The sequence below is a fragment of the Tachyglossus aculeatus genome, chromosome 1 (genome assembly GCF_015852505.1).
Source record: "Tachyglossus aculeatus isolate mTacAcu1 chromosome 1, mTacAcu1.pri, whole genome shotgun sequence".
Lineage (NCBI taxonomy): Eukaryota > Metazoa > Chordata > Mammalia > Monotremata > Tachyglossidae > Tachyglossus > Tachyglossus aculeatus.
In genome coordinates this window covers 144,523,189-144,643,925 of record NC_052066.1, presented here as the reverse complement: position 1 = coordinate 144,643,925, position 120,737 = coordinate 144,523,189, and the positions used below count along the sequence as shown (strand labels likewise).

Genomic DNA, 120,737 nt, shown 5'->3' with positions numbered 1-120,737 from the left:
TATTAGTAGTAGTAGTAATACAGTGCCTTGCATATAGCAAGTGCTTAACAAATACCATCATCATTATTCTTATTAGTACAGTGCCTTGCACCTAGCAAGTGCTTTCCAAATATCATGATTCCTATTACTATTATTGTTATTAGTACAGTGCCTTGCACATAGCAAGGGCTTACCAAATACCATCATCATCATTATTATTAGTACAATGCCTTGCATATAGCAAGCATTTAAAACATCCCATTATTATTATTAGTAGTAGTAATGCAGTGCCTTCTAGAGAAGCAGCGTGGCTCAGTGGAAAGAGCTTGGGCTCTGGAGTCAGAGGTCATGGGTTCGAATCCTGACTCCGCCAAATGTCTGCTGTGTGACCTTGGGCAAGTCACTTAACTTCTCGGAGCCTCAGTTACCTCATCTGTCAAATGGGGATTAAGATTGTGAGCCCCACGTGGGACAACCTGATCACCTTGTATCCCCCCCCCCCAGCGCTTAGAACAGTGCTTTGCACATAGTAAGTGCTTAACAAATGCCATTATTATTATAGCAAGTGCTCACCAAATACCATCATCATTATTATTATTAGTGCAGTGCCTCGCACCTAGCAAGTGCTCACCAAATACCATGATTACTATTACCATTATTGTTATTAGTACAGTGCCTCGCACCTAGCAAGGGCTTACCAAATACCCTCATCATCATTATTGGTAGTACAGTGCCTCGGGCCCTGCAAGCCCTGACCACATCCCGTTATTATTATTATTATTAGTGGTAGTACTACAGTGCCTCGCACGTAGCAGGCGCCTCCCCAAGCCCATGGTGCTGGTGGTGTTGGTGATTGGTCGTGCCCCAGGGGTGGTGAGCGGTCAGTGGGGCGGTGACCATGGAGCAGGCCGGGGATCCGGACCCGGTGGGGCGGCGGGTGCTGGCCATCTACACCGGCGGCACTATCGGCATGCGGAGCTCCGGGGGCGGTGAGCGCTCAGTCCCCTCTCCCCCCTCCCTCCATTCCGTCCTATTTATTGAGCCCTTACTGTGTGCAGAGCGCTGGGCTAAGCGCTCGAGCCCTGTGCTGAGCGTGCAGAGCCCTGGACTGAACGCTTGAAGCGTGCAGAGCACTAGACTGAGCGCTGGAGCTCTGGACTGAGCGCTCCAGCCCTGTGCTAAGCGTGCAGAGCACTGGACTAAACGCTTAAAGTGTGCAGAGCACTAGACTAAGCGCTTGAGCACAGGACTGAGCGCTTGAGCACTGGACTAAACGCTTGCAGTGTGCAGAGCACTGGACTAAGCCATCGAGCACTGTGCTAAGCGCTCGAGCACTGTGCTAAGCGCTTGAGCACTGGACTAAACGCTTGAAGTGTGCAGAGCACTGGACTAAGCCCTCGAGCACTGTGCTAAGCGCGTGGGCATTAGACTAAGCCCTTTAGCACTGGACTAAGCGCTTGAGCACTGGACTAAACGCTAGAAGTGTGCAGAGCACTGGACTAAGCCCTCGAGCACTGTGCTAAGCGCTTGGGCACTGGACTAAACGCTTGCAGTGTGCAGAGCACTGGACTAAGCCCTCGAGCACTGTGCTAAGCGCTTGGGCATTGGACTAAGCCCTTTAACATTGGACTAAGCGCTTGAAGTGTGCAGAACACCGGATTAAGTTCTTGAGCACTGGATTTAGCGCTTTGAACACTGTACTAAGCGCTTGAAGTGTGCAGAGCACTGGACTAAGCGCTCTAGCGCTGTGCTAAGCGCTTGAGCGCTGGACTGAGCGCTCCAGCCCTGTGCTAAGCGCTTGAGCACTGGACTAAACGCTTAAAGTGTGCAGAGCACTAGACTAAGCGCTTGAGCACCGGACTGAGAGATTGAGCACTGGACTAAACGCTTGAAGTATGCGGAGCACTGGACTAAGCCCTCGAGCACTGTGCTAAGCGCTTGGGCATTGGACTAAGCCCTTTAGCATTGGAGTAAGCGCTTGAAGTGTGCAGAACACTGGACTAAGCGCTTGAGCACTGGATTTAGCGCTTGAACACTGCACTAAGCGCTTAAAATGTGCAGAGCATTGGACTTGGTGCTTGAACACTGTACTAAGTGCTTGAAGTGTGCAGAGCACTGGACTAAGCGCTTGAGCACTGTGCTAAGCGCTTGAGCACTGGACTGAGGGCTTGAACACTTAAAGTGCTTGAAGTGTGCAAAGCACTGGACTAAGCGCTTGAGCACTGGATTTAGCGCTTGAACACTTTACTAAGTGCTTGAAGTGTGCAGAGCACTGGACTAAGCACTCGAGCACTGTGCTAAGCACTTGAGCACTGGACTAAGCCCTTGAGCACTGGACTAAACACTTGAAGTGTGCAGAGCACTGGACTAAGCGCTCGAGCACTGTGCTAAGCACTTGAGCACTGGATTAAGCGCTTGAGCACTTTACTACGTGCTTGAAGTAGTAGTCTGGCCTTCCCAGACTGAGCCCCTTCCTTCCTCTCCCCCTCATCCCCCTCTCCATCCCCCCATCTTACCTCCTTCCCTTCCCCACAGCTCCTGTATATATGGATATATGTTTGTACGTATTTATTACTCTATTTATTTATTATTTATTTTACTTGTACATATCTATTCTATTTATTTTATTTTGTTAGTATGTTTGGTTTTGTTCTCTGTCTCCCCCTTTTAGACTGTGAGCCCACTGTTGGGTAGGGACTGTCTCTCTATGTTGCCAACTTGTACTTCCCAAGCGCTTAGTCCAGTGCTCTGCACACAGTAAGCGCTCAATAAATACGATTGATGATTGATTGATTGATTGAAGTGTGCAGAGCACTGGACTAAGCGTTTGAGCACTGTACTAAGCGCTTGAAGTGTGCAGAGCACCGGACTAAGCACTTGAATAATGATAGTATCTGTTAAGCGCTTACTATAATAATAATAATAATAATAATGGTATTTGTTAATCAATCAATCGTATTTATTGAGCGCTTACTGTGTGCAGAGCACTGTACCAAGCTCTTGGGAAGTACAAGTTGGCAACATTTGTTAAGCGCTTACTATGTGCCAAGCACTGTTCTACTATGTGCTAAGCACTGTTCTAAGCGCTGGGTGGGGGATACAAGGTAATCAGGTTGTCCCACGTGGGCCTTCTTCCCCCTTTTCCAGATGAGGGGACTGCGGCCCAGAGAAGTGAAGTGGCTTGCCCAAAGTCACACAGCTGGCAAGGGGAGGAGCTGGATTAGAACTCATGACCTCTGACTCCCAAGCCTGGGCTCTTTCCACTGAGCCACGCAGGCGCCCCCTCCCTACTTCCCAAATTCCCTCTTCCCGGGGACTCAATCAATCAATCGTATTTATTGAGCGCTTACTGTGTGCAGAGCACTGTACTAAGCGCTTGGGAAGTCCAAGTTGGCAACATACAGAGACGGTCCCTACCCAACAGTGGGCTCACAGTCTAGAAGACTAGAAGTCTAGAAGTCCTCCGGCCCGGGGGTCGGGGACCCCTGCCTCCCTTCCTCTCCGCCCCCCAGGGCCCCGTCCCCACCATCCGCGCCCCCCAGAGCACACAGAGACAGAGATGTCCCCATCCCGGGGACAAGAACACCTCCATCCTCAAGTGGGCCTTTAATCAATCAATCAATCAATCAATCAATCAATCGTATTTATTGAGCACTTACTGTGTGCAGAGCACTGGACTAAGCGCTTGGGAAGTACAAGTTGGCAACCTATAGAGCCAACAGTGGGCTCACAGTCTAGAAGGGGGAGACAGAGAACAAAACCAAAGATACTAACAAAATAAAATAAATAGAATAGATATGGACAAGTAAAATAAATAAATAAATAAATAGAGTAATAAATATGTACAAACATATATACATATATACAGGTGCTGTGGGGAAGGGAAGGAGGTAAGACGTGGGGGATGGAGAGGGGGACGAGGGGGAGAGGAAGGAGGGGGCTCAGTCTGGCTCCGTCTTTTATTTTCTTAATATGTTTGGTTTTGTTGTCTGTCTCCCCCTTCTATCATCATCATCAATCGTATTTATTGAGCGCTTACTATGTGCAGAGCACTGTACTAAGCGCTTGGGAAGTACAAATTGGCAACATGTAGAGACAGTCCCTACCCAACAGTGGGCTCACAGTCTAGAAGGGGGAGACAGAGAACAAAACCAAACATATTAACAAAATAAAATAAATAGAATAGCTATGTACAAGTAAAATAAATAAATAGAGTAATAAACATGTACAAACATATATACATATATACAGGTGCTGTGGGGAAGGGAAGGAGGTAAGATGGGGGATGAAGAGGGGGACGAGGGGGAGAGGAAGGAAGGGGCTCAGTCTGGGAAGGCCTCCTGGAGGAGGTGAGCTCTCAGCAGGGCCTTCTAGCCTGTGAGCCCGCTGTTGGGTAGGGACCGTCTCTGTATGTTGCCAACTTTTACTTCCCAAGCGCTTAGTACAGTGCTCTGCATACAGTAAGCGCTCAATAAATACGATTGATTGATTGATTGGGCCTAAGGTCCAGCACCCCTCCGGCCCCAGCCTGGGCCCCCAGCACCCACAGAGACTCCCACCACCCCCTCCTCCTCTGGGGACCCTGACATTTTCATTCATTCATTCATTCGATCGTATTTATTGAGCGCTTACTGTGTGCAGAGCGCTCAGGAAGTCCAAGTCCGCAACATATAGAGGCGGTTCCACCCTAACAACGGGCTCACAGTCTAGAAGGGGGAGACGGGCAACAGAACAAAACAAGTAGACGGGCGTCAGTACCGTCAAAATAGATAAATAGAAAGATAGATCTATACACATCGTAAATGAAATAGAGAAATATGTATAAATATACACAAGGGGAAGGGTGGGGAAAGGGTTAGAGGGAGGGAGTGGGGGCGATGGGGAAGGGAGGAGGAGCAGAGAAATGGTGGGGGGCTCACTTCCAGCCCCCAAGGAGCACAGACTCTACCCTGTGGTGACTGCTTATTCTGAGCAGGGACAGTGTTTAATAATAAAAATAATAATAATAATGGTATTTGTTAAGCGCTTACTATGTGCAAAGCACTGTTCTAAGCATTGGGGGGGATACAAGATGATCAGGTTGTCCCACGTGGGGCTCACAGTCTTAACCCCCCTTTTACAGATGAGGGAACTGAGGCCCAGAAAAGTGAAGGGACTTGCCCAAAGTCACACAGCTGACAGTTGGCAGAGTCGGGATTGGAACCCATGACCTCTGACTCCAAAGCCTGTGCTCTTTCCACTGAGCCTCGCTGTCTTGTTGTTTTCTTCCAAGCACTTAGTACAGGGTTCTGCACACAACAAATGCTCACCGCCCCGCTGGTGGGCTCGGAGGGGTGGAGAAGCCAGGGTCATCCCCCCCCCCCTTCATGTGGAAATGATAGAGGGGCCACCCTCCAGCCTTCCCTGTGGGCTTCACGAGGGGTGATGGGGTGTAGGGGGTCCCCGGGCTGGGGGTTTAATAATAATAATAATAATAATGATAATGATAATAATGATAATAATAACAGTAGTAATAATAATGATGGTATTTGTTAAGTGCTTACTTTGTGCCAGGCACTGTTCTAAGCGCTGGGGTAGGTAGAAGGTGAGCAGGTTGTCCCACGTGGGGCTCAAAGTCTTAATCCCCATTTTACAGATGAGGGAACTGAGGTACAGAGAAGTTAAGTGGCTTGCCCGAGGTCACACAGCCGATAAGTGGTGGCGGCAGGTTTAGAACCCACGTCCTCCGACTCCTAATAATAATGATGGCATTTGTTAAGCGCTTACTATGTGCAAAGCACTGTTCTAAGCGCTGGCTCTGCGCTGGTTCTAAGCCCAGGCTCTTTCCACTAAGCCACACGGCTTCAAGTCTCCAGCCCACTCCCACCCCCTCAGTGGTCTCTGATCCCCCCACCCGAGAATCAGACACCCTGCACCAGTCTTTTCCCCTCCCGCCCACCTCCTTTCCCTCCTACCACTCAGGGGCGGCCGGCTTCTTCCTGAAAAAATACATCCAAGGGAGTGGGTGGAAGTGGGAATCTCAGCCAACTTTCAATGATCGGTGGGGCTGGGAGTCGGGCGTTGTGCAGTTGATTGAAATTCCCAGATCACCCGAGGCATCTCATTTTACCTCATAAATAATGATGGCATTTGTTCAGTGCTTTGCACATAGTAAGCGCTTAACAAATACCATCATTATTATTAAGCGCTTACTATGTGCAAAGCACTGTTCTTAAGCGCTGGGGGGATACGAGGTGATCAGGTTGTCCCACGTGGGGCTCACAGTCTTAATCCCCATTTATACAGATGAGGTAACTGAGGCACAGGGAAGTTAAGTGACTTGCCCAAGGTCACACAGCCGATAAATGTCGGAGCCGGGATTTGAACCCATGACCTCTGACTCCCGAGCCCGTGCTCATCATTTCAGGTTGTCGACCAATCAGTCGACGGTATTTCTTGAACTCTTAACTATGTGCAGAGCACTGGACTAAGTACTTGAGAGAGTAATAATAGTAATAATAATTTCGGTATTTGTTAAGTGCTTACTATGTGCCAAGCACTGTTCTAAGTGCTGGGGGAGATACAAAGTGATCAGGTTGTCCCACATGGGGCTCACAGTCTTAATCCCCATTTTACAGATGAGGTAACTGAGGCCCAGAGAAGTTGTGACTTGCCCAAAGTCACACAGCTGACAAGTGACGGAGCCAGGATTAGAACCCACGACCCCTGACTCCCAAGCCCGGGCTCTTTCCACTGAGCCATGCTGCTTCTCGAGTACAACAGAATTAGCAGAAACGTTTCCTGCAGCATGGCGCAGTGGCAAGAGCTCGGGCTTTGGAGTCAGAGGTCATGGGTTCAAATCCCAGCTCCATCAATTGTCAGCTGTGTGACTTTGGGCAAGTCACTTCACTTCTCTGGGCCTCAGTTACCGCATCTGTAAAATGGGGATTAAGACTGTGAGCCCTCCGTGGGACAACCTGATCACCTTGTAACCTCCCCAGCGCTTAGTACAGTGCTTTGCACATAGTAAGCGCTTAATAAATGCCATCATATAACAAGTTTGTAGTCTAGATCTGCGATGGAGGTTCTGTGACTGCTTCTTATATCTCTGTGCCTGACTTGGAGATTATGTCTCTAAGCTTCTTTCTCTGGATCTCTGATGTCTCCTTTTCTCTAGGGATCAATCCATCTCCGGGTCCAGGACCAACCCTAATAATTGGGGTAGATTGAGGCACCCTAGCAACTTCAGCCTCTTTGAATGACTATATCCATCCTGGGAATCAGTGATGTCAGGGGCTGGTTGTTGGAGAGTAGGGTGGGGATTAATGGGTGGTACAATTCCCGCTGCTGACCCCACCAAATAATAATAATAATAATAATACTAATGGCATTTATTAAGCACTTACTATGTACCAGACACTGTTCTAAGTGCTGGGGAGGTTACAAGGTGATCAGGTTGTCCCATGGGGGGCTCACAGTCTTAATCCCCATTTGACAGATGAGGTAACTGAGGCACAGAGAAGTTGTGACCTGCCCAAAGTCGCACAGCTGACAATTGGCGGAGCTGGGATTTCCTTCATGACCTCTGACCCCAAAGACCAGGCTCTTTCCACTGAGCCACACTACTTCTCTATAATAATGATGGCATTTATTAAGCGCTTACTATATGCAAAGCACTGGGGAGGTTACAGGGTGATCAGGTTGTTCCACGGGGGGCTCACAGCCGTAATCCCCATTTGACAGATGAGGTAACTGAGGCACAGAGAAGTGACTTTCCCGACAATTGGCAGAGCTGGGATTTGAACCCATGACCTCTGACTCCAAAGCCTGTGCTCTTTCCCCTGAGCCATGCTGCCCTGCATTAGGTGTCTTGCTCTAAATCAATCAATCAATCAATCAATCGTATTTATTGAGCGCTTACTGTTTGCAGAGCACTGGACTAAGTGCTTGGGAAGTACAAGTTGGCAACATATAGAGACGGTCCCTACCCAACAGTGGGCTCACAGTCTAAAAGGGGGAGACAGAGAACAAAACCAAACATACTAACAAAATAAAATAAATAGAATAGATATGTACAAGTAAAATAAATAGAGTAATAAATATGTACAAACATATATACTTATATATAGGTGCTGTGGGGAAGGGAAGGAGGTAAGATGGGGGGATGGAGAGGGGGACGAGGGGGAGAGGAAGGAAGGGGCTCAGTGTGGGAAGGCCTCCTGGAGGAGGTGAGCTCTCAGTAGGGCCTTGAAGGGAGGAAGAGAACTCTAAACTGCCTGCCCTGTCACCTGGGAGGGTCCTACCTGGGTCTTTGCCTCCTCCAGGGAAGGAGGCAAGATGGGGGGAATGGAGAGGGGGACGAGGGGGAGAGGAAGGAAGGGGCTCAGTGTGGGAAGGCCTCCTGGAGGAGGTGAGCTCTCAGTAGGGCCTTGAAGGGAGGAAGAGAACTCTAAACTGCCTACCCTGTCACCTGGGAGGGTCCTACCTGGGTCTTTGCCTCCTCATTGCCTGGCTCATTTCTATCATCGCCCATCTCTCTCCTTCTGACTCCTCCTTCAAGTTCAGCCTTCCTCTAAGCTCTCCCCAGCCGGTGGGCTCCGAGGGGGCAGGTGAAGGTGGGCGGGCAGCTTGATGACGGAGATGGCAGCTTGATGATGGCGGAGCGAGTTTCCATAAAGTCCATGATGCCGGGGAACCGGATAGGTTTTCCGGAGGTGAGGCTGTCTTTCCAGGGTGGGGGCCTCGGGGACTGATTATGTCTTTAGAGTTGTCCCGGGGCTCCTCCTCTCCCTCTTTCTCCTCACCCATTACTTTGGGGAGATGAGCTGAATGGGGAACAGTATAGAGCGGATCGATCAATCGTATTGATTGAGCGCTTACTGTGTGCAGAGCACTGTACTAAGCGCTTGGGAAGTACAAGTTGGCAACATATAGAAACGGTCCCTACCCAACAGCGGGCTCACAGTCTAGAAGGGGGAGAGAATCCAGAAGATGCCACTGCCCTTAACTGTCCTTAATTGTTGCTAGATACAAATGTCTCTGGCCCCAAGATAGTCAGGACACCGATTTGGACAACAGACATTCATTATGTGCTCTGATCCATGCCTCATACAACCAGTTCTTCCATGGATTACCCACTGAATCAATCCCTGATCAATCAGGCTCTTTCTTCCTCTCCTGTTGCCCCCTACCCCCACCTTCCATTTTCTTTTTCATTAGCTTCTCCCCCAGAGGGAGAGAAGGAGTGGAATGGAGGGGAAACACAAAATGAGTTTTCTATCATAGTATACTGTCCCGAGCACTTAGTACAGTGCTCTGCACACAGTAAGTACTCAGTGATTACCACTGATCGATAGATAGGTCATTCCATTTTTCATTCATTTATTCATTCAATCGTATTTATTGAGTGCTTACTGTGTGCAGAGCACTGTACTAAGCGCTTGGGAAGTACAAGTTGGCAACATATAGAGACGGTCCCTACCCAACAGCGGGCTCACAGTCTAGAACAAAACAAAACATATTAACAAAATCAAATAAATAGAATAAATACGTACAAATAAAATAAATAAATAGAGTAATAAATACAAACATATATACATGTATACAGGTGATATACATATATACAGGTAATATATATATATTCAGTGACATTTATTGAGCACCTTCTGTGGGCATAGCACTGCACAAAGCTGTGGGAAAGAATACACTGAAGGATGAATAAGACTCACTCCCTGGCCTTCAGGGTTCCCACAGTCTAGAAGTGGAGGTAGGCGGTTGGTGATAGACCCGCAAGAAAGATTGACAACATAAAGAAACAATAGAAACAAACAACAAACAATAAGAACACAAGAATAGCAATAAATACAACAAGAGCACTAGATTATTGTCATTGAAGGAGTCTTTTTCAAGCACCTTACCATCCTGGCAGGGCTGACACAGAGTCACCAATTGACCGATGGTATTTACTGAGTGTTTACTGTGTGCAGAACACTGTACTAAGCGCTTGGGAGAAAACTACACAACAGAGTTGGTAAACACCGTCCCTGCTCATAATGAGCAGACAGTCACCACAGTCACAGGGCCTTCCAGTGCTTTGCACATAGTAAGCGCTTAATAAATGCCATTATTATTATTATTATTATTATTATTTTGAACTTGGTGGAGGCCTCAGCTCCCTCTCCCTTCCGTGTCACCTCAACTCACACCATTTGCTCTAGTCCCCCCACCCCGGCCCCACAACATTTGTGTATATATGTACATATCTACAATTCTATTTATTTATATTAATGCCCGTTTACTTGTTTTGATTAATTCATTGTCAGTCATATTTTTTGAGCTCTTACTGTGTGCAGAGCACTGTATGTATAGATCTATAATTCTATTTATTTATATTGAGAGATTGTCCCTATTTCTGAATTGTACTTTCCAAGCACATAGTGCAGTGTTCCGCACACAGTAAGCGCTCAATAAATATGATTGAATGAATGAATGGAAGGACTCAAGAAGCAGCATGGCCTACTGGCTATAACCCAGGCCTAGGAGTCAGAAGGACCTGGGTTCTAATCCCAATCTCATTGCATGACTACTGTGTGACCTTGGGCAAGTCACTTCACTTCTCTGTGCCTCAGTTCCCTCATCTGTAAAATGGGGATTAAGACCGTGAGCTCTATGTGGGACAGGGACTGTGCCCAACCTGATTAATTTGTATCTATCCCAATGCTTAGTACAGTGCCTGGCACCCAGTAAGCGATTAACAAGTCTTAGAACAGTGCTTTGCACATAATAAGCGCTTAACAAATGCCATCATCATACAAAAAATAAAATTTGGGGGCTGAGCCCTAGGATGATGCAGGGGGAAGACGGCATGTTTTACTTTGTTGTCTGTCTCCCCATTTTAGACTGTGAGCCCACTGTTGGGTAGGGACTGTCTCTATATGTTGCCAATTTGTACTTCCCAAGCGCTTAATACAGTGCTCTGCACATAGTAAGCGCTCAATAAATGCGATTGATGATGATGATGATGATGTGTTGCCAATTTGTACTTCCCAAGCACTTACTACAGTGCTGTGCACACTGTAAGTGCTCAATAAATACGATTGAATGAATGAACGAATGCTTCACATGAGCAGCTCTGGTGAAAGGTTGCTTGGAGAAGGCAAGCTAAGCTCTTTTAGCTTAGCTCTTTAGGTTTTAGTGAGTTTTTTGGGTAATCTGTGGATTTTGGTTATCTGCGCTTTTCCCTGTAACTGGGGATGGAGGAATTAGCTCGTCCTCCAGACTGTAAACTCGTTGTGCGCAGGGACTGTGTCTACCAACTCTGTTACATATTAGTGTACTATAGTTCACTGGTTGATTGATCGAGAGGGTGTCATACATATAACGGAGCTGAAAGGAAGCAAATGATCCATTTGATGAGAAATGCCCCCTTATTTCTCCCACAAAGTGAAATGCAACGACTACCCCAGCTCCAGGAAAAAGTGGATCAGTTCCCGGCCCAGGGAGCAGTGCAATCCTGTTTCTCTCAGGTTCAGGGCATCAATCATTAACTTACTGGTTAGTTCCCCCCACCCCATCGGAGGTCTCTGGGAGGCATTGATTTAGAGAACTGCAGCATCCATCGCCAGCAAACTTGTTTTCTATTTCTCTGTCAAAACAGTTTCTGTGTTGACTTGGCAAATATCCCAGGGGTGGGACAGAATAACAAGCCCAGACCCTTCCCAAGTTCAGAGGTTTGGGGGGTCGACCCCGAAAGTGACGTTTGTTCTGTTTAACGAAGAACGTCAGCGTGACTTGTTGGGGAGGAGAGAGGGAGGTGTTTCCCTAGAGATGCCCGGGATCAAATTCCTTGGTTGCTCTTTGTATTGGTTCCCTGGATGTTGTATTGGTATATGAGTTTGGGGGCTTGGATGAGAAGTAGTGGGGCGTAGTGGATAGAACTTGGGCCTGGGAAACAGAATTTGGCTTCTAATCCCAGCTCTGCCACTTTTCTGCTGTGTGGCCTTGGCAAGTCACTTTACTTGGCTGTGCCTCAGTTATCTGATCTAAAATGGGGATTAAGACAGTGAGTTCCCTGCAGGACAAGGACTGCTTCCAATCAATCAATCAATCAATCGTAATTATTGAGCGCTTACTGTGTGCAGAGCACTGTACTAAGCGCTTGGGAAGTACACATTGACAACATATAGAGACAGTCCCTACCCAACAGTGGGCTCAACCTAAGTAGCTTATGTCTTCCCCAGTGCTTAGTACAGTGCCTGGCACAAACTAAACACTTAACAAATGTCTGTTAAAAAAAGTGCCTGCAGAAGCTTTTGCCTTTGACATTGGAATTGCCACAGCAGTGGGGAAAAGACAATGGCTTCAGTTATTTTATAATAATAATAATAATTTTGGTATTTGTTAAATGCTTACTATGTGCCAAGCACTGTTCTAAACGCTGGAGGAGATACAAGGTGATCAGGTTGTCCCACATGGGGCTCACAGTCTTCATCCCCATTTTACAGATGAGGGAACTGAGGCCCAGAGAAGTGAAGTGACTTGCCCGAAGTCACACAGCTGACAAGTGGCAGAGCCGGGATTTGAACCCATGACCTCTGACTCCAAAGCCTGGGCACTTTTCCACTGAGCCACGCTCCTTCTCTTTTACAGATGAGGAAACTGAGGCACAGAGAAGTGAAGAGACTTACCCAAAGTCACATAGCTGATAAGTGGCAGAGCCGGAATTAGCACCCCTGACCTCTGACTCCCAAGCCTGGGCTCTTTCCACCGAGCCACGCTGCTTCTCTAATCGCTGAGGGCTCCTGGAAGAAAGGTAGAATGGTGAATTATCCTTATTTATAAGAGTACTCTATGCGGCCACGGTGAAGGCAAAAAGAAGGAAACATTTTAACCTTTAGTTTCAGACACCTGAGATAACAAAGGGATGGCCTCTCCATTGGGGCTAAAAATTTTTATCCTTCCATCCTCTCCCAGACTGAGCCCCTTCCTTCCTCTCTCCCTCGTCCCTCTCTCCATCCCCCCCATCTTACCTCATTCCCTTCCCCACAGCACCTGTATATATGTATATATGTTTGTACATATTTATTACTCTATTTATTTATTTATTTATTTTATTTGTACATATCTATTCTATTTATTTTATTTTGTTAGTATGCTTGGTTTGTTCTCTGTTTCCCCCTTTAGACTGTGAGCCCACTGTTGGGTAGGGACTGTCTCTATATGTTGCCAATTTGTACTTCCCAAGCGCTTAGTACAGTGCTCTGCACATAGTAAGCGCTCAGTAAATATGATTGATGATGATGATCCTTCCCTAGTGCTGTCTTTCAGCGTAGAGCAGCTTCCCTGTTTGGCATTTCTCCTTCTTCCCTTCTCCACCCACCCTCCCACCTGCCAGCACAGTTCTCTCTTTTGACCCTTCTGTTGTCGGCACTACCTGTTGGTCTATCGTACTCTCCCAAGTACTTAGTACAGTGCTCTGCCCACAGGAAGTGCTCAATAAATAAGGTTGACTGACTGACTAACCTCTGCACCTACAGAGATATCTGCATATTTTTTGCAGATTGGAATGATGTCCTGTGTCCCCAATTTTTTCTGCTTTATTGTCCTCCCCAAAGTGCTTAGTACAGTCCTCTGGACATAGTAAGCACTAGTAAGTACCACCGACTGGTTGAATGGGGCTGGAAGCTCTCTGCAGTAGGGCCTGAAGGAGAAACACCGTTCTTAGTGGAAAGAGCATGGGCTTGGGAGTCAAAGGTCGTGGGTTCTAATCCCGGCTCCGCCACCTGTCTGCTGTGTGACCTCAGGCAAGCCACTTCACTTCTCTGGGCCTCAGTTACCTCATCTGTAAAATGGGGATTAAGGCTGTGAGTCCCACGTGGGACAACCTGCAGACCTTGTATCTACCCTACTGCTTAGAACAGTGCTTAGCACAGAGTAGGCACTTAACAATTATCATAATCATTATTATTATCTAGTCCAGACTTCTGCTCCTAGTGGCCTAGTGGAAAAAGCATAGGCCTGGGAATCAGAGGATTTTTTAATGGGGTTTGTTAAGAACTTACTTTGTGCCAGGCAACGTACTAAGCGCTGGGGTAGATACAAGCTAATCATGTTGGACACAGTCCATGTTCCACATGGGGCTCACAGTCTGAATACTCATTTTACAGAGAAGGTAACTGAGACACTGAGAAGTTAAATGAATTGCCCAAGGTCACACAACAGGCAAGTGATGGAGCCAGGATTAGAACCCAGGTCCTTCTGACCTCCAGGCCCGTACTCTATCTATCCACTAAGCCATGTTGCTTCTCAGGACCGATAAAAGTGAAAAGAGAGGGAGGCACAGGATCTTCTGGAAGGACAGATTGAAGACCATCCCTGGCTAAGCGGGCGACCGATGCTAACCTCCCCTTCCTTTTTCCCTTAAGCCTCCCATCATTCCTGCAGGTAATAAGATCCATAGTATTGCCTGGCAAACTGAGACCTTGCTTAGGTCACAGAATGTGCCCAGGTTAGAGCCAGGACCAGAAGGCAGCTCCCCTGTGTCCCAGCCCCAGTGCACTCCACCAGATTCCACCACCTCCCGAGTGTCCGTTAATAGTTAAATGATGTTTCTTGGATCCCTCTGCCTCTTGGGTCCTGGCCTTCTGAGATTCCTAAACTTTAACCAGAGCTGGCTGCTTCTGCTTCTGTGTCAAAAGGGTCAGTGAGAGAGGGATGCGTTGCTGATTGAAATCGGTGGTATTTATTAAGCACTTTCTGTATGCAGAGCATTGTACTAAGCACTTGGGAGAGTACAACAGAGTTGGTAGATACTTTTTCAGCACACAAAGAGATGCAGTACCTCCTCAGTACCTCACCTCCTCCAGGAGGTCTTCCCAGACTGAGCCCCTTCCTTCCTCTCCCCCTCGTCTCCCTCTCCATCCCCCCCATCTTACCTCCTTCCCTTCCCCAGAGAGCACCTGTATATATGTATACATGTTTGTACAAATTTATTACTCTATTTACCTATTTATTTATTTATTTTACTTGTACATATCTATTCTATTTATTTTATTTTGTTAGTATGTTTGGTTTTGTTCTCTGTCTCCCCCTTTTAGACTGTGAGCCCACTGTTGGGTAGGGACTGTCTCTATATGTTGCCAATTTGTACTTCCCAAGCACTTAGTACAGTGCTCTGCACACAGTAAGCGCTCAATAAATACGATTGATGTTGATGATGATGATGATGCAGTAGGGGCCTGGGAGCCGGAAGGACCTGGGTTCTAATCCCGGCTCCTCCACTCATCTGCTGTGTGACCTTGGGCAAGTCACTTAGCTATTCTGTGCCTCAGTGACCTCATCTGTAAAATGAGGATTGAGACTGGGAACCCTCTCTGGGACAGGGGTTGTATCCAACCCAATTTGCTTGCATCCACCTCAGCACTTAGTACAGTGCCTGGCGCACAGTAAATGCTTCACAGATACCACAATTATCAATATTACTATTACTAAAGAGTTTACAGTCCCCCCCACTTCCTCACCCCCCACTTCCTTGGACTCTCCTAGGGCTCAGCCTAAGGCAGAAAGAACAAATCTTAGCCTCAAAGCTGCAGAGAGCGGCTTTGATGAGTGAGGGAGACTGAGACTCCTGGAAGCTTTGAAGCTTGGCTGACTTTAGGGCAGTTCAAGGGGACAGCTGGAATCAAGGAAACCTTCAGAGTCTCTTGCTCTTGGGTCTTCGGAAATGAAATCACTTATCATTCGTCTGCATTTGAAATCCTTCTTTCTGCTCTCCTGTTTGCAGGGACGGAGGGGTTTGAGGAGGGAGGGTGCTCTCCAGTGAATGACCCCTTCTGTGAACATGGAGTGGAGTGAACATCTCTTAGGCAACATGGAAAGTATCTATTAATCAATCAATCATATTTCTTGAGCACTTACTGCATGCATTTGGGAGAATACAATATAGCAGACTTGGTAGACTCACTCCCTGCCCATAATGAGCTCAGAGTCTACAGGAGGAGGGGAAAATGATGATATTCTCGGAGCTATTATTAACAGCAGTGACTGTCAGAATCATATTTATTGAATGATTACTATGTGGAGATCACTATATTAAACTCTTGGGAGAGTAGAATATAACGATACAAAAGACGCATTCCCTGCTCACAGCGAGCTTACAGTCTAGAGGGGGAGACAGATATTAATACAAATTAATAAATTAAAGATATGTACATAAGTGCTGTTGGGCTAGGAGGGGAGCTGAGTAAAGGGAGCAAGTCGAGGTGATGAAGAAGGGAGAGGGAGCTGAGGAAAAAGACGGCTTAATCAGGAGATCCTAGAAGGAGTTCCTGATTCTAAATACTGCTTTAGTAACCCAAAATACAGGATGGCTAATTCTGGTCCTAATTTGGAGCTATATTGCTAAGCAATCCCGACTTCATTCACCTGAGAGGGGTGGTGGGTGGGTGGGGGGGAAATCAAAGTCTTTCTAAGGTGTTTTCTTCTGCAGACCCTACTTGTTGATGTGATTCTTTTAAATCCTTAAATTTACAATGGCAAATTGTAATGCATGCTGTGATCTTTTCATTGGCTGGCACTGGTAAGACAACACTTCTGGAAGAATAGAATCAAATTAATGAGAAAAGCTGGCATAATGGTGGATCTAATTATTTATGATTTCATACATCCAAAGGATTATAATAACATCTACACAGCCATCAAATAAAAGGTTAGTTTTTATGTGATATAAAAACAGTTGGCAAAAAGATTATTTATATGAATGTATGTAAGGCTCTAAACTTTAAGCTCGCTGTGGGAAGGAAATGTGTCTATCAACTCTGTTGTACTGCAGTCTCCCAGTAGCTTAGTACAATGAGTGCTTTCCATGTGCAGGGTTGCTATACTGGATTCATTCATTCAATCGTATTTATTGAGCGCTTCCTGTGTGCAGAGCACTGTACTAAGCACTAGATGCCTATTATGTACTGGACACCTACCAGGTGTAGTGCTATAATCATTGCCCACCATGTTCAGAGCTGTGTTTTTGATGTCTAATGCGGGCAGAGCCCTAGATGGCAGATAGTTTTTTTTTTTTAATGGGATTTGTTAAAAGCTTACTATGTGTCAAGCACTGTTCTAAGCACTGGGGTAGAAACAAGGTTATCAGGTTGAACACAGTCCCTGTCCCACGTGGGGCTCTTGGTCTAGGTAGGAGGGAGTAGGATTTAATCCCCATTCTGAGCTTGAGGAAACAGGAACAAAGAAGTTAAGTGACCAGTCCTAGGTCACACAGCAGACAAGTGGCATTTAGCACAGTGCTGTGCACACAGTAAGCGCTCAATAAATATGATTGAATGAATGAAAGTGGCTCAGCTGGGATTAGAGCCCAGCTTCTCTGACTCTCAAGCCTGTGTTCTTTTCATTAGGCCATGCTGCTTCTAGAGTGTTAAGTTCAGTACGGGGCACTTTCAGGGAAAGACTAAGTAAAAGAATTGATCTCTTTTTGGCAAGGGGCTAACATTCTAATGGGGAGCGTCCATCCAGTAGGCAGATGGATGCTCTCAACCGTATTATACTTAACCATTCAGTTCTACTATCTTCCCAAAGCACACAGCACTCCCCTTTGGACACACACACAGTTCAATCAGTGCTTGTAATCTTGATATGGACCATGTAATAATTAAAGGAACGTATAAATAGCAGACATATACAGATAACTGAGCCATTAGCAAATTAACAAGGATGGTGAGATGGTTTTTACGTGACTGGGAAGGAGAGGGATTAAATCTGGTAAGACCTCCTGGAGGGAGGTGGCCTTTAGGGGAAGTCTAGCGGTATTTTCGAGTTTTAATAGATAGTGCATCCAAAGGTTTCATCAAATGATTTGCCGTGGGAGTGGGGTGGGGAGGAGCAGGTAGGGACGCAGCTGGCGAGAGCCTGCTTAGGTGAGTTTGGGGAGGGAAAGGCTGGTGGGAGTGTGTGGAGGAGAGATTTTTTTTTAAGTGGTATTTGTTAAGTGCCTATTTTGTGTCAAGCACTGTTCTAAATGCTTGGAGTAAATACAGGTTGATTGGGTTGGACACAATCCCTGTCCCCCATGGGACTCACAGTCTAATCCTGGCTCGGCCACTTGTCAGCTCTGTGACTTTGGGCAAGTCACTTAACTTCTCCGTGCCTCAGTTACCTCATCTGTAAAATGGGGATTAAGACTGTGAGCCCCACGTGGGACAACCTGATCACCTTGTATTCCCTCCAGTGCTAAGAATAGTGCTTTGCACATAGTAAGTGTTTAACAAGTGCCATTATTATTATTAATAATAATGGTATTTGTAAAGTGCTTACGAGTATGATTTAATCCCCTTTTTACAGATGAGGTAACTGAGGCACAGAGAAGTTAATAATAATAATAATAATTACGGTATTTGTTAAGTGCTTACTATGTTCCAAGCACTGTTCTAAGCACTGGGGTAGATACAAGGTAATCAGGTTGTCCCGTGTGAGGCTCACAGTCTTCATCCCCATTTTGCAGATGAGGCACAGAGAAGTTAAGTGGCTTGCCCAAGGTCACAGAGCAGACAAGTGGCGGAGCTGGGATTAGAACCCACTTCCCCTGATTCCCAAGCCCTTACTCTTTCCACTAAGCCACGCTGCTTCTCTAAATTAAGTGACTTGTCCAAGGTCACACAGTAAGCAATTGTCAGTGCCAGAATTAGAACCCAGATCCCCCTTCTATCAGGGCTGTGCTCTTTCTGCTGGGTCAAGTTGCCTCTCACTGTTGAGAATTTGCTGAGACCAGACCATGGGGGAGGGAGCCCTGCCAGACAGGAGCAAACTGTGGCACTCTGTAACTCCTCTCCCTGACTCCTCCTCCTCTTCCTCCTCCATCTTCTTCTCCTCCTCCTCCTCCTCCTCCTCCACAGCACTTATGCACATATCTCTAATTTATTTATTTCTGTTAACATCCACCTCCCCCTCTAGACTGTAAGATCATTGTGGGCAACAACTCTTCTTCCTTCTCCTTCTTGGGCAGGGAGGGTAGAGGCTGGCGGGGGGCTCCAGTATAGGAACAAGATGCCAATGTCCACTGGGCATTTCCCCAGTGGGCCTTGGGTGGATTTTGGGGCTCAGGGACTCACTAGTCAGAGGTGAGGTGGCCCTTTTCTGGAGGAGTGACATCCAGAGAGTCCAAGAAACCATCCTTGGTTAGCCAGGGCTGGGGGAGGAGTGGTGCTGAGCAGGAACGGGATCCACTCTGGCCACCTTGTATCTACCCCAGCGCTTAGAACAGTGCTTGGCACATAGTAAGTGCTAAATAAATACCATCGTTATTATTATTATTATTAATAATAATGGTACTTGTTAAGCATTTACTATGTGCAAAGCACTGTTCTAAGCGCTGGGGGGATACCAGGCGATCAGGTTGTCTCATGTGGGGCTCACAGTCTTAATCCCCATTTTACAGATGAGGTAACTGAGGCTCAGAGAAGTGAAGTGACTTGCCCAAAGTCACACAGCTGACAAGTGGCGGAGCCGGGATTAGAACTCCTGACCTCTGACTCCCAAGCCCGGGCTTTTCCCATGGAGCCAAATGCCCAGTACAAGTCTCTGTTGACAATAAATACTCAGGGCTGGACTCTGCAACCAGTAGGCACCCAGGACAGCACTCTACACACAGCAGGTCATTCAGTCAGTATTGTATTTATCGAGCGCTTACTGTGTGCAGAACACTGAACCAGGCGCTTGGGAGAGTATAACATTGTAACAGACACATTCCCTGCCCACAACGATCTTATCGTCTAGAGTGGGAGATAGATCTTAATAGAAATAAATAGAAATAAATATATAAATAATTAAATAATTAATAATATAATTACAAGAAATAATATTTTATTATAATATACAATAATACATTATTTATTATTATCTATATTATTTTATATTATTTGACAATATTTAATAACTATCAATATTTTGTTAATTATTAATGATTATTTAATAAATAATATATTTATTATTATAATACATATATATCATTTATTTATAATAATAATAATTTATTTATATAGAAATAAATAAATAATAAAAATAATATAAATAAATAGAGCTACATACATAAGTGCTGTGGGGCTTGGAGGGGGGTGAATAAAGGGAGCAAGTCAGGGCGACGCAGAAATGAGTTGAAGAAAAGGAAAAGAGGGCCTAGCGTGGGAAGACCTCTTGGTGGAGATGTGCCTTTAATAAGGCTTTGAAAGGGAGAGAGTAATTAAGTGCATAGTGCAGTGCACTGCACAGAATAGGTGCGCAGTGCAGTGATTTTTGTGCCCAGTGCAGTGGGGCTGTAGTGCAGTGGGTTTGTGCTCAGTCTGTCCTCGCATTTGCTGCCGCGGTGATGAGGACAATGCTTCCCCACAGCACCTGTACATATGTATATATGTTTGTACATATTTATTACTCTATTTATTTATTTATTTATTTTACTTGTACATATCTATTCTATTTATTTCATTTTGTTAGTATGTTTGGTTTTGTTCTCTGTCTCCCCCTTTTAGACTGTGAGCCCACTGTTGGGTAGGGACTGTCTCTATATGTTGCCAACTTGTACTTCCCAAGCACTTAGTACAGTGCTCTGCACACAGTAAGTGCTCAATAAATACAATTGATTGATTGATTGATTGATTGATTCCCTTCTGGCAGTGCTCGTCCCCGGACAGAACTTAGTGGCGGCTCTGAGGAAGCTCCCGATGTTCCACGATGAAGAATTCAGCCGGAGCCACAACCTTCCAGCAGACACGCTGGCTCTGCCGTAAGTACCCGGACACAGTAAGCACTCAAATACGATTAATCAACAGGGTCCCTGTCCCACATAGGGCTTGCAGTCTTGTACCCCGTTTTACAGATGTGATAACGGAGGACCCAGAGAAGTGAAGTGACTTGTCCAAGGTTACACAGCACTCAGGGGGCAGAGCTGGGTTTAGATCCCGGGTCCTCTGATGCCCAGTCCTGTGCTCGATCCACTGGGACATGTCGCTTTCCCATGCACTGGTCAGTTCCACCTCTGACCAAGTGTCACTGGAATCCAGAGAGGAGGGCCGTTGTGAGACGGGAATGTGTCTGTTGTTCTATTGTACTCTCCCAAGCGCTTAGTATAGTGCTTTGCAAACAGTAAGAACTCAATAAATACAATCGGATGAAGTGTGTGTATTATTGAATGGTATGTGTGTGTGTGTGCGTACACTTGTGTGTCTTTGTTGGTGTGTGTGTGAATGTCTGGGTGGCTGTTCCCACCTCCCTAATCCGCTGATTGAGCAATTTTGGCAAGAAACTTTGCCTTGTGACCAGAGGGCAGGTCTGGGAATCTGGAGACCTGGGTCCTAGTCCCACTTCTGCTTCAGTCCCTCCGGCAAGACACAGCTTTTCTGGGCCACAGCTTCTTTATCTTTAAAATGGGCAAAATAACCCCTGCCTCTCCTACCCCACAGGGGGGCTGTAAGGAAGAAGTGGGATTGACAGGTCGGAATTAGTGCGCAACACATTCAAGGAATCAGTAGGGAATGAAATCTGCTCCAGTTCCTCTCAATTGATTGATCAATCGTATTTACTGAGCACTTACTTTGTGTGGAGCACTTTACTAAGTCCTTGGGAGAGTACAGAGAAGCAGCGTGGCTCAGTGGAGAAGAGCACGGGCTTTGGAGTCAGAGGTCATGGGTTCAAACCCTGGCTCTGCCAATTGTCAGTTGTGTGACTTTGGGCATGTCACTTAACTTCTCTGGGCCTCGGTTACCTCATCTGTAAAATGGGGATTGAGACTGTGAGCCCCACGTGGGACAACCTGATCACCTTGTAACCTCCCCAGCTCTAGAACAGTGCTTTGCACATAGTAAGCGCTTAATAAATGCCATCATTATTATTTTTATTACATTACAACAGAGTTGGTAGACCCATTCCCTGCCACAGTGAGCTCACAGTCTCCTCAATCAACGGAATTTATTGAGCACTTATTGAGTGCAGAGCACAGCACTGTGTGTTTAGGAAAGTACAACACAACAGAGTTGGTAGACGTGATCCCTGCCTAATAAAATAATAATTATGATAATTGTGGTATTTATTGTGCCAGGCACTCTACTAAACACTGGGGTGGATAGAGGCAAATTGGGTTGGAAACAGTCCCTGCCCCAAGTAGGGCTCACAGTCTTAATCCCCATTTTACAGGTGAAGGAACTGAGGCCCAGAGAAGTGAAGTGACTTCCCCAAGACCACACAGCAGACAAGTGGAGGAGTCAGGATTAGAACCCATGACCTTCTGACGCCCAGGCTCTATCCACTAGGCCACGCTGCAAGTGTATGTTCTAGAAGCTCACAGGCTCCATCTTTTCCATGTTCCTCTGAACATGGGATTAGATAAGCCCCCAGGCCAGCCTATGCCAAAGAGCCGGAGTTGCTTTGAGTCCCACCTCCTCCCACCGTAGTTTATATTCCCGTTTCCCTTTGCTCCATCACAAGCTGCCAGCCTCCCCAACTTCCCATCTAAATAACGGCTTGCGCGTGCAGGCTGGATGGCAGCGCCCGCAGGTAAACTATTGCATTATGGATGCGGTTCACAGCCCAGCTTTCCACGAATCCTCCATGCCATCTGTTCGCACGAGGCTCCGCAAAGCAGCGGCTCATTAATGCAGCCAGGAATCGCCTTCCCGCTCCAATCCCAGAGCTCTGGCCTCTGGGCGGGAACCCCTAAAAACACAGCGGGTCATTTTCTCCTTCCTCCCCTCTGCCCCACCTCCACAGTTCCCTCCCTCCCCGTGGATGGAAGCTGAGGTTTTGTTAATTAACCTTCGCAGCTTCTTAACTGTTTGGGCCGTGATGGATCAGCTTGGTGGGTTTTACCTAGGGACGAGATGCCAATTCTGTCTTTTCCACTGCTGTGCTCGGTTAGCTGAGTGCCGCCAGGCAGGCCCTGCCCTGGCAGTGGAAGTTTTCTCAGACTCATTCATTCATTCATTCATTCAATCATATTTATTGAGCACTTACTGTGTGCAGAGCACTGTACTAAGCACTTGGGAAGTACAAGTTGGCAACATATAGAGATGGTCCCTACCCAACAGTGGGCTCACAGTCTAGAAGGGGGGAGACAGAGAGCAAAACATATTAACAAAATAAAATAAATAGAATATGTACAAGTGAAATAAATAAATAAATAGAGTAATAAATACATAGAAACATATATACATATATACAGGTGCTGTGGGGAAGGGAAGCAGGTAAGGCGGGGGGAATGGAGAGGAGGAGGAGGGGGAGAGGAAGGATGTGGCTCAGTCTGGGAAGGCCTCCTGGAGGAGGTGAGCTCTCAGTAGGGCCTTGAAGGGAGGAAGAGAGCTAGCTTGGCGGATGTTGGGAGGGAGGGCATTCCAGGCCAGGGGGATGATGTGGGCCAGGGGTCGACGGCGGGACAGGTGAGAACTAGGCACGGTGAGGAGATTAGCGGCAGAGGAGCGGAGGGTGCCGGCTGGGCTGGAGAAGGAGACAAGGGAGGTGAGGTAGGAGGGGATGAGGGGATGGATGGACAGCCTTGAAGCCCAGGGTGAGGAGTTTCTGCCTGATGCGTAGGTTGAATGGTAGCCACTGGAGATTTTTGAGGATGGGAGTAACATGCCCAGAGCGTTTCTGGACAAAGACAATCCAGGCAGCAGAGTGAAGTATGGAGAGATGTGTGTGAAGTGGGGAGAGACGGGAGGATGGGAGATCGGAGAGGAGGCTGATACAGTAGTCCAGACGGGATAGGATGAGAGCTTGAACGAGCAGGGTAGCGGTTTGAATAGAGAGGAAAGGGAGGATCTTGGCAATGTTGCAGAGCTGAGACTGGCAGGTTTTGGCTTGGATGTGAGGGGTGAACGAGAGAGCGGAGTCGAGGATGACACCAAGGTTGCGGGCTTGTGAGACGGGAAGGATGGTAGTGCCATCAACAGTGATGGGAAAGTCAGGGAGAAGGCAGGGTTTGGGAGGGAAGACAAGGAGTTCAGTGGCAGAGGCCTGGAAGAAATTAGGAGGACAGCAGACAACCTGATCACCTTGTAACCGCCCCGGTGCTTAGAACAGTGCTTGCACATAGTAAGCGCTTAATAAATGCCATTAAAAAAAAGTCTAGTTTGGGGAAAATGGTTCTCAGAAATGACTGACTGGATTTTCTTGTATCTTAGTAGAGTGCTTGGCACATAATAGGGGCTTTTTTAAAAAAATGTTATCTAAGTGCTTACTGCATTCCAGGCACTGTTCTAAATGATGAGGTAGAAGCAAGGTATTCGAGTTGGACACAATCGCTGTCCCACATGGGGCTCCCAGTCTTAATCCCCATTTTACAGATGAGGCAATTGAGGCACAGAGAAGTTAAGTGACTGCCCCAAAGTCACACAACAGGCAAGTAACTGAGCTAGAATTAAAACCTAGCCCGTAGCCCTGGAACCTGTTTTCTTGACTTTCCATTTGTGGAAATAAAAGTAAAGTCTCAATGTATAAATTTGCAAACATGTTAGATGTTGTAAACACCAACATTGCTGCAGTAGTAGGCTGCTCTCTCAAATACATTTGTTAAGGAAATGGGCAGTGATGTCATTTTACTGAGGGTAGGAATCATTTCTAGTAGTAGTAATAATATTGATTTAGTGCTTATTGTGTGTAGAGCACTGTACGAAGCATATCTAATGATACTACTGTACTCTCCCAAGTGCTTAAGACAGTTTTCCTTACGCTGTAGGAGCTCAGTAAACACTATGGATTGACAATAATATGATGACATTCAGTCATTATAAATTTTAAATATAAAAATTCATAATTGCTTGAGACCCAGAGCCATATTCATGGCAAATTGAGCCATTCCTGGATGAATTTTCCTTAAATGAACATTTTAGCCTACAGTTCCCATACCCCCAACCCCCTACTCCCTTCCTAGTGGGGAAGAAAAAAGGAAAGAGTTAAGACCATGGAAGGCTGAGGAGAAGGGAAGATTATGAGCCCCGCGTGGGACAGTGACTGTGTCCTTATTGCCTCAGTGCTAAGTACAGCGCCTGGCACATAGTAAACACTTAAATATCATGAAATGATCTCATGTTTTCAAGTCCCTGAAGGGTTATCTCTCTCCTCTTTGTCCACTGTGGACCCTCAGGCTTGAGCCTGCAGTGGGAGGGATTGCAGATAGAAACAGTGGAAGGAAGAATTTCTCAGCAGGGAAGGTGGCCGGACCCCAGGATTGCTGACCGTGGGGAGATGTGGAATCTCCTTTGTCAGTCAATCATATTTATTGAGTGCTTACTGTGTGCAGAACTCTATACTAAGCTCTTGGGAGAGGACAGTATAACAATGAACAGAAACATTCTCTGCCCACCATGAGCTTACAGTTTAGAGGGGGAGACAGGCAATATTATAAGTAAATTCCTGTGCAGGAATCTCCTCGAAGTTGCTGGATGGATTCTCATCTTTCTGGGAGGTTTAGGTCTGTGCGATGGCCGGGAGCTCAATAAGGTGGTCCCCCAACTGCCACAGCTATACCTAAGACCTGGAGTCATGCTGATCTGGGCCGAATCGATAGTTCGCATCTACAGCTCAGCTCCAGGGCTTCCCTGTTCTTTCCCCCACAGCCTCACCAGCCAAAACAAAAGGATCGTATACACCGTCCTGGAGTGCCAGCCTCTCTTTGACTCAAGCGATATGACCATCAAAGAGTGGACGAAGATTGCCAAGGACATCGAGGTAACTCAGCAGCTGGGTTTCACTTGTGCCAATTTGTACTTCCCAAGCGCTCAGTACAGTGCTCTGCACATAGTAAGCGCTCAATAAATACGATTGATGATGATGAAATACCTGGATCCGTGGGCTTGTTGCCATGGAGTTGGGAGTTAGAGAATCTGGGTTTTAAGTTTGTCTCTGCCACCTGCCTGCTCTATGACCTTGAGCAAATCATTTAACTTCTCTTTTACTTCATCTGTAAAATGAGGATAAAATAAAAGTTTCCTCTTCTTTGTGAGCTCATATGGGACAGGGACTGTGTCTGTATCTGTCCCAGCAGTTAGTACAGTACTTGGCATATAGTAAGTGCTTAGCACTGGTAATAGTAATAATAATAATGTTTTCCTGAGAAAGCTGTGTGGTGGGACGCTGAGGGATGGGAGCAGTTTGTGTGGGTTGGGACAAAACCAGGGAAGAGATCGCCAAATCAATCAGTAGTATTGATTGTATCAGTAGTATCAGTAGTATCAATCAGTCTCCCCCTTTTAGACTGTGAGCCCACTGTTGGGTAGGGACTGTCTCTATATGTTGCCAACTTGTACTTCCCAAGCTCTTAGTACAGTGCTCTGCACACAGTAAGCACTCAATAAATATGATTGATTGATTGATTGATTGCCTGCTTACTATGTGTAGAGCACTGTACTAAGCTCTTGGAGGGTACAGTACAACAGAGTTGGCAAACAAGTTCCCTGCCCACAAGGAGCTCAAAGTGTAGAAGGGCTTATCCCATTTCCCCTGCTCCACTTTTTCCTGGGTGTTTTAGAATTTCATAGACAGTCCTGACCCCTCCCTGGAATAAAAGCAGTCGTGCCTTTATGATAAACTTTGGGAAGATATTCAGGAAACTAAATGAAGCAACCCAGCTCTTTGGGGGGAGGAGGGGGAGAGAGAGAGAGAGAGAGAGAGAGAGAGAGAGAGAGTGAGTGTGTTTGTGTGTTCATTGCTGAGCCCTTTTCTCAGGGGTTCAGCTATGTAGGTGAAGCTATTGTTTCTCTCAGTTCCCTGGGCTGGACTCCCAGATTGTCACCCCAGCTCCTGGACCAGCCTCAAGACTTTCCGAGGCTGAAAAAGACACCAGTTCAGTGCTGTCTGATCCATTTTCTACGAGATGCCAGCTTACCTCGCCCCAATCCTGTGCCACGTGGGTCCCTACATCAAATTATCACCTCAATGCTGTTTTCCAGCCTTTAGTACATTGAGCTGCAAGTGGTAGGCATTATTACATAGTGTTACTACCTGCTGCTCCCCTCCTAAAAGCCCCATTCCTTTTCCACCCTGTACCCACAGCAAACAGTTGGGCCCCTTTTGCTGGCTTTATTTCCAGAAAAGCAGCGTGGCTCAGTGGAAAGAGCACGGGCTTGAGAGTCAGAGGTCATGGGTTCTAATCCCGGCTCTGCCACATGTCTGCTGTGTGACTTTGGGCAAGTCACAGCTTCGCTGAGCCTCAATTACCTCATCTGTAAAATGGGGATTAAGACTGTGAGCCCCACGTGGGACAACCTGATCACCTTGTATCCCCCCCAGTGCTTAGAACAGTGCTTTGCACATAGTAAGTGTTTAAAGAATGCTATTATTATTATTATTATTATTATATGGTCATGGGTTCAAATCCAGGCTCCGCCAATTGTCAGCTGTGTGACTTTGGGCAACTCACTTAACTTCTCTGTGCCTCAGTTACCTCATCTGTAAAATGGGGATTGACTGTGAGCCCCCGGTGGGACAACCTGATCACTTTGTAGCCTCCCCAGCGCTTAGAACAGCGCTTTGCACATAGTAAGCGCTTAATAAATGCTATTATTATTATTATTTACTTCCATCTAGACTGTGAGCCCACTGTTGGGTAGGGACTGTCTCTATATGTTGCCAACTTGTACTTCCCAAGCGCTTAGTGCAGTGCTCTGCACACAGTAAGCGCTCAATAAATACGATTGATGATTGATGATGACTGTATATGTTGCCAACTTGTACTTCCCAAGCGCTTAGTGCAGTGCTCTGCACGCAGTAAGCGCTCAATAAATACGATTGATTGATGGATTGATTGATTGACTGATCCCCAAATCTCCCCAAATCCCAAGAGAAGCGTTCTATCCCACCTTTGGCCGGAAGAGGACGTCCTAACCCTGGCAGTTATTGGGTTGTCGGTGTTTGCTGAGCTGCCTTTGAACAGAGCCATCAGCGCAGTAGAGGCAGCAATGAGAAATCAGAACCCTGGGATGATCTGTATTCTTTAACGTACTGCCTTCCCCACTCCCATTTCTCACCCGCTAACCGGTCATGATGATCCGTGTTCTGGTTCCAAATTGCACCCCTGCATGCTTTGCCCGCTGATTAAATTTCTTTCTTCCCCTGCGGAAGGGAGAGGGCAGATTTTACTTGCTAGATGCGTGGACTGCCCGGAAAACCAACCGATGGATTTGGGAGCAAATTAAGCCAAAGCGGTCTTTGGAAGGAAAAATGACTCGACGTAGGCTTAGCACATTTTGGACACACAGTCAGGAGGATTAATTCTCTGGAGAATCAATCAATCAATCAATCAATCAATCGTATTTATTGAGCGCTTACTATGTGCAGAGCACTGTACTAAGCGCTTGGGAAGTACAAATTGGCATCACATAGAGACAGTCCCTACCCAACAGTGGGCTCACAGTCTAAAAGGGGGAGACAGAGAACAGAACCAAACATACCAACAAAATAAAATCAGTAGGATAGAAATGTACAAGTAAAATAAATAAATAGAGTAATAAATATGTACAACCATATATACATATATACAGGTGCTGTGGGGAAGGGAAGGAGGTAAGACGGGGGGATGGAGAGGGGGACGAGGGGGAGAGGAAAGAAGGGGCTCAGTCTGGGAAGGCCTCCTGGAGGAGGTGAGCTCTCAGCAGGGCCTTGAAGGGAGGAAGAGAGCTAGCTTGGCGGATGGGCAGAGGGAGGGCATTCCAGGCCCGGGGGATGACGTGGGCTGGGGGTCGATGGCGGGACAGGCGAGAACGAGGCCTAACGGTGAGGAGATTAGCGGTGGAGGAGCGGAGGGTGCGGGCTGGGCTGGAGAAGGAGAGAAGGGAGGTGAGGTAGGAGGGGGCGAGGTGATGGACAGCCTTGAAGCCCAGGGTGAGGAGTTTCTGCCTGATGCGCAGATTGATCGGTAGCCATTGGAGGTTTTTGAGGAGGGGAGTAATATGTCCAGAGCGTTTCTGGACAAAGATAATCCGGGCAGCAGCATGAAGTATGGATTGAAGTGGAGAGAGACACGAGGATGGGAGATCAGAGAGAAGGCTAGTGCAGTAGTCCAGACGGGATAGGATGAGAGCTTGAATTAGCAGGGTAGCGGTTGGGATGGAGAGGAAAGGGCGGATCTTGGCAATGTTGCGGAGCTGAGACCGGCAGGTTTTGGTGACGGCTTGGATGTGAGGGGTGAATGAGAGAGCGGAGTCGAGGATGACACCAAGGTTGCGGGCTTGTGAGACGGGAAGGATGGTAGTGCCGTCAACAGAGATGGGAAAGTCAGGGAGAGGGCAAGGTTTGGGAGGGAAGACAAGGAGCTCAGTCTTCGACATGTTGAGCTTTAGGTGGCGGGCGGACATCCAGATGGAGATGTCCTGAAGGCAGGAGGAGATGCGAGCCTGGAGGGAGGGGGAGAGAGCAGGGGCAGAGATGTAGATCTGGGTGTCATCAGCGTAGAGATGATAGTTGAAGCCGTGGGAGCGAATGAGGTCACCAAGGGAGTGAGTGTATATTGAGAACAGAAGGGGACCAAGCACTGAACCTTGGGGAACCCCCACAGTAAGAGGATGGGAGGGGGAGGAGGAGCCTGCAAAAGAGACTGAGAAAGAACGACCGGAGAGATAAGAGGAGAACCAGGAGAGGACGGAGTCTGTGAAGCCAAGGTCAGATAACGTGTGGAGGAGAAGGGGGTGGTCCACAGTGTCAAAGGCAGCTGAGAGGTCGAGGAGGATTAGGACAGAGTATGAGCCGTTGGATTTGGCAAGCAGGAGGTCATTGGTGACCTTTGAGAGGGCAGTTTCCGTGGAATGAAGGGGACGGAAGCCAGACTGGAGGGGGTCGAGGAGAGAGTTGTTGTTGAGGAATTCTAGGCAGCGTGTGTAGACAACTCGTTCAAGGAGTTTGGAAAGGAATGGTAGGAGGGATATGGGACGATAACTAGAAGGTGAGGTGGGGTCAAGAGAGGGTTTTTTAAGGATGGGAGAGACATGGGCATGTTTGAAGGCAGAGGGGAAGGAACCAGTCGAGAGTGAACGGTTGAAGATGGAAGTTAAGGAGGGGAGAAGGGATGGAGCGAGAGATTTCATAAGATGAGAGGGAATGGGGTCAGAAGCACAGGTGGCCGGAGTAGCACTTGAGAGGAGGGAGGAGAGTTCCTCTGAGGATACCGCTGGGAAGGAGAAGTCACTAATGCGAGGAAAAGAACGGGAAAACGTGGAAGAGGCGGACCAGCAGCTAGATGGTTAGAAAGGTTACGGCTTATGGCAGAAGACTGGACGTTCTGGATAAAATATATCCATAAAGTCGCTATGAATCGGAAACAACTCGACGGCACTTGATAATAATAAGATACGTGGCCTGGTGTCTCCCATTTAGATTCGCCAGATCCTCAGTCCAGAAGGGACTTTTGGTGGTCAACCGGTGCTTTCCTCTGCCTCCAGAGAGCACCTGTAGTCCTTCAGTCAATTGTATTTATTGAACACTTACTGGGTGCAGAGCGCTGTACTCAGCTCTTGGAAAAGTACAGTATAACAATATTATAGGCACATTCCCTGCCCACAGTGAATTTATAGTCTAGAGGGAGAGACAGATATTATAAATAAATAAAATTACAGATATGCACATAAGTGCTATGGGGCTGGGAGGATGGAAGAATAAAAGGAGCAAGTCAGGGAAACGCAGAAGGTAGTAGGAGGAAAGGAAAGGAGGGCTTAGTCAGGGAAGGCCTCTTGGAAGAGATGTGCTTTCAAGGATTTGAAGGGAGGGAGAGTAATTGTCTGTCGGAGGAGGGAGAGTGTTCCAGGCAGAGGCAGGATGTGGGCCAGAAAAGGCTCCATCATCTCCTTTACTCCCTAGTTCCAGGGCCTAGCACCCCTTCATTGCCTAGAAATCTTAGAAATCCTTCCTCATCGGTCTATCAATCAGTCAGTATTGTTTATTGAGCGTCTGATGTGCGTGCAGATAACTGTACTACATATTTTGACAAGTGTAATATAGTTTTTTTATGGTATATGTTAAGTACTTACTATGTGCAGGCACTGTACTAAACACTAGGGTAGATACAAGATAATTAGGCTGGACACAGTCCATGTCCTACATAATAATAATAATAATGATGGCATTTATTAAGTGCTTACTATGTGCAAAGCACTGTTCTAAGTGTTGGGGAGGTACAAGGTGATGAGGTTGTCCCACAGTGGGCTCACAGTCTTAATCCCCATTTTACAGAGGAGGGAACTGAGGCCCAGAGAAGTTAAGTGACTTGCCCAAAGTCACACAGCTGACAATTGGCAGAGCCGGGATTTGAACCCATGACCGCTGACTCCAAAGCCCGTGCTCTTTCCACTGAGCTGCGCTGCTTCTCTGCTACATGGGGATCACAGTCTTAATCCCCATTTTGCAGATGAGGTCATTGAGGCACAGAGAAGTGAAGTGATTTGCCCAAGTTCACACTGCAGAAAGTGGTGGAGCAGATTAGAACACAGGTCCTTCTGATTCCCAGGCCCATGTTCTCTCCATTAGGCCACGTTGCTTCTTGTTAGAGTTCGTAATTAGATTGTTAGTAGTAGAGTTAGTAGTTATATTGTAAAAATTGCTAGAATTTACAATCTAGGGGGAGGCAGAGGCTAAAACAAATTAGAGATAGTGGGAAAAAAAAATATAAAGTTATGTACATAAGTTGCAAAAGGGGTTATGAGTTAAGAAGGCTTAGATTCATTCATTCATTCAATCGTATTTATTGAGTGCTTACTGTGTGCAGAGCGCTGTACTAAGCACTTGGGTGGCTCAGAAGTGCCAAAGTGGCAGTAATGGGGATGGAAACTGGATATGTGAGCCCGCTGTTGGGTAGGGACCATCTCTATATGTTGCCAACTTGTACTTCCCAAGCGCTTAGTACAGTGCTCTGCACACAGTAAGTGCTCAATAAATACGATTGAATGAATGAATGAATGAATATGAGAGGTTAATCAGGGAAAACGTCTGAGAGGAGATGTAATTTCAGACAGGTCTTGAAGATCGGGAGAGCTGTGGCCTGTCAGATTTGAAAGCAGGGGGAGTTTCAACAGATGTGGAGATGAAAACTTAGAACAGCGCTTTGCACATAGTAAGCACTTAATAAATGCCATTAAAAAAACAACAACAGGTGGTCCAGGGGAGAGAAGAAAATGAGAGCGCAGTGGCTAGGTGAGTTTGAGAGGAACAGAGAAAGCAAGTTGTGATGAAGTGGGAGAAGAGAGTGGGAAAATAGAAGAAGAGGGAGATTGAGTGCCTTAAAACCGAAGGTCAGGAGCTTCTGTTTGATGTGGAGGGGAATGGAAAACAACTAGAGGTTTCTGAGGAGTGGGCAGATGTGTGTAAACCAGTGTTTTAGGAAAATTGTATCAGCACTGGAGTGAAGAAGCTGGAAGCCGTGTGGCCCAGTAGAAAGAGCACGGGCCCAGGAGTCGGAAGGACCTGGATTCTAATTCCACTCCACCACTTGTCTGCAGTGTGACCTTGAACAAGTCACTCAACTTCCTGTGCCTCAGTTGCCTCATCTGTAAAATGAGGATTAAGACTTCCATAGTTTCTGTTCTGGAGGATGAGAGAGGGCTGTGGCTGAAGTGAAAATTTGGAAGGTGGGGAATCACCAACCATTTGGGAAATGATTCCTACTGCCCTGGAAGCTGAATTGGGTGGGGGGCATGTCAGGGGTAGAGGAGGTTGTCTCTCTGCTTAAACATGGAGGTCTTCCTTCTGCAGGCCAACTACGACACCTACCATGGCTTTGTGGTCATTCACGGCACCGACACCATGGCCTTTGCCACGTCCATGCTCTCCTTCATGCTGGGGAATCTCCAGAAAACAGTCATCCTGACCGGAGCCCAGGTAGTCAATCAATCAATCAATCAATCAATCGTATTTATTGAGCGCTTACTGTGTGCAGAGCACCGTACTAAACGCTTGTGAAGTACAAGTTGGCAACATATAGAGACGGTCCCTACCCAACAGTGGGCTCACAGTCCCGTGCTTTCTCTACCTGAATCTGGAAACAACCCACCCAACACAGGATCCTCCCCTCACCCGAAGTCTGGGCTTGGGGGAGCTCAGAGCTGAGGGGAACGAAAAAAATGGCAGCCCCGCGAAATGAGACTGGAAGCTCGTTGTGGGCAGGGAATGTGTCTGTTGTTGTATTGTACTCTCCCGAGCGCTTAGTACAGTGCTTTGCCCACAGTAAGTGCTCAATAAATATGATTGAATGAATGAATGAAAATGAGAAGCAGCATGGCCTAATGGAAAGAGGACAGGCCTGGGAGTCAGAAGGTCCTGGGTTCTAATCCCGGCTCTGCCACTAGTCTGCTGTGTGACCTTGGGCAAGTCACCATTCTTCTCTGTGCCTCAGTTGCCTCATCTGTAAAATGGGGATTAGGACTGTGAGTCCCATGTGGGACACGGACTGTGTCCAACCTGATTAGTTTGTATCTACCCTAATGTTTCGTATAGTGTCTGGAAAATAGTAAGTGCTTAACAAACACCATAAAAAAATAACTCTGCTGCTGCCATGTGGATAGGGGAATCGCTCTCTTGGAAAGAAAGTTCCTCACATTTAATCGCTGTCTTGGAAAGTTGCTCGCATTTAATTTGGAGAGGCTGTTGAGGATACACTTTTAAAAGCCACAAGGCTCTGAAGTGTCCTCTAGCTGCTAAGCTCACTGTGGGTAGGGAATGTTTCTACCAACTCCATCGCATTTTCCTCTCCCAAGTGCTCAATAAATACCATTGATTGATTGTCCATGGGTATGGTGGGAAGGGGGTGGGAGCTTTGGGCCAAAATAAGTCCACTGGATTATCTGTGGATCCTGGTTACTCTCCCTAACGCGTATCTCTTGGAAGCAGGGTTAATGGAGAGTGGATCGCTGGTCAGTCGCTTTGTTTCTTTCTTTTTTATTTTATCTCCCTCCAGCTCCCCTCAGTCATCCATCCTCATTTCCAGGGGTTGGGCCTTTGGCTCTAGTGAACTTGAGTGTTGGGCCAGTGACCCTGGGCCTGACCATCCGGACGTCTGAGACCTGAGACCGAGGCCGACCTGCGCAGTGGGAGAGAAGCAATCTCACAGTGTGTGTGTGTGTGTGTGTGTGTGTGTGTGTGTGTGTGTGCGTGTGCATGTGTGTGTGTGTGTGTGTCTTCCCATGGAACAATGTTGAGGCACACGCTCCATCACATGACCATGGGGCCGGCCGGTCACTCGAGCACAAGGTCTTGGCTCGGTCTGTCTGTCCGTCTGTCTGCCCCTGCAGGTCCCCATCCATGCGCTGTGGAACGACGGGCGGGAAAACCTGCTGGGAAGCCTGCTCATGGCCGGGCAGTTCATCATCCCGGAGGTAGAGACCTTCCCCACAGCCTTATCCGGGGTCTGGGAGTTGGCGGGGGGCGGTGGGAAGGACGGGACCAGGGAAGGGGCCCTGGGGTGAATCATTTCCACAAACCAGACTGGTCCCTGATTAAGACTGCTGCTGCTGGTTGTGGTGGTGGATGGATTCGGGGGGCGAAAGGTGGGGCTGGTGACTGCCTGCTTAGTATTTGAGACACTTTCCATCAACTTCACTCAGATGCATTTCACCCCTCCTTCTAAACCCTCTTAAAAATTCATTCATTCATTCATTCATTCATTCATTCATTCATTCAATCGTATTTATTGAGCTCTTACTATGTGCAGAGCCCTGTACTAAGCGCTTGGAAAGTACAAATTGTCAACGTATAGAGACAGTCCCTACCCAACAGTGGGCTCACAGTCTAAAAATCCACCACCACCAGGAAGCTTTCTCTGATTAATCCCCCCCAGCCATTTCAACATTCTTAAAATAATAATAATAATGGCATTTATTGAGCGCTTACTATGTGCAAAGCACTGTTCTAAGCGCTGGGGAGGTTACAAGGTGATCAGGTTGTCCCACGGGGGGCTCACAGTTAGTTTGATTTTTTTAATGGGTGATCTGTTTGTCTCACAGGGGGCTCACAGTTAGTTTGTTTTTTTTAACTGTATTTGTTAAGTGCTTACTACGTGCCAGGCACTATACTAAGTGCTGGGGTCGATACAAACTAATTAGATTGGACACGGCCCATGTCCCATAAGGGGCTCACAGTCTTTATCCCCATTCTACAGATGAGGTAGCTGAGGCACAGAGAAGTTAAGTCACTGGTCCAAGGCGACAAAGCAGATAAGTGGAGGAACTGGGATTGGAACCCAGGTCCTCTGACTCACAGGACCATGCTCTTTTCACTAGGCCATACTGCTTCCCAACAAATGTTTATTTGTTGATGATTTACTCACCTATTTATGACTATCCTTTTAAATCTATTATCCCTATCTCAATCATCAACTTATGCATACTGTCTTCCCCCATTATTTCAAAGGTCCTCAGGGTCAGAGATTGCAGTCTCCCAAGTGCCTGCACACTGAAGGCATTCAATACATAGCTCTGCACAAAGTAGGTGTCCAAAACTGGGCTTTGCCCACAGTAGGTGTCCAATACAGAGCTCTGAATAATAATAATAATGATGGCATTTATTAAGTGCTTACTATGTGCAAAGCACTGTTCTAAGCACTGAGGAGGTTACAAGGTGATCCTGTTGTCCCCCGGGGGCTCACAGTTTTCATCCCCATTTTACAGATGAGGAAACTGAGGCCCAGAGAAGTTAAGTGACTTGCCCGAAGTCACACAGCTGACAAGTGGCAGAGCCAGGATTTGAACCCACGCCCTCTGACTCCAAAGCCCAGGCTCTTTTCCACTGAGCCACGTTGCTTCTCTGAACAGAGTAGGTGTCCAGTAGGCAACCAGTACAGAGCTCTACACCCAGTAGGTGTCCGATACAGAGCTCTGCATACAGTAATTGTCTAATACAGAGCTCTGCACACAGTAGGTGCCCAACACAGAGCTCTGCACACAGTAATAATGATAATAATTATGGTATTTATAAAGCACTTACTATGTGCCAAGCACCGTTCTAAGTGCTGGGGTAGATGCAAGGCAATCAGGTTGAACATAGTCCCTGTCCCACATGGGGCTCACAGTCTCAATCCCCATTTTACAGATGAGGTAACCGAGGTACAGAGAAGTTAAGTGACTTGTCCAAGGTCACACAGCAGACAAGTGGCAGAGCTGGGACTAGAATCCAGGACCTTCTGGCTCCCAGGCCCATGGTCTTGCCGCCACTAGGCCATGTCACCTAAGTGTCCAATACATTGCTCTGCAAACCGTTGGTGTCCGATACAGAGCTCTGCACACAGTAGGTCCCAGCTCCACCAATTGTCAGCTGTGTGACCTTGGGCAAGTCACTTAACTTCTCTGTGCCTCAGTGACCCCATCTGTAAAATGGGGATGAAGACTGTGAGCCCCCCGTGGGACAACCTGATCACCCTGTATGCCCCCGGCACTTAGAACAGTGCTTTGCATATAGTAAGTGCTTAATAAATGCCATCATCATTATTATTAGTAGTAGTAGGTGGCTAGTACAGAGTTGATTCTGATCAATAGCAGCAGCAAATAGCAGATAACATTCCCCACCCTCCTGTCCCGGGCCGATGCAGGGGGAGCCCATTTCCAGTTAAGGACTTGGTGGCTCTCGTAGGGTCATGGCTTCCCGGGATATTATGGGATTCAGAATCCCACAGGAGGCAGGAAGGAGCAGGTGCTGGGGCTTGTCAGTGGCACCTTCCCTCCTTACACTTTCACTCATTCAATCATTCAATCGTATTTAAGGAGCGCTTACTGTGTGCAGAGCCCTGCACTAAGTGCTACAGTAAGCACTCAGTAAATACGATTAAATGAGTGAATAATAATAATAATCATAATGTTGGCATTTGTTAAGCGCTTACTATGTGCAAAGCACTGTTCTAAGCGCTTGGGGGGATACAAAGTGATCAGGTTGTCCCACTTGGGGCTCACAGTCTTAATCCCCATTTTACAGATGAGGTAACTGAGGCTCAGAGAAGTTAAGTGACTTGCCCAAGGTCACACAGCAGACATGTGGCGGAGCCAGGATTCGAACCCATGACCTCTGACTACAAAGCCTGTGCTCTTTCCACTGAGCCACGCTGCTTCTCTAATGAATGCCTGGGAAAGTACAATACAACAATAAACAGTGACATTCCCTGCCCACAACGAGCTTACAGTCTACAGCGGGGGAGACAGACATCAGTACAAATAAACAAAATTACAGATATGTATGTAAAGTGCTGTGGGGCTTGGAGTGGGGGAGAGCAAAGGGAGCGAGTCAAGGCGACACTGAAGGGAGTGGGAGATGAGGAAAAGTGGGGGTAAGTCAGGGAAGGCCTCTTGGAGGAGATGTGCTTTCCGTAAGGCTTTGAAGAGGGGGGAGAGTTATTGTCCGTCGGATTTGAGGAAGGAGGGCGTTCCAGGACTGAGGCAGGACATGGGCCAGGGGTCGGAGGTGAGACGGGTGAGATGGAGGCTCCGCGAGAAGGTTAGCAACACCAGAGGAGTGAAGTGTGTGGGCTGGGTTGTAGAAGGAGAGAAGCGAGGTGAGGTAGGAGGAGGCAAGGTGATGGAGACCTTTAAAGCTTACATGGCGTTATACCCTGTGTCCTAGGTGTGCCTGTTTTTCCAGAATCAGCTGTTCAGGGGGAACAGGGTGACGAAGGTGGACTCCAGGAAATTTGCAGCTTTTTGCTCCCCGAACCTGCCTCCGCTGGCTCTGATCGGAGCGGATATCACAAGTAAGTGTCTGCTTGGGTGCCTGTTCCCTGACTTTAGGGGGTTGGGGGTCAGTGGGGGCTGGGGGGGCCGTGCCCCTCGCTCTGATCCCCACTGCAGGGTCGAGGTCAGGACCAGACAGCAGAGGACCATGTTGAAGCGCTTCTCCAGGGGGTCGGTGGTGTTTCTCTGCAGAGCTCTCTGGGTCACTCCCCAATCATTCATTCATTCATTCAGTAGCATTTATCGAGAGCTTACTATGTGTACAGCACTGTACTAAGCACTTGGGAAAGTACGATACAGAAATGAAGAGAGATAGTCCCTGCCTACAATGACGTGGGGAGACAGACATCAATAATAATAATAATAATGGCATTTATTAAGTGCTTACTATGTGCAGAGCACTGTTCTAAGTGCTGGGGAGGTTACAAGGTGATCAGGTTGTCCCACAGGGGGCTCACAGTCTTCATCCCCATTTTACAGACGAGATAACTGAGGCCTAGAGAAGTGAAGTGACTTGCCCAAGTTAACACACAAGCAATAAAAAACAAACTAAAATGCATACCAGAGGGAGAAGAAAAGTAAAATTCTGGTCATTCAATTTGCTTTAATTCTGACAACGCAATTCTCCCCACTGCAGCCTTTTTCCCCCCAGGGTGGATGAGACCAATTCTGTCTTTATTAAAAAAGCTTTCAAACTTTTAACTTAAAATCATCCTGGAATGGAGAAAACAGAGTTGGTAGGCATTTTCCCTGCCCACAAGGGGCTTACAGTCTACAGGGGGATACAAACATTAATGTAAATTAATAAATTACGGCTATGTACAGAAGAGCTGTGGGGTTCAGGGAGGGATTAATAAAGGGTGCAAATCCAAGTACAGGGATGATGCAGAAGGGAGTGGGAGAAGAGGAAATGAGGGTTTTAGTTGGGAAAGACCTCTTGGAGGCTATGTGCCTTCAATAAGGCTTTGAAGGTGGGGAGAGTGATCATTTTTCAGATATGAGGAGAGAGGGCTTTCCAGGTCAGATACAGGATATGGGAGAGAGGTTGGTGGCGAGACAGATGTGACTGAGCTACAGTGAATAGGTTGGCATGAGAGGGCAGAAGTGTACGCTTGTAATAGGAAATCGTCATCATCATCATCATCAATCGTATTTATTGAGCGCTTACTGTGTGCAGAGCACTGTACTAAGCACTTGGGAAGTACAAGTTGGCAACATAAAGAGACAGTCCCTACCCAACAGTGGGCTCACAGTCTATCAGGGAGGTAAGGTAGGAGGGGGCAAGGTGATTGAGCGCTTTAAAGCTGATGCTAAGGAGTTTGATGCGGAGGTGGATGGGCAACCACTGGGGGTTCTCGAGGAGTGGGAAAAGATGGCCTGAACATTTTTGTAGAAAAATGATCCAGGCAACAGAGTGTGGACTGTATGACCTGGAGTGGGGAGAGACAGGGGGCAGGAAGGTTAGCAAGGAGGCTGATGCAGTAGTCAAGGCGGGATAGGAAAGCGCTTGGATCAACATAGAAACAGTTTGGAGGGAGAGGAAAGGGCAGATTTTAGCAGCGTTTTGACAGTGGATTCAACAGGATTTGGTGACATTAAATATGTGGGTTCATTCCTTCATTCATTCATTTCAATTTTATTTATTGAGCGCTTACTGTGTGTACAGTACTGTACTAAGTGCTTGGGAAGTACAAGTTGACAACATATAGAGACGGTCCCTACCCAACAACGGGTTGAATGAGAGAGCCGAGTCGAGGATATGGGCTTGTGATACAAGGAGGATGGCGGTGCTGTCTATAGTGATGAGAAAGTCATGGGTGGGAAGATGAGGAGTCCTGTTTTGGACATGCAAAGTTTGAGTCACTGGCTTCTGAATGTGTATCCACCTTGGAGAGGCCGAAGCTGTGGACTTCACCTGCCCTTCCTTGCCTTCCCGCTGAGAAGCCTGTCCCCAGATGGAGCACAAGATGGTGGGATGACAGAAACCAGGAGCACTGGGGGAAGGAGGGAGAATCACACCTTCCAGGGAGCTGAGGAGAGACCCCTAAGGTGGATCCTTGCCCTCCCCTTCCCTCCCATCACTCATCTGCTATAAGCTCTTACAGTCCTATTAGACTGGAAGCTTGTTGTAGGAAGGGAACGTGTCTACCAACTCTTTTCTATAGTTATGTTCATTCATTCAATCATATTTGTTGAGTGCCTCCTGTGTGTAAAGTACCATACTAAGAGCTTGTATATTATCCACTTCACTTCTCTGGGCTTCAGTTACTTCATCTGTAAAATCGGGGACTAAGACTGTGAGCCCTAGCTGGGCCAGTTACATTGTACTCTCCCAAGGAATTATTACAGTGCTTAATAAATACCACTGACTGATGGATTGATGTGCTCAAAAGGGCTATGCCAACTTCATGTTTCTACAGAGCGAAACCCGTCCCGGGGGTCCAAGGCAAGCTAGGAACCCTGACCAATTCCTGACATTTATTTCATTGCCGGTGCAGGGACAGTTCTGCCTTGGGTGCAGGGTTTGACATTTAAATAGTGCCACCTCCGCCTTTAAAGCATTTCCATTTCAACTTCTAAATTCTTCCGGCCCAAGAAGCCAAATTCCTCTCCCCTTGCTGAGAGAGCCCAAGCTACTAGGAAAGTGCTTAGGGAACGCGTCTGTTTATTGTTCCATAAACTCTCCCAAGCGTTTAGTACAGTACTTTGCACATAGTAAGTGCTCAATAAATGTAAATGAATGAATGAACAATTATTATTATTCTTATTTATGGTATTTGTTAAATGCTTACAGTATGCTAGGCACTATACTCAGCACTGGGGTAGATACAAAATCATCAGGGTGGACACAATCCCTGCCCTGCATGGGGCTCACAGTCTTAATCCCCATTTTATAGATGAGGTAATGGAGTCACAGAGAATTTAAGTGACTTGCTCAAGGCCACACAGCAGAGAAGTGGTGGGATTAGAAATGGGATTACTAGTTGGTACAAGAAAGAAAAGAAGGAAAGACCCTTCTTGCTCTGCATCACTATTGGAGCTGGATCTCAACGGGCTCAAAGTGGCAAGGCGAAAGGGAGCAGAATGTGTAACGAGATGCGGAAGCCAGACTCCAGTGGGGATATCAAAAATTAGCTTACATTAATTATAATAATTGGGGCATTTGTTCAGTGCTTACAATATACGATATAGAGAAGCAGCATGGTATAATAAGTGGGTGGAGCACAGGCTTGGGAGTCAGAAGGATCTGGGTTCTAATCCCGGCTCTGCCACTACTCTGCTACGTGATCCTGGGCAAGTCACTTCACTTCTCTGTGCCTCTGTTTTCTCATCTGTAAAATGGGGATTAAGACTGTGAGCCCCACGTGGGGCAGCCTGATTGCCTTGGGTTCTAATCCTGGCTCCGCCTTTTATCTGCTGGGTGACTTTAGGCAAGTCACTTCAATTCTCTGGGCCTCAGTTACCTCATCTGTAAAGTGGGGAATAAGACTGTGAGCCCTCTGCGGGACAGGGACTGTGGCCAACCTTATTTTCTTGCAACCACCCCAGCGCGTAGAACAGTGCCTGGCACAATCATTATTATTACCACACATTATTATTATTATCACACATTATTATTATTATGAAGGCAGGATGGAATGGCGGCCACGGGATGACATGGGGAGGGATTACCACGGGGCAGCAGGTCCGGTGTGGAGGGGACACGGAGGGCGCACTGACCTCCTGGTGAGCCCTGTCTGTCTGTCTATCTCCCAGTTAACTGTGAGCTGATGATGCGACCAAACCCGAAGAAGCGGCTCCTGGTCCACACCAACATGGAGAGGAATGTCGGGGTGCTGCGGCTGTACCCCGGAATCACGGCCGCCATGGTGAGGAGCCACCTCCTCCACGCACTCGCACGCACACACAAACACACACACAAACACACGTACCCCACCTTCCCTTGGGTCCAATTCGTTATGACAAAAGAACAGAAGGTCCCATTGTCCTATTGGTGGGCGGAAAACTAGCCTGTTGAGAAACCCGCAGGCTCAGGATTTTCTTTTAGCCCAGCTCCGTTTGACCCTACAGCTACTGCCTTCCCTATGGCAGAGTTGCTCTACCCAGAAGCCTCCTGCTACAAAGTATCCATCCCTTAGATTAGCATCCTCTCTGGGGGAGTCGGAACAGATGGCCAGGGGGTGGGAGGGGTGGATTGGTCATAAAAGTCAGAGTGTGTGGAGGTGGACTGTACCCGCGGCATGCTACAAACATTCAGACAGCCGGGCCGGAAACCCATCGGGGCTTCAAACGGCCTTTCAACGAGAGGAGGGCCGGGGCCAGCTTTGCACCATGGCTACCCTGTCTCCATCTGGGGAACGGAAATCCCCTCCTTGTGCCCGTTAGTGACGGGAATTTGGTTTTGAATGTAAATGACCGGCTGCAGGCTTCATTAGGGTCAGGGCAGCAGTTGATTAAAGAAAGGTCTGATTTATGGTGGGGGGCTTCTCCCAGCAACACACGCTTCTGGAGAAGGAGCCAGTGTGGGGCTGGGGCTTCCCTGGGGAATATCTCTGGGTCAGAAACGAAAATTAATTTTGTGGAGAAGGACTGGGGCGGCAGGGAGGGTACGATGGAAATGGGGTCATGGCTATCTCCGTATTTGCCGGGGGATCGTTCCTCCTTTTGTGGGAAGGAGGATGCGGGTCCTAAAAGAGATTGTATTGTACAGCGGTTGTATTGTGAACCAGGCCTACTCACCGGGAAAATTGTCATTAATAATCCCGTTGCTTTCTGGCTCAGATAAACTGTGGAATCTTAACTAAGGGAATCTAGTAAGTGCATTACGTGTTCTTGGACTCTGAGTCCCAGGGTCAGGGTTTGATCTGATTGAATTGTATCTACCCCAGCACTTAGCACAATACTTGGCCCGTGGAAAGTGCATAGGGAACGCATCTGTTTATTGTTCCATAAACTCTCCCAAGCATTTAGTACAGTACTTTGCACATAGTAAGTGCTCAATAAATGTAAATGAATGAATGAACAATTATTATTTTTATTTATGGTATTTGTTAAATGCTTACAATATGCTAGTCACTATACTCAGCACTGGGGTAGATACAAGATCATCAGGTTGGACACAATCCCTGTCCTGCATGGGGCTCACAGTCTTAATCCCCATTTTATAGATGAGGTAATGGAGTCACAGAGAATTTAAGTGACTTGCTCAAAGCCACACAGCAGAGAAGTGGTGGGATTAGAAATGAGATTATTAGTTGATACAATCCTCAGTACTCATAAAGAGTCCAGTATAGTGCGCGGCACATGGTGTGCTATTCTGCACACAGTAGGCATCCAGCACAATGTTCTATATCCAGTAGTGTTCTATGTGCAGTAGGTACTCAGTACATTCTAGGCACCCAGTACAGGGATCTGTACACAATAAGTGCTCAGGACAGTCCTCCACCCACAGTAATAATAATAATAATTGTGGCATTTGTTGTGCTTATTATGTGCCAAGCACTGTATTAAGCAGTGGCGTACTTATATGATAATCAAGTCCCACCCGAGGTTCATAATCTAAGTAGGAGGGAGGACAGGTCGAAGAAGCAACATCCATTCATTCATTTGTATTTATTGAGCGCTTACTGTATGGATGGTGCACAGGTTTGGGAGTCAAAAGGATTTGGGTTCTAATCCCGGTTCTGCCACTTGCCTGCTGTGTGACCTTGGGCAAGTCACTTAACTTCTCTGTGTCTCAGGTACCTCATCTGTAAAATGGGGATTAAGACTGTGAGCCCTATGCAGAACAGGGACTGTGTCCAACCTGATTATCTTGCACCTACCCAGGTGCTTAGTATACTGTCTGGCACATAGTGAGTGCTTAACAAATACCGTTTATTTATTTATGGAAATACTCTACTACTTCCCTTATTCCCAGTGAGGAAACTAAAGCTCAGAGAAATTAAGTGACTTGCCCAAGTTCACCCAACAGGCAAGAGGCAGAGCTGGGAATAGAATCCGGGTCTCCTGACTCCCAGTCTCTTGCTCTTTCCACTAGGCCACGCTGCTACTTGCTCTTTCTAGATTGCCATACTTTGGGAGGGTTTATAGTGGATTTTTCCATTATGATCTCATTTCTTGTCATAACATTTGTGGAGTAGGTAGAGATTCTGATCCCCATGGATAAATTGAGGTATTGAGGCCCAGAGAGATGAAGTCACTGACCCGAGGCCACACAGCCCACCAAAGGGTAAACAGAGAGCGAGGGAGAGAGAGAGGGAGAGAGAGAGAGAGAGAGAGAGAGAGAGAGAGAGAGAGAGAGAGAGAGAGAGAAAGAGTGACGGTTTAGCAATCTGGGAAGCCAACTACTCTCCCCTCTTCAAAGCCTTATTGAAGGCACATCTCCTCCATGAGGCCTTCCCAGACTAAGCCCTCCTTTCCACTTCTCCCACTCGCTTCTGCATCGCCCTGACTTGCTCCCTTGTTTCCTCCCCCGTCCCAGCCCCACAGCACTTATATGTACGTTCTGTAACATTAATTTGTATTGACATCCATCTCCCCCCAAGACTATAAGCTCAGTTGGACAGGGAATGTGTCTGTTTATCATTTTCCTGTACTCTCCCGAGCACTTAGTCCAGTGCTCTGTGCACAGTAAGCACTAAATAAATACGATTGAATGAGGTCAAGTCTTAAGTGTCGCTGCTGTCCCCCTCTGGCCCAGGTGAAAGGCTTCCTTCAGCCCCCAATGCGGGGCATGGTGATGGAGACGTTCGGCACGGGGAACGGGCCGACTGCCAGGGACCTGCTGCAGGAGCTGAAGGATGCCACGGAGCGCGGCATGATCATCATCAACTGTACTCACTGCCTCCAGGGACACGTCACCTCGGACTACGCTGCCGGCCTGGTGAGGGGTTAGGAAGCACGGGCACTGCTGCCGGTGGGGGACCAGGAGGCCCTGCTGTGGGGGTCTTATTGCCTTCAAGGCCCTACTGAGAGTTCACCTCCTCCAGTATACCTTCCCAGACTGAGCCCCCTCCTTCCTCTCCCCCCTCCACCCCCTCTGCCTTACCTCCTTCCCTTCCCCACAGCACCTGTATATATGTATATATGTTTGTACGTATTTATTACTCTATTTATTTATTTATTTTACTTGTACATATCTATTCTATTTATTTCATTTTGTTAATATGTTTGGTTTTGTTCTCTGTCTCCCCCTTTTAGACTGTGAGCCCGCTGTTGGGTAGGGACCGACTCTAGATGTTGCCAACTTGTACTTCCCAAGCGCTTAGTACAGTGCTCTGCACACAGTAAGTGCTCAATAAATATGATTGAATGAATTGCCTGGGGGGTGAGTGTGTGTGAGTGTGAGAGAGAGAGAGAGAAAGAGAGAGGGAGAGAGAGAGAGAGAGACCCAGAGACAGAGAGAAGCAGCATGGTTAGTGGATTGAGCACGGGCTTGGGAGTCAAAAGTTCCAGGGTTCTAATCCCAGCTCTACCATATGTCTGCCGTGTGACCTTGGGCAAGTCACTTAACTTCTCTGGGCCTCAGTTACCTCATCTGTAAAATGGGGGTTAAGAGTGTGAGCCCCACATGGGTCAAAGACCGTGTCCAAATTGACTAACTTGTATCCATCCAAGTGCTTTGAATGGTGGCTGACACATAGTAAGTGCTTAACATGTACTATTATTATTATTATTATTATTATTATTATTATTATTATTATTATTATCTGTATTTGGAGTCTCCAGTCCCCAGGGACCCTTGGCTCTCCTTGGCCAGGGGAAATTCTGGGCAGGGGAACAGGAGGTCTTTGAAGACCAGTATGGACTAAGAGTCTGCTGTGTTGTCAAGCACCAGCCTGTACAGTCTTCAAAGTTTGGGTCTTGGCATCAGCTATAGGCAAAATACGGCGCCGGGCACCCACAGGGTGCAGACCATAGTCCTGCATGCAAAGAGTACTACTGAGCACTTGCTGTGTGCAGAACGCGGGACCTCTAGGCTAGGGAAACACCACAGAAATTAAAGACTCAATCCTTACCCCCGGGGAGTCTAACAGGGATGACAAGCGGTTAGAAATTCCAAATATACACTAGGCAATTGAGTGAGAGTATAGATCGTATTGTAATCTCGTTGAGGGCAGGGAATGTGTCTGTTTATTACTCTATTGTACTCTCCCAGGAGTTTAGTACAGTGTTTTGGAAACAGTAAGTGCTCAGTAAATACTATGGAATGAAAGAATGAAGGAATGAATCAGACGTGAAATGCAAAAGTGAGGGAATGAATAAGCATATATCCTCAGAGATATGTCTGATTTATCAGGGGCCTGTTGGGGTGTCTGATGATGTGGGGGTTGATCAGTGAAGCCCCCCTGGAGGAGGTGGGTTTTTTTAGAGGACTTTGGAGGTGTGGAGGTGCACATTTTGGGGGATTTGACAGGCAGAGAGTTCCGCGAAGGGGAGAAGCCTGTAAGCAGTCAATCGATCAGCCAGTTGTACTAATTGAGCGCTTACTGTGTGCAGGCACTAAGTGCTTGGGAGAGGACAATACAACAGAGTTGATACACACGTTTCTTGCCCACAACAAGCTGTCTAGAGAGGGAGACAGGCCTTGATATACATAAATAAATTACAGCCATGTGCGTAAGTGCTGTGAGGCTGAGGGGTGAATAAAGAGAAGCAGCGTGGCTCAGTGGAAAGAACACGGGCTTGGGAGTCAGAGGTCATGGGTTCAAATCCTGACTCCACCAATCGTCAGCTGTGTGACCTTGGGCAAGCCACTTAACTTTTCTGTGCCTCAGTTGCCTCATCTGCAAAATGGGGATTAAGATTGTGAGCCCCACGTGGGACAACCTGATCACCTTGTATCCTCCCCAGTGCTTAGAACAGTGCTTTGCACATAGTAAGCACTTAACAAATGCTATTATTATTATTATTATTATTAAAGGCAGCAGATCCATGTGCAATGGGTCCGAAGCTTGAGACTCCAGAACATGAGGTCGGTGTGAACAGGAGAAGACAGCGGATAGGTCGAGGGGCCAGATAGCTGAGAGACCGGACACTGCTGGACGACGCAGGGGAAGCGGGTTCTGGGTACGAGCCCTCTCTGGGCACCCAGTGCTCTCTCTCCCAAGTCAGTTCCAGGCTTCCTTTGCCAGGTTGGGTCCTTAACGAAGCCAGCAGGCAGCTTGTCTCCCCGGTTGGAACCAGGGAGAACTTCCCAAGTGCTTAGTACAGTGCTCTGCACACAGTAAACGCTCAATAAATACAATTGATTGATTGATTGATTGATTGGCTGCCCAGGGCCCAGTGTTTAGACTAAACCCCCCATGGCCAACACTGCTCGGATGGGCACAGAGATGGTACCGTGTGGGCACTAGGAAATGCCTGGAGGGAAATGGGCTTCCCTTCAAAGCCCTACTGAGAGCTCACCTCCTCCAGGAGGCCTTCCCAGACTGAGCCTCCTCCTTCCTCTCCCCCTCCTCCCCACCCCATGTCCCCCCTCACCTTCTTCCCCTCCCCAAAGCACTTGTATATATGTTTGTACGTATTTATTACTCATTTATTTATTTTATTTGTACATATTTATTCTATTTATTTTATTCTGTTAATATGTTTGGTTTTGTTCTCTGTCTCCCCCTTTTAGACTGTGAGCCCACTGTTGGGTAGGGACCGTCTCTATATGTTGCCAACTTGTCCTTCCCAAGCTCTTAGTACAGTGCTCTGCACACAGTAAGTGCTCAATAAATATGATTGAATGAATGAATGAATGAATGAAATGGCTGGTGTGTTTTTTGCCAAGAACAGCAGGGTTGGCTCCTGGGCAAACACCATATGAACCGAGCCTGAGGGGCAGAAATAATAATAATAATAATGATGGTATTTGTTAAGCACTTACTATGTGCAAAGCACTGTTCTAAGCACTGGGGGGATACAAGGTGATCAGGTTGTCCTATGTGGGGCTCACAGTCTTAATCCCATTTTACAGATGAGGGAACTGAGGCACAGAGAAGTTAAGTAATTTGCCCAAAGTCACACAGCTGAGAATTGGCAGAGCTGGGATTTGAACCCAAGAGATGTGCCAAGGATGGCACCCACCCATGCCACCCCTGGAAAGCAGTATGGTGTAGTGGATAGAGCACAGGCCTGGGAATCAGAAGGTCATGGGTTCTAATCCCAGCCCCTCCACTTGTCTCTTTTGTGACGGGCAAGTCATTTTACTTCTCTGTGCCTCAGTTCCCTCATCTGTAAAATGGGGATTGAGACTGTGAGTCCCACGTGGGACAGGGACTGTGTCCAACCCAATTTGCTTGTATCTACCCCAGCGTTCAGTATGGTGCCTGACACATAGTAAGGGCTTAACAAATACCATGATTATTATCATTATTATTATGCCATCTCTCGCCCTGCAAAGAGCGGGCAGCTGGGCTGGGCCGGGCAGGGTGTAGAGGGACAAATGGGCTGCTGGGGTCATTTTGCCAGCATGAAGTCACCCCGGGGGCAGGAGCAGGGTTCAGGCTTGTCGGGGAAGGGTGCCTGGGTGCCCTGTCTAGGTAAAATCCTCTGTCTCCGTCCAATTCAGGCGATTGCTGGCACTGGCATCATCTCTGGGTCAGACATGACCTCCGAGGCTGCCCTGGCGAAGCTCTCCTACGTCCTGGGCCACACTGACCTCAGCTTGGAGGGCAAGAAGAAGGTAAGAGCCCAGCGGGGCAGCAGAAGTGTGGCGGAGCAGGCCAGTCAGTCAGTCGGTTGGATCTGTTGGGCGCTTACTGCATGCGGAGCACTGTCCTTGGACACGGTCTCTGTTCCGCTCTTAATCCCCATTTCACAGGTGAGGAAACGGGCCCAGAGAAGTGAAACCGCTTGCCCGAGTGGCAAGTCCGCCGCAGACGAGTGGCGGAGGCTGGATTAGAACCCAGGTCCTTCTGGCTCCCGGACTATGCTCTGTCCACTAGGCCATGCTGCTTCTCTAACAGCTTGTAGTCTTCTAGGCTGTGAGCCCGTTGTTGGGTAGGGACCGTCCCTATATATTGCCGATTTGTACTTCCCAAGTGCTTAGTACAGTCCTCTGCACACAGTAAGTGCTTAATAAATGCCATTATTATTATTATTATTATTATTATTATTATTATTATTACTAAGTGCTTGGGAGAGTACGAGAGTAGAGAGTAGAGAAGCAGCGTGGCTAATCAATCAATCAATCAATCAATCGTATTTATTGAGCGCTTACTATGTGCAGAGCACTGTACTAAGCGCTTGGGAAGTACAAATTGGCATCACATAGAGACAGTCCCTACCCGATAGTGGGCTCACAGTCTAAAAGGGGGAGACAGAGAACAGAACCAAACATACCAACAAAATAAAATAAGTAGGATAGAAATGTACAAGTAAAATAAATAAATAAATAAATAGAGTAATAAATATGTACAACCATATATACATATATACAGGTGCTGTGGGGAAGGGAAGGAGGTAAGACGGGGATGGAGAGGGGGACAAGGGGGAGAGGAAAGAAGGGGCTCAGTCTGGGAAGGCCTCCTGGAGGAGGTGAGCTCTCAGCAGGGCCTTGAAGGGAGGAAGAGAGCTAGCTTGGCGGATGGGCAGAGGGAGGCCATTCCAGGCCCGGGGGAGGACGTGGGCCGGGGGTCGATGGCGGGACAGGCGAGAGCGAGGCCCGGTGAGGAGATTAGTGGTGGAGGAGCGGAGGGTGCGGGCTGGGCAGTAGAAGGAGAGAAGGGAGGTGAGGTAGGAGGGGGCGAGGTGATGGACAGCCTTGAAGCCCAGGGTGAGGAGTTTTTGCCTGATGCGCAGATTGATCGGTAGCCATTGGAGGTTTTTGAGGAGGGGAGTGATATGTCCAGAGCGTTTCTGGACAAAGATAATCCGGGCAGCAGCATGAAGTATGGATTGAAGTGGAGAGAGACACGAGGATGGGAGATCAGAGAGAAGGCTAGTGCAGTAGTCCAGACGGGATAGGATGAGAGCTTGAATTAGCAGGGTAGCGGTTTGGATGGAGAGGAAAGGGCGGATCTTGGCAATGTTGCGGAGCTGAGACCGGCAGGTTTTGGTGACGGCTTGGATGTGAGGGGTGAATGAGAGAGCGGAGTCGAGGATGACACCAAGGTTGCGGGCTTGTGAGACGGGAAGGATGGTAGTGCCGTCAACAGAGATGGGAAAGTCAGGGAGAGGACAAGGTTTGGGAGGGAAGACAAGGAGCTCAGTCTTCGACATGTTGAGCTTTAGGTGGCGGGCGGACATCCAGATGGAGATGTCCTGAAGGCAGGAGGAGATGCGAGCCTGGAGGGAGGGAGAGAGAGCAGGGGCAGAGATGTAGATCTGGGTGTCATCAGCTTAGATATGATAGTTGAAGCCGTGGGAGCGAATGAGGTCACCAAGGGAGTGAGTGTAGATTGAGAACAGAAGGGGACCAAGCACTGAACCTTGGGGAACTCCCACAGTAAGAGGATGGGAGGGGGAGGAGGAGCCTGCAAAAGAGACTGAGAAAGAACGGCTAAGGGGAAAGAGCCTGGGCTTGGGAGTTGGAGGTAATGGGTTCTAATCCAGGCTCCACCACTTGTCTGCTGTGTGACCTTGGGCAAGCCACTTCACTTCTCTGGGCCTCAGTTACCTCATCTGCAAAATGGGAATTAAGACCATGAGCCCCACATGGGGCAACCTGCTTACCTTGTATCTACCCCACTGCTTAGAACAGTGCTTGACACATAGTAAGCACTTAACAAGTACCGTAATTATTATTATTATAATATAATAAAATAACAGATACGTTCCCTGCCCTAAATGAGCTTACAGTCTAGAGGGTAATGCTGTGTGTGTGTGTGTGTGTGTGTGTGTGTGAATGTCTGTGTGTGTGAATGCCTGTCTGTGTGTGTCCTGAAGAATGTAGATTTGCTTGTACGTGTATAGGTTTAGTATAAGAGTGGGTGAATGTGTACTTGTGACTGTAAGTGCATACGAGCATTTTTTACATATTTGGGTTTGTATGAGTAGGTAAAATGTGTGTGTTTAAAGGGGTACGTTAAAATCTGTGGGTCCGTAAGAGTGTGGTTGTGTGATGCAAATGCTTGTGTGAGAAAGTGTTTAGATGTGTGTACGTTTGTGTATATGTGGGATCTTATTTAGAGAAGCAGTATGGCCTAGGAGAAAGAATGCAGGCCTGGGAACAAGGAGACCTGGCTCTTAACCTTGACTCGGCCACTTGCTGGCTGTGCCTGTGGGTATATCACATGACCTCTCTGCACCTTAGTTTCCTCATCTGTAAAATGGGGATTAAATACCCTTCCTCCCTTCCCTTTAGACTGTGAACCCTGGGTGGGACAGAGACTGTCAAGTTTGATTGGATTGTACCTATTCCAGTGCTTGGCACACAATGAGAGCTTAACAAATTTCACAATTATTATTACTGTGGTTGGGTGAGAGCGTCTAAAGGTGAATATGTGTTTGCATATGAGTGTGTGCTTATGGGTGGATCTGTGGGCATGAGTGTGTGGGTGTATGTGTACGTGTGCGGGAGCACGTGTGTGTATCTCGGTATTTGAGCTGTGTGTACGCGTGTGTCAGGGGGTGGCGTGAGGGTGTTTGAGTGATCAGGTGGGTTTGGGAAACCGAAGCCCCCCAAGTCCTCTACAAACACCCTTGAGTGGCAGCTCTGTCCCCCACCCTCGGGTTTGACTCGGGAGAATCACCCCTCAACCCTGCTTACCTTGTATCACCCCTCAACCCTGCTGCCACTGGGACCTGATGGGGCAGGCTAGTACGAGGGTGGGCAGGGGTGGGTGAAGGATGGGCAGGGTCGGAAGAGGGCTGGATAGGGAGAGGGGAACTGGTGTCTCCATGTGCCTCGTGGCTAGAGAGAGGCTTGGCCGGTGAGGCTGAGGGTGGGTTTAGTCTCTCTCTCTCTCTCACTCTGGGAAGGCGAGATCCCAGGCTGGAGAACAGGGCCAAGCTTTGGGGCGATCAAGTCCCCAGCCTCCCGCTGTCCCATCCATCATGTGGCTTTGCCGGTGTCCAGCCGCACCACACCCTGCCCTCCATCGGTTGCCGGTCCGAGCCAGACCCTGGCCCCACCCCTGTTCGGCTGCTGGTGGGAGCCAGTTTCAGGCCCTGTCCCCACTTGGCCAGGGGTCTGAGCTGGGACCAGGCCCCTTATAATAATAATAATAATAATGATGATGGCATTTATTAAATGCTTACTATGTGCAAAGCACTGTTCTAAGCGCTGGGGAGGTTACAAAGTGATCAGGTTGTCCCACAGGGGGCTCACAGTCTTAATCCCCGTTTTACAGATGAGGTAACTGAGGTTCAGAGAAGTGACTTGCCCAAAGTCACACAGCTGACAATTGGCAGAGCCGGGACTTGAACCCCTGACCTCTGACTCCAAAGACCGTGTTCTTTCCCTGCTTAACCCCCTTGGCCACTGGTCTGACCCGGGCCCACAGGTCTGGCCACTGGTCCGAGCTGGCCCAGGCCGAGCCCAGTCACCCCTCAGTCACCGGTCTGAGCCAGATCCAGGCCAGGCCCAGTCCCCCTTGGCTGCCGATCCGAGCCAGACACAGTTCCCTTCTTCCATCAGCCACTGGTCTGAGCCGGGCCCAGGCCCGGCACCCAGTTGGCCACCAGTCTGGGGGGGCTTCACACAAGAGCCTGGTTTCTTCCCCACTCCAGCTGCTGAGGAAGAACCTGAGGGGGGAGATGACGCCGCTGCCCGAGGACTACAGGGTCTCCCTGCGGGACAGCAAGTTCGTGCAGGTGGTGGCCAAGTATCTTGGCCTCAGCAGCAGCCGGGTAAGCGGCGCTGGCATGGGTGGCTGGTCCCTTCCCGGTCATGGGCTGGAATGACGGGAAGGGCCCCTCCGCCCTCGCCATCACCCCCAGCCCCCTGCCTTGGGCCCCCTACCTCACCCTTCCCTTCTGGGTTTCCCTCCTCCTGTCCCGCGCTGAGATTAAGAGTGGGACAGCCTCGGGGGTGGGGGCGGCTGGGAGAGGAGCGGGAGAATACCTGGCCTCGACTGTCGTTCTGGATGGTTGACAGCTCACGCAATGGGTGGGATTGAATCCCTGATAGAAATCAACAGCGGCGAAGTTAGGTAGAACCCTACCCAGTGAGGTCAAGCGCAATATGGCCTAATGGAGAGAGCACGAGTCTCAGAGTCAGAAGTTTGTGGGTTCTAGTACAGGCTCTGCCACTTGTCTGCTGTGTGACCTTGGGCTAGTCACTACAGTTCTCTGGGACTCAGTTACCTCGTCTGTCAAATGGGGATTGAGACTGTGAGCCCCATATGGGTCAGGGACTGTGTCCAACCCATTTGCTTGTATCTACCTCAGAGCTTAGTACAGTGCCTGGCACACAGTAAGTGCTTTAACCAATACTATAATTATTCTTATTCTTATTATCTGGTCTAGTCTCCTGTCTCTAGCCTTTGCATAATGGCTGGGCATTTATTCTTTCCTGACAGATCCCTAGGGACTCAGCCCCCTCCCACCCTCTCCCTCTCTCTCCTCCTCCTGTGGAAGTCTGTTCCCGCATTTTGTCTTTCAGACCAATCAAAGAGTGGTATTTATTGACTGCTTACTATGTGCAGAGCACTGTACTAAAGGCTCGGGAGAGTACGGCACAATACATCCAGAAGTCCTTCCTTTTGTCTGACCACAATCTCTCCTGCTTCAGTTAGGACCACCTCTTCCTTTTTGAACTTTGGGCGATATGTAATTGTAATGTCACTGTGTTATTTGTTAAGCACTTGCTCTGTGCCACGCACCGTACTAAGCGCTGGGGTAAATACGAGATAATCAGGTCCCACGTGGGGCTCACAAAGTAGCAGGGATAACACGTATCAAATCCACATTTCGCAGATGAAGGAACTGAGGCATAGAGAAGTTAAGGGATTTGCCCAAGGTCACACAGCATGTAAATGGTGGAGCCATGAGGAACAGCTGGGCAAAGGCTGCCTCAGAAATCCCTTAAAAACCCAGGAACCAATTCCTCCCACAGACATCTCTCCTTAGGGCTTGCTAACCCCAATTCCTGGACCCTTCTTCCCTGGATTTATTGTCCATTCCGTTTCATTGTTTTTCACATTCCCATTTATCCATTCTAGCTCCGGTTGGCTTTGTAAAATTCTGGCACTGCACTGTTGAGGCATATTCAGCTCGTGGTCCACTCTGACCTCATGGGTCTTTTTCTGCCCACCTTTCCCTAGACTGGGCCTATGTCGCCTGTTTTCACTGCCCTGCAGTGGTCCTTTTTAGAGTCCATCCTGGTTGTTTTGAGCCATTTCTCCAATTTATTAGTCACTGGGAATTTTATCCCCGTTCATGGGGTATCAGCTGCCTATTTGGATGGTCCTCCCAGAGTCCACTACTGACCCCTCCAACCAGGACACCAATGAAGGATTTGAATTAGAATCAGTCTGGGGCTGATCCTGAGCCACCCGAGGTTCCACATCAATCAATCAATCGTATTTATTGAGCACTTACTGTGTGCAGAGCACTGTACTAAGCGCTTGGGAAGTACAAGTTGGCAGCATATAGAGACAGTCCCTACCCAACAGTGGGCTCACAGTCTATAAGAACTTTATAGACTGACTTTATAGATGAGTCCCTGTTCTACATCCCTCCCAAAGTTGACCCTGAGCCAACTGCCCCCGGCCTTGACCAACAGAGTAGAAAAATGGTGCTATAGTTATGGAAGACTGGTGGTCGGCTGAGAGGACCTGAGTTCAAGGATCTGTCTCTGCTCCTGCTGGGCTGTGTTACTCTGGGCAAGTCAGGTGACCTCTCTGTGCCTCAGATTACCTCTCTGTAAAACGGGGTCATTGGTTGGCCCGTCTCCCAGGGCTCCTGAGCGGAATTAATTGATGCTTGTCAGGGGCAGGAGATCCTTAGATGAAAGGTGCTATTGATGTGTACAGTGTTATTAAAGGGATAGTTATTACCCACCCTTTAATAGAGTTTGGGACTCATAATGCATTCATTAGCTTTATAATCAAGTCTGGGTTATGGGAGCCTCTGGAGGGCGGAGGGGAGGAAGTGACTATGAAAGCCATGGGAGTGAGTGGAGCTGGGGCCACCTGATTTCATTTCCTCTCCTATGTTAGGCCTTAATTGTGGTATTTGTTAAGCGCTTACTATATTCCAAACACTGTACTAAGCGCTGGGGTGGACACAAGCAAATCAGGTTGGACCCAGTCCCTGTTCCACGTGGGGCTCACAATCTTCATCCCCATTTTACAGATGAGGTAACTGGGGCACAGAGAAGTGAAGTGACTTGCCCAAGGTCATACAGCCGACATGAGGCAGAGCCAGGATTGGAACCCCTGACTTAATGATGGGTCTTCTCCATTCTTGCAAATCCTCCCCTGACTTTGCCAGCAGTTGGTGAAGTTTCTGATAAGATTGGGACTAAATTGTAGACTGGGGAGTCGAGGGCTCTTCCCCATGGGCAGCAAATGCTGATTGGAGATGAGATTGATGTTTTCAGGAAGGGTGCAGGCAGGAAAACACGAAATGCTTGCTTCCCCAATCCCATCCGACCTGGGAGAGGTGTACCCGTTGCAGCTGGAGGGGCGTGGATTCAGAACCTACAGGGATGGGAAGGGAAGCACATGGAATCCATCTCCATAGGAAGCTGTGCAGCTGTGGTGACTGGGGAGTTAAGGGTGTCCGATGGTCCACGCTGGGTCACTGGAGGGAGAGACAGGGATGGAAGACAGGGATGGAGAGGGGAGAGTTAGGGGTGTTGGATGGTTTGTGCTGGGTCACTGGAGGGAGAATCAGGGATGAAGAAGGGAGAGTTTTGTTTTGTTGTCTGTCTCCCCCTTCTAGACTGTGAGCCCGTTGTTGGGTAGGGGCTGTCTCTATATGTTGCTGACTTGTACTTCCCAAGCACTTAGTACAGTGCTCTGCGCACAGTAAGCACTCAATAAATACGATTGAATGAATGAATGAATGAGAGTTAGGGGTGTCAGATGGTCTATGCTGTGTCACTGGAGGGAGAATCAGGGACAGGGAAGGGAGAGTTAGGGATGTTGGATTGTCTGGGCAGTGGAGGGAGAGACAGGGATGGAGAGGGGAGAGTTAGGAGTGTTGGATTGTCCGTTCTGGGTCACTGGAGGGAGAGTCAGGGATGGAGAGGGGAGAGTTAGGGGTGTTGGATGGTCCATCTCTAACCATGAGTGTGGGTGTCCAGGATGACCACCAGCACCCTGGTCATCCAAGTGTCCTAGAGTCTCCGTCAGAGACAGAATCTTGGGCTGGCCAGATGGCTAGATGGCCAGACCCAGGAGGGTCATTGCTTGGGATCTATTTTCTCATGAATGCGTTTGATCTGGAAATCCTCGGGGACTGAGGTCCTGTCTGGGGCAGTTGGTCATGTTGAGGGAGGGACCCTTCACCAGGTCTGCGGGAGCCATCGGCACCTGTAGCTACAGCTGTGGGTTGGGGGGGGATCCTCATTCCAATTTTCCCGCCTCTAGGAACTCGATGCCGTCCGAGATGCCCTCACGCCCTCCCTGGCCTGTGCCGCGGCCAGGACTGGTGACCTCGAGGCTCTGGATGCCATCCTGGACATGGTTAAGTGAATCCCCTCTCCTGAGCTGAATATCTGGTCCTCCTGTTGGACCCTCTGGTGTCCCCTGCGCCCCTCCAATCAACCTGCCTGCCCCTCCATCTCAGAATAATAGGAGAGCCCTCTCGGGAACCAAGGGGCAGCGGGAGGCCCTGGCATGATACCGGGCTGTGTGGAAGTGGCACCGCTGTTGGCCAATGCTGTTCCATCCCTGCCCATTGGGCCAGCTTCTCCCTCAGCGAACCCTGTCCCATTTGAGATCAGAAGGTACTACCTGAAGGCCTTTACCAGAACTCCCAGATTTGCTGTCCTTTCCCCAAAGCCTCCTTGGCTCTTTGGGTCTGAGAACTGGGCAGCCGGGGGCAGAAGCCCGTGGCCACTGCTTCTAGGGCATGAGAAGGGGGAGCGGAAGACTTAGGGGAGCTTGGGACCTCTGATACCCAGAGTTCCCGGAGCAGAATGATATTGGCGTGCCCGGCACACCTGGAGAGTCACTAGACTCTGTGTGACCTTGGGCAAGTCACTTCATTTCTCTGTGCCTCAGTTACCTCATCTGTAAAATGGGGATTTGAAGCTGTGAGCCCCTCGTGGGACAGGGACTGTATCTACCCCAGCGCTTAGTACAGTGTCTGGCACATAGTAAGCACTTAACAAATGCCATCATTATTATTATTATTGTTAGACTTGTTGCTGTCGTCACTTTGCCGCTGTGGACACTCGCAACCCTCCAGAAACATATTCATCCAATAAAACTACCTTGAATCGTGGGACAGGGAGAGGCAGGGATTATTCTCCCCACTTTACAGATGAGGAAACAGAGGCCAGAGAGATTGTCAGTTGCCTGAGATCACCCATCAGGCTAATAGTATGGTTGTACATGTTTATTACTCCATTTATTTATTTATTTATTTTACTTGTACGTTTCTATCCTATTTATTTTATTTTGTTGGTATGCTTGGTTCTGTTCTCTGTCTCCCCCTTTTAGACTGTGAGCCCACTGTTGGGTAGGGACTGTCTCTATGTGTTGCCAATTTGTACTTCCCAAGCGCTTAGTACAGTGCTCTGCACATAGTGAGCGCTCAATAAATACGATTGATTGATTGATTGATAGTAGAGCCCCTGTCTTCGAAAAGCAGGCCTTCCCTCTTTTCACAAGACCAAACTATCACACCGGTTCACATTTCAGTCCTCTGGGTACTGCTAGATCTCTCCAGGGCCACTTGTGCCATTTTCTTTTCTGGGGGGAAGCTTCTGTCTCCCTTAGGGCCTGGGAAGCTCCAAAGGATGGGGGTCTTCCCTCTCCCCCTATGCCACGTCCCCTTAGGGATTGGAGTAGAGAGCCCATTTATGTGACCTGCTCCCCACTGCTCCTTATTCCACCCTGCCCTGTGACTTGGTTTCTTTCACGTGTGCTCATGGAGCACCTGTCTGGCTGCAGGGGACAGACCTGAGCCAGGGGGACTTTGACGGACGCACTCCCCTGCACGTGGCTGCCCGGGAAGGGCACCTGGGAGCCGTACAGAGGCTGCTCTGTCACGGGGCCCGAGTCGGAGCCACGGACCGGGACGGGGCCAGTCCCCTGCTGGCAGCGGTCAAGGGCAGGTACTGAGGGCCAGGTGGGTGGGGGTGGGAAGGAGGAATGCTGGCCGGGGGCGCCCGGGGAGGTGGGAGAGGTTTGGAATGGGGATGTGGTCACTGGGGTGGGGAGGGGGTGGTGGCTGGTTTACACTTTCCCAGGTGGACGTATGGATGGAGGACTGGGGGTTGTCCTGGCTCAACCTGGAACCTGGTTGTCCGGGTGGTCTTGATGTCATCGCTGGGGAACTAGACAGGCCGCCATCCTGGTTCGTGGGCTAGGAACTGGGCTGAGCCTCATGTGGGGTCAGCGGACTCTTCATTGACCCTTGCGGGTTTTGATTAGAAAGGGGGAAGAGAGGCAGGAAAGGAATGGGGAGTAAGGTGAGAGACTATTACTATACTACAGTATAGTATACTATACTATAACTATTTATCCTTCCTGCGACTCTTCTCTTCTGCTGCCTCCTGCTTCTCCTTCTTCCCCATGTTATCCTCTTCCCCCTCCTCTTCCTTCTCTTTCTCTTTTTCCTCCCCTTCTCCCTTTCCCTTCTCATCTTACTTCTCCTCCCCCTCCTCCTCTATCTCCCCTCCTTCCTCTCCTCTCCCTCGTCCTCCTCTTTCCCCTCCTCTTCTTCTTCTTTCTGCTGCACCTCCCCCTTTTCCTATTCTTTTTTATGGTATTTGTTAAGCTCTTACTATCTGCCAGGTGCTGTAATAATAATAATTATAATGATGGCATTTGTTAAGCGCTTACTATGTGCCAAGCCCTGTTTTCAGTGTTGGGGTAGAGATAAGGTAACCAGGTTGTCCCACATGGGGTTCACAGTCTTAATCCCCATTTTACAGATGAGGGAACTGAGACTCAGAGAAGTTAGGTGACTTGCCCAAGGTCACACAGCAGACGTGTGGGGGAGCCGGGATTAGGACCCATGACCTCTGGCTCCCAAGCCTGTGCTCTTTCCACTGAGCCACACTGTACTAAGTGCTGGGGTAGATACAAGCTAATCAGGTTGAATGCAATCCATGTCCCAGAAGGGGATGACAGTATTAATTCCCATTTTACGGATGAAGCCCAGAAAAGGGAGGTGACTTGCCCAAGGTCACACAACAGACAAGTGGCGGAGCCAGGATTAGAACCGAGGTCCTTCTGACATCCAGGCCTGAGCTCTATCTGCTAGGCCCCATTACATCTTCCTCCTCCTCCTCCTTGCTCCTGACAGTGTCAATTAAGTGCTGCTTCATTCCTAGTGCCAGAGAGAACAATTGACTAGACTCAGGCCCTGATCTCAAGGGGCTTACTGGTCTGCAGGTCAATCAATCAATCAATCAATCAATCGTATTTAGCACTTACTATGTGCAGAGCACTGTACTAAGCGCTTGGGAAGTACAAATTGGCATCACATAGAGACAGTCCCTACCCAACAGTGGGCTCACAGTCTAAAAAGTGGGCTCACAGGTCAACAAAGTAATCAATTCATTCATTCAATTGTATTTATTGAGCGCTTACTGTGTGCAGAGCACTATACTAAGCACTTGGAAAGTACAATTCGGCAACAGAGACAATCCCTGCCCATAACAGGCTCACAGTCTAGAAGACCAAGGAGCACAAGAAAGCCATGGTGGATGCCAGGCCAGGAGAGGTCAAGGGAATCAGTTAATCGGTGGTATTTATTGAGCGGTTACTGTGGCAGAGCAACATACTAAGCACTTGAGAGAGAACAATACAATAGATTTGGTAGACACGCCCTGCCCTCAATAATAATAATAATAATAATAATAATGCTGGCATTTATTAAGCGCTTACTATGTGCAAAGCACTGTTCTAAGTGCTGGGGAGGTTGCAAGGTGATCAGGTTGTCCCACGGGGGGCTCACAGTCTTTACAGTCAATGATCTTCCAGTCTAGCAGACAAGATAAAGCAGAGGCCAAGCCCCTTGGGAGCATCTCCCCTCACTGAATGGTGCAGACAAGAGTCAGAGGTCATGCGTTCAAATTCTGGCTCCACCACTTGTCAGCTGTGTGACTTTGGGCAAGTCACTTCACTTCTCTGAGCCTCACTTACCTCATCTGTAAAATGGGGATGATGACTGTGAGCCCCCCTTGGGACAACCTGATCACCTTGTAACCTCCCTAGCACTTAGAACAGTGCTTTGCATATAGTAAGCACTTAATAAATGCTGTCATTATTATTATTATCCAGTCAGAACACGAGAAACATTTTGATTGGTCAGGCACCAGTCTGTGGGTTCCTCAGGATGAATGGTGGAGACCAAGAGGGTGTGATTGGAAATCCAAGCCATTTCCGACCTGAGCTGAGCTGAGCTCATCTCTCTCCTGGACACTGGGGAAAAGCAGGGGAGGGTTTGGGGATGAGAGATCTGGGCATTCATCCAATCATATTTATTGAGTGTTTACTGTATGCAGAGCACTGTACTGATTACTAGGGTGGGTACACTGTAACAATAAACAGATGCATTCTCTGCCCACAACAAGTTTACAGTCCAGAGGAGACAGACATTTGAATAAACAAATAAATAAATGACAGACATGTACATAAGTGCTGTAGGGCTGGGAGGGGAGATGAATAAAGGGGCAGGATGTGCAGCCCTGCCATCTCTTCTGGGAAGCAGCGTGGCTCAGTGGAAAGAGCCCGGGCTTAGGAGTCAGAGGTCATAGGTTCTTATCCCGGCTCTGTCACTTGTCAGCTATGTGTCTTTGGGCAAGTCACTTCACTTCTCTGAGCCTCAGTTCCTTCATCTGCAAAATGGGGATTAAAGACTGTGAGCCCTACGTGGGACAACCTGATTACCTTGTATCCTCCCCAGCGCTTAGAACAGTGCTTTGCACATAGTAAGCACTTAACAAATACCATCATCGTCATCATTCATTCCTTTGATCGTATTTAATGAGCACTTACTGTGTGCAGAGCACTGTACTAAGCACTTGGGAAGTACAAGTTTGCAACATAGAGACAGTCCCTACCCAACAACGGGCTCACAGTCTCATCATCAGCATCATTCTGGGCCTGAGGGAGAGCACAGCCTCCTGGCAGGGATGACGGCTCACCGCCCAGAAGCTTAGAGGGCAGGGAAATCCCCCAGCAGCTTCTCTCATGCCACCGCTTGGCCATGCAGAACCTGGGCATTTCATGTCTCTCTTCATCCCTGGAACGTTTCGCACTCCAGGCCTCGGATCGGGGTCCCACGTTGAATGATGCCATGAGGTGATCTCCCCAAGGAAGGCTGATGGATGCTCCACTCTATTCCCTTATCTCCATCACTCCCACCCGCTAGCTAGGATTGATTGGTTCCCCAAAGTCCCAAGTGTTTTACAGTGTTAATGCGCACATACTCACACACTCCCCTGTTCACGTGCTCCCACGCACTGGCACATTTCTCCCCTCCCCAACACACACGGGCAGCCTCTCTTTCAGCATGGTCGTCAGTCAGGTACCCACACAGTCAGTCACGCCCCTCCACTCCAAATCACACACCTCCCCTCCCCACCCCCAGCCCGAGGCCCGTCACGCTACCCCCTCACCTCAATCTGGGGCCTCTAGCAGCTCGAACCCAGCCCTCACACCACCTATCTGCCCCTGACGATTCCGTCGCGAGGTTGCCTTGGTTCCCTCATCTGCAAAATGGGGATTCAATACCTGTTCTTTCTCCTACTCAGACTGTGAGATCCAGATGGGACCTGATGATGTTGCATCTACCCCAGAGCTTAGTATAGTGCTCGGGATAACAAATACCATGGTTAATCAGGAGTGGTGGGGCTGATGGACTTGAGACTTAGTCGTTTAGGACAATTTGTGGATCAGGTGTTTGCAGGGAAACTACTCTTCAGCCGGTTTGTGCTGGAGAAATTCCCGCCCGAGTGTGTGGCTCAGAGTCCTCTGGGCTGTCCCTTGCCTCTTCCCTCCTCTCCACACCTCAAAAACATTCAAAGCCCTTCTGAAAGCCCACTTCCTTGCTCCTGCCTTTCAATCGATCAGTGTTTATTGAACACTTACTATGTGCTGAACACTGTATTAAGTCTTTGGGAGGGTACGGGACAACAGAATAAGCAGAAACATTCCCTGCCCATAATAAGCTCACAGTCTGGAGATTAATTCTCAGCATCCCACATCATGTAAGCCCATCAGCCATCTCCAACATATAGGTACCTACATGTATTCATCCTCAATACTTATATATATATGTATATTTACTGAATTTACTTTGATTATTCTTATTTATAAATGCTTTAAGTCCTCCCCTCCCCCCACCCCATTAGAGTCTAAGCTACCTGTGGGCAGGGAATATGTCACTTGCTGTTTTTGTCCTTCCCAAATGTTTAGTACAGTGTTTGCATCCAGCAGGTGCTCGATAAATATTACTACTCCTATTACTACTACTACTATACTTACTGTATATTGTACAGCACTGTACATTGTACTGTACTGTAAAATGTACTGTACATTGTAGTACATTGTACTAAGCGTTAGGGGAAGTACAATAGAAGTAGTAAGTGTGATCCCTGCCCTTAGGGATAGCAAGGAAGACAGATGCTAAAGTAAATTAGCGAAGAGGAAGCAGGAAGTTAGGTGGTTAGAGATTCATCTTGGAAGGCTTCTTGGTGATGGTGCCATGTTTTTACTTCAGCAAAAAGAAGAGAAGCAGCATAGCCTAGGGGAAAGAGCACGGGCCTGAGAGTCAGACGACCTCGGTTCTAACCCCGGCCCTGCCAATTGTCTGCTGTGCGACCTTGAGCAAGTCACTTACCTTTTCAGTGTCTCAGTTACTTCATCTGTAAAGTGTGGGATTAATACTGAGAGCCCCATGAGGGACATGGATTGTGTCCAACCTGATTAGCTTGTATCTACCCCAGCTCTTAAAACAGTGCCTGGCACATTCTAAGCACTTAACAAATAACATTAAATAACCTCTTCTGATTGACAGGAGAATTAGTGAGGCGACAACCGTCTGCATTGCAGGTTAGGAGGAGTAGTGGGGGAGGATGAGAAGGAGGAGGGATAGCCTTGTCATACATACCCCCACACCTCGTCTGCATCTTTCTCCCTGAGTTTGCTGAACCAGAAGAGCAGAGTGAAACAATTGGGGAGTTTTGGCAGGCAGGGTGTTGTTGAGAAAAGCAGAGATTAGAGTTAGCTAAATCAACTCCCACACCGGGGCATGTGGCAAACGAACTTCCCCATTGGGAAGCTGAATTTTCATTGTTTCCATCTACTGTGAAGGGGAAGAGTCTGTTGCCCATGCTTACACAAACCGATTGGTTGAAAATGTCATCAGAGTGTCAGTGCCAGCTGTGACGACCCTAGTCTGAGCTGGAGGGAATAAAGAGGTACAGGCATCTGGCTGAGAGGGACCTAGAAAGAATCACTCTTCTGGGTCCTTTGGGTTTGGTTTCCCAAATAATCTGTGTCTGGGGGGAGAGTTGGGGTCGCCGAGGAGACTGACTACAGGCAGGGGTGGTTTCTGGGTCTGTGAAATCGTCAATAGGTCAATCGTATTTATTGAGCACTTCTTGTGTGCAAAGCCCTGTACTAAGCGCCTGGGGAAGAAGAATATAACAGACATATTCCCTGCCCACAATGAGTTTACAGTCTAGAGAGGAGACAGACATTAATATAAATAAATAAATTACACATATGTACATAAGTGCTGTGGGGCTGGGAGGGGTGATGAATAAAGGGAACAAGTCAGGGTGATGCAGAAGGGAGTTAAAGGAAAGGAAAAGAAGGCTTAGTCAGGGAAGGCTTCGTGGAAGAGATGTGCCTTCAATAAGGTTTGGAAGCCGGGGTTTGTCTGTCAGATAGAGTGATAGGGAGCTGGAGAGAGGAGAGGAAGGAGAAGAAAGCGGGTCTGTGGGAACTTGGAGAAACAGCATGGCCTACTGGAAAGAGCACAGGGCTGGGAGTCAGAGGATCTGGATTCTAATCCCGGCTCTGCCACTCTGCTGCGTGACCCAGGGCAAGTCACTCGACTTCTCTGTGCCTCAGTCCCTTCATTGGCAAAATGGGGATTCAATACCTGTTCTTCCTCCTACTCAGACTGGAGCCCCAGGTGGGACCTGATGATCTTGCATCTACCCCAGCGCTTAGCACACTGCTCCAGATAACAAATACCACAGTTAATCAGGAGAGGTGGGGCTGATGGATTTGGGATTTAGACATTTCGGACAATTTGTGAGGCAGGTGTTTACAGGGAAACTACTCTTCGATGATTCTTCCCTTTCCCTCCTAACCACCACATCCAGTCTGTCCCCTGGTTTATTTCCCGGCCAGATGGGCAAGATGGAAGCGGGGAGCCAGTATTGAGGGAAATGGGAGCTGAGACCTGGACTGTTGTTTCCCCTGGCCTCCCTCCCTTTCCTTCAGGTCCTAGAGCAAAATCCTGGAGATTAGGCCTGACCAATGAATAATATTAATAATGATGGTATTCATTAAGCACTTATTATGTGCCTGGCACTGTTCTAAGCTCTGGGATAGAGACAAGATAATTGGGTTGGACACAGTCCCAGTCCCACATGGGCTCACAGTCTTAATCTCCATTTTGCAAATAAAGGAACTGAGGCCCTGAGAAGTGAAGTAACTTTCCTAAGGTCACACAGCAGACAAGTGGTGGAGCCGGCATAGGGGTCCAGATTTCAGCAGTCAGTTCTCAATTTCCTGTGGTAGTGGTGGTGATAGAGGAAGGGAATAATAATAATAGTAATAATAATAATAACTGTGGTATTTGTTAAGCACTTACTCTGTGACTGGCACTATACTAAGCACTGAAGTGGATAACGTGCAAATCAGGTTGGACACAGTCCCTGTGCCACATGAGGCTCTCAGTCTTAATCCCCATTTTAAGATGAGGTAACTGAGGAACAGAGAAGTGAAGTGACTTGCCCAAGATCACACAGCAGGCAGGTAGCAGAGCTGGGTTTAGAACCCAGATCCTTCAGACTCCCAGGAACGTGCTGTATCCACGAGGCACTGCTGCTTCTCTGGAAGGGCATGGATAATTTAAAATTCATGGGTACCTCAGAAATCTTACTTTAAACAGTGGCTTCAACCTCTTTCACCCAGCCCACCTCAGAACTGAGGCGTGTGTCCCTAGTGATTTTTATTAAAGAAAAGAATGACTCTCCACCTCCCCTGGCTGATTCAAGTCAATCAATCAATCAATCAGTCATATTTACTGAGCACTTCCTGGTGTTCAGAGCACTATACTAATTGTGCTCTATATTTTCTATACTGGGAAAATGCAATATAGCAATTTAACAGACACATTCCCTGCCCACAATGAGCTTACAGTCTTGAGGTTGAAACAGATGTTAATATAAATAATAAATAACCAATATGGGCATAGGTGCTGTGGGATTGGAAGGGGATATGAATAAAGAGATCGAGTCAGGGTGACGGAGAAGGGAGTAGGAGAAGCAGAAGGGAGGGCTTCGTCAGGGAAGGCCTCTTGGAGGAGATGGGCCTTCAAAATAAGCTTTTGAACGTGGGGAGAGTAATTGTCTGTCAGATCTGAAGAGGGAAGGCATTACAGGCCAGAAGCAGGATGTGGGCAAGAGGTCGGCGGTGAGATAGATGAGATTGAGGTACAGTGAGTAGGCTGGCACTAGAGGAGCGAAGTGTGCGGGCTGAGTTGTAATAAGAGAGTAGCGAGGTGAGACGAGGTAGGAGGGGGCGAGGTGATTGAGTGCTCTAAAGAAGCTTCCCACCTTCCTGAAGGCAGGGCCCTGGGCAGGGAGGGCTCAGGGACTGGGGCGCTGAAAGACCGAAGTCCAGCTCCCCAGGCATTCTGGGCCGGGAATGGGGAGACGCTTACAACATCCAGCACCCACAAAATGCCAGCTGTCGCCAGCTGTGGGTGGCCGATAACACCAGGCGAGCCCGGGCTTGCAGGAGGTGGCGTGGTTACTCCCACCTCTCCGTGGGCCCTGCTCACCCCCGGGTGATGTACCGCCGCCCCTCCATGATCACACGCAGAGCCTCCTGGACTCCTGGCTGGGCCTGGGAGTCTGCCTGACCTCCAGCTGGCAGGGCCGGAAATGAGGGCACCCAGTAGACTCCCTGTGGACAGAGGTAGTCATAATAACGATAATAATGGTGTTTGTTAAACACCTACTATGTGCCATGCACTGTTCTAAGCGCTTGGGTCCATACAACGTAATCAGATTGGACACAGTCCCTGTCCCACATGGGGCTCGCAGTCTCAATCCCCATTTTATAGATGAAGTAACTGAGAAGTGAAGTGACTTGCTCAAGGTCACACAACAGACATTGGAGTAGCTGGGATAGGAACCGGGTCCTTCTGACTCCCCAGCAAACGCTCTATCCACTAAGCCGATGGCCATTTTGATGGCCGGATCTCTCAGCCGAGAGGCTGGCTTGATCTTCTTTTCAGCTGACTGGCCTTGTTGCTAAAGGGTCCACCCTTTTAAGAGGGCTTTTGCTTGGCTTAAGTAGAGGCAAAGACAGCGGTTGTCCATTGGGCCCTCTAGCCGGCCCCGTGGCTCCCTTTGTCCGCCTCTGTTGCCCACTCCTTCTAGCCCTGTGCCCTCCCATTGACTGAACACCATCTTCTTGGGGGTCAGAGGTGAGTGGAGTTTTACTTCTGAGCCAACTTTTCCGGCCCTAGTGGGGTGGTGCTTGACAGGGAGGTGAACTGTTGGGGAGAAGAAGAGGGGGTGAAGTGAAGAGTGGGCTTTTTACAGTCTCCAGTGCTGTTCCACCCCATGTTGACTGGGGTATTGGGGAGCCCCTTGTCTCTGTCACTCCCCTGGACCCCAAGAGTGGTCAGGGGCTGGTCCTGGGGGTTTGGGGTTGCTCGGGCAAAAAGCATTCACTCAGCCCTGACCCCCCACCACTTAACCCGTGCTCTGCCATTTTAGGTCCAGTGCTCCTTTGGAGTTGGGTGCCCTCGCTTAGGTGGGCATCTGGGCAAGTGGGGAGGTGTCCAAAATTGTGCCATTCCAGTGGGCACATCCTCAACTCAGGAAGTCAGTCAGTTGGTCAGTTGTATTTATTGAATGCTTACTGTGTAGCGAGCACTGTACTTAGCTCTTGGGAGAGTACAATATAACAATAAACAGACACATTCCCTGCCCACAATGCCCTTGCAGTCTAGAGAGGGAGACAGGCATTAGTATAAATCAAAGAAATTGATACTATACAATAATGTGTTACGTTAATATTGATTCAATCGTATTTATTGAGTGCTTACTGTGTGCAGAGCACTGTACTAAGCGCTTGGGAAATACAAGTTGGCAACATATAGAGACGGTCCCTACCCAACAGCGGGCTCACAGTCTAGAAGGGGGAGACAGACAATAAAACAAAACATATTAACAAAATAAAATAAATAGAATAAATATGTACAAGTAAAATAAATAGAGTAATAAATATGCACAAACATATATACATAAATACAGGTGCTGTGGGGAGGGGAAGGTGGTAAGGCGGGGGGGGGATGGGGATGGGGAGGAGGGGGAGAGGAAGGAGGGAGCTCAATCTGGGAAGGCCTCCTGGAGGAGGTGAGCTCTCAGTTGGGCTTTGAAAGGAGGACGAAAGCTAGCTTGGCGGATGTGCAGAGGGAGGGCATTCCAGGCCAGGGGGATGACGTGGGCCGGGGGTCGACGGTAGGACAGGCGAGAACGAGGCACAGTGAGATTAGTGGCAGAGGAGCGGAGGGTGACAATACATTAATATGATTATTATTATTAAGTGCCATCAAGTCATTTTTGATTCATAGTGACTCGATGGAAATACTTTCTCCAGAACATCCTTTCCTCTGCCATAATCTGCAACCTTTCTACTGGTTCTTCAGTTATTGTTGTTATGGTCTCTAGCCATCTAGTTGCTCGTCTGCCTCTTCCACGTTTTCCCTGGATACGTTACATATGCTATGTTAATATTATAATTAATATATAATAACATATTAGCATATATTAACCGTATAATTAATTATTATAATTATAATATCATATTATATAATGCATTAAAATAACGAAATGATGTGTGGAGTCTCCATTCCTCACTCTCCACCTTCCACAGAAGGATGATCTTTCAAAGGGCCAGAAGCCGGAGATCTTTTAGACTGTGAGCCCACTATTGGGTAGGGACTGTCTCTATATGTTGCCAACTTGTACTTCCCAAGCACTTAGTACAGTGCTCTGCACACAGTAAGTGCTCAATAAATACGATTGATGATGAACACGGCATTTCCGCCAGGTGGCCAATTTGCCGGGTTTGTCCAAGGCAGTCTGCTCTGAAAATAGCACTGGGTGCCTTTTTGTCAGGATTGTTTAGTTTAAATGCCAACATAAGGTCTGAGGGTCTCTGCACAGAACCTTTTGGCAGCAATGTCCCCATGATGTGGACAGAACCCAGGCCTCGGAGTGGCAAAGATCTGGGTTCTAATCCCAGCTTTGTCACTTGTCTGCTGTGTAACCTGGGGCAAGCCACTTCACTTCTCTGTGCCTCAGTTACCTCACCTGTAAAATGGAAGTTAAGACTGTGAGGTCAATATGGGGCGAGGGCCTGTGTCCAACCTGATTAGTTTGTATCTACCCCAGCACTTAGTACAGTGCCTGGCACACAGTAAGTACTTAACAAATACCGTTTATTTTTTTTAAAAAGATGCTCTTACTTATGTGATATAAAGTGCCATGCTTTTGTTGTTCACTCTGATGACCGTGAGAGTGGTTGTCTTCTTATCAGGGTTAAAGCCAAAAACTTATAAATATCTCCAAGAATGGACAGAAATGCGAACACTAGCCGTGCCCCCTAAGAAAAACACACTCTGCTTTTTATTTGTCAAAAGTTTATTATTGGAGAGTTATAATTTACGTATTTAAATAGAAATGTGTGTGTTGAGGGCGTGGGATGGGGTGGTTCTGCAGCCTGGATTCCATTGTGCCATCGGAGGCCACCCTACGTTTCCGGGATGCCGCCAGCCTCGTTTTGAGTAGGAAAAGGAGTTTGGTCTTAGATCATTGAGTCTCCCCGCTCCCCTGGGGCTAGTGTGGGTTTGGAGAACTTAGAGTATTACTCAGAATCTCACCTCATCCTTAAACGACTTGCTGGGATGATAATGTTTTGAGTAATAATGGACCTCGGGGAAGGCAGAGTTAAACTTTCTCTCACCTCGGACCTGGGAGGCTTGGGACTGAGGAATGGGGGCCTAGTGATTGTTTTTGGGGTTCCTTCATCCCCTCTGCTAACCGGGGATGCGCGTGAGAAAGTCTGGCTGAAGCCTGCCATTAGTTATTTTATTGAGGACTCTGAACCACTCAAGGAAGATTGGTCCTCCTCCCACCAGGGTCTCTAGCAGGGAATAATAATAACGATGATGATGGTGTTAAGCACTTACTATGTGCCAGACACTGTACTAAGCGCTGGAGTGGACACAAGCTAATCAGATTGGACACAATCCCTTGTTCCAAGTGGGGCTCACAGCCTCAATCCCCATTTTACAGATGAGTTAACTGAGGCCCAGAGAAGTGAAGCGATTTGCCCAAGGTCATGCAGCAGACAAGTGGCAGAGCCGGGATTAAAACCCATGACGGTTTGTAGCCGCTATGGCAGGTCGTATTCTGGAGGTTGAGCTCCTGGGCCTGGGGCGGGGGGGAGATGAGCCGGGTCAGATCCACCCCCCCGATCCCCTCCCACCCATTTCCTATCCAGGGAGAGGCGGGCGTCAGTGCCGGAGTGAGTCGTCGGACCCAGGGTGGAGCCGGGATCTGTGCCCGGTGCTGGCGTCTGCACAGCCAGCTGGGATTCCCCGGGCCTGCCATGCCACGCTATGCCATGCCAGTAATAGAATGGGCTCCAGATAGGGAGCTGACTGTCCCCTACTCCCCGCCCCAGTACCACTGGCTGCCAAATGCAATCCCTGTCTCTGGGTGATGCCATTTCTGCTGCTCATATGTGAGGAAGAAGGTACCCGGCCAGGAGGATAGGACTGTGCTGGTTTGGCAGTGCCTTGTAGCAAGCCCAGAGCTAGCACTGCTATTGCTATGTGGTGTTGAGCAAGTTACTTCAGTTCTCTGGGCCTCAATTACCTCATCATCATCATCATCATCATCATCATCAATCGTATTTATTGAGCGCTTACTGTGTGCAGAGCACTGTACTAAGCGCTTGGGAAGTACAAGTTGGCAACATATGCAGTCATCATCATCATCATCATCAATCGTATTTATTGAGCGCTTACTGTGTGCAGAGCACTGTACTAAGCGCTTGGGAAGTACAAGTTGGCAACATATAGAGGCAGTCCCTACCCAACAGTGGGCTCACAGTCTAAAAGGGGGAGACAGAGAACAAAACCAAACATACGAACAAAATAAAATAAATAGAATAGATATGTACAAGTAAAATAAATAAATAGAGTAATAGATATGTACAAACATATATACATATATACAGGTGCTGTGGGGAAGGGAAGGAGGTAAGATGAGGGGGATGGAGAGAGGGACGAGGGGGAGTGGAAGGAAGGGGGTCAGTCTGGGAAGGCCTCCTGGAGGAGGTGAGCTCTCAGTAGGGCCCTGAAGGGAGGAAGAGAGCTAGCTTGGCGGATGGGCAGAGGGAGGGCATTCCAGGCCCGGGGGATGACGTGGGCCGGGGGTCGACGGCGGGACAGGTGAGAACGAGGCACGGTGAGGAGATTAGCGGCGGAGGAGCGAAGGGTGTGGGCTGGGCTGGAGAAGGAGAGAAGGGAGGTGAGGTAGGAGGGGGAGAGGTGATGGACAGCCTTGAAGCCGAGGGTGAGGAGTTTCTGCCTGATGCATCTGTAAAATGGGAATTAAGACTGTGAGGCCTATGTGGGACAGAGGCTGTGTCCAACCTGATTAGTTTATATCTACCCCAGCCCTTTGTACAGTGCTTAACAAGTGTCATTTATTTTTTTAAAAAGATTCTCTTACTTACGTAATGTAAGAGGCCATGCTTTTGTTAGTTACACAATGGCAAACGTGAGAGAGGAATTCTTCTTATCAGGGTCAAAGCTGAAAATTTATGAATGTCGCTAATAATAATAATAATAAATAATAATAAGGCATTTGTTAAGCACTTACTATGTGCAAAGCACTGTACTAAGCACTGGGGAGGATATGGACAGAAATGTGAACACTTGTTGTGCCCCCTAAGAAAAACACACTCTACTTTTTATCTGTCAATAGTTTATTCTTGGACAATTGTAACATCATCTGTAAAATGGGGATTAAGACTGTGAGCCCCATGTGGGAAAAGGACTGTGTCCAACCTGATTTGCTTGTATCCACCCCAGCACTTAGTACAGTGCCTGGCACACAGTAAGTGCTTAACAAGTACCACTGTTATTATTGCAGCTGTGGGGATATGACAGGGTCCACAGGACTCTAAAGCCATGTGGGGTTCAAACAGGGCTGCGGGGGTGGGGGAACGACAGGGCCCCACCCTCCCAACCCTTCCCTGGGTTGCTTGAAGATGCTGAAATTTGGGGTTCGTTTCACTGTCATGTTGGATGCTGCCTGTGTCACCAGCAGTACCAGTGTCCCCCTGCTCCTGGCTGCCTCACAGGCTGGTCACTTCCCCCCTTCCTCCCCCCAGTCCTTGTCCCCTACTGCTTGCCCAGGAGCTGGCAACCTCAATCAATCAATCAATCAATCAATCAATCGTATTTATTGAGCACTTACTGTGTGCAAAGCACTGTACTAAGCACTTGGGAAGTACAAGTTGGCAACGCATAGAGACGGTCCCTACCCAACAGCCCAACAGCCTAATAGACCGGTCATTTCTCCCCCTCCTTCCCCTGGTGCCTCCCGATTCTCATCCCCCACTTCCCATCCAGGAGTCAGCAGCCTCCCAGCCCGGTCATTCCCCAGCCCTCTCCTCCCAGCGTCTCCCGGTCCTCACCTACCATTCATTCATTCATTTAACCGTATTTATTGAGCGCTTCCTGTGTGCAGACCACTGTACTAAGCACTTGGCAACATGTAGAGACGGACTCTACCCAACAACGGGCTCACAGTCTAGAAGGGGGAGACAGACAGCAAAACAAAACATGTGGACGGGTGTCAAGTCGCCAGAACAAATAGAATTAAAGCTAAATGCACATCATTAACAAAATAAATAGAATAGTAGATATGTACAAGAAAAATAAACAGAGTAATAAATCTGTACAAACGTATATACAGGTGCTGTGGGGAGGGGAAGGAGGTAGAGCCGGGGGGGATGGGGAGGAGGAGAGGAAAAAGGGGGATCAGTCTGGGAGGATACTAGCTCTCGCCAGGTCATTCCCCTGTCTATTCCCACTGGTGCCTCCTAGTCCTCACCCACCACTACCCACCCGGGAGCCAGCAGGCTGCTCTCTGCACCTTTCCAGAGAAGGGCAACCCACTCCTTCCCTGTGGCGACACATTCCCAAGTCCTATGGTCTCCCAACAGCAGCCTTGCTGCCGGCCCCAACCATTCCCTCCCATCTGGCCTGCAGACAGATCTTCCTCACTGCTTGCCCACCCTCAAATGAGCTCCTCCAAGAGTTGTATTTGAATTTGTATTTGTATTTGTATTGTATTTGTATTTGAATGGTGTCAGTTATATTGGATTATTGTCTTTTCCCCAACTCAAGATATTCTAACCTTTTAGCACCATAGCACTTCTTGCCATCTTTCTATTTGAGATTTAACAAATATTAATAGGTAAAGAATAGCCGCAGCATTAGATTCTAATGGGGATTAAATCTGTGAGCCCCACGAGGGACAACCTGATCACCTTGTAACCTCCCCAGCGCTTAGAACAGTGCTTTGCACATAGTAAGCGCTTAATAAATGCCATTATTATTATTATTATTATTTAATAATTAGGCTTATATATTTATAGTGTCTTATGAAATAACACTACCGAAGTGCTGCACTATGCATTATTAATAGGCATGTGATATACTATATGAATGGAGCAGCATGGCACGGGCTTTAGAGTCAGAGGTCATGGGTTCAAATCCCGGCTCCTCCACTTGTCAGCTGTGTGACTTTGGGCAAGTAACTTAACTTCTCTGGGACTCAGTTCCCTCATCTGTAAAATTGGGATGAAGACTGTGAGCCCCCCGTGGGACAAACTGATCCCTTGTAACCTCCCCAGCGCTTAGAACAGTGCTTTGCACATAGTAAGCGCTTAATAAATGTTATTATTATTATTATTATTATTATTATTATTGTTGTTGTATCAGCCCTTTTGCTGCCATCCCCCCACCCTCATCCCTCCCAGACTTTTCTCCCTTAAGTTCAGCCTTCCCCGTTGCCTCAGGCCTGTATTCCTAACTACCTCCATGTTTGTTTTGGGGACTAGAGGGAATCTAAATCTCCAAACTGCAGCAATATCTACAACTCCATCAGCCTCCTTGTGATCGGGGCTGGGGGCTCCCCCTGGGTCTCTGCCACCCAGGCTCGGGGCTGGGGGCTTCCCCCAGTCCCTGCTGCTGGGCACAGCTGGTTGCAGGCCTGAAGTCAACACCAAACCCATCTTATTTTCCTCTCTCCTCCCCCTTGCTGGCTCCGCCAGCTGCTTCTCGCTGCCCCTGGGCATCTCAAGGGGCTTCTCATGGGGAAATATTTCAGATTCCACAGCCACCACTCCAACAGTGCAGCCCTGCTAACCCTTGGCCGGCAGAGACCCAAGGACAGAGCCTTGGGTGGCTGTGTCCTGGCCATCAAAGATCACGAGAAGCAGCGTGGCTTAGTGGATAGAGCACAGGCCTAGGAGTGAGAAAGACCCAGGTTCTAATCCTGGCTCCGCCACTTCTCTGCTCTGTGACCTCGTGCAAGTCACTTAATTTTGCTGTGTGCCTCAGTCACCTCATCTAACAAATGGGGTGAGAGAAGCAGCGTGGCTCAGTGGAAAGAGCACGGGCTTGGGAGTGAGCGGTCATGGGTTCAAATCCCAGCCCCTCCAGTTGTCAGCTGTGTGACTTCGGGCAAGTCACTTAACTTCTCTGTGCCTTAGTTACCTCATCTGTAAAACGGGGATTAAGACTGTGAGCCCCACGTGGGACAACCTGATCACCTTGTATCCTCCCCAGCGCTTAGAACAGTGCTTTGCACATAGTAAGCGCTTAACAAGTGCCATAAATATTATTATTATCGTTATTATTATTATTAAATGAGGATTAAGACTGGGAGTCCTGCGTGGGACATGGATGGTATTTCACCTGATTAGCTTGTCTCTATCCCTGGCACATAGTAAACTCTTAACAAATACCATTACAAATGACTCAGGGTTTTAGACCCTGGGATTTGGGATGGGGATCCCAGAATTCCACCACTCTGGCCACCATCCCCACCCTATTCCTCTGCACTCAGCCAACCTGGTGGCTCTCTTGGACCCTGGGGTATTGTTGTCCCTATTCAGCGTGGCTCAGTGGAAAGAGCCCGGGCTTGGGAGTCAGAGGTCATGGGTTCTAATCCCTGCTCTGCCACTTGTCAGCTGTGTGATTTAGGGCAAGTCACTTCACTTCTCTGTGCCTCAGCTACCTTATCTGGAAAATGGGGGTTAAGACTGTGAGCCCCACGTGGGACAACCCGATCACCTTGTATCCTCCACAGCACTTAGAACAGCGCTTTGCACATAGTTAGCACTTAACAAATACCATCATTATTATTCATGATGTGGGGGGCGGCTGTGGGGGAGACCCTGGGAAGGACCAGCAATTGGAGTTGGAGCCTAGAGAGCAGAGGCGAGTGAGCAGAGGGTCTTGGAGCCAAACTGGAGGGTGGAGCCTTGATTCATTGCTGTGGGAAGCTCAAACATCCGGAAGGCCCATCAAATCGGCGGGGTCACAGGTTCGAATCCCAGCCTGCTTTCCCCATCAGAAGCCAAGGAACGCTGCCCATGTGGTTTCTAGGGCAGAATGTTCTGCGGGAAACCATGCCAGGACAGGCCTTGTCTGGCCCACTGGAATGGCAGACGCTCGGCAGACTGGACAGGAAAGAAACAGGCAGCATGATTGGCTGGGATATGGATTCAGTCAGAGGGTTGAGGAAGGAAATGGTTGATCCACAGACACCAATTTAAAGTAAGAGGAAAGTGGGACGATTTTTGGAGCCTCCAGGAAAGAAGTGCCCCTCAACTCCTCCTCCCCACCCCCTGGGTGGGGACTGAGTGGGGAATTCAAGCCTCCATCAATCAATCAATCTTGAATATTGTGCACTTATTCTGTTCAGAGCATTGTACTAAGCGCTTGGGAGCATACAACAGAGTTAGTAGACATGATCCCTGACCTCAAGGGGCTTACCATTTAGCCAAGAGATAGACACTAAAATAAATTATGAATAGGGGAAGTAATTGAGTATAAAGAACTGTACATAAATTCTGCTGCGACCCGGGAGTGGAGGTGGGGTGAGCACTCAAGTGCTGAAGTGGCAGTTGGGAGGTAATTAGGGTGGAGGGATGAGAGGTTAATTAGGAAAGGTCTCCTGGAGGAGAGGTGATTTTAGAAAGGCCTTGAAGATAGGGAGAGCAGTGGTCTACCAGATGAGAAGGGAGGGGAAGATCTCTCCCCCTTCTAGACTGTGAGCCCGTTTTTGAGTAGGGACCGTCTCTATATGTTGCCAATTTGTACTTCCCAAGTGCTTAGTACAGTGTTCTGCCCACAGTAAGCGCTCAATAAATACAATTGAATGAATGAATTAAGGAATCTAGGAAATAGAGAGAATATGAGCAAGAAGTTAGTGGAATAGATGAGGACAAGAGTGGATTGGCTTGAGTGGAATGAAACATAAGAGCTGGGGTAGAACATCAGGAGTGGAGAGAGGATAAATAAGGGGGAAAGAACTGTTTGAATGCCAATATGGTGAGGAATTTCTTCTGGCTGTGGGGAGGGATGGGCAACTATTGGAGGTTTTTGAGGAGTGGGGAAATATGTGCAGAAAGATGTTTTAGGAAAATGATCCGGGCAGCAGAGTGAAGACTGGAGAGGGGAGAGACTGGAGGCAGGGAGGTCAGTGAGGAGGCTAATGCAGTAATTGCTTGGACCAGTGTCGTGACAGTTTGGACGGACAGAAAAGGATTTTGGAGATGTTGTGGAGAAAGAACACACAGGATCTGGTGAAAAAAGGGGGTGAAAAATAAAGAGGATAATCAATTCATCAATCAACTGTATTTATTGAGCACTTATTGTGTGCAGAGCACTGTACTAAGCACTTGGGAGAATGCACTATAACAGGGTTGGTAGACACATTCCCTGTCCACAAGGAGTTTACTGTCTAGAGGGAGAGACAGACATTGATGTAGATAAATCAGTTATGGATATGTACTTCTAAGTACTGTGGGGCTGAGTGGGGGGTGAATAAAGGGAGCAAATCAGGGTGATACAGAAGGGAGTGGGAGAAGAGGAAATGAGGGCTTAGTCAGGAAAGGCCTCTTGGAGGAGATGTGCCTTCAAAATAAGCCTTTTAAGGTGGGGAGAGTAATCGTCTGTCAGATATGAAGAGGGACGGTGTTCCAGGACAGATTCAGGACGTGGGTGAGTTCAAGGCTGTGGGTCTGAGAGATGGGGAGAAAGCTGGATCCCTCGTGATCTTCCCAGCAGCGAGAGTTTCGGCCTGAGTTTCCGGCAGGACCAGCTCTCTGCTGCGGGATGTCCCCAGAATCTCAGCGCTGATAGCCACCCTGCCTTAACCCGCCTTGGTGGGATACGCCTTGTGCTCCTTTATTACCCCTTCTCCCTGGTCCTTCCTGACTCCGGCAGCCTTTCCAGGGTGCCAACCACTCCAGGGAGAGGCCGAGGAATTTCAGGCCTTGCAGTCGTGATGGGCAGGAAACGTGTCTGCTAATTCTGCTATATTGTACTTTCCCAAGCACTTAGTACAGGGCTTTGAACATAGTAAGCACTCATGGGCAGGCAACGTGTCTGCTAATTCTGTTGTATTGTACTCTCTCAAGTGCTTCATACAGTGCTCTGCACATAATAAGCTCTCAATAAATAGCATTGATTGATCGACTGATTGCATTCTGTGGCCGATGGCCCTACCCCTTGCCTCGTCTTGCCTCCTGGGGATGGGAGTCCCCTTTTGAGATTGACTTCCCACCCTGGGGGTCTCCGGTGGGGATCTCGGGGGTTCGGGATTGGGACCTCTCTGGCCACCCCCTGCAGGTGGGCTGGTGGTGTTCCTCTTTTTATGATGGCATTTCTTAAGCGCTTACTATGTGAAAAGCACTGTTCTAAGCACTGGGGAGCTTACAAGGTGATCAGGTTGTCCCATGGGGGGCTCACAGTCTTAATCCCCATTTTACAGATGAGGTAACTGAGGCCCAGAGAAGTTAAGTGACTTGCCCAAAGTCACACAGCTGACAATTGGCGGAGCTGGGATTTGAACCCATGACCTCTGACTCCAAAGTCCGTGCTCTTTCCATTGAGTCACACTGCTTCTCTAATTGCAGGCACCTGGACGTGATTGATGTGCTGCGAGCTGCTGGGGCTGAGCTTTCACCGAAGGAGCTGCAAGGAGTTGGCACAGAGCTCTGCAGGTAAGAGCCGAAGGGGCAGAAGGGCCGAAGGGCATGGGCTGGCAGGAGCTGGACCCTATTAAGACCCCAACTGTCCCTGGTACTATTAAATTTTGAGCCCCCCTCCTCTGCCACACTACCTGGACTCCCCCTCCAGCTCTCTGATGAGACTCTGTCCCTCCCCTAGGTAGAGAGATGAACTTTGGCCTCCATCATCATCATCATCATAATCATAATAATGATGGCATTTATTAAGCGCTTACTATGTGCAAAGCACTGTTCTACGTGCAGGTGATCAGGTTGTCGCACAGGGGGCTCCCAATCTTAATCCCCATTTTACAGATGAGGTAACTGAGGCCCAGAGAAGTGAAGTGACTTGCCCAAAGTCACACAGCTGACAATTGGCAGAGCCAGGATTGGCACCCCTGACCTCTGACTCCAAAGCCCGTGTCTTTCCACTGAGCCACACTGCTTCTCTATCATTGTCTATCTGGGGGCAGTTCACGTGGATGCCAGGGGCTAGGCTGAGGGCACAGTTAGGGCTTGGCTCCGCTAGGTCCCGGTGGTCTTGGCTTTTGCCAGCGGGGATCGCTGCTTGCTGCGTCGGGTGCTGTGTGGCTTATCTCTCTCACTCTGGCTCACTGGCTGCATCAGGGGACCCTGCTCTGACCCGGTTCAAGGGAAAGAGAAGCCGTGGCACCCAGCCCCAGAGGGAAAGGTCCACACCACGGCTCCTGGCCCTGGTTTCCCACCCCCTCCAGGACCTTCCTCCCCACCCCAGCAGATCTCACCCAGACCCGGGGTGGGGACAGGGGCAGAACAGGTCGTTCAGCCGTACCTCATCATCTGGCTCCAGTCAGGAGAACATCCAAGGCCTCTCTCCGGCAACTTACAGGGCGGTGACCCCTTTAAGAGACAATCACACTCATCGCCGATCCTCGTGGACTGCTTCAGCACTTGGGCTCTGATGATGATGATGATGATGATGATGATGGTATTTGTTAAGCGCCTACTATGTGCCGGCACTGTACGAAGTGCTGGCACTGTACTAAGCTCTGATAATAATAATGATGGCATTTAAGTGCTTACTATGTGCCAAGCACTGTTTTCAGCACTGGGGTAGATACAAGGTAATCAGGTTGTCCCCCGTGAGGTTCACAGTCTTAACCCCCATTTTACAGTTGCGGTAACTGAGGCACAGAGGAGTTAAATGATTTGCTCAGGGTCACACAGCTCAGCTGGCTCAGCTGGGAGGATTTGGTGGGTCCCAGAGGCAGTGGGCACACCAGGGTCTCACTGGGACAATGCCCAGAGGCCAGAGCTGAGCTCCAAGCACCAGACTCCATCATGGTCTCCCTTCCTACGCCTCCATCAGCCAACCCCACCTCACAAAGTGAGCGGTGAGGCCTAGTGGCTAGAGCACAAGCCTAGGAGTCAGAAGGACCTGGTTTCTAATCCCAGCCATTTGCCACTTGTCTGCTGTGTGATCTTGGACAAGTCACTTCACTTCTCTGTGCCTCAGTTACCTCATGTGTAAAGTGGGGATTAAGACTGCGAGCCCCACATGACCCGATTTGCTTGTATCCACCTCAGCATATAGTAGAAGGAGAAGCAGCGTGGCTCAGTGGAAAGAGCCCGGGCTTTGGAGTCAGAGGTTATGGGTTCAAATCCGACTCCACCACTTATCAGCTGTGTGACTTTGGGCAAGTCACTTCACTTCTCTGGGCCTCAGTTACCTCATCTGTAAAATGGGGATGAAGACCGTGAGCCCCCCGTGGGACAACCTGATCACCTTGTTAACCTCCCCAGCGCTTAGAACAGTGCTTTGCACATAGTAAGCGCTTAATAAATGCTATCATTATTATTATTATTACCGTGCCTGGCACATAGTAAGCGCTTAATAAATATCACCATTATTATTATTTAAAATGGCTGTCACGCATCAGAGAGAGCAGTGCAGGAGTTGGATGGTCAACTCCAGCACCACCTCATCCCCTCTGATGTCGCACATGTACAGTGGCCATCTTGGGAAGGTCTGATTTGGGCACCATCTTCCTAGTATCCCAATCAGTGTCCATGATGATAGGGGCAAGAGGTGACTACTTCCTATCTGAAGCAGCATCGGGTTGAATTGCTTGTCTCTATGGGCCCCCATCACTTTCCTCCTCCAAAAATACCCTTAGCCCTGGGTCCCCGGGTTGCAGCCCAAAGAGCCCTTGGCATTTACCTGCCCTTGCCCACACTGGGTAAACATTTGTGAACAGTGTCTTTCAGCCCCACTCTGTGTCTGGAGCCTTTCTCCTCCCTAACCCAGTGTCATCAGTCACCATCACCAATGGCATTTCTTGAGCACTTACTAAGTGCAGAGCACTGTACTGAGCACTTGGGAGTACAGAGTGGGAAGGCACGTTCCCTGCCCACAACAAGCTTAGTCTTTGAGGGGGTCTAAACTCTAGCCTGCAGGGGTTTGAAGTGGGGAGGAGTTCAGCAAAGAGGTAAATGGATGGAGGGTGGGGCGAGCAGAGCAGATCCCAGCAACTGCCCGTTTTCTCTGTTCCATTCACTCAATCAATCAACGGTACTTACGGAGCACTCACTTTGTGCAGAGCATCGTACTAAGTGCTTAGTAGATTTCAATACAACACAGTTGGTAGACCCATTCCCTGCCCATGAGGAGCTTTCTGTCTGGACTCCCCAGAAACCTCCTCACCTCACTAGGATTGCTGCCGATCCAGATTCCATAGGGCCGGAATCCGGCGACATTTGAAGGTTCTCAGTTTGGCTTACTGGGATGGGGAAAAGAGAAGTGTCTGGAACATCTGAAATATTCACTCTTCAAAGTCCTGTCAGCCACGTTTCCTCGTGAACAGGGTCCGGGCGAGGGTCCCGGCGAAGATGAGTGAGCCAGGGCAGAGAAGGCATCCACACTGCTCTCTGACCAGCCGAGGGGTCAGTCTTGCCTGGCAGGAAGTGAGCCCGGTGGTGATGCTGTGTCCGCACATCTCCCTGCACGTAGCTGTGCTCTGAGCTGAGAGATGAAAGGCACCCGAGCATTGCCCTGGTATTAAAATAATGTCCTCCCTCGGGATAATGACGGTCAAACTTCACAGGGCCTGAATTACCCCGACCAATTTACTCCTTTCTTGTGGGCTGTGGCCGAGTACGTCCAGCGCACGGTCAGATGTACCTGTCTGGCGGGTTTGGGGAGATGCTGGCCTGGGAAAAGGGTGGGGGGCTCCGGGCATTCACTCATCAATTCAATCGTATTCGTTGAGCACTTACTGTGTCGAAAGCACTGTACTAAACAGTTGGGAAAGTACAATATAACAATAAACAGACACATTTCCTTCCCATACCTTCCAAGATGTTAAGATGGTTCGGGAAATGTATAGGATGCCAGTATGGTTCCTGTTTGCCTATTTCAAGATTTTGAGGAGCTGCATGGTCTAGTGGATAGAACACAGGCACACAAGAGTCAGAAGGAGCCAGGCTCTCCACTTGTCTGCTGTGTGACCCTGGGCAAGTCACTTAACTTCTCTGTGCCTCTGTTACCTCATCTGTAAAATGGGGATTAAGACTGTGAGCTCCACGTGGGACATGGACTGTGTCCAACCTGATTGACTGTATCCAACCTGATTCGCTTGTATCTACCTGAGTGCTTAATGCAGTGCCTGGCATATTGTAAGTGCTTAAAAAATACCATAAAAATAATAAATAAAAAAAGAAGGCATCTCGGAACCTGTCACCCAGGGCCCACTGAAGAATGTGATGGGAAAGAGACATAATGGTAATTGTGGTATTTAAGAGCCCACTACATGCCAAGTACTGGTCTAAACACTGGGGTAGACAGAAGATAATCAGGTTGTCCCCCATGGGTCTCCCAGTCTAAGATGGAGGGAGAACAGGTATTGAATCCCCATTTTGCAGATGAGGAAACTGAGGCATAGAGAAGTTAAGAGATTTGCCCAAGGTCACACAGCAGGTATGTGAAGGAGCTGGAATTAGAACATGGGTCCTCTGACACCCAGGCCTGGGGTCTTTCCATTAGGCCAGGCAGCTTCTCAGGGGTATGGTCCCTCTCCTTGGGGAGATCCAGCTATCAGGAGAAACATGGCAGACAATCAGCTTAAGGTAGAAATGGCAGAAATCTGCTAAGAGGGAATGGAACAGAGACAGAGACCAGAGAGGAGGAGAGTGGGTAAGGTAAATCAGAGAAGATTCCTGGAGGAAGTGAGACCCTAAGTTGTGTCCGGGAGTAAGATGGGCAGGAGCAAGGAGGATGTCCCATGCCCGAGGCTTGGAGGTGGGGCAGGAAGGGCTGGCATGGAGGATGTGGGCTGGTGTGCAGTGGGAGTGAGAGCAGATGGGGTGGGTGGGGTTAGGGTTTGGTCACAGTCAGGTTCTTTTGTTTGACCTGGAAGCCAGTGAGTTTCCTTCTTCCCAAACTGGACAAGCAAGCTTCAGATTTTCATTCATTCAATCGTATTTATTGAGCGCTTACTGTGTGCAGAGCACTGTACTAAGCGCTGGGGAAGTACAAGTTGGCAACATATAGAGACGGTCAACAGCGGGCTCACAGTCTAGAAGAGGGAGACAGACAACAAAACAAAACATATTAACAAAATAAAATAAATAGAATAGTAAATATGTACAAGTAAAATAGAGTAATAAATCTGTACAAACATATATACAAGTGCTGTGGGGAGGGGAAGGAGGTAGGGCGGGGGGCATGGGGAGAGGGGAGGAGGGGGAGAGGAAGAAGGGGGCTCAGTCTGGGATTTGTGGCAAGAGATCATGAACAGCATCATTACTGGGTCATCTTCACAGACCAGAGGTCCTGGGTTCTCATCCCAGTTTTCCCACATCCCTGCTGTGTGACCTTGGGCAAGTCACTGAAATTATCTGTGCCTCAGTGTCTTCGACTGCAAAATGAGGATTCAGTACCTGTTGTACCTTCTACTTAGACTGTGAACCCCATGTAGGATCTGATTATCTTGTATCTACCCCAGTGTTTAGAACAGAGCTTGGCACATAGTCTGCACTTAATAAAGACCATGATTATTGTTATTTTTAGACCATCTAGCACGGGACTCTGTCTCCAACAGAATCCCCCAGCCCCCTCGAAGGACCGAGTGCTAATTATCTTTCTGAACACCCATCCTCTTCACCCCTTACTTTCTCTCAAATGATTCAGGATGCATTGCTCATCTATGGCTTTATCCAGTCTCCTCTGATATTGGCTGGCGTTTCTGGCCACACCGCTGTCTTTGGAACAGATTCAACATGTTCACCCCTCATCTGGGGAAAAATATTTTGTTTTCTTAATTCTCACCTCCCTCCCCACCACAAACTGCATTGGTGTCCCTCGCTCCCTGGTAGGGTAGGATTTGGGGAACAACAGTTTCATTTTTAGCTGTCTTCCCTGTTACATCTCTCTCCAGTGAAGTGCCAACTTTTTGTTTAGAGGGTGGGGATGACAAGGAGGCAAAGATTTTAGGTAGATAAAAACTGGGAGAGGACAGACAGCCAAGGACTACCAGAAAGCTGTGATTTTAGTCTTTCCAGAAATGGTTAGAAAGGCCCTATCAGAGACCCAAGAAGCGCTGTGGGGGTAATCGCTCCATTGCCTCTGGGGAACAGGTCACTGCAGTTACTGTTGCAGTGACCCAGCCTGGACCTTTCATACATGGGTCCATGGACACCTCTCTGTGGCCTGCAAGTATTTCTGGCTGCATGGCTTCCTGTGGGGACGAGTCCATATGCTCACCTCAGTTTTGGGGAAGAAGGGTGTCCTCTTCACTCATCTTGGCTCAGCCTGCCTGGGGCCCAGACTGTATCTGGGTTCTTGGTGAACTTGAGACTGAGAGACTTTGGTTTATTTTCCTCTCCATGCAGGGGTATGTGTGTTGGCTGCGGGGGCTGGGGGGACCTGCCAGAACTGCAGGGCAGATGTCCTCTCACACCAGCCTCAACAATAATAACAATAATGATGGCATTTGTTAAGTGCTTACTATGTGCAAAGCACTGTTCTAAGCGCTGGGGGGGATACAAGGTGATCAGGTTGGCCCACGTGGGGCTCACAGTCATAATCCCCATTTTACAGATGAGGTAACTGAGGCTCAGAGAAGTTAAGTGACTTGCCCAAGGTCACACAGCAGACGTGTGGCGGAGCTAGGATTCGAACCCATGACCTCAGACTCCAAAGTCCGTGCTCTTTCTTTGCCCTTGGCTCTTCTGCCAGGGCTATAGTTTGTCCCTTATTTCACTCATTCATTCATTCATTCATTCATTCAATTGTATTTATTGAGCGCTTACTGTGTGCAGAGCACTGTACTAAGCACTTGGGAAGTAAAAGTTGGCAACATATAGAGACGGTCCCTACCCAACAGTGGGCTCACAGTCTAGAAGAGGGAGACAGAGAACAAAACAAAACATATTAACAAAATAAAATAAATAGAATAAATATGTACAAGTAAAATAAATAAATAAATAGAGTAATAAATACGTACAAACATATATACATATATACAAGTGCTGTGGGGAACGGAAGAAGGTAAGGCGGGGGGGGATGGAGGGGAGGAGGAGGGGGAGAGGAATGAGGAGGCTCAGTCTGGGAAGGCCTACTGGAGGAGGTGAGCTCTCAGTAGGGCCTTGAAGGGAGGAAGAGAGCGAGCATGGCAGATGTGGGGAGGGAGGGCATTCCAGGCCACGGGGATGACGTGGGCCGGGGGTCGACGGTGGGACAGGCGAGAACGAGGCATGGTGAGGAGATCAGTGGCAGAGGAGTGGAGGGTATGGGCTGGGCTGGAGAAGGAGAGAAGGGAGGTGAGGTAGACTTTTGAGGTCCCAGGTCAACCCCTGCTAGCCAAAACCCACTCTTTGGCCTTGACTGACCAGCTCTACTCTGGCAGCACCTTTGCGGATTCCCCCCACAGCTGTAGCCAACCTTCTTGGGCCTTGACTCTGCTTGGCTGCCCTCCGGAATACCACTCTGGAATCAGTCTCCTTCCTGGCAGCTGGATTTCTGGACGAGGTGCCAGCCTCCACAGAGGATCTGGGCTCAGATGGAACTGCCCTAGCCCTCCCCTGAATACCCCTACCCTGCCCCGGGGGGGGACATCTGCAACCCCCCATTTTTCCAAGGAAGATAGCCTTGGTTTTCTGCCAAGGAATCACGAGCACCCCCACTGAATCCCAAGGGGGGTACTCCCTCCCCCTGCCATTGCCGCCAAAGCCTGGACCCCTTGGGGATCCTGCACCTTACATACCCATCGGTGACCCGCCCCTCGCCTCTCCACCCCTCTGTCCCATGGTGCACCCTGATGCTCTCACCCCGCCCAGGCACCGTATTAAGGGAGCGGCTCCCAAAATTGCATTCTTTCCCAAAAGAGACGATGACCCGACGTTTGAGCTGATCCGGCCCCCGCCGCAGAACCTGTTGAACGGGCTGGGAGGATGGGCTCTAAACCTGAGCAGGGTGGCACCGGGTTTGCCATCGGCTAGTGCAGGGAGAGGGAATTCAGACGTTCAGTGACACTCGAGCTGCGGGGACGCCCAGAGCACTACAGTGCCAGGGCACAGCATGGCCTAATGGACAGAGCGTGAGCCAGGGAATCAGAATGAATTGGGTTTCAATTCCAGCTTTGCCACTCACTTGCTGTGTGACCTTGGGCAAGTCACTTGGCTTTTCTCTACCCATCATTTAATTCATCTGTAAGATGCATTCAATCGGATTTATTGAGCGCTTACTGTGGGGAAAGCATTGTCCTAAGAACTTGGGAAAGTACAATATAACAACAAACAGACACATTCCCTAATCACTACTCACTTACAGTCTAGAGATAATAATTATGGTATTTGTTACATGTTTACTATGTCCCAGGTGTTGTACTAAACACTGGGGTGGGTACAAGCAAATGGGTTGGACGCAGTCCCTTTCCCACAAGGAGCTCACAGTCTCAATCCCCATTTTACAGATGAGGTAACTGAGGCACAGAGAAGTGAAGTGACTTACCCAAGGTCACACAGCAGACAAGTTGCAGAGCTGGGACTAGAACCCACGACCTACTGTGTCCCCTATGGGAGACATGGACTGAGTCCGACCTGACTGGCTTGTGTCCACCCCAGTGCTTAGTTCAGGGCCTGGCACATAGTAAGCTTTAACAAGTACCATAAAAAAAATGACACTGAAACACTCAGTTTGAAGCAGGCGGGAAAGAGGAAGGCTGAGACAAGGCAGGATTGGAGTTCATAGAGCCACATGAGGCATGGATAGGGGGAACTCAGAATTGCTGCTCTCTAAGGCAAGGTGTGCCCATCGGGGATGGGGGTTGGCAGGTTCAAACCAAACTGCAGAAAAATTTCTTCTCCTAGTAAGGGATGAGCACATGGAATCCATTTTCCCAGACAGCTGTGCAACCAGAAGTATCAGCAGGTCCCAAGACGGTTTGGGTAGATCCAGGGATGAGAAGCCCCTGCTGGGTCACTGGAGGGAAAGTCAGGGATGGAGGGGGGTGAGTCAGGGGTATTGGATGGTCCATTCTGGGTCACTGGAGGGAGAATCCGGGATGGAGAGACCAGAGGTAGGGGTTTGGGTGGACCATGTCTAACCATTAGGGAAGGTATTCAAGAGGGCTGCCAGCACATAGTCTCCCTGTCAGAGACTGTCTTGGGCTGGATGGGCTGACCCTTGGGGTGGGGGAGGACTGGAGGTTGCTCAAAACCCTTTACCCTTCCTGTTCCCACTGTCCCTTGGGCCCACCAGTCTTCTTTCTCTGCTGGGAATAAGGGATTAGTTGATGCTCATTTCCTTTGCCCGGCAGTCTCTCACCCCTCATCCTGTCTCTTCCACCCATGTGGTTTGAGCAGTGCCAATCAGGCCTGCCTGACTCATTCCCAGGGCCAATCGATCAATCGGAAGCCATGTGGCCTGGTGGATGGAGCACAGGCCTCGGAGTCAAACGGACCAGGGTTCTAATTCCGATTCTGCCGCTTATCTGCTGTGTGATCTTGTTGTGGGCAGGGAATGTATCTGTTTTATTGTTATAGAGTACTTTCCCAAGAGCTCAGTACAGTGCTCTCCACACAGTAAGTGCTCCATAAATGGGATTGATTGATTGTCCGATCTTGGGCAAGTCACTTAACTTCTCCATGCCTCAGTTTACCTCATATGTAAAATGATGATTAAGACTGTGAGGCCCATGAGGGGCATGGACTGTATCCAAACTAATTAGCTTGCGTCTACCCCAGCATTTAGTAGAGTGCTTGGCACATAGTAAACGCTTAACAAATACCATAAAAAATCAATTTTATTTATCGAGCACTTACTGTGTGCTGAACACTGTCCTAGGCACTTATATGAGAAGTAGCGTGGCTCGGTGGAAAGAGCACAGGCTTTGGAGTCAGAGGTCAGGCGTTCAAATTCCGGCTCCACCAGTTGTCAGCTGTGTGACTTTAGGCAAGTCACTTAATTTCTCTGTGCCCCAGTTATCTCATCTGTAAAATGGGGATTAAGACTGTGAGCCCCCCGTGGGACAACCTGATCACCTTGTAAGCTCCCCAGCGCTTAGAACAGTGTTTTGCACATAGTAAGCGCTTAGTAAATGCCATTATTATTATTATTATTATTATTATATAACAGAGTTGGTAGACATGTTCTCTGCCCCACAGTGAATCTATAGTCTAGGGAGAACTTACAGGCCAGAGGGCCAGATTGGATGGCAATCATTTCTCTGTCACTCCAGGGGGGTGGCTTCCTCCCTGAGTTGGTGGCTCTCTCCTCAGTTGATGGAGATTTCCCTGCTTCTCCAGCCCTTTAATCTCCTGCCCTGGGCTGGATGCCAGGAGTTGCTTTCGAAATCATTCATTCATTCAATCATACGTATTGAGTGCTTACTGTGTGCAAAGCACTATGCTAAGCGCTTGGGGGAGAACAATGCAACAACAAACAAAAAACATCCACCGCCACATCAAACAAAAACTCCTCACCATTAGCTTTAATGCACTTAATCACCTTGCTCCCACGCCCCACCTCACCTCGCTACTCTCCTACTACAACCCAGCCTGCACACTTTGTTCCTCTAATGCTAACCCTCTCACTGGGCCTCAGTGTCGTCTATCTGACCACTGACCTCTTGCCCACAACCTAACTCTGGCCTGGAACATGCTCCCTCCCTCATATCAGATAGATAATTGCCCTTCCCCGACTTCAAAGCCTTATTGAAGTCACATCTCCTCCAAGAAGCCTTCCCTAACTAAACCCTCCTCTCCTCTTCCACTCCCTTCTGTGTTGCCCTGACTTGCTCCTTGGTTCATCCTCCCTCCCATCCCCACAACACACATGTATATAACTGTATATATCTGTAATTTATTTATTTATATTAATGTCTTCTCCCCCCCTTTCTAGACTGTGAGCTCGTTGTAGGCAGGGAATGTATCTGTTATTATACTGTACTCTCCCAAGCGCTTAATACTTTAAGAGAAGAAGCTTAAGAGAAGCAGCTTAAGAGAAGCTGCTCCTTAAGAGAAGCAGCGTGGCTCAGTGGAAGGAGCATGGGCTTTGGAGTCAGAGGTCATGGGTTCTAATCCCGACTCTGCCACCTGTCAGCTATGTGACGTTGGGCAAGTCACTTAACTTCTGTGTGCCTCAGTTACCTCATCTGTAAAATGGAAATTAAGACTGTGAGCCCCACATGGGACAACCTGATCGCCTTGTAACCTCCCCAACACTTAGAACAGTGCTTTGCACATATGAAGCGCTTAATAAATGCCATTATCATTATTATTACAGTGCTTTGTACACAGTAAGCAAGCGCTCAATAAATACAATTGAATGAATGAATGAACAAACACACATTCCCTGCCCACAGCGGCTTTACAATCTAGAGGAATCCCTGGTCGGGAGAAGTGAGAAGTGCTTGGCACATAGTAAGCACTTAACAAATGCCAGTATTATCATTACTTCCCTGCTCCCCACCTTGAAATTTAAACTTGAAGCATTAATTGTGTAAAATTCCTTTTTTCTGGTTTTAGAGGGTCAGAGAGCAGGAGGTTAATCCCAGGAAGTGTGCATGGGCCCTTTAGGGGAACAGTGAAGTTTGATCCCATCCTCTCCAGTTCCTGGGGTGGAGCTTAATCTGGGTTGCAGGAAAGCAAAGACGAAGAGGAGGGTTTGTTGTTCTTTATATGACAAGCCAGCAGCCAGCGGGACCTCGCTTGCTCTGGAGGCGTCTGGCTGGGGGAGACAGGAAAGGAGTCAAACTGACCTCATTTGGAGGGTGGCGTTCCTGCCCCATCCAGTGCTATCCCCACCCCATCCAGTGACCCACACCCTGTCACCCATGACCATGAGAAGGCCTGGAGGGGAGGAGGGCCCACAGCTTGCTGGGCCAGGAGAGGGAAGGTATGGACACCTGAATGGGAGACAGGCCCTTGCCCCAGGTCAGTCCCTTAGTCCACCCAGCCCAGGACGCATGTCCATTGGAGGTCCCAAGATGCTCAGAGGGATTGTGTGCTGCTGGCCCTCCCAGACACCCACCACCTTCATTAGTCAGGGTTTATCATCCAACATCCTTAATCTTCCCCTCTTTATCCCTGACTCTCCATCTAGTAACCCAATAGGGACCATCCTAATAATAATAATAATAATGTTGGTATTTAAGTGCTTACTATGTGCCAACCACTGTTCTCAGCACTGGGGTAGATACAAGGTAATCAGGTCATCTGACATAGGGCTCACAGTCTTAATCCCCATTTTACAGATGAGGCAACCTGAGGCACAGAGAAGCTAAGTGACTTGCCCAAGGTCACACAGCTGACAAGTGGCAGAGTTTGGATTAGAACCCATGAGCTCTGACTCCCAAGCACATGCTCTTTCCATTAAGCCACATAACTCTTCCCTCTCTATCTTTGACCCTCCCTCCAGTGACCCAGTGTGGACCATCCAATACTCCTAATTCTCCCCTCTCCGTCCCTGACTCTTCCTCCATTGTCCCAGCACGGATCCTCCAGCAACCCCTTACTCTGCCCTTTCCATCCTTGATTCTCCCTGGAGATTTAGAGAGCAGCCTGGCCTAGTGGCAAGAGCCCGGGCTTGGGAGTCAGAGGAAGTGGGTTCTAACCCCAGCTCTGCCACTTGTCTGCTGTGTGGCCTTGGGCAAGTCACTTAACTTCTCTGTACCTCAGTTACCTCATCTGCAAAATGGGGATTAAGACTGTGAGCCCCATGTGGGACAACCTAATTACCTTGTATCTACCCCATTGCTTAGAACAGTGCTTGGCATATAGAGTAAGTGCTTAACAAATACCTTAATAATAATAATAATAATAATAATTTTCTGGAGAATTTCCCCATGTTATTGCTATCTCTGTCTCCCTGCTGCCGCCAGTGCAGTAATCGCTTGTCAGTGGAGTAAATTGTCTGGGAACACAGTTAGTGCCTAGAGCCTCCACGGGTGGCCCAGTGTGGGTGAATCCTAGCAAGTAAATGCTAGCCTGGGAACCCGAGGAGATCTGCTCAGCATTGTGGGGTGGGGGGAGGCAGCAGGGGCTGCCCTTTGACTGCAAGAAGGATCGAGGTGCTTTGGGCTGATTTCAACCTTGACCTGGCTTCTCTGGCACTTCACTGTTACCGGTAATTGAGGAGGTGGGAAGGAGGGGTGGGACGGATAGTGACTACACATCCCATATTACACTGGATGCCCAGGCAAACAGAGGCCTTGTCCAATCTCTGGATGGACAAGGCCAGGACTGGTCAGAACTCCAATTTTAGCTGGACTTCAGAAGAGTTTCAAATGCCCCTGGTCATTCCCTCCTCTCTCTGACCCCATATTCCTGATCCTGGAGAGAAGAAAACCATAGGGGAGGATGCAGACTCTATCTCCCCAGTGTCCTGGCAGTATCCACACTGCTCGGAGCCTCGGCCAGGATGGCTGCGATTGGCATGAGGAACACCAGTTGCAAAGACCCAGTGGCTTTTTCCTAGTGTTTGGGGGAGAGGTAGGAATGAACAGCTTCTGCTTCTTTCTTTTCCCTCCCCAGTTCCCCAAGAGGGATATGCCCCCCACCTTTTCCCGCCCTGCCTCAGACAGATTTCTGGTCTCTGCCTCATGTGCCCCCAGTACAGCAAAACCCCAACTGTGTCATCTTCCCACGTGCCTCTTCCATCCTGCAAGTCAGATGGCAGTCACCTCAGCCTTCCCTGGACTCTTTCCGTACTGCTTTCTCTCTGTCAGTCACCTTAATCTCTCTCTCTGGGTCTATCAGTCTTTCTCTGGGTCTGTCTCTCTCTGGATCTGCCCATCTCTCTGGGTGTGTCAGTTTCTCTGGGTCTGTCTCTGGGCCTGTCTCTCTCTGGATCTGTCCACCTCTCTGGGTCTGTCAGTTTCTCTGGATCTGTCAGTTTCTCTGGGTCTCTCAGTTTTTTTGGGTCTGTCTCTCCTTTGATCTTACAGTTTCTCTGGATTTGTCTCTCTCTGGGTCTATCAGTCTCTCTAGGTCTGCCTCCCTCTGAGTCGGTCCATCAGTCTCTCTGGGTCTGTGTCTCTCTGGGTCTGTGTCTCTTTGGATCTGTCTCACTCTGGATCTTTCTCTCCTTGGGTCTGTCAGTCTCTCTGGTTCTGTCACCTCTGAGCCTGAGTCTGTCTCTCTCTGGGTCTCTCAGTCTCTGTAGGTCTGTCTCTCTGGGCCTCTCAGTCTCCCTGCATCTGTCAATCTCTCTGGGTCCATCACCTCTGAGTTTGAGTCTGTCTTTCTGGGACTGGGACTGTCTCTCTGTGTTTCTCTCTGGGTCTGTCTATCTCTGGTCCTGTCTCTCTCTGGGTCTGTCAGTCTCTCTGAGTCTGTCTCTGTCTCTGGTTCTGAATCTGTCTTTCTGATTCTGAGACTGTCTTTCTGTGTCTGGGCCTCAGACCAATCTCTCTCTCTCTGTTTCTCTGGTTCTGTCAGTTTTTTAGATCTGTCTTTCTGGGCCTGGCTCTGTCTCTCCCAGTCCATCTCTCTTGGTACGTCAGTCTCTCTGGTCTGTCTCTTTCTTGATATCTGACTGTATCAATGCCCATCTGTCTCTCTGAGTCCTCTCTGGGTCTGTCTGTCTCTATCTAGTCTGTCTCTCTCTGAGACTCGTTTCTTCTCCTTTGAGCTCAAGCTTTCGTTCTACTGCCTAAGTGCCGGAGGGGAAAACCGTGTTGTGAAATATGAAACTAGAGTCTCTCCCTTCTCTGTCTCCTTTAAAAATCTGGTTCTGGCCCCACCCATGGGGTGAAACGAGGCCCTGGACAACCCTATTAATTTCCCCAGCTGATTCACCCCCTTGGGGTTGCTTGCTCAGCTGTTTGAGGCTGTTGTAATCTCCTCCCCACGACGCCGCCCCCGCCCCCTGTTTCCTGGCCCTGCCCCCTTGTCCATGGCCCCGCCTCCGGCCTCAGCCAATGGCTTTGCCCCACCCTAATAATAATAATCATAATAATTGGGGTATTAGCTAAGTGCTTAGCACTTCTAGACTGTGAGCCCACTGTTGGGTAGGGACCGTCTCTATATGTTGCCAACTTGTATTTCCCAAGCGCTTAGTACAGTGCTCTGCACACAGTAAGCACTCAATAAATATGATTGATTGATTGATTGCTTACTATGTGCCACACACTGTTCTAAGCACTGGGGTAGGTACAAAGTAATAAGGTTAGACACAGTCCCTGTCCCATGTGGGGCTCACATTCTTAATCCCCATTTTACAGATGAGGTAACTGAGGTACAGAGAGGTGACTTGCAAGGTCATAGAGCAGACAAGTGGTGGAGCTGAGATTAGAACCCATGACTTTCGGACTCTCAGGCCCGTATTCTATCCACTTCACCATGCTGCACCTCACTCTCTAGTCCCTGGCCTCCCTGTCATGTCCCCCAGTCCTCCCTGGCCATTGGTCCCGCTCCCTGGTCCCTGGCCACTGGTCCCACCCAACACCCCCCAGTCCCTAGCCATTAATAATAATAATTAATAATGATGGTATTTGTTAAGTGCTTACTATGTGCCAGGCACCATACTAAGTGCTGGGGTAGATACAAGCAAATCGGGTTGGACACAGTCTCTGCCCGACGTGGGACTCACAGTCTCAATCCCCATTTTACAGATCAGGTAACTGAGGCCCAGAGGAGTGAAGTGACATGTCCAAAGTCACATAGCAGACAGGTGGCAGAGCCGGGATTAGAACCCATGTCCTTCTGACTTGCAGGTCCATGCTCTATTCACTACGCCACCCTGCTTCTCAGAAACTGTTAGACCCAACCAACCCCCAGACTGAGCCCCCTTTTTCTTCTTCTCCTCCCCTTCCCCCTGCCCTACCTCCTTCCCCTCCCCACAGCACCTGTATATATGTTTGTACAGATTTATTACTCTATTTACTTTACTTGTACACATTTACTATTCCATTTATTTTGTTAATGATATGCATCTAGCTTTATTTCTATTTATTCTGATGACTTGACACCTGTCCACATGTTTTGTTTCGTTCTCTGTCTCCCCCCTCTAGACTGTGAGCCCGTTGTTGGGTCGGGACCGTCTCTATATGTTGCCAACTTGTACTTCCCAAGCGCTTAGTACAGTGCTCTGCACACAGTAACCACTCAATAAATAATACTGAATGAATGAAAGAACCCCCTGGTCCTTGTCCCTGGCTGCTGGTCCCTCCTCACTCTCCTGGACTCTGGTCCCTAGCCTTGCCCCATTCATTCATTCATTCATTCAATCGTATTTATTGAGTGCTTACTGTGTGGAGACCACTGTACTTAGTGCTTGGGAAGCACAAGTTGGCAACATATAGAGACGGTCCCTAGTTCCTGGCTGCCATTCTTGCCCCCATCCCCAAGTCCCTGGCCTCCATCCCCATCCCAGCCTCAGGAGAGAAGGACCAGTAGGTGAGGTGCAAGGCCGGTCTGGTCACTTGTCTCCCCCCAGGCTGGCTGCGAGCGGCGACATAGATGGGCTGATAGTGTGGCGGCAAGCCGGGGCGGATTGGGCCGAGGTGGGCTACACCGGACAGAGTCCCTTGCAAGTGGTGAGTCCTCGTGCGGCTGAGGTCCACACCCCTCCCTGCCTCTCTCTTCATGCCAGCAGGATTCGGGAGCCCCTCTGACACTTCCCACCTTGACCTCCAGCCCCCTCAACCCTGCTGCCGGCCCCCCTGGGAAGGGAGCTGGATGCCATGGATAAGTGGCCCAAGATGCCCACTCTGGTCCCATCCAGTCTGCTTCCTCATCCCCATGATTGTGGGTCTCCTGTCAGGAGAAACCCAGTGGCAGCAGTGGGCAAGTATGGGGGTTTCGCTTTCTGCCTCAAAGCCCTACTGAGAGCTCATCTCCTCCAGGAGGCCTTCCCAGACTGAGCCCCCTCCTTCCTCTCCCCCTCCCCTCCCTCCTCATCCCCTCCACCTTACCTCCTTCCCCTCCCCACAGCACCTGTATATATATATATATACAGGTATGTATATATATATATATGTTTGTACATATTTATTACTCTATTTATTTTACCTGTACATATTTCTTCTATTTATTTTATTTTGTTAATATGTTTTGTTTTGTTGTCTGTCTCCCCCTTCTAGACTGTGAGCCTGCTGTTGGGTAGGGACCATCTCTATATGTTGCCAACTTGTACTTCCCAAGCACTTAGTACAGTGCTCTGCACACAGTAAGCGCTTAATAAATATGATTGAATGAATGAATGAATGCCTCAGTTTCCCAACTGTCTGCAGCTGTCCAGCCACAAACTGTGGTTTCTTGCTTCATTTGCCTCCTCTTGCAGGCAGAGGCAGCCGGGAACCAGGAGGTGGTCAATGTTTTAAGGACTCTGGGTGACAGAGGACAGGTAAGAGGCCCCTTCCTGAGGCAAGGTCCTTTCCCACTGAAGGAGTGTGTGTATGTGTGTGAGTGACAGACTGAGAGTGAGTGTGTGAGTGAATGTGTGTGTAAGTGAATGTATGTTTGAGTGTGTGAGAGCAAATAAATGTGTGCAAGTATGTCTGAGAGTGAATGTATGTGTGAGTGCATGAATGTGCATGAGAGTGAATGTGAAGGAGTGTGTATGTACGTACAGTGTGTGTGTGAGTGAATGTATGTGTGTGTGTGTGTGAATGAATGTGCGTGTCTGAGTGAATGTGTTTGAGTGAATGTATAGAAAGTGAGTGTGTGTGAGGCAGTAAGAGTGTGTGCGTGAGAGTGAGTGTATTTGTGAGAGTGAGTGTGTGTGGGAGAGTGAGTGCAAGTGCTAGGAACTTACCCAGTTTTGGCTATAAAGATGCATGTGCCCCAACTGGGAGTCTTCCCCCCACCATGCTCCGCAGGTGTGGATCCCCAGTTAGAAATAAGCTTACTGAGACTCTAATGCAGAAGACTGAAACCAAGAGAAAGACTCAGGTTACGAAAATTCCCTGTTCCTAGAATGGCAGATTCAGAAATCCATCCTTCAAATGTCACCCTCTTTCTTAAAAAAAAAATGGCTTGGTGAAGGCCTGGTCTGTGGTCACTCAAAGCCCTGGTCCGTGGTCACCCACCCTCAGACCATTCTGGCTTTCAGTGAGAAGTGACCCCCATCTCCCCAGCCCCTCTGAGCACCTCCAAGCTGATGACCTTTCTGAGCTTTGGTCTAAGCCTGTGTGCCCCACTCCCGCTGAAAGCCAGTGCACTGGCCATTGCTGGACTCTGAGCTAGGCTCTCGGAAGCAAACAGAAAGACAAAATCCCCTCCCTTAAGGAGCGTCTGGTGTCCCGGCCTTTTCTGTGCAATGGATGAGCTGTATCCTTCTTTCCACAGCATTCAGGTGGCCAGTCTTGTGGAGGGGGAAGTCATGCCTGAGGAGGAGTCTAGGACAGGAACCCTCCTGGGAGAAGCCAGACGATGGGTGATTGTCCTGGGATGTCACTGTGCCTCGGACAATGCGGGACTGGTTGGGTCCTAATCACAGGTGGTATCCCTGGGTCACCATTCCAGCCCCTCAGTAGGGGAAAGCTGGGGCAGGAAGATTTGGGCAGGGGATGGGGGACAGTGAGAACTCTGTGGACATCACATAGGGACAACCGAGAATCAGGTAGGGACAAGGCTAGCTATTGTGGCTCTGGGTGAGGCTGAACCTTACCCACTCAGGGTAAAATGGCCTCACCCCTCTTCTCCAGAGACCCCATCCTTGTACTTGGGAAAGATCCAGTTCACCTGTCTACTTTTGTGTTTTGTTGTCTGTCTCCCCCTTCTAGACTGTGAGCCCGTTGTTGGGTAGGGACCGTCTCTATATGTTGTTGATTTGTACTTCCCAAGCACTTAGTAAAGTGCTCTGCACACAGTAAGCGCTCAATAAATGTGATTGAATGAATGACTATCAGCTCTTGAGCAATGCCCACCCCCACAGCAGCCCCATAGTCTGTGGGACTCTGAATCCATGGGGGGATCGGGGGCTCTAGAACACTTGAAACTATGTGCCAGTTTTCCCCTCTAGACAACCCGACCCCATAGTCGGCACCACGGGCCATCCAACTCCCCCAACTCTCCCCTCTCCATCTCTGACCTTCCCTTCAGCGACCCAGCATGGATCATCCAACACCCCTTGCTCTCCCCTCACCATCCCTGGCTCTCCCTCCAGTGAGCCAGCATGAATCACTGGTCCATGGGTCATGCAGGTCTTTCCATCTGCTCATCTTCCTTTGGGAACAGATTTCCCATGCTCACCCTCACTGGAGGAAGAAATGTTTATTTGAACCAGTGGTGCTCTTGGTCCAGGGGGAGTGGGATTTGGGGAACAGCAATTCCATGAGCACCTTGTACACCCCATTCGTGATTCTCTCAATTCCTAACCCCTCTCAGCCTGTGCCTCTCCAGAAGGCAAGTTCTTATAATCTGACCTAGCTCCCTTCTGCTGCATTCCTTTTTCATCTCACCCTCAATGGAGACACAAGAACATCGCCCTGCCAGTCCCCCTGCCCTTCCTCTACTATAACCAGTGTCAGCTCCCCTTTGCCTTGGGTTCTCTCTCTTCTTGAAATAAAATGGAAATGAAAAGTGGCCTGTATCCATGCTTAGAAAGCTGATGGCCTAAGAGCAGTTGCTTCATCGTTGACTGAGTTAAACAAACCTTTTCCACCAACGCCATACTCCGCAGGCTCTGCTTTTGGGCCTCTGATTCCTTCCCCTCCGTGGAGTCCCATAGGGAACCCGCTGGGAGGGTGGTCTTGACAGGCGGCTCGGGGACCTGGTGGTCGGTCAGTGGTGATGGCAGATTTGGACTATGGTGGGGATCAACCGGCAAGGTGGTTGTGAAGGAGGCGCAGAGCCTGCAGGGTCTGGCTGGCTCAACCTCTTGGTGGAGAACTCTGGTTTGCTGTTGATAATGATAATGATACTTGTTAAGCATACAAGTTAATCAGGTCGGACACAGTCCCTGTCCCACATGGAGCTCACACACGTAATCCCCATTTTACAGATGAGGTGACTGAGATCCAAAGAAGTTAAGTGACTTGTCCTAAGTCATACAGCAGACATGTGGTGGAGCAAAAATTAGAACTCAGGTCCTTTTAACTTCCAGGCCCATGCTCTATTGACTAAGCCACTTGCAGCCCTCCCTCCATCCAGTGTCCGATTAGCACGGCAAACCCTGCAGGTGACACAAGCCTCAGTGGAGGTACAAATCTTCCCAACTCTGAGTCGCCCTGGAAATTCTGCCTTTGGCACGTCAACCTGATTGACAGTGTCCCCAGTGTTTACCACTCTCTTACCCCATCCTTTCACCCGGCTGCTGCTTCCTGAATAGTGTCAGTACAGAATCCTAGGTTCAGGCAGGAGAAGGAGGGAGGGGCTGGAACGTGACCATGCCTCAGGCATTGGCTGTCAGTCTTTCAGACTCTTAGACCAAGCAAGAGGCTTGTCCCAGGAAGTTAGTCCACATCCCTGTTGCCTTGTTTCCTCAAACCCCACACAGGGATCTTAAGCTCATCCTGACTGAACTAGGTGGAAAACAACCACTGCCCAGCCACTTGTCACTGGACAGAAACAAAACTGAAATACACACGCAGTGTGGCCTAATGGAAAGACCACGGGTCTGGGACTTAGGAAACCCAGACCAGCTTTGTCATTGGCCTTCTCTGTAACCTTGGGCAAATCACGTAGCCTCTCTGTACCTCAGTGTCCTCATCCGTAAAATGGAGATCATACCTGACTCTTCCTATCTTGCTGTGAGGTTCAAAATAAGACGAGTATTGTGAAGGTGCTTTGGCAAAATAGAAACGTACTTCGGACTTGATGTGTTGCTGTTTTTGTTCTCAATATGATCATTATTATTCCGAGTGAGAATTCTGAGGAGGAGCAGGGGACTTAAAGGAGGAGGAATATAGTTTCATTTTGAAAGAGACTTCCCTCTCTGGACAAAGACAACCCACCTGTTTTTTCCTATTGCCTGTTCATGTTTGAAACATGGACACACACAGGCGCACACACTCACAAACACACACACACTCACTCATTCTTTAATTCCATGTTACAACCTGGGAAATAGCTTTAACCGTAGCCATCCCTGCATGAGTCATTTCCTCGAGGAATTTTGCTTCTCTGAGTGTTTTGTCCTGGGCTGGTTGGTTTGGAGAATGGCAGGTTGCCAGTGATGCCCCTTCCCACAGGCTGGAAGCAGAGAAGCTCTTGTGGGCAGGGAATGTATCTGTTTATGGTTGTATTGTACTCTCCCAAGAGCTTAGTACAGTGGTCTGCACACAGTCAGCGCTCAATAAATACAATTGAATGAATGAATGAATACATTAAGTGCTCAACAAATATGATTGAACTAATGAATGAAGACTTGAAGTGGGCAGCCAGCCAGCTGGGTGAGCAGCAGTGAGTTGGAGATCCACATTCGCTGGCATCCCTCACCACAGTCACCTCCCATATGGGTTTGGAGGATGGACCAGGAAAACATTAAAAGAACCCTTGGGCTTCCCCTGGGCTTATAGTAGGGGGACAGAATTGGACATATGAAGGCAGGACGGGAAGAGGGATATGAGAGGGTGGAGACTAAAGGGGGCAGGACCAGGAGAACAGAAACAGATGATGGCCAAAGGAGGGAGATTGTGGGTCCAGCCTGAGTCCTGGACCCATTGACACAGACAATGCTTGCCCTGTTTCTGGGACAGCCAATGGACCTATGGGCCCAATTCTCAGAACAACCTCTCTTTCTCCTCAGCATTCCGCTTCCTCCTCCCCACCACCAGCTGCCTCTCCCCTCCCAGTGACTGTGATACTCATGCTCCTTCAGCTGGCCTTTTTTGTTTTTCAGTGGCAGTATCCTGGAAAGCTCTGTTTCATTGGGACAGAGAAAATTCTGGAGTCCGGGCAGGCCCTTATAGTTCTGGACCCTCCCTTTGAAATCGGGACCTCCGGTCAACTTAGTCTGTAGCCACCAGGAATTCCAGAGCAGAAGCAGAAGCTTCTGAGTGCCCCAGCTGGGAGCCTAGGCTGCCCTGGGAGCAGTTTGTCAGCTGAGCACTGTCAGAGAACAGAAATGTGGCCAGCCATGAGCTGGATGAGGGTTGCCACTATTATGCCCCATCGTGCCGAGTGTGTCAGTAGGGTCATCGGGAATCTCAGGGGCTCTATTGCTGTGCCCACTGTGCCCCTCTACTGCCTCCTGAACCCCACCATTCTCCCCTCCCCAGCTGATTGCAAACTTCTTCTCACTGGGGAACAGACATGTGGTCTCACAGGGGGAGCTCTCCCTTAGCCAGATGGCTTCAGGCTTAGAAATTGCTGACTTCTGGAAGTGAGAGGACAGAAATGCTGAAGTTCAGACCAACCCTCTCCCAGGGCAGGACCCACTGGGTGTCCAGTTATTCCTAGCTCTGCCAACCCAGGGGACCAGTGTCATCCAGTTGGGGGGGGCCAGATAGGCAAAGACAAAGAAATGCTCCGAGGGTCTCACAGGGTGATGCCAGACAGAGCCTTAGGAGCCATTGGCAAACTTTGAGGGGGGGTATTTCCAACCTGGCATGGGCCACGGAGGGGCCCCATGCCCATTTTGGCCAGTGACCCCTGACTTCTGTGGCATAAGTGAGGAAAATCAGGTCCTGGGCCCCCCCACTTTGCCCTGTGAGCTAGCTGCTCCCCGTCAGCCTACGCTGATCCTTGGGAACAGCCACCAGCCCACCACCTTCCCTGACCTCTACACTCCTGCCAAGGGGCAGGCTGGGCTACCGACAGGGTCCCTCTTTGATCGGTCCACCTTTCCCAGAGGCTGGAGCTTCAGGGCAGGTAGCTGGAGACAAGATGCCACCTCATTCTGGGTCGGGTGACTTCATTCCCACTCCATCAGTACCATTGATTAATGGATTAATTGATCCCTCCTGGGAGGTCTCAGCATGGGTCTGCATAATGTTATGTATTATAAACTATTTATATTATTGTCTGTCTCATCCTCTAGACTGTAAGTTCATTGTGGGCAGGGAAAGTGTCTACCAATTCTGTGGCATTCTACTGTCCCAAGCACTTTCATGTAGTGCTCTACATTCATAAGCACTCAGTAAATACCATCGATGATGATGATTCTATGGGGATTTTCAGTTAACTCCCAGCCCAATTAGTCAGCTCACTGGATTAGAAGCCAAGGCCTCGCTCCATCCTCTCCAGGATTCAAAGTTGCTGGAGGTTTATGAAATCCAGGTCAGAGGTAAACCCTACTATTCAAATCTTTCCGTTTCTCAAATACAGTTCCCCGAACCAGAAAAAAAAACATCCAGGTTTTATTTGGGCTTTATGTCTAGATGGGCAGAGATGTAGATCAATCAGTCAATCAATCAGTCATATCTATTGAGCACCTACTGCACAGAGCACTGTACTAAGCTCCTGGGGGAGGAGGATAGAGTTAGCAGATATGAACCCTCCCCTCAAGGGTTTATAATCTAGCAGGTAATATGGGCTCTAAATTCAAGGAAGGGGTAAGAACAGAGTTTAAAGATCTGGACATCAGTGCTTTGGGAGACAGTAGGAGGTGGGGATGAGTACCTGAGTTCTTTGGTGAACAGAAACAAGTGCGAAGAGGAAGAAATAGAGAACAGAGAAAACAGACAGACACAAAGACTGGTAAAGAGATACAAAGATATACTCGAGTAACCAGAAAGAAACACAGAGAAAAGATTTAGTAACAGTAGTAGTAGAAGAAGAAGAGGAAGAGGAGGAGGAGTATTTCCTTTTACCTTCAAGACAGCTCTACTTGGAAGTCCACCTATCACCTCAAGCTTAACAGGTCCAAAATCGAACTCCTTATCTTCGCACTCAAACCTTGTCTTCCCCATGACTTTCCTATCACTGTAGACAGCACCGCCATCCTTCCTGTCTCACAAGCCTGTAAACTTGGCATAGTCCTGGACTTCTCTCTCTCATTCAACCCATATATTCAATCCTTCACTAACTCCTGTCAGTTCCACCTTCACACCATCGTGAAAATCCACCCTTTCCTCTCCATCCAAACTGCTACCAGGTTAATGAAATCACTCATCCTTTCCCACCTGGATTACTGCTTCAGCCTCTTTGCTGACCTTCCAGCCTGCTGTCTCTCCCCACTCCAGACCATATTTCACTGCTGCCTGGATAGTTTTTCTATGGAAATGTTCAGAACATGCCACACCACTCCTCAAAAAACTCCAGTGGTTGCTCATCCACCTCTGCATCAAACATAAAGTCCTGACCATTGACTTCAATGGTCCTTGCCCCCTTCTACCTCACCTCTCCTTCTACAACCCAGCCCAAATACTTCACTCCTCTAATGCTAACTTTCTTACTGAATGCCCGATCTCACCTGTCTCGCCGCCAATCCCTGGCCCACATCCTGCCTCTATATGTTGCCAACTTGTACTTCCCAAGCGCCTAGTACAGTGCTCTGCACATAGTAAACACTCAATAAATACGATTGAATGAATGAAATGAATGAAAGAGCCCGGGCTTGGAAGTCAGAGGACATAGGTTCTAATCCCAGCTCCGCCACTTGTCATCTGCGTGACTTAGGGAAAGTCACTTAATTTCTCTGTGCCTCCGACACCTCATCTGTAAAATGGGGATTAAGACTTTGAGATTAATACTTCTCACATTAATACTTCACTCCTCTAATGCTTTCTCACTGAACGTCTGATCTCACCCGTCTCGCTGCCTACCCCTGGCCCACATCCTGCCTCTGGCCTGGAACACCCTCCCTCCTCACATCCCACAGACAATTACTCTCCCCCTATTCAAAGCCTTATTGAAGGCACAGCTCCTCCAGGAGGCCTTCCCAGACTAAGTCCCTCCTTTACCTCTTCTTCCACTCCTTCTGGGTCACCCTGACTTGCTCCCTTTCTTCGTCCCCCCACCCAGCCCCACAGCACTTATGTACATATCAGTCATTTATTTATTTGTATCGATGCCTGTCTCCCCCACTCTAGAGCTTGTCGTAGGCAGAGAATGTGTCTGTTTAGTGTTGTATTGAACCGGGTAACCCATGTTGCTATATGGATGTTCAGGTGTGGATGGGTTCTTTGTGGTGGAACAGAATTGTTACCAAGTGGCTAAAGGAAGAAGCAAAGGAGCGGGAAGCTAGGCACCGGGGGTTCAGTGGCTGAAGAGCTGAATTAAGGGAAGCTGGAGGGACACAGGGGAGTGATGAAGCCTAAACTGTTATACCCACCATATGCTCTGGTTGGCTGAGTGTGAGGTTAGAATATGTGTAATGGGGTTTCCCAAAGCTCCCAATGCACGTGTGTTAGAGAAGCAGCGTGGCTTAGTGGAAACAGCCCGGGCTTGGAAGTCAGAGGATATGGGTTCTAATCCCAGCTCCGCCACTTGTCATCTGTGTGACTTCAGGCAACTCACTTAACTTCTCTATGCCTCAGATACCTCATCTGTAAAATGGGGATTAAGACTGTGAACCCCACGTGGGACAACTTGATCACCTTGTATCCTCCCCAGCACTTAGAACAGTGCTCGGCGCATAGTATGCGCTTAACAAATACCATCATTATTATTATCATTATTCCCGAACTCTGAACCTGGACATTTGGTCCCTTCAGAACCACAGTAGGTCCATTTTGGGGATTGGGGGAAGTTATCCAGACCCCTTGTTTGTTGGTTTTATGGTATTTATTAAGGACTTACTATGTGTCAAACACTATTCTAAGTGCTGGGGTGGGTACAACTCCCTGTCCTGCTTAGGGCTCGCAGTCTAAGTAGAAGGAAGAACAGGTATTGGGTAGGGACCGTCTCTATGTGTTGCCAACTTGTACTTCCCAAGCGCTTAGTACAGTGCTCTGCACACAGTAAGTGCTCAATAAATACAATTGAATGAATGAATCCCTATTTTGCAGTTGAGGAAACTGAGGCACCGAGAAGTTAAGTAGCTTGCCCAAGGTCACACAGCAAGCAATTGGCAGATCTGGGATTGGAACCCAGGTCATTCTCCTTGCCAGGCCCATACTCTTTCCACTAGGCCACATTACTACTCCTGATGGTAGCAACAACAACAACAATAATTATTGATAATAATAATGATGGTGGTATTTTCAGAGGGCTTACTATGTGTCAAGCACTGTACTAAGCACAGGGACAAGCAATCAATCGATCATATTTATTGTGCACTAACTGTGTTCAGAGCACTGTACTAAGCTCTTGGAAGAGTACAGTACAACAGAGTTGGTAGACAGGAACTTACAGTCTAGAGGGGCTGACAGACATTAAAATAAATAGGGATAGGTACATAAGTGCTGTGGGGTTGAGGGTATGGCGAATTTCAACACTTATAGGGTACAAAACCAAGTGCAAGAGTGATGCAGAAGCGGGAGGGAGTAGGAAAAATGAGGGCTTAGACAGGGAAGGCCTTACGGAGGAGATGTGGTTTTAATAAGGCTTCAAAAGTGGGGTGAGTGATCATCTGTCGGTTATGAAGGGGGAGGGAGTTACAGGCCAGAGGCAGGGCGTGGGCAGATACAACAATACCCCAGGGCACTCTGGATGGACCTCTATCATCAAGAAATGATCACCTTCATACCTAAGAGTTCTGGGCAGCCTCACTGACCCCTGACAGGCTGCTTTAGTAAACTCCTACATCAGCAAACTATGACGATTGTGGCATTTGTTAAGCACTTACTATGTGTCAAGCCCTGTTCTAAGAGCTGGGGAAGATACAAGATAATCAGGTCAGGCACAGTCCCTGTCCCAAACAGGACTCACCATCCAAGTAGGAGGGCGAACAGGTACTGAATCCCCAGATGAGGGAACTGAGGCACAGGAACTGAAGTGACTTGCCCAAGGCCTCACAGCAGGCATATGGCAGAACTGGAATTAGAGATCGGGTCCTCTGACCACTGGCCACACTAGTCTTCAACCATATTGTGGAAGGGCAGGCGAAACATTTCCTCATTTGATTTTTTTAAAATGGTGTTTTCAAGCACCTACTATGTGCCAGGCTCCGTTCTCATCGCTTTTGAAGGATCCAAAGCAAGGAAAAGATAGGAAGTTATCTTAGAAAGAGCAAAGAGTACAAGAAATAATAAAAATAGTAATAACAACAATAATAATAATATTCGTTAAGCACTTACTATTTGGCAAGCATTGGGGTAGATACAAGGTAATCAGGTCAGACACAGTTCCTGTCTCACATGGGGCTTACGGTCTAAGTGAGAGGAAGAACATGAGAAGCAGATGAGAAGCAGTGTGGCTCAGTGGAAATAGCACGGGCTTTGGAGTCAGAGGTCATGGGTTCAAATCCAGGCTCTGCCAATTGTCAGCTGTGTGACTTTGGGCAAATCACTTAACTTCTCTGTGCCTCAGTTCCCTCATCTGTAAAATGGGGATGAAGACTGTGAGCCCCTCGTGGGACAACCTGATCACCTTGTAACCTCCCCAGCACTTAGAACAGCACTTTGCACATAGTAAGTGCTTAATAAATGCCATCATTATTATTATTAACAGGTATTGAATTCCCCATTTTACAGATGAGGGAACTGAGGCACAGACTTATCCAAGGTTGCACAGCAGACAAGTGAGGGAGCTGAGCTTAGAACCCAGGTCCTCAGACTCCCAGGCTCATGGTTTATCCACTAGGTCATGCTGCTCCTTGGCACACAGTGGGTAAGGAGAGCTGAAATTTAAAATCAAGCTATCAAAGGTGTTTATTGGACATTTAGTGTGTGCAGAGCACTGTACTAGGTGCTCGAGAGGGTACACTGTAAGAGTCAGTAGACAGGTTCCCTGCCTGACAAGGAATTTAGAATCTAGAGGGGGAGACAAACCTTAAAGAAACTTACCTCTCCTTGAAACATTATGCAATCTTGGCTTCACTGACACGACCTCTCCTGGTTCTGAATCAATTTATTGAGCACTTTGAGCAAAACACTGTACTAAGTGCTTGGTAGACTACAAGAGCAGCATGGCTCAGTGTAAAGAGCATGGGCTTTGGAGTCAGAGGCCATGGGTTCAAATCCTGGCTACGCCAACGGTCAGCTGTGTGACTTTGGGCAAGTCACTTAACTCCTCTGTGCCTCAGTTGCCTCATCTGTAAAATGGGGATTAAAACTGTGAGCCCCCCGTGGGACAACCTGATCACCTTGTAACCTCCCCAGCGCTTAGAACAGTGCTCCGCACATAGTAAGCGCTTAACAAATACCATCATCATTATTATTATTACAATACAACAGTAGGTAGACATGTTCCTCTCCCACAAGGAGCTTACAGTCTCTGTGGTCACTCCTCCTCAGTCTCTTTCGCAGGCTTTTCCTCTGCCTCCCACCCCCTAACTGTGGGGGTCCCTCAAAGCTCGTTTCTGAGTTGCATTCTATTCTCTATCTTGACCTACTCTATTGGAGATTGCAATCATTCCCACTGTTCAATTACCACCTCCATGTGGATGATCCCCAAATCTACCCGCCCAGTCCTGACCTCTCTCCTTCTCTGCAATCTCACATTTCCTCCCACCTTCAGGACAGCTCTACCTGGGTGTCCCCCCGACACCTCAAACTAAATATGTCCAGGACAGAACTTCTCATCTTCCCACTCAATGTCCATCCTATCCCTGACTTTCTTATTACTATAATAATAATAATGATGATGATGACATTTGTTAAGCACTTACTATAAGCAAAGCACTGTTCTAAGTGCTGGGGAGGATACAAGGTGATCAGGTTGCCCCACGTGGGGCTCACAACCTTAATCCCCATTTTACAGATGAGGTAACTGAGGCACAGAAAAGTTAAGTGACTTGCCCAAAGTCACACAGCTGACTAGCAGCTGAGCTGGGATTTGAACCCGTGACCTCTGACTCCCAAACCCATGCTCTTTCCACTGCGCCACGCTACAACACTCCTATCCTGACTCTTAAGCTTGACACCTCGGCATTATCCTCAACTTATCTCTCTCAATCAACCCACATATTCAATCTGTCCCCAAATCCTGTCAGTTCAACCTTCACAACTCCACTAAAAATCCACCCTTTCCTTTCCATCCAAACTGCTACTACGCTGAGCCAAGCACTGACTTCTCTGCCTCTTGTCTCTTCCCACTCTCGTCCATACTTCACTCTGCTGCCTGGATAATTTTTCTAAAAAAACATTCAGTTCACATCTTCCCACTCCTCAAGAACCTCCCATTGCTGCCCATCCACCTTGCATCAGACAGAAACTTCTTACCATCGGCTTTAAAGTACTCAATCAACTCACCCCCTCCTACAATGATCACATTTGTTAAGCACTTACTATGTGCAAAGCACTGTTCTAAGCGCTGGGGGTTTACAAGGTGATCAGGTTGTCCCACGTGGGGCTCACAGTCTTCATCCCCATTTTACAGATGAGGTAACTGAGGTTCAGAGAAGTTAAGTGACTTTCCCAAGGTCACACAGCAGACATGTGGTGGAGCTGGGATTAGAACCCATGACCTTTGACTCCCTAGGCCATGCTCTTTCCACTGAGTCACACTGCTTGTCTACCTTATCTCGCTACTACAACTCAGCCCATAGACTTTGCTCCTCCAATGCCAACCTATTCACTCACTGTACCTCAATCTCTTTTATCTGGCCCCTAACCCCTAGCCCATGTCCTCCTTCTGGCCTGGAACTCTCTCCCCCTCCATATATGACAATCACTGTCCCCAACTTCAAAGCCTTATTAAAATCATATCTCTTCCTCTTCTATATGTTGCCAACTTGTACTTCCCAAGTGCTTAGTTTAGTGCTCTGTACACAGTATGCACTCAATAAATACAATTGAATGAACGATTGAATGAGGTCTTCCCCAACTAAGACCCTTTTTCCCCTACTCCTTCTCCCCTTTGCTTCACCTGTGTTTTTGGAACTGAGAAGCATTGTGTCCTAGTGGAAAGAGCATGCGCCTGGAAGTCAGAGGACCACCATTGACCTTCTGTGGGACCTTGGGAAGGTCACTTAACTTTTCTGTGACTCAGTTCTTCATCTGCAAAATGGGGATTCAATACCTGTTCTCCCTCCTACTTAGACTGTGAGCCCCATGTGGGATCTGATAATCTTGCATCTAGGGAAGCAGTGTGGCTCAGTGGAAAAAGCACGGGCTTTGGAGTCAGAGGTCATCGGTTCAAATCCCAGCTCTGCCACTTGTCAGCTGTGTGACTTTGGGCAACTCACTTAATTTCTCTGAGCCTCAGTTCCCTCATCTGTAAAATGGGGATTAAGACTGTGAGCCCCACGTGGGACAACCTGATCACCTTGTAAACTCCCCAGCGCTTAGAACAGTGCTTTGCACAGAGTAAGTGCTTAATAAATGCCATTATTATTATTATTACTCCAGTGTGAGCACAATGCTTGGTACATAATAAGCACTTAACAAAAAACACAATTATAATTATTATTATTGTACATAAGTACTTGATATTCACCCACCCTCACCCCCACAATATGTATGTCCATATCCCTAATTTATTTTACTGTCTGTCTCCCACTTAGATTGTAAGCAACTTGTGAACCAGGAACATATCTACCAACTGTGTTGTAATGTACTCTCCTGAATGCTTAATGCAGTGCTCTGCACACATTAAGTGCTCAATAAATATTATTGGTTGATTAATTGATTGTTTCCCCCCTAGACTGTTGTCTCCCCCTCTAGACTGGAGCTCGGTATGGGCAGGGAATGTGTCTGTTTATTGTTGTATTGTACTCTCCCAAGCATTTAGTACAGTGCTTTGCACACAGTAAACACTCAATAAATACGACTGAAGGAATGAATGGATGGAGGGAAACCTTGAAGCCAACAGTTAGATGTTTCTATTGCTATGAAGGAATATGGGTGGCCATTGGAGGTTTCTGAAGAAGCAGTGTTGTGTTCTGATGTCGTTTTAGGAAGGTGGTCCAGTGATAAATCATAGCAGGGAGAGGCTGGAGGCAGGGAGGCCAGGGAGAAGATTGTTTCAGAAATCCAGCCCAGAGCTGATGAGGTCTTTAATCAGTGTCCTGGCTATGAGGCAGGATAATTCCTTCCTGGGGAATTTCCTGGCTCCAGGATTTAGCGGCAGACAAAGTGGGAGAGGAGAAAAGACAGGAGTTGTAGGTATTACCAAGGCTGTGAGATTCAGGGACAGGGAGGATGGGGGTATTGACACATAGTAAGCGCTCAATAAATACGATTGATGATGATGATGATGATGATGACCATGTTGGAAAAGAGGAGGAGGACGGATTGTTTGGGGTGGGGGGATAGGGAGTCAATTCCTTGAAGTCCATGAATTCATAGCCCATATTCTCCGTTCACAGCCCCCAGCCCATAGCTCCCAAAGCTCCCAGAGGAAACAGGCCCTGCAGGATGGGCCTATATCAGAGGGTGGAATGGATTGCAGATTGGAGGCATGACATTCTGGGAATATTTCTCCACCTGCTGGTTCTCTCAGCTTCACACAGCCTCTGGGCTGTCTCCCCCCTCACCCCCCGGCCCTGGGAATGAGCTAGCCAATGGAACCTGAGGCCTAAGAAGAGCCTGACAGGGCAGGGAATCCCTCGCTGATCCTTGAAAACCCCTGCTTTTCTCCTCCATCAGGCTGTTTCCTTCAGAGCTTCCGGTCTGACCAGGATAGAGTCCTCTTGTCTTTGTATCCAGCCCCTGCAATTATGAACCATGTTGGGAGAGTGTGGCTGATTAGGAGTGTTGGGAATTTGAGATGGGGGGAAAAGCAGGGCAGGGTTCAGACAGTTGTGACTCACTCCTGATACTCCCATGGAGCTAGTCCCTATGGGACTCACAGCATGATCTCAGCCCACAAAATCAATGGATCGATCATATTTACTGAGCTGTCACTGTGTGCAGAGCATTGACTGAGCACTTGGAGGAGTACAAAATAACAGTTGGTAGACTCCTCTGCCCACAAGGAGCTCACAGTCTAGAGAGGGAGATAGACATTATATAAACAAATAAATAATGGACATGTACATAAGTGCTTTGGGGCCGAGAGTGGGGTGAATAAAAGGTGCCCCCTTTTTCCTCTCCTCCTCCCCATCCCCCCCCACCATACCCCTTTCCCCTACCCACAGTACTTGTATATATTTGTACAGATTTATTACTCTATTTATTTTACTTGTACATATTTACTATTCTATTTATTTTGTTAATGGTGTGCATCTAGCTTTATTTCTACTTGTTCTGATGATTTGACACCTGTCCGCATGTTTTGTTTTATTGTCTGTCTCCCCCTTCTAGACTGTGAGCCCGTTGTTGGGTAGGGACCATCGCTATATGTTGCCAACTTGTACTTCCCAAGCACTTATACAGTGCTCTGCACACAGCAAGCGCTCAATAAATATGATTGAATGAATGAATGAAATGAAAGGGCAATGCAGAAGGGAGTGGGAGAAGAGGAAATGAAGGCTTAGTTGGGAAGGCCTCTTGGAGGAGATGTGTTTTGAATAAGGCTCTGAAGGTGGTGGGAGGGACCAACCATCAGGTATGAAGAAGGAGAGAGTTCCAGGCCAGAGGCAGGATGTGGGCGAGGGGTTGGTGGAGACGTACACAAGATCGAAGTACAGTGAGTAGGTTGGAATTAGAAGAGCAAAGTGGCTGGGCTGGGTTGTAGTAAGAAATCAGAAAGGTAGCGTAGAAGGGGGCAACGTGATTAAGTGCTTTAAAGCCAATGGCGTGGAATTTCTATTTGATACGGAGGTGGATGGGCAACCCCTGGAAGTTCTTGAGGAATAGGGAAACAGGGACTGAACGGTTTTGTAGAAAAATAATTAGGGGAACAGAATGAAGTACAGACTAAAGTGAGGAGAGAAAGGAGGCAGGGAAGTCAGCAATGGGGTTGATGCAATAGTGAGGGAAGGCTAGGATAAATGTTAGTAACAATAATAGTAAAAATAATAATAATTGTGGTATTTGTTAAGAGCTTACTATGCTCCAGGCACTATGCGAAGGGTGGAGTAGAGACAGGATAAACAGATCAAACACAGCCCTTGTCCCACATAGAAGAGGCATCTTAACTCCATTTTAAAGATAAGGAGACTCAAGCAAAAGGAGTCAAGTGGCTAGTCCCACGTCCCGTAACAAGCAGGTGGCAGAGTCAGGTCTCCTGACTCTCACTCCTGTGCTCTTCCCCGTAGACCACACTGCTTCTCACACGGCGAGCTGACCCTGTTTTCCTTAAAAATTTTTTAAAAACTCCTAATCTCCAAAGCAGGAGGTACTGGAATGTCTCTTGACTTCTAGAGTCTGGAAGTGCTTTCAAGCATCTACCCTAAACCTCTGCAGCTGGAAAGCCGCACCCTTTCCCTCACCTCCCCCAGGATGAAACCGAGAGGAGCTGCTTGGGCCGCCCACACGATTTCTCTTTGTTCACCTGAGTTCTGGGGAAATCTGGTCCTAATTCCACCCCCAAGATTTCTTCCCTTCTGAACCAGGTCTGGTTAGGCAGAGGGAGGCCTATCTTTGGTGGAATGTGGACTGTAGACTGAACTAAAATTGGGGGTTGAGTACCAGGATGGTCGCTCTACTTTGCTTGGATCACTGGAGGGAAGAGTCGGGAATGAGCATGGGCCTGGGAAGCAGAAAGACCTGGGTTCTAATTCTACCGCTTTGCTGGATGACCATGGGCAACTCATATAAATTATCTGTGCCTCAGTTACCTCCACTGAATTTGAAATGGGGTGGGGGGGAGGCAGGGCACGATTCAGACAGCTGTGGGGAGAACAGTGGCTTTGCTCACCCCCGATGCCACCATGGAACTAGTCCCTGTGGCACTGACAGCATGATCCTGGCACACAGAATCAATCAATTGATCATATTTAAAAAGGGGATTAAGACTGTGAGCCCCATATGGGACAGGGACTGTGCCCAAACTGATTAGCTCGTCTCTACCCCAGAGCTTTGAATAGTGCTTCACACATAATCAGCACTTAAGAAATAACAATTATTATTATTAGGAAGAGGGGAGGGTTAGGACTGTTGGATGGACATCCCTAATTATGAGAGAGAATGTCCGGGAAAACAATCAGTACGCGGTTTCTGCAAGCATCCTGTTGCCCTTGTTGGGGACAGAGTCCTCGGCCGGATGAGACGTGGGGCTGTTTGTTTCGGACTTAGTGGCTGGCTTGGACGAAGCTGGCAACATTGGCAGGGGAGGGGAGGAACGGATAACAGCTGAGTCAGGAAGACCACTATTCTCCCCACTCCCTTCTTCTCCAGGCCCCCTCCAGAGTCTGAAAACATCGGCCCTAGGGTAGCTGAGGGTTCCCCGATCAGCTCTGAGGAGTGGGAGGAAGGGCTGCCAACCAGGCCTCTGGGCCTGGGGGCTGGGGAAGCTGCCCTGAGACTGAGAATGTAGGCCAAGCAGACACCCCCTTCCCAGCCCAGCTTGGCCCCGGCTGTGTTCGGTCACCCCACCACCAGTGGGGATGGGGCCAAAGGTGCCTCCCTGCCACTTGTCCCTCCCGTGCAGGCGGGCAGGCAGGGGCACGCATTCGCCCCCACACCCACACCCTGCCCTGGGGCACCCCTCCCCCAGCCCCTGGGGAGTATGTGGCCTCATTCTTAGAGGGCGGGGGGTGGGAGCTGAGCTGGCCTGGCTGGGGAAGCCCTCACCGACCACCCAAACACAGACCAGCCTGAAACATAGGGAGGTCAGAGGGTAGGGGTGGGGGACCTTGTCCAATGCCCCCTATCAGCCACCCTGTTTTTTTTTTATAATGATATTTACTAAGCGCTTACTACGTGCAAAGCACTGTTCTAAGCGCTGGGGTGGTTACAAAGTGATGATCAGGTTGTCCCACAGGGGGGCTCGTAGTCTTAATCTCCATTTTACAGATGAGGGAACTGAGGTCCAGAGAAGTGAAGTGACTAGCCCAAAGTCACACAGCAGACAATTGGCGGAGTCGGGATTTGACCTCTGACTCCAAAGCCCGGGCTCTTTCCACTGATCCACACTGCTTCTCCTCCCTCTTGTGCCCTCCTTCCTGGGCTCCTCCGGGCTGTATGTGTCCCCAGGGCCGTCCCCTTAGTCTGGGCCTAGGAGAGCACAGCCAGGCTCTACAGCCCTGCACCCCCTTCCTCCCCCAGCCCCTTCACTTATCCCAACCTGAAAGAACTTAGGGGGCCCACCTAAACGTCAACTTAGCTATCCCCTGCCTCTTGTCTGGCTCACCCAACCTAGCCAGATGGGAGGAGAGGGGGAATTTTTCATTTCCTTCAAAGCCTCCCTGCAGGCCCCCATCTCTGCGGATATCCCTTCTTCTTGGCATTTGTTTTTTTATTTTTTAAATGATATTAGTTAAGCATTTACTATGTGCCAGGTACTGTACTAAGCACTGGGGTAGATTCGAGCGAATCAGACTGGGCACAGTCGCTGTCCCACATAAGACTCACAGTCTTAATCCCACACTTTACAGATGAAGTAACTGAGGCACAGAAGAGATAAGTGGCTTGCTCAAGATCACACAACAGACATATGGGGGAACTGGGATTAGAACAGTGCTCTATACACAGTTAACGCTCAATAAGCAGCATGGCTTATTGAGCCCCGACTTTGGGAGTCAGAGGAGATAGATTCTAATCCTGGCTCCACCACTTGTCTGCTGTGTGACCTTGGGCAAGCCACTCACTTCTCTGTGCCTCAGTTACCTCATCTGTAAATTGGAGGTTAAGACTGTGAGCCCCACGTGGGACAAGCTGATTACCTTGTATCTATCCCAGCTCTTAGAACAGCATTTGGCACCTAGTAAGCGCTTAACAAATACCATTATTGTTATTACTAATAAATATAATTGAATGAATGAATGATTGAAAGTTCCTCCTGATGCCCAGGCCCCGGGCTCTTTAAACTAGGTCATGCCGCTTTTCTAATTTTGGTGGTCTCTGCTCCTGAGGAACCAAGTGCTGAACCATGGCCCAAGTCCTACGTCTGGCCTGGAATGCCCTCCCTCCTCAAATCTGCCAGACGATCACTCCCCTCTGCCTTCAAAGCCTTACTGAAATCACATCTCCTCCAAGAGGCCTTCCCAGACTAAGCCCCACTTTTCCTCATCTCCCACTTTCTTCAGCATCGCCCTGACTCGCTCCCTTTGCTCTTCCACCGCTCCCCATCCCACAGCACTTCTGTATATATCTGTAATTATATTTATTTGAATCGATGTCTGTCTCCTTGCCCTCTAGACTGTGAGCTCCTTGTGGGTAGAGATTTTCACTCTTCATTGTTGTCTTGTTCTTTACCAAGCGCTTAGTACAGCGCTTAGAGAAGCACCATGGTTTAGTGGAGAGAGCACGGGCTTGGGAGTAAGAGGACATAGATTCTAATCCCGGCTCTGCCATTTGTCTGCTGTGTGACCTTGAGCAAGCCGCTTAACTTTTCTGTGCCTCAGTTACCTTATCTGTAAAATGGAAATTATGATTGTGAGCCCCACAAGAGACAACCTGATTACCTTGTATCTACCCCAGAGCTTAGAACAGTGCTCGGCAAATAGTAAGCACTTAACAAATACCATTATTATTATTATTAGTAGTAGTAGTAGTAGTAGAGTGCTCTGCACCCATTGAGTGCTTAATAAATATGATGAGATGAATGAAGTCAGGCCTGGCTGGGGGTCTGCTGGAGAAGAGAAGTTTGGGAAAGAGGGGTCTGTCCCCTCTTAGGGTCACGGGGTGTGGGATGGATGAGGGGGGCAGGCTAACCCCCTGCTCCTGTCCGGGGGATGGGGAGGGATGGCAGCGGTGGGCAGGGCAGGGCAGGGCTGGGCAGGGCCCCGTTGGCCCCGGGCAAAGAGGGTTACTCACTGTCCTGGGCGCCTCCTCCAGCTTTGGCGAAACCTGTCTGACGCCGGGCGGCTCCGGGGGAGGGTGGGAAGGGAAGGGGGGGACACAGAAGCCACGGGGAGATGGGAGGCCCAGCCCAACCCTGCTGGCAGGCAGAGAGGGACCCGGAAAAACTGGTCCGGCCTAGGCTGGGCCGCATTCCTGCTGGGCGCAGGGCGGGCCAGGGCGGGCTGGGGGCCGGGCACAGGCGCCCATATAAACAGGCAGCGCCTGGCTGGGGCTGGGCACACAGGCCATGGCTTGGAGCGGCGACGGACACCGACCAGACACCGCAGGGGCACGAACAGGAGCAAGGGCGAGGGCACAGGCTGGGGTAGGGGCAGAGCCTGGCGCAGGGGCTGGGGACAGGGCTGGGACTGGGGCAGGGGTGGGGGTGAGGGCAGAGGCTGGGGCAGGAGCAGGGGCAAAGTCTGGGGCAGGGGCAGAACCTGGGCAGCTGCAGAGGCTGAGGCAGGCGCAGAGTTTGGAAAGGGCAGGAGCAGAAGCAGAGGTGAAGGCAGAGGCCGGGGCAGGGACAGAGGGCAAACCCTGGGCAGCTGCAGAGACTGGGGCAGGGGCAGAGGCTGGGGCAAGAGAAGAGGGTGGAGGCTGGGGCAGGGGCAGAGTTTGGTAGGGGCAGAAGCAGAGGTGAAGGCAGAGGCAAGGGCAGAGAGCAGAGGCTGGGACAGGGGCAGGGGCAGGAGGGAAGGCAGATCTTCTAGACTGTGAGCCCACTGTTGGGTAGGGACCGTCTCTATATGTTGCCAACTTGTACTTCCTGAGCGCATAGTACAGTGCTCTGCACACAGTAAGTGCTCAGTAAATATGATTGAATGAATGAATGAATCTGGGGTGGGGCAGAGGGCAAAGTCTAGGTTAGGGGCAGAGGGCAGAGCCTGTGGCAAGGGCTAGGGCAGAATCTGGTGTGGGGCTAGGGGCAGAGGTGGGCAGGGGTGATGGTGGTGGCAGTGCTTGTGATGGGGCTGGTGGTTCCAGCCTGGAGTTTCGGGGCAGAGCCCGGGGGCAGGGGGTGCGGTGGGGGCCGGCACAGGGGTGGGCATCAAGAGGAGCTCCAGGGCGGTGCAGGGGTGTGGGGGCCTTCCCCAGGACCGACCCCACCTGCCCTCTCCTCTCTCCGGGCCGGAGCCCCAGGGGCAAGCAGCAGCAGCGGCGGAGGATGCGGATGATGCGGCGGACACCCACACAGCAGTCTCCCTGGTGCAGTGGTTCTTAACAGTTCAACAGTTCTCTGGCCTAATTGTGAAATGTTTAGGACCACTTGACCCGGGCAGGCCTTGGCAGCGGCGAAGGCATCGGAGGAGGGGATGCTGGGGGACGGGGGGCGGGAGGGAGTCGGGGTGCCCTCTGGAAGGGGAGGAGGGCACTGGAGTCGGGGCAGGGGCTTAACACCCTTAATTTTGCACCCTCAGAGACACCCACACTGTCTGCCTGCATCTAGAAGCAGCATGGCTTAGTGGAAAGAGCCTGGGTTTGGGAAGCAGAGGTCGTGGGTTCTAATCCTGGCTCTGCCTCTTATCAAATGGGTGACTTTGGGCAAGTCACTTCACTTCTCTGGACCTCAGTTCCCTTATCTGGAAAATAGAGATTAAGTCTGTGAGCCCCACGTGGGACAACCTGATTACCTTGTATTCACCCCAGCGCTTAGAACAGTGCTCGGCACATTGTAAGCGCTTAACAAATATCATTATTATTATTATTATTATTATTATTATTATCATTACCTCCATGCACGGATACACTCCTAAGCGCTTAGAGGCATGCATGCACATTTCCACCCTAACACTGATGCACGCAAACGCACTCACTCGCACTCACCTCAAGGCTGTACTAAACCTGATTACCTTATATCTACTGGGGTGCTTGGCACATAGTAAGTGCTTAACAAATACCATCATCATTTTTCTTAAACCCCAGCTCCTTTGAAACCACCCACAGTGAAGCAGCGCCAGTTTTCAATGGGGCTTTCTGGATCCTCCTTGTGGGTAGGTCTGCCTTTTTTAAAATCACCTGGGTGATGTATAAATTTAGGACGCAGATTGGGGTGCATGTATGGCTGTGTATGTGGCTCTGTGTGTGTGTGTGTGTGTCCGTCTGTCTGTCTGCAGCTCCAGGGTAGCGTCCGAAGGAGGCTGGTGGAGGTGTCCTCCCAAGCCCAGGATGCCCCCGCACCTGCTCCTCTGCAGGACTAGATTTTCTGGGAGCCTGTTTGGGGCACTGGCCAGGCCGACCCAGCCCTTGCTTGGGGCATGGAGGTGAGGTGGGTGGGGAGACGCGGCTGCCGCCCCCCTCCTCCTTCTCCTCCCGCCCCCGGGGGGTAGCTGGGTGGGTGGGGGGGGGGGATCCCTCCTCTGACCTGGGACCCGCTGGGGCCTGCCCTGCCAGGTTGGCAACACGGACTGCCTGCATCCTCCCAGGGCTGGGGAGGGGGCAGAGGAGAAGGGGGCCAAAGAGGCTGAGTGTCTTTGGACCTCTAAACTAGGATGTTGGGCCTGGCTTAGGGCAGCGGAGCAGGGGTTGAGGGGAACGATTGCCCAAGTGGCACCGAGATCCAGCGGAGTGTACAAGAAAACAGGAGGACCCTTTCTCGGGTCTGTCCAGCATTCCCCAGGCTCTTCATCCCCTCCAGGATCTTGGGAAACACCTTTCCTTCTCTCCCCCAGACCCAGGGTCCTCCCTTGGGACTACGGACATGGTTTCAGGTTCTCAGGACTGGTGGGACACTGGGACAAGGCTGGTGGCTTCAACAGCAACCGTTTGGATCTTTTAGGCCAATGTAGAAGCTGGCCCCAGCGTTATAGATAGATTCAGGGATGTGCGGTCCATGCTGGGTCACTGATGGGATAGTCAGGGATGGAGAGGGGAGAGATAGGGGTGTGGGATGGTCCATGCTCTGTCATTGGAGGGAGAGTGAGGGTTGGAGAGGGGAGAGTTACATATAGTTACAGGTGTTGGATGGTCCATTCTGGGTCATGGGACGGAGAGTCAGGGTCAGGGATGGAGAGGGGAGAGTTAGGGGTGTGGCATGGCCCAAGCTCGGTCACTGGAGGGAGAGCTGAGGATGGGGCAGAAGAGAGATGTGTGGGATAGTCCAACCTTCATGGTGAAGGTGGGAGTCCAGGAAGGAAACTGCCACATTCCTCCCCCAAGCATCCTAATGCCACTGTTGGAGAGTCTCTGACCCAGGTACAGTTGTGGCTGATATAACGCCAAACCCATTGGCCATGGAGAAGGGGGCCTCTCTCGGGAGTAGTTTAAGTTGCCTGAAGTCCCCTGGCAATCCTTAGCTCCAACTGGGCGGGCCCAGGACTGAAGGGAGAATCCAGGCCCATCCAAGAACTTGAAGGGAAGGGAGCCAAACTCCAAGTTGGATTTCTATAGATCCATAGGCCACAAAAGTGGCCAAGGTTGGGTCTGATGAAGTGGGCCCTTTACTGCCCTTTCCCCTTCCCTCGCACGATGGCTGGGCTCAATTGCCTGGTCGTAGATGAGCTTTCCAGCATGCCCAACCTTCCCCTCTGCATCACGGGGCCAATTCACTTCCCCACATTGGGGATTCCCATTTTGAAACATTAGAAAGCTGGATAATTAAAAGCTTGTTCTCTTTGGAGAAGCAGCATAGCCTCCTGGATGGATAGAGCATGGGCTTGGGAGTCGGAAGGTCATGCGTTCTAAACCTGACTCTGCCACATGTCTGCTGTGTGACCTTGGGCAAATCACTTCACTTCTCTGTAACTCAGTTGCCTCATCTGTAAAATGGGGCTAAGAGTGTGAGCCCCATGTGGGAGAGGGACTGTGCCTGACCAGATTAACATGTATTTACCCAAGCGCATAGGACAGCACTTGGCTCATAGTAAGTGCTTAATAAATTTTACCTCCTTCCCTTCCCCACAGCACCTGTATATATGTATATATGTTTATACATATTTATTACTCCATTTATTTATTTTACTTGTACCTATATATTCTATTTATTTTATTTTGTTAGTATGTTTGGTTTTGTTCTCTGTCTCCCCCTTCTAGACTGTGAGCCCACTGTTGGGTAGGGACTGTATATGTTGCCAGCTTGTACTTCCCAAGTGCTTGGTACAGTGCTCTGCACACAGTGAGTGCTCAATAAATACGATTGATTGATTGATCCAATCCATCACCAAAACCTGCCAGTCTCACCTTCTAAACATCACCAAGATCCGCCCTGTCCTCTCCATCCAAACCGCTACCACGTTAGTACAGTCCCTCATCCTATCCCGGCTGGATTACTGCATCAGTAATCTAGGGAAGCAGCGTGGCTCAGTGGAAAGAGCCCAGGCTTGGGAGTCAGAGGTCATGCATTGTAATCCCGGCTCCGCCACTTATCGGCTGTGTGACTTTGGGTAGGTCACTTAACTTCTCTGTGCCTCAGTTGCCTCATCTGTAAAATGGGGATTAGGACTGTGAGCCCCACATGGGACAACCTGATTAGCTTGTGTCTACCCCAGCACTTAGAACAGTGCTTGGCACATAGTAAGCGCTTAACAAATACCATTATTATTATTATTATTATTATTATTATTATTAAATACCACTGTGGCTCCACAGACCACCATCCTCATCAATCAATTGTATTTATTGAACACTTACTGTGGGCTGAGCACTGTACTGAGCACTTGGGAGAGCATAATATAGCCGGGTTGGTAGACATGTTCCCTGCCCACAGTGAGCTCACAGCCCGTTCTGCTAGTCCCCATTTTCTGGTCATTCAGAGGCATGGTCATGTGCGTTTCTCCGTCTGGACCTTCCCTTCTGTAGCCTTGAGCCCACACCCTTCAGGTTTGGGGCAGGATTTCCAAGAGGCTATTCGAAGAAGGGCAAAGACTCAGACAAATTCCAAGATAACAGGGGCTCTGGGCTCTCTGACGTCTACCTATCTCTCAATCCCTGCATCAAACAGAAACACCTGGCCATTTACATCAAGACACTACACCAACTCTATCTCTTTTATGTATTTGTTCTCCTCTCCACTACTCCCCAGTTTCCACTCTCCGAACCTCGCAAATGAACCCCACTTTCCCACCTCTGACCCTTTGTGAGGCCAACTGGGAAAGGCTAGGTCACAGGAATTAGGAGTCCTGGATTCAAATCCCAGCTCCTTCACTTGTCTACCGTTTGATCTTGAACAATCACTTAACTTCTCTTTGGGTTTTCTCACCTGTAAAAAATGGGGATTCAATACCTATTCTCCCTCTCCTTTAGACTCTGAGTCCCATGTGGAACAGAGATTTAATTCATCGTATCCATCCTGGAGCTTAGTACAGCTCTTAGCTTGTAGTAAGTGCTTAACAAATGCTACAATTATTATTACTATTGTTATTATTATTAATTCCCCCTCATCCAGCAGACCAGAGTTCTCCCGAGCTTCAAAGCCCCCTTCCAGACTGTGAGCCCACTGTTGGGTAGGGACTGTCTCTATATGTTGCCAACTTGTACTTCCCAAGCGCTTAGTACAGTGCTCTGCACACAGTAAGCGCTCAATAAATACGATTGATGATGATGATGATGATGAAATTCCATCTTTCCAAGAAACTATCCCTGATTCGTGTTCACCATCACGGACTCATGTCAACCCAACAATCACCCTGAGCCCTTTAATATATTGATTTATAAGTTGACTTATCATACATTTATTTATTCTTTTTCTACATGGGCCTAAGAGTCAGAGGACCTGGGTTCTAATCTTGGCTCCACCACTTCGCTGTTGTGTGATTCTGGGCAAGTCACTTAGCTTCTTGTAATCTCTGTTTCCTCATCTGTAAAACGGAGATGAAATACCTCTGCTCTTTGAAACTTGTAAGCCCTGTGTGGGAAAGGAACTGCCCTGATTATTCTTTAATTCTACCCCAGAGCTTAGCAAAGTGCTTGACACATAGTAAACACTAAACAAATAAGCGCATTTCTCAGGTGCCCAGTACAGTGGTCTTCACTCACTGGGTGCCTAGTATAGTACTCTGCACTCAGTAGGTGTCCAGGATAGTGCTTTGCTCATAGAAGGTGCCCAAGTATTTATTAAGTGCTTACTGTGTGCAGAACACTGTACTAAGCACTTGGGAGAGTACAGAGAAGCAGCAGCATGGCATAGTGGATAGATCACCATCCTGGGAGTCAGAAGTCATGGGTTCTAATCCCTGCTCTGCCACTTGTCTGCTGTGTGACCTTGGGCAAGTTACTTCACTTATCTGTGCCTCAGTTACCTCATCTGTAAAATGGAGATTGAGACTTTGAGCCCCATGTGGGACAAGGGACTGCATCAAACCCTATTTGCTTATAACCACCCCAGCTCTTAATAAGGCACTTGGCACATAGTAAGCATTTAACAAATGCCATAGTTAGTTTTAGTAGTATTACAATATAACAGAGTTAGTAATTATAATGATGGTATTTGTTAAGCGCTTATAATGTGCCAAGCACTGTTCTAAGTGCTGGGGTAGATACAAGGTAAACAGATTGTTCAACCTGGGGCTCACAGTCTTAATCCCCATTTTACAGTTGGGGTAACTGAGGCCCAGAGAAGTTAAGTGACTTGCCCAAAGTAACACAGCTGGTAAGCAGCAGAGTCAGGATTAGAACTCACGACCTCTAATTCTAGACTGTGAGCCTGTTGTTGGGTAGGGACCTTCTTTATATGTTGCCGATTTGTACTTCCCACACACTTAGTACAGTGCTCTGCACACAGTAAGTGCTCAATAACTACAATTGAATGAATGAATGAATAAATGAATGAACTTCCAAGCCCGTGCTCTTTCCCTAAGCCACGCTACTTCTAGTAGACAGTTTCCCTGCCCAAAAGTGGAAAGAGCCTCGGCTTGGGAATCAGAGGTCATGGGTTCTAATCCTGACTTCATGACTTGCCACTCTGCCTCTTGTCAAAGTCACCTGTGTGACTTTGGGCAAGTCAGTTAACTTCTCTGTGCCTCAGTTCCCTCATCTGTAAAATGGGGTTTAAGACTGTGAGCCCCACATGGGACAACCAGATCACCTTGTATCACCCCCAGCGCTTTGAACAGTGGTTTGCACATAGTAAGTGCTTAACAAATACCGTTATTATAGGGAGAGACAGACATTAATATAAATGAACTAGCTGCATATACTTCAGAAATATCAGTATTCTTTTACTTTTAAAATATATGAATATATGTTCTCTATATGAATAACAAGCACGAGAAGCAGCGTGG

The 120,737-nt window shown here is 48.8% G+C and overlaps 1 protein-coding gene across 3 annotated transcripts; it reads left to right on the top strand.

Moving 5' to 3' along the window:
* Positions 1–897: 897 nt before the first annotated feature.
* Positions 898–95,510, top strand: ASPG (asparaginase). 3 transcript variants are annotated; one of them, XM_038747534.1, is made up of 16 exons: positions 898–968; positions 20,629–20,737; positions 25,560–25,671; positions 32,677–32,802; positions 34,212–34,295; positions 37,525–37,651; positions 41,388–41,500; positions 44,335–44,517; positions 48,193–48,306; positions 52,296–52,415; positions 56,105–56,200; positions 57,635–57,798; positions 77,189–77,275; positions 93,198–93,297; positions 94,044–94,106; positions 95,051–95,510. In XM_038747534.1, exons 1-16 carry the CDS (start codon positions 950–952, stop codon positions 95,090–95,092), a joined length of 1,659 nt encoding a protein of 552 aa, XP_038603462.1. In that variant the 5' UTR covers positions 898–949; the 3' UTR covers positions 95,093–95,510. The 3 variants fall into 3 exon arrangements, with proteins under 3 accessions (XP_038603462.1, XP_038603482.1, XP_038603473.1); XM_038747545.1 differs by lacking the exon at positions 898–968 and adding an exon at positions 12,707–12,769; XM_038747554.1 differs by lacking the exon at positions 93,198–93,297.
* The last annotated feature ends 25,227 nt before the right edge of the window (positions 95,511–120,737 follow it).

Excerpts from the sequence above, each read along its gene's own strand:
- ASPG (XM_038747534.1), top strand. Across the intron at positions 93,298-94,043 it reads GACAGAGTCCCTTGCAAGTG|GCAGAGGCAGCCGGGAACCA; the intron begins GTGAGTCCTCGT and ends CTCCTCTTGCAG. Across the intron at positions 94,107-95,050 it reads CTCTGGGTGACAGAGGACAG|CATTCAGGTGGCCAGTCTTG; the intron begins GTAAGAGGCCCC and ends TTCTTTCCACAG.